Source organism: Ascidiella aspersa, chromosome 9 (genome assembly GCF_963924565.1).
Source record: "Ascidiella aspersa chromosome 9, kaAscAspe10.2, whole genome shotgun sequence".
NCBI lineage: Eukaryota > Metazoa > Chordata > Ascidiacea > Phlebobranchia > Ascidiidae > Ascidiella > Ascidiella aspersa.
The window spans coordinates 8,872,630-8,994,166 of NC_139455.1; the positions used below are offsets into that span (position 1 = coordinate 8,872,630).

Below are 121,537 nucleotides of genomic sequence, written 5' to 3' on the forward strand. Positions count from 1 at the left end.
TGTTTAAACATTTCGTGGCATTATGTTTAAAAGTATAATTTCATTAAAATCGAGTCCTCTATGCTCGATTTCCTTGGGCAATTGACTTCGATAACTTTCCTTAACGTGTAACAGTCTGACGAGAAGTTTAATCAATTACCTGCTGATTATTCTGCAATCATGAACTGGAACTGTTCGCATTCCACGCAATCACCACGAGGCAACGCCTCACATATAAACGGGCGTACAAGCTTACCTCGTTTACTTTTTGCTGTCAGGCATCACGGTACAAGCACTTTAATTTCTTTTTTGAGAGACTATTTTTTCTGTTCTATTAGGCAAAATGGTAAGTTAAAAAAAATAGTTAAAAAAAAATGGTTTGCTGAATTATTTTAAGATACATTTGTAATTGAGAAATAAATTGATCGGTGATTGAAGTAATTCTACTAAATCTCTATTCGATCTATACATTTCAAGAGGTCCTAAATTATATAACCAAATACGAATGATAAACTTTGTTTTCTACGTTTTACTGTAATATTATCACCTGCTTTGCGGTAATGCACAGCCTTACAGTGCTTTTAAATCCTTTATAGAGGGAATGCATTTCTATTCACGTTGGACAAGCCGGTGTTCAAATTGGCAACGCCTGCTGGGAGCTTTACTGTTTGGAGCATGGCATTCAGCCTGATGGAAACCTATCCTCTGAGAAGGCGGCAGTGAGTGGCGACGATTCGTTCAACACGTTTTTTAGCGAGACCGGTTCTGGAAAACACGTTCCCAGAGCGGTTTTTGTCGACCTAGAACCCTCTGTTGTCGGTTAGTGTTGTTCATACGTAAAATATCTGTCCTAATAATATTGTTTGTTCGCCTTAACCGTGTAATTATGTGAATGCTTATTGTTTAGGCCAAATTCGCAATGGTCCATACCGCCAATTGTTCCACCCGGAACAAATGATTACTGGCAAAGAGGACGCCGCCAACAATTACGCAAGAGGGCATTATACTGTCGGTAAGCTTATTTCAGGGTTGCACGACTTCTTTAAATAGTCGTTCTTTATACCAATAACACGTATGGCATTTTGGCATATAAATAAACCAAGTTCAAAGCAGTATTTAATTTAAGGGCCGCAATTGAAATTTGCTGAAATTGCTGATACACATTGTGATCGCATGATTTCGTTACCGCGTTTAATACGCAAGTTTGTTGAAGACAACCCAGAGCATAAAGAATATAAAAAGTCTTCTATTGAAAATTAAACTTAACATTGTTTCCTGCACTTTTAGGTAAGGAGTTGGTAGACTCTGTTTTGGATCGAATCCGAAAACTTTCTGACCAGTGCACCGGGCTACAGGGCTTTCTTATTTTTCATTCCTTTGGCGGAGGAACCGGATCAGGGTTCGCATCTCTGCTCATGGAGCGGCTCTCGGTAGACTACGGGAAGAAATCCAAGCTAGAGTTTGCCGTTTACCCCGCTCCTCAGGTGAACTAATTTGCGTCCAAGCTATAGCTTCCGTTCTTCACAGATATTTTTTAAGAACTTTGATATCCAATAGCGGTGAACATTTTGTTCTCTTTCATATGTATGTAATTCACGATAGTTTTATAATCAGCATCGCACTGCATAAAACGTTTAAGTTGTGCTGCTCGCGTTTTAAACATGTGAAACTAAAGCAAACTTCCAAAACCATTTTATCGCAGGTTTCAACGGCCGTAGTAGAGCCCTACAACTCTATCCTCACCACGCATACCACGTTGGAGCACTCAGACTGCGCCTTCATGGTCGACAACGAAGCCATCTACGATATCTGCCGACGCAGTCTGGACATCGACAGGCCCTCCTACACCAACCTAAACCGTCTTATCGCCCAGATAGTGTCTTCCATCACCGCCTCTCTTCGTTTCGACGGAGCCCTCAACGTCGATCTGACAGAGTTTCAGACCAACTTGGTACCGTATCCGCGTATTCACTTTCCGCTGGTAACCTACGCGCCCGTGATCTCGGCCGAGCGTGCCTATCACGAGCAGCTTTCCGTGAGCGAGATCACGAACGCGTGCTTCGAGCCGGCTAACCAGATGGTAAAGTGCGACCCGCGTCGAGGCAAGTACATGGCCTGCTGCATGCTCTACCGAGGCGACGTGGTGCCCAAGGACGTAAATGCTGCTATTGCTGCAATCAAAACCAAACGCACAATCCAGGTATGTTTGCTTGGCCTACATGGTTGGTTTTGCTCGTTGTCGCGCCCTGGTGGTAGTATATATTGTATGGAAACGGCCACTAGTAACTTCCAAGCTATGCTTGCTACGTTGAGGTTGTGCGTAATATTTACTAAGTATTATGAGAATTAAAAAATCAAAAAAAGAAACTGAACTGCCAATACGAGGCTTGGTGTAAAGCAGTGTTTCCCAACCTTTTTTACACTAGTGCCCCCTTGGGCTCAATATTATTTCATATCGCCCCCTAATTTTGCGCTACAGTAAAGTATTATATTAATCGTAGTCTAACATTATATTGTCTTCACTGCCCGTACTATGTTAAAATAGTCAAAAAGTTTTTAAAATGAACTCGTGTCTAGTTGTCAAAGAGGCGGCGGGTCGAGGGCCGTAGGTTGACGACCCCTGCTTTAAATATACAAACATTTTGCCGCGTATTAAACGGTGAAACGCAACAGCAACCAACACCTTTACATAAGAAAGCCAATTATTACGTAACAATGGTCGGGAAACTACTACAAGTTCGCAGGACGGAAGTTGCCATTTAAGGTTAAAAGTTACCTACGTCCTACAGTGCTGTTTGTTACTATTTTTATGTGAACTTTTGATAAAATTTTGATATAAGTACTTTCATGCAACGTCCCCTTATGTCCGTTCAGCGCCCCGCAAATCATGAAAAAATTCAAAACGCCCCCTTGTAACTCGCCAACGCCCACAAGGGGGCGGTACCGCCCACGTTGGGAACCTCTGGTGTAAAGTATGTCATACATAAACGTGGTATCTATATTCTTGTTGCTAACGTTTCAATAACACTTGACCCTTTGTTTAAAGTTCGTAGATTGGTGTCCCACCGGTTTCAAGGTCGGCATCAACTACCAACCCCCCACCGTGGTCCCAGGGGGCGACTTGGCCAAGGTCCAGCGCGCCGTTTGCATGCTGAGCAACACGACCGCAATAGCAGAGGCCTGGGCACGTTTGGATCATAAATTTGACCTGATGTACGCGAAGAGGGCCTTCGTGCACTGGTAAGTTAACACAGAGGCAAAAGTTGGTTTTCCATTTTTCACGGTCTTTAGCAATGTCTCCCTACTTTCGTTCACTTACGTATTGATGGAAGGGTATTAGGAAAGAGGTAAACTAGACCTTTGTATTTGTGATTAGCAACAAGATTCAAATGGGGCAACCTCATCCCATAACGATAATTTGACTAAAAATTTAATGTTTCCTATTTCTTTTCATTAATGCTCTTTTAAACTACTTAAAACTAGTTTAAAAAAACTCGGTGATGCTAATGAACCACGCCCTACATAATTTGTCGGCTATACTGTGCGAATATATAACGAGCACACTTTTTTATCCAGGTATGTTGGCGAGGGAATGGAAGAAGGGGAGTTCTCAGAAGCAAGGGAGGATTTAGCTGCTCTTGAAAAAGATTACGAGGAGGTTGGAGTCGACTCCGCAGATGGAGATGTAGAAGAAGACGATGAATATTAGGAGCGTTATTTATATTATTATTTATCACCTTGTTTGTAAGAATCAGTCTTTATTTTTCGTTTGTGCGTTTTGTTTGGTTTTTGACTTCTTCCAATAAAATATCTGATTGCATCAAAGTGGCATTTGCATTGCATTTGCATTTTTAGACACTTCAGTTATTCTTTTTCATGCTTTGATCTTTGGTAACCATATAGGCACGTCATTCAAACGTTAAATGTATAACCTATGTTTATTAATTATCCAGCAATACGCCGTCAAAATTCCATACATTCGTTTCTTATCGCACCATGTGACATTGTCAAACACCGATGTTTTTCAAATTAAACTCTCTACAAACCGGGCAATTAACAACAACAAACCCGTAGCGCCTTGTCCATTATCTGGAACACACGCGCGTGTATCTGTCTTGTCTCTGACGTCACAATCCGCTTGACAATTCCCATGCAGCTGCGTCATTGCTAGTGCTAGGTCTTGGGCTTTAGCCTTAAACACTGCCATCTCTTGTCAGATGCAAATTTGCGCTAATGATGAATAAAGGTTGTCTCGTGAGTGCATGCTTTTATGTTTATGGGGTTTTAGCCGAATCAAGATATAAACCTTTAGTGCATGTTTGGAGCAAGTCAAAATTGTTTATCGCATACAAAATTCCAGTACGCTGAACTAAATATTCAAACGATAATCTTTATGTTCAGGTTTACTATAAGGATTTTTCGTCAGGTACTAATTCATTTCGGTGCCTACAATTAAACACCAAGTTTAAAACTTCATTGACTTTACAAGCCAGCCTGAAGTAAGCAATTGGCTAGCCATGGCTTCTGAAAATGGAATAAACGTGGACCAGGCACAGGACAAAACGACGAAGCGACGCAGACGGGTGAGTTGTATGTAGCCTTCTTATCGCGCGGAAAGTATTAATCTTCTTTGACAAAGCAACTATATCGTATTTAGGCCTCTTATTAAAAGATTTATCGGGATTGTTAATTTGCGTCATACGCATGGACATCTAACTGTCCACGAACGCAATTTGTTGCGCAAATTCATCTTATGATTTTTGAACCTATAGTTTTATTTTGGCCTCGTCCCAAGAGAAGGTAATTTCATGAAGGCCATTACTCATCGAGCGTTAATTTGGCTGAACGTTAACGCTTTCTAACCCGCAATATCGACTTGATCAAACAAAACAAGGAGCGAAATATTGTATAATGTAAAGGTGTATCGACCATACCAACAAATTAAAAGTGTTACCCTTTAAAATAAGTTCGCTGTATGCAACTGCGAAAGTAACATATAAATTTGTAGGCTACATTTCAAAATGTGCTAAATAAGTTTGAATTTTCATCTTGATGACCATCACCATTTGCCGACAAATTTCGCACGTCCTTTAATTTTCGTTTATGAACGTTGAAAATCGCAATGAACAACAAATTTTTAAAGAACAAATTGCTAAGATTTTATACATTGTATTAGTTTAGCAATCAATAAAAGTTGTGTATCGATTAGTTTATGTTTATAATTTGTCACGTAAATAAAATTGTGAAAAGGAGTAAATCTAAAATGACCATTTTCTAAGTTAACATTTTTTTAATTTTCAAATTTTCTTTACCTAAAGTTAACATTTTACCTACTAATTATGCATTACCTAGCAAACAACATTCGCAGCCTCTGTTAAGAGAGGTATCTAATTATTACTAGATTTCAGTAAAGCTTTAGTCAGGCAGGTTTTACAGTTAGTCGCACAATTGATACGGGTTTTAATTAACCCATACGGATGAATTGCAAATTTTTCGCTCGAGAAATATTATTCACGTATTTTGATTACACCAACGTTATAGGTTGGCGAGAACAAAAATGTTGGGAACCACTACACTAAACGGTTGATTGGGGTGTAGCCTACAGAAATTCCTTGGTTAAAACGGAAGAAAAATGCGTTGTATTCTTATAGATCGGTGTAAGTACGATTAAGCCTGTTGGCAAACAAATATAAGTTTAGTATTTGTCACTTCTTTAATGGAAAGAAATGATTCCTAACGGTATTTATTTTAACCAAGACAGCACTTTGAAAAACCTGGATTGTTAAAGTTGTCGGGTGCCGATTTTCCGTGAATACTGTGCCCTTGTTATAGATTTGTGACGGTTTAAAATTACACTTGTATTTTGTGTGATATCCGATATTGTAAAATACGCAGAGTTAAGGTGTGCATTAATACAGACTTTTCACTTCCTTAAAAAGCAAGGAAATTTACCGATTCGGAATTAGAAACACATCCTAAACAAAAGATATAGTACAATTATATGACCTCAGATTAGATTACAAGCATTTGCATACTGTTGTTAAATGTGGGCGAACATGAAATCCGACACTTCCAAAACAAAGCACGACTTTCATCGGATCGTATACATGAAAAGGTTGTGGTATATAGGCGCAACATTTTATATTGGAGAACAAAAAAGCATGGGCAATACAATGCAGTGTTCGTCAACGCATGGGTCGCAGTTTGATTGGTTTGGGTCGCCGACTGCGTAGGTTAAGATGGTTAGATTTTTTGTGCTTGTTCTGTGCAAGATTTATCTAATAATTAGGAAAATTGCGGAGGCAACACGAAGGCATGGCTCATAATAACTAAATTCAAATATATTAATGTTTATGCCTTATGTTGTGTTCGCTCACACAGTGAACATAATTCGGTCGCCAAAGCTTCGTTGTTGTACTTACGCTCCGTATTTGGTTCGCTGCGAAAATTGGTTGAGAAACAGTGAGGTAATTGGGTTCTGATTTTAGATAAATTGTGTAACAGAAGTCACTTGACAACAGTCATAGATTAGTGTGTTGTTATTTCAAAACCTAAAAGTGTGTTTAACAAATATTGATAAAAGTTGTCCATTTGCCTTGATATCATCCATGAGAAGTGAGACCAAAAGTTCACGGGGGAACTGACCGTTATCATTGTATGACCACATAGAAGACAAACCAGACAAAGACAAAGAGCCTTATAATGTTAACCTTGTTTCTTTCTTAACAAGCAAAAGATTTAGGCAGCTAGATTTGATGTAAAGTACGTACCATTAGTCTTTGTGTGATAGATTATACATAAAACCGATTTGTTATTCCCTGTCGAATTTGATAAATAGTATTTTGAATTATCCTGAGAAAACTTCTATAGTATATCGAATGTCGGGATTTTTCTGAAAGTAATCGAATATAAGTCGAAGCCTGAGAACTCAAATACATTACGCAAGATCCAAATAAAACGTTCTAAAGGAACGCAAACCGCTTGCGAGTCACAGATTTGACACCCTAGGTATTACCTATGCCTGAAGAAGCTTTTGTTCTTGAATAAAACAAAGTGTTTAAATGCAATAACTGAAAACTTAAGTAATCCTATATTGACTAAAAAAGCAATCAATAAAAAAAAAGCAAATCAAAAATTTATCCCAAAAGCACCATATGCATGGTACTATGGCATGTTGCGCTGTGTGACCCATAGACCACAAACTTAGCAAACGAATATGCATTCTATAAAATTGGACTATAAATGCCGTTTTTTCGAGCAATATGCGAACCTGTGATATGTGCCTCATGTGTCACGTATAGTTTTAAATTGCAAATTCTGCTAATTTCAGCAAATAAATGCCGTTTTTCGCCCTTTTAGCGCATTTAAACTGGGTTTGAGCTGCATGTATGAACACGCTTAAAAACAGCTAATGTAACTGTGTGCGAGAGTAAGATTAGACGACATGTTCGCCCGCAGGTTGTAAGACTCTGCCAGCCTGACAATGCCTTTCCAAAAGTCTTACATTGCATTATAGTTCGCTTCTGTAAAGTGTAAACAGACAGTGTTTATGTATATACTGATATCTTCCTGCGTAGTAGTTGATAATAATCTTTCTATTGTCTAAGGGCGCTAATAAATACCGTGGACTATAAAACCCCGTGACAATTCGCCAACCCGGTTAACATATGCATTAAACCAAAAACTACTTTCAACTGCATAGATTGCAAAACAAATTATCAAACTTATTTCGCTCAATACACTATTTTTCGTTGATTGCTCACGATTGTAGAGTTTGAATTTAATACAGTTGGTTGATTAATTGTCAAGGAAATTTTGTCTTTTGTTTTGCGGTTCAGCTCGGCATCATGAACTCTTTGCTGTAAATCAGTGGTCGGCAACCTACTGTCCTGCCTCCAATTAGGCCCATCAGGCTCGCCGACACTTTTATAAACTCGACCCGATGCCATTCCGCAATTTTTGTTATATATTTGAACTTGGTTATTGTAAAACAGATGCGATTCATACGAAACTTGTCCATGCTTCTAGTATGTTTTCTTTTGAAGAAATGTTTTTTTAGCCTGAGGGCGCCGTGCATATCCAGCAAGTGTCAACATTGGAGGTTATGAGTTTGGTTTTGGCTACCAGAAAAAAGTTTGCCGACCCTGCTGTAATGATGAACTCCTATTGCGAGCCAACCACTTTTTAATAAAATATTGGCAAAAACGAACAATGTTTTAGATCTACCTAAAATATATATGTTTTAATTTCAATTACTTTTTCAATTTACGCTTCTTTATTTTAATCCTATATTATAGTATAACTATATACACAAACTTCAAATTACTTTTATATTGTCGCCAAATTTGTCTACACAACACAATGCAAGAAAAGTCAGCCATATCTAAAAAATGCCCTACTTTGAAACCATTAACATTTACCTATCATTGTTAAAATGAAAAGTTGACTGTAGGCCATTCCTGGTGGCTGTACAGAGTACACCAGGGGTAGGCAACCTTTTTTCTAGTCGCGTGCCCAAACCAAACTACAAATGTCTCTGCTGGTCATTAAATTTTAACTGTTTACACTTTACCCATCCTATTATCAAAAACCGCAACGACTGTTAATCAGGGATGAAACTAGGTCATTTTGCTATTAAAAAAGGTCTACAGGAACAAGATTTACTCCAAGCGCAAAAAATGCTTTTGCGCAGTTAAAATAGCCAAAAAATATTAGGAATAGCCTCGTTTCCAGTTTGTAGCCTAAAATAGGTCGCGGGCCGGATAATTTGCGTTGGCGGGCTGCAGTATGGCAGAAAGCTGGCGACTTGTGACTATGTCGGCCGAAGAATCAGACAGAAAACCGAAGAAATTGGCCCAAAAAAAATTTGTAAAAAAAAAATATTTAAAAAAAATTTTTTTTTGAAAGATCGATTTACCAAAAAAAGTGTGCTTGTTCTACACAAATTCAATCCACTATATTTTTAAAATACTGAATTTGTAGGAACATTATGCACTATTATTGGCAGGAAATACTTTTTTTGTGCCATTCTGACAAAAGTATGAAGCAGCAGGGAAAATCCAGTGTTTGTCATATAGATTGTTAGTTAAAAAAGTACTAAATTTTGATAGAACTGTTGTGTATTTGCAGTTTTACTTGATTTAGCAAGTACTTCTTTATTGAGTTGAAAATGCAATCAAAATAGCTGCCATTCCTATTAAATAGACAGGTATGACATTTGCATGGCCATAACGAGGATGTACTAGGCCATGCTGTTCCATCTTAGGCTTATATTTTTGTCTGTTTTAATTGCAAAAAATTTTCGTAAACGCAAAAAATTTTCGCGCTTCGCAAGAGGTATTATGCATACTATGCCATGTTGCACTACATTGTGTCACTCTAATTTCGGCAAACAATTTGAATTAACTTGGATTATAACACACCGTTACTTTTTTATTAAAAACTTGACCCAGTTCAAAAAAAAAATTCTTCCAAATTTAAGATTTTTTTTTCGCTTTACAATTTGATTTTGAGCTGCATTTGTGCCCATGAGTTCGCCCCAAAAGAGCTTATCTATGTAATTGTGTTAGAGTAAGAAAAGCAGACATGTGCACCCCCAGTCCCCCAAGGCTGTACTTCAGTATACCCTATATGTATTTCTTTATGTCACAAAAAATGTTGCCACTTAATTTACTTATTTTTTATCCTCTAAACAAGTCAAGGTTGATACATTCCTTTGACAAACACGTCATTTAAGTTTTAGGGCACGACAAAAAACCGAAGAATTTACACTAAAATTGCTTGTCACCAGAAGGCTGACAAGATTCTGCCAGCCTGGCGGGCCGGATCTGTCCCGCGGTTCGTTTGTTACCCCCTCTGCAGCACACGTTTATAGGTTAATTGAGCTTCAAAAAAGAACAAACATTTTTTATTATTTATCAAATTAGAATTTTGTGCAGGTTAAAGCAACAGCTGAAGGGCAAGTAAAGAAACCTATTCGACTGGTGTCGTCCCTAGGAGAAGGAAAGCTTCTGGATCGCTTCCAGGTAAAGATATGCGTGACGCAAGTTAGGAAAGTTCTTTAAATAATTTAAATATTCATTTGTGAAGCTACACCATCTTTTCGTCGTATGGGATTTAAAACGGTCGTATTCTTGTAACGATTCTTAACTTTTGCGACTCGGTACGTTCCATTCATTTTTGTTAATATTGAACGCGATATGTTTACGCTTTTCAAGAACACTCTGAACGACAAGGAAAGCAAAAAGAAGTCGAGAGAAAAGGGCGAAAAAGACCGAAAGCTGGCAAAAGAGAAACGCGATCGAGAAATTGCAAAATTCCAAGAAGAGGTAAAATGTGCAGAGTGCTATGAAATATTTTTACCTAATTGACTGCCAATCTTCAACTAAAAAATAAGTATTATTCTTTTGGCAGTAGTAATAAATACTGGGTAATAGTTTTCGATTAACGGCGGGTTTCAAATTTATGTCGGAAAATTTATCAGGAGGGCTCTAACTATTGCAGTCATAAAATGTTGACCTCCTCTGGGCGTATTAACCATTTGGTTGCCATTGTGTTATCATGTGTAAAATTTTGGCACAATTTATTTGATCCTTGTTGAACGTATAGCCTGTATAAAGTAGGCTCGCCCAATATATTTCTTTACTTTGTGTTTTACGTTTAGATCAATGCATTACTCGACGATAACCCCGAGCCAATAAAACCTAATAAAGATTCAAAGAAAATTTACGTTCCCAAGTTAACAGGAACCGTGAAGGTAAGTTCGAAACTCTAGACCAGTGGTTCTCAAAGTTATTTTCGTATTCCTCCCTTAAAGGCTTGAAGAATATTAATTCCTCCCCAAAAAATCCCCAAAGGAATATTGCCAAAATTTCACAGCATATGAATATGGTGTGCAAGGTGCGTTTTTCTGATCCATCTCAGAGATAGAAGTGAACATTAAAAGTAGCGTATAAAGCGTTATTCATTGTTAATATGAACCATGAGCTTCATGTTTCATACAAAAAACAATGAAAATTTAGCAGAAAAGCATGTCAGTTTTTTTCCGAAGATCACTGCGTTTGCAAATGTAAAGTGTTCCTTTTTTTGTTTAAAATATCTGTAATGGCACTAAAACCACATTCAACTTAATATGTAGTCGGAAATGGAAGAAGTGTTTGCTCTACAACGGTTAATTTGGCAAATTTAGCACTAACTTGTGAATCCAATCAGATGTTTTTTGAATGAATGATTTAGAAAAAGTCACTCTCGACCATTTGCTTTGGCATTTTGCAGAATTTAAAATATATACTGGATCTGGGCAATCTTATGTTTTACCCTTTCTTTACTTTACTTTAACGTATTACTTTTACCATGCTTTTACAACCATGCTAAAACAAACAAACAGTATAAAACAGACACCTGGTGCTAGTGAACTTTACTTACTGTGACGAAACAATAGATATTGTAAACCAAACAGAGTCTATTATGACGTAGGTTTAACACAGTTAAAGCGGCATATTGTCTTCACATAGGCTACTTTAAGTTTATAGTAAGTAGACGTTCCCATTTAAACTTTGAACAGTTAGTTATGTGTTATAATTATCAAATAATAAAAAGTGTGCCATTTTCATCCACATTTCCTCACCAATTCCTCCCTGGAACAAATTTCCACCCCCAAATTTAAAATTCCCCCCAAAGCGAGCCAAGTGGCTCCCTTTGAGAACCACTGCTCTAGACTTTTAACGACTTCTTAAAAGCGTTGCTTTATAAAATAAAAATATTTATTAACCTTACCAAAAGGCTTATTTCTTAAATGACGCAATAAACATTTTAGGTGTAATCAAGTTTTTTAAAGACTTGTATATAGACTTGACGGCATGGTGTGGCTAAGTTACATCATTATCTGGTATTTTTTCATTAATACAATACTTTATCCGTGTTTGAACAAAAGATTTCCACAAAAAAACCTAATTAATTTTTTGCAAAATTTTTGGGTGTAATCGTTTAACACCGAACAACATGCGTTATGAAAACAAGCTACGCCCATCTGCATTGTTAAATATGGTTAAACAAGTGTTAAACTGTAATGCGCAATTAGGGGAAATTTGAGGCTCTGGAAAGCAAAAAAAAGGAACAAGAAAAGTCAAAAGTTGAAAGTGAACGAAGGAAGAGACAAGATCGGGATTTAAGAGATAAGAAGAGGATTCAATTCGAAATCGCAAAAAGAAAACAAAAGGTAATATTATTTGAGATAGTATAGATGTAAAATAAATAAAAAATACCAATTTTGCAAGCTATTTTTTTTATATATATATTGGCTGCTGTTTGCAGATTATATATATTGTTTTCTATATGTATGCTAGCATTGGTCAACGGGGATTTTTATTTTTAGCAATAAAATATTTTTGAAACTATAAAATAGAAACTGCTTCTGCCACCTCTTGTATAATATTGTGATCTTGTTTAACAGAATCTTAACAGATTTAGCAGCTGATTGCTTTGCTTAATGTTAATAGCGAATCCTGGATTATAGTTTGGAGGCTATGCATAAAAAAAATTAACGGTGACGTTTAATTGAGTAACACTAAAAAACTTGGTATTCTTGGTTTAACCCATGTACACATGTAGTGAAACTAAGTCTACAATAACGGAGACGAAAGAAAAGGTTTATAATTTTGAAGCGAAATTGTGTTATCTAGATTGCAAGAAACTGCATTTTCGAAAAATTATGAGTGCTCGCGGCGCTATAGGTATAGTTATTTTAGGATTATGTGTTATCTTTATTTAAGGCCTAGTTTAATTTGTCCATAAATGGTATTTGAATAGGCCGGTAACACTTTCCTTATTTTTTGTTACATTTAAAATACATTTTTTACATTTAAGTTAGTTAAATACTTAAGAAATTTATTTTTACGGGACCCTAGCTGGCATGTAATTTTGCTGTTTGTACAGCAGGTAAATGCGTTTCCTGAGAAAAATGTTTAAATATTTCAAGTTTCGCAATGTTTACGTAAGCATCGTTTGTTTAACCACTATTTTTTTAAAACCTATATTATGAGAATATTTTAGTATGTTTATCCTCCCTAAAATGTATTTTTTTCGATAAATCACGATGTTGTTTATTTGATTATATTTTAGTTAAAAGAAATGGGCGAAAACGATGACGACGATTCACAACTTTCGCCGCAATCTGTGGCGACCAGAAAGAAGCCGGGAAAACTCGGAACTAACTTCGCCGAAATTGCTGAAAAAAGGCGCGAAATCGAGAGGAAAAAACTCGAAATGGAACGAAAGATGAGGATCAGCTCCGAAATGAGATCCTCCAGAGACCTCCATTGTGAAGAAGATGAAGTATAAATAAGTCATATTTAAAAAATGAAACTTCGATAAGCTATCTTTGATATAACAAAGTTGTCTTGGAACCGTTATGTTAAATGTAGTTGAATATTTGTAAAGCTTTACAACGCTTTGTAAAACTTTATAAAATCATTCGGGAGTTAAGAGAATACGGAGCCGTTGTTATGTAATGATATGTGGTTATCGTCGGCTATTATGACTTTCGAAGTGGCTATTTATCGTCAGTAATGTGCACCATTGCACGAATATACCTTTAAAAATAAAAAAGGGTGTCATTTAGAAAAACGCACTAAATTAACCAAAATAATTTAGGGTAAAAGGACACCAAAACTTTTATTCATTAAGGGAATAAGGTAAGACTGGGATCGCAGGTCGGATTTGTAACGATTGAATATTGTGGCCCGAATACGCAACTAAATTATTGACTTGAACATTGCTAAACAAGGTAGCAATAAAATTATTTTCTTTTCAAACATTAAAAATCAAGAACTCAATATTGAAACAATTTGACTTCTGTATGTTTTAATTAGTTCACAAGCGTTGATAAATTTGCAATTCGCGTAATAGTTTGGGTCGCTGTTAAGTTTCAATTTACGGTAAAGTTCATATTCTTAGGTTTTAATGCTACAACAACACCTGATAAAGGGTATTTTTCCATTCAACTACCTAAATATGATAAACATATGCCAAATATTCATGAATCTATTTTAAGTAAAAATGCATTTTTAATAACTCGGTAACCCCTGGCTAGTTGAGAAGTAATAAAACATATGTGATTCACTCAACTGTAAGTATAATATTACTATGATTTGTTTGCTTTAAAATTCTGAAATTAATTTGAACAGGATGAACTAACCGAAAAAGTAAATCTGTCGGAGAAAAGAACTCCTGGAAAACTAAAAACTAACTTAGATGAAATGTTCCGCTCAAAAGAGGAAGAGCAACGGCGAAAGATCGAAGAAGAGCGTAAGAGAAAATTAGAGGAGGAGAAACGGGAATTCCGCATGGCAAAACTCGTGAGTAAAAATACACGAAATTATATTTTTGACATATTAATGATAAAAAATACATAAATAATAATATTGAGATAAGACAAGATGTATGCAGTTTTTTTTTTAATTTATTGGTTCCCCTACTGTTTTAACTTGATGCTAAACCAATTTTCTAATTTTTTCAAGAATTGTTTCCATATGTATATATATATATATATATATATATTGAAATATATATATATGCATTAATTATATATATTTATGCAGTCTTCTCAACAGAGGCCGTATGATCAGTTAAAAGAACGGTTAGAAACATAATATAAATCATTAAATTTATGTCACCGTTTTGTGTCATTTGCGATTAAAATTGAAGTCTCCACGATAATTTAAGACGCATAATTAAATATAAAACTTATAAGTATATTATAATTATTCCTTCCTGCTGTCCGTTTCAGGCGTCGGCATCACTTGAATCAGACGAGGAGGCGAGTTCGTCGCAGGCGAGCAGTCGCGAAAAAATCCGAAAAACTCCGAACCGCCTTTCGTCATCTTTTACTAAGTTCGACATGCTGGAAAAGCAGCGTTTGGAAGAGGAGAGGACCAACATAAGAGAGCGTAGAAAGGCTCTTCTTGAGGAGGAAAAAAAGCTCTTTGAAGAGTCGCGTAAGGCCCTCGATGGTGATGCGTCCGACGATGACCAAGTGGAAAATCCCAACGAAAATATTCAGGTTCTATATTTTTAAACTTAATTTGTATGGGATGAATCGTTTCCCAGAGGCTTATGAAGATTGTATGATTCCTCAGCCGATTTCGCCCGGACGCTTGGATGCTTCTTTCACAAATTTCGACGTCTTGAGTCAGCAGAGGCTTGAGGAAGAGCGAAAGAGAATCCTTGCTGAAAAGCAGCGTCTTCTGGAGGAAGAAAACAAAAATTTCAAGAAAGAGCAAGTAGGTGCTACCAATACCTACGGTATACCTTAATAAGTTCTATTTTGTTAATTATAAAGCTTTGTATTGCATTGTATTTTAACAGCATACGAAATGTAGCTTCATAAACACGGCATTTTCTTGTCGTTTTTAGCAACGTTTGAAGCAGATGGAGGGTGAAACGTCGTCCTCCAATCCTGGCTCTTCGTTCTGTTCTTCTGATAGCGAAATGAGCAGCAATGAATCAGAACACGAAAAGTCTTACCAAAAGAAGAAAATGACCAAACGAAGGAAAAAGCCCAAGCACAACCTGCCCAACAAGCTTGACTATTCTAAACTCAAGTTTGACGTTTTGCAGCGACGTCGCTTGGAAAATGAGAGTCTGCATTTGCAGGTTGGAAATCTACGAAAATCCATAGTTTATATACGCCACTATGTACAATCATTTGGTTACAATACCAATATTGTATATAATTTTTATTATATACCAAACAGTTTGTATCACATAAAGTTGAAAGTTAACCCACAAAATAGTAAAAAAGGTTTTGTTATTGTTTACTCAAACAAATTATGTATTTATTAAAGACCTAATATATTTAGTTTTTAACTAGAAAGTTTAATTGTTTTAGCAACAGCGTCAAAACCTCGTAAATGAGGAGGCAAAATTGTTCGAAGAAGCCAAAAGACAACAATTACAAGACGTCGAACAGGAAGAGGAAAACATAAAAACCGTAAGGACATCTAGTTTTGCTGGTATTTGTTGATTACTTTGCAAAAACAAGTTGTCTTATTTAAGTAGTTCAATAACAAATCAACAAAAACGCAACGAACATTTCTTTGAAGGATAAATAGTTATTTCATATTGCGTTTTATCTTAAGGTTAGTATGCAAAAAACGATGGAAATCACAACGATTTTCGTCGGGGTTCAATATTTTCTTCATTTCATACAAATATATTATGTATACATTTCAGTATACAGAAGGTCACCCTGGACGTTTGGATCCAACGCGTACTAAGTTTGACATCCTTACTCAGCAAAAGTTTGAAGAGGAAAGAGAAAGGATTCGTAATGCTCGGATGAAAATCATGGAAGAAGAAAATAGAATTATGGAGGAGGAAAGACAACGCCTGGTGGTGAGTTTTTTTTGTATTGTTATTAATTTTTAACTATTGTGATTAAAAATACATTACTAAATAACAGGTAACACGGTAAACTCTTAAATTATTTTATTGCTCTTTACTCTTGGTAAAGGTATCTTAAAAATCAAAACCTTACAACTAGTTATGTTCAAACTAGAAGCCCGAGGGATTCTAGAACTTTAGGTTTCAAATCTTGAATAACGAATCCAGATTACCGAATCCTAGTATATTATTTTAAATTATTCAACCTCAATGTTGTTTGGCACCCGGCGTTACATGTTATAGTCGCTCACCTAACAACGCTTAATTGACAATTAATTATTAGACAAAGGTTTTTGCGAGACGCGTAGTAATTGGGCGCCGGAAAAAACGCTGACACTGCATTACCGGGCTACATTTAAAGAAGGCACTATAAATGTGCGCCTCACCGTTATTCAATAAACTTGCCACTCGCGATGTACAATTAGGCGCAAGTATCGGTGGCAAAACAGTAAATTATGTCGGATACAATTCCCCAAAATCAACACCAGAATTGGATACGAATTTCATCTGGACAAATTCAATTGTCTGAACAGGATGAAAATCAGACTGAAGAAATCCAGAAAACGGAAAAGACAACCCGGAAGCCTAAACGACTGGATAAATCCTTTACCGAGTTCGATGTTTTAGAAAGGAAGAGAAAACAGCAAGAGGAAGAAGATTTGTTTAAAGAGAAAGCAAAAAAACTTCAAGAAGAGAGAAAGGCTTTCAAAGAAGCACGAGAACACATGGTATTTTTGTTATAAAATTGATATCAATAATAATAAATTGCAAAACTAATTTGCATTGTGATTGATTTAATTGTACTGTTAGAGGCACGGAGTCGATAATTTATGACTATTATAAAACATATTTTTACATGTTAGGCCCTACAGTAAATAGCAACATTTTTTCAGCAAATTTATTTTTAACACAAGGACCAAACAAGAGATACAGACGAAAATGTATCGGATGACAACACCAGCAACACGACCCTGGAAAGGCCTCCCAACAAACTTTCGAACAAATTTGCAAACTTTGATATTGAGGAGAGGGAAAGGTTGGAAATGGAGCGACTCCGTGCACAAGAGGAGAGAATAAAAAGTTTGGAGGAAGAAGTAAAAAGATTTGAAGAGCAGCGGAAAATTTATCATGTATGTGTGTAATGAAATGCTCTGCAGTGTAGGGATATACTGTTTTTTTTTAAATTGACCGTTAATATTTACAAAACGAATAACGAATACATGTTGCTAGAAAAAGGAGAATTTAACTGAAGACACGCCTCATATCCCATAACGTCTGGTTTATTTATTAATAACTACTGTTCTGCGTTTATTGAAATCACACTATTTCTGTATTATGTCGATCAATAACAACCCTAACTCCTTCAAATTGTTGGTAGTGTGTCATACGAAAATTTAGAGGGTTGATAAAATCGACAAAAATAATAAAGATGTCCTATTAAAAAAAGAAAATTGAAAGTTCAATTAAAAAATATCATTTAAAGTCTTTCTTGATTGATAGATATTGGTAATTGTTTATGTATATAAGCAATAATGACAGCTATATGATTCTCAGATAACTCTATATTTCCTTAAAAAAACATCTTCTATGCGTTAATTTTGATTTTCTTTTTTCCCCAAAGGACAGCGACGATGACGTCACGAGCAGCACAAAGGAGCTCTTCCGGGCGCATCGGGACAGCCCCCGACCACGGAAGCTAGCGCAATCGTTCACCAAGTTCGATGTGATGGAGCGAAGGAGGAGGGAAGAAGAACGGGAGAAGATGCAAAGGGAAAAGGCGCGAAGACTTGAGGAGGAGAGGGCATTGTTCGAACAACGTCGGATCGAAGAGGTATGCGATAGATTTTGATTTTCTTCTAAACTTGGGGTGATTTTCGTCTTACAGAGCGCAGCTATAAGGGTTAATGCCAAACGAACCTCTGTTTGATATGTGGGGAAAGCCCCTTGACTTGCTTTCAAAGCATTCGTGGCAAATATCGTCTGTAAACAATGTTTGGCCAAAAAGGTTGGATAAATCGTTTTGCGAATTCGTTGTTTTGGAAAAGAAGAGGCAAGTTTGATTTGCTGTGATTTTCTTCTAAACTTGGGGTGATTTTCTTCTTACAGAGCGCAGCTATAACGGTTAATGCCAAACGAACCTCTGTTTGATATGTGGGGAAAGCCCCTTGACTTGCTTTCAAAGCATTCATGGCAAATATCGTCTGTAAACAATGTTTGCAGAAAGTGAACGGAGTGTTTAACTAATACAAAAGAAAATGTTTTACAGCTCAAGCATATAATGAGAATTCAAAATGAAATGTGTGGGAGGGTTTGTTGTCATTTTAACGTATTTTGCTGAAATGGTTTAAAATATTGGTTCTGAATAACACATTGGTTCTTAATTTGTTATACTTGTGGTGCATTAAACAAACTAAAAACATCGTGAAACACTTTGCAGTTTATACCTAACAATACGAATCGCTAAGGAAATCGGCAAATCAAGACTGGGTGAAATATAATATTATGCATTTAAGTCATTTTGTACTTGAATGAATGGTTATTTGTAGCTGAAATAACTTTGCTTCAACATTTACAAAATATTTTGCAAAACTCTTAATAATCTCTCGAGGTACATAGTTTAAAACCCAAGCATTCAAGGGTATATTTTTGTAATAGGCTATACAGTATACATTGTTAAAAAACAAATATTCTGTTGCATTTCGTCAGTTAAACAACGGGTCGAATTCGGAGAATGACGAAGAAGAGTCATCCCGGATCCAAGACAAATCGCAGGGCGTGAAGAGGATGAACGTCCGGAGCAAGATTGAAGCGGTGATGCGAGCCCAGGAGGAAACGGAAAGGAAGAGGATAGAAGAGACCAAATTCTGTCGAATGACTGTCGAACAGCAGGAGATCTTCCTGGCAAGACAAAAACAGGTATAGGGAACGTACAGATTTCGAGTGGTTGGCCACGGAACAAGCAATACTCCTTTTATTAATTTGTTTCATATACTTATTACAATCAAACAAGTTATTCGAATAACATCCTTATAAACATTGTGGTTTTAAACTATTGTTTTTTAAAATCTGTGTGCTTTAGTCCGTGATTGAAATATTCAAGCAACAAATCCATATAATTTACTACTTGCTTATTTTAATTAACTACAACTTTAAAACAATGAAACTATTATTAAAATTGTGTTTTATTTTGGTGTAATGCGTAGTTCATGCAATTCAATATCTCTCTAATTTTATATTACTTTAAATATCTGTTCCTGGTTGTAAGTCATTAATTGAAATCTCTACAGTAACATTTTGTTTTAAGAATCGTGTTGCCTATATAGGACAGAAATATTTTTTAAATAAATTGTTGGTGCATCTTTTGAATTTGAAAGCTCAGTAAATATTAATGCGGGAATCTTAATATGTTTTTGGTCGTTTTTAGATAAACCATCTTAAAGAGCAGTTGGCTCGAGCACAACAAGAAGAATACTCAGACGAATATGAAGACGAGTCGGACGAAACCCATGAAGATGGTGAATACTATTATTACTACAGCGATGAGGAAGAAGAACAAGAAGAAACTAACGAAGAAGAAGAAGAAGAAGAAGAAAACGATGGTGACCAGGTAAATTCCCCTTTTTATCCTTTTTTCTTGCTTTAGGTTTTATACAAACACTTTTCGAAGTTATTGTTAAAAAACAGGGTTTCTTAACCAGGGGTGCTCGCACTGTTCCCACGGGGGTGTGGGGATGCTGAATCAGACACACAAAATGTATTACTCTAATTTATTTCTTTGCTCAAATAAATGTAAAACTAACTCACATTTTGGTATTGTGTTATTGTGTTATCAGTTAATTGCATAAAAAAGGGTAATTACAATGGTTTTGTTATTAAAGAAATTCTAAAAAGGGGTGCGAGAATTGGTTGGTGATTTGAAAGTGGTGCCGCAAGGAAAAAGGTTAAGAACCACGTAAAGAGAACAAACGGGAACACATGACATAAATAACCAAAACCATTATAATAGCATTATTTTGTAAGGTTATACCCAGTTCGTGATGTTTTTTTTTTCTGTGTTTTATTTTAGGATATTTGGACTCTTTGGCCTACTAAACATATGCTTTATACCCAAAAATAACACTGACCACAAAATTGTAACATCTGGCTAGTGGGTTAGAACAGGTGTCGGCAACCTTTTTTGCACTTCGGACCGGTTTAAAACTGAAATTTTGTCACCGACCGGCCTTAAAAAACAACAGATGTTCAGTAAAGGAATTTTTTACAACTTTTTCTAATGGCAACTTTAAGCTTGTTTACCGCAAAGAGATGTTCCTATCTAGGAATTATTGAAATTAGTGAAACCCGCGGGCGGCATCTGGGCCGCCAAGCAATTGAATTTAACCCAGCCAGCGGCTAATTTGAATAAAACTTTTGGGCCTTAACGTTTTTTCTTAAATTACACTTGTATACCATTATTACCAATTGTTATAAGGATATTTAAAGCATTCTTTTAAAAGAAGTCACACTTTGTATATTGATGTATTTCAGATCCTATTTTTGACCAGGTCCTATACTACACTTTCAATAGTTAGGTATGTAATATAAAAACGAAAAAATAATAATGGCAATATGAAAAAGTACGAACCCCAGACGACACCTGAAGAGTATAGAATAGACATACGTACTAGGCTTTGCCAGCTGAAACTAATTAATATGCCTATCCTACGTTTTTTCGAAACTTTCCTGCTTAAATATCAAAATAATAAATTATTTCATTATGGGACATAGTTTATAGACATTGTTAGCATGATATTATTGCATTTTAAGGTGAGCACTCTTAAACATCAAAAACATGATATTTTAGCCCATTTTTCGATATATTGTAATTAGGCCTACTAGAATTTGGATTTTGTAATAAAAATATACAGTTTTGATATTGTGAAAGTGCTATGTAACATGTAACTCATATGGCCGCAGCACACTAGTCGTTTTGAACCCACGGGAGCTTAATACTTGTAATTTTTTAACATACCGATCAACCATGGAGTATTTTAAACCAAAGTGAATTTTTTTCAAATATAAAAATACATTTAATTCTTTTTCACTTTTTACCAGTTTTTTACGTACAGTTCGTGTTTAAACAAAATTTTAATCCGGCAACCCTGCTACGGACAGGTAACAAACTCATCGCGGACCGGTACCACTGGGTTTGAAGATCCTGTTGCAGTGTAACATAGTCAACATTTATCACACTGAAATGTTAGTTGAATATATATGTTTTTCTATTTTCAGAGCAATAACGATATCGACAAAGGTAGTGAAGGAGGTAAGTTAAAATATTTGCGTACCCATAATGATTAACTATTTCACGCCACTTACAAACATTTTTTGTTAAGGTTCAAGTATTTCATTATACAATGACAGAATCTCATAAATATTAGTTGGAACAAATAAAACCAATTGCACAGTGCAGACCAAAGTCCCAAAATAAATAAACGTGTCAAATTTGCTGGATAGGTTTTCCGAGAATCATTGTGTGTTGAGAATAATTATATTAGAAACCAGTTTTTTTTTTAGATCCTGAAACAAAATCTACCACAAGTGACGGCACGAGTAGCAACGGTTCGGGATCGTACAGCGGAGCTCCGTACTTCGTACAAACGCTCAAGAACCTCGTGGTAACGGAGGGCGAACCAGTGCGCTTCGATGCTAACATAAACGCCAATCCTCATCCAAAGGTTATCATTTAAATCAAGAAGAGTTTCAAAGTTTTACAATCCAACTGTTCGTGTGTAATACAAAATAGACCATAAACGTAGAAAACACTCTCATGCGTTTATAACACAAAATCGATATAATCGTAAAATATACCAACTATTTATGAACCAATTTTCTGTATTTGTGCGTTAATAAAGCCATACATTTAACGACCAGAGATTAACAAGAAATATTCACTTTAGATTATTTGTTATTCTTTGTAAATTTAGCTTAACAATTTTTCTAGTTGAAAACAAAGGCGTTTTATTTATTTATATTACCTTTTTAGGTGACTTGGTATTTTAAAAACCGCGCCATTCGCAACTGTGCAGACTACCAATACATCAACAAGGGGACGCAATATTCGCTATACATGACTGAAAGTTTTGCCGACGACAGTGGCGAGTTTATGTGCAAGGCGGTCAATGACAGGGGAACTGCCACCAGCAAGGCAATACTCACAGTTGCAGGTGTGTTTTGTTGTGTTTAATTGTATTCTAACTGGCTATAGATATTCTGTAGAGGCGTAGTTCCTATACTTGAGATATTTCCTGCGATGCTGCGTAAGCACCATTTTAGTAGTGTTTGTTGCCGAACTGGCTTGAGAACGAATATTCTAGATTAGTCCTTTGTGATTTAGCGAAGTTTCCGTTTCTTATTTAATTTTGTTAGGAAATTATTGATTAATTTAAATCACCAAGAGCAAGAGCATATGTTATACCGCGAAAGGTATTATGTCTAAATTTATGAAAGGGCATGCTTATATCTAAGACATTATTTGAAATGATTTTCAAAATCAAACATATAATCCCCAAGTTGTTCAGCTTGTTTCTTTTAGCTTTACATTGATTAAGGGATAGATAATGTGTGGTTCCAAATGGTTTGGGTGCTTTATTTAAAACCACAAATATAAGGCGATTTAAAACCCAAAGGTTTATTTTGTTAAAAAAACTATATATTTGAATGGTTTGGCAGGAGACTTAAGTGAAATTTAAAATTACCTACTGAAAATTAATAAATTTAGAAAATTCGAACTCGATTTGCGAAACATACATTAGGCTTCCTCTAGCGCAGGCCTAGATCAAATATGGCCCGCCAGCAAATATAATCCGGCTCGCGGCTAATTCCCCCCCAAATAAATTTTTCGGTATTTTTCGTTTTAAATGCTTGAATGAGAATTCTTTTCGCGCTTCGTGCGATTTTCATCTGTTGTCTTTTTTTTCTGTATATGTTTTGCGCATTTTTTCCGGCCTTTTTTCAGACAAAGGGCGTCCTCTGTCGTGTCATTCTTTAAACTAAAGTTTTACAAACCTAATATTCACAAATGCATTCCTGCACTTCGATCGAATGTATTCCATCGTTAACATATAAAAAGATTTCCGCCCGATTTTTAACGACTTTGCAATGTGAAGATTGGCTGTAAGTAACGCATCTGTAACTTTTTTTTTATCATTAAACAATGTGCACATATTTTATTAGAGCTTAACGCTTTATGGGCCCCTTTAATTCTAAATTGAAATTTTGCATTTTAAATCAAACAGCTGCAATTTTCTCGGGCGTCGCGCGTCACGCGTCGCCTTGTCACATTTTCTTCGACTTTAGTCGCACATTTGCGCACAACTTCCAGCGTAATACCAAATTTTTTGGGCTAGACTTTTTTTCTAGCGTCATATTGTGTGCATTCGAGGTCCTGTTTTTAACCTGGTTCGCCACAATATTTTAAGTTACTTATGCGGCCCTTTGTATATTGTAATTTCCCACTCCCGCTAGCGGGTCTTTTGGCTACGTTTGTTTAAATGCTTAATTTAATTGTACTTAACCGTTCTAGCGTTTTTTTGTGTTGTTGTAAAATTAAATCTTGATTTTGCAGAGGGTGATGAAGAATAAATGGCCATTGACAATTTGTTTGGCAACTTGACATCCCACTTGTATCCTGATGCGCTTCAAGAAAGAAGTTTTAAACGATAACTAAGAGAAAACACATGATATTGCCTGTTTTAAACGAAAGGTTTTCGATCGATCAAACTGTATTATTAGCCTTATTATTTATATGGACTTGTATCATTTCATGCGTTGGTTTAAACCCGAATAACAACGTAAGTTTTTTGTACAGGTTGCATGTATTATTTTTACCCAGTTAAATATGTTTTAAACGTTTAATGTGCGCAGCGATATGGTTTATTTTAGTTTATGTGTGAGTTTTAAAACAAATATATACATTAACAACATGTTAGACAGCCCATTTTAAATAACGAAAAATTGGTGTATTTTTTATGAAGTACATTTATTGCAAATATTTGTTTTTTTACCAAAACTATTTAACTCGTGCATGTTTTGTTTTGCGCTACACTAGAGAGACGACAATAAAATCAATATATTGAAGTTGTAATATTTAGTGAGTGTAACCAGGGTTTACTAACCCCCTGAGGACTACTTATGGGTGCCGAGTTGAACAAAGGACACCCTGCTGTAAGAAAAAGTCTGCGGGCACCTTATAAGGGCATTCTGGGACTTGGTGTGACCAAACACCCAATGACACTTTGTTGGTAACCCCTGGCCCAAACTGTGACTAATTCTATCTGAAAATTAATTCAAATTAATCTTGTTATGTTAAAGCTTAGTAAGCTTTTTTGTAAAAGATTTTATAAAAAAACTATTTACCGCTTAGTGTCGCTGTTGATTTTGTTTGTGGTAAGTGTCAACTTGCTAAACTGAAAATGCATTAAAAAAGAACGCTGTATTCCTAGATAGACCACGTTAAAATTAAATTTTCGTTTGGGAAGCATTTAGCTCTCTAAATACCCCGTCTGTTAATGATAACTTAAGGAAAAAGCTTCAAAAATGTTATGTAGGCTACACTTTTTTGTCAACGAAATAAATAACCAGCATATCATATAACTTCACCTTAAAGATACCAATTGCCTTATTATACACGAAACTTTGCTTAAATACTAAACTTTTGAAAACAAAATAAACACGTTTACCTTTATAAAACAAGTATAATTATCTTGAGAACCTTGAAAAAGATATGTTGTATCTTATTGGACACAACGCAGATGTATCCGAATAGTTGCTGAGCAGTCAACTCTCGCGACAAATCTACCAATGTGAATATTGAAATTGGCCATAAAACAACCATGCTTTTACAGTGGAATTCAGGTTTAAACAGATAAAATGTCAAAAAAGACGGCCTCGTACTTCGTATATGGTGAGATACTTCCGATTTCGATTTTAAATAATCCAATTAGTAAACCGCTTGCGTACTTGGAAGTTTACTTTGTATGTTGTCGTCTGTCCATTGTTTAACACTGGGTGAACTAATCAAAGCGCCATCGCCAGTTTTTCCACTTGGAGTTTTGCCTCTTTGCGGGAATTGCAAAGACAATGGAAGCCTACACGCGCGATGTCATCTGCCGATCACTCCAATGTAGATTGACGTATTACTCTGATTACATGGCGGTCATTATCTCGGAAGCGAATTCGTTTCGCCACAATTCACAGCATGAAGGTTTGCTTTCGTGGATGCTTTTCTGCGTTCGCAAGTTCCCAGCGAAACTATCGTTTTCGACTCGACTTTCATCCGAAAATAGATAGATGCGTGGAAGCGGCATACAGCAAAATAACTTTAGCAATTTGTTTTCTAACAACCACTACCCGTGCCATATTTAACGTGTATAAAGGTCAAAAACTATATGTTGTATACTAAATTCACCAATTACATTTGTAACTTAATATTTTAGTGGCTTAATAGGTTAGTTATTTCTCACGGTCAGATATAAATATATCAATAAACTAACGCCGCCTCGGCGGTACGTTAACAGAATAAAGAAGGATTAAAATGTTGTCGTTATTTAAATAGTTGACAGCAGACGCGAATTGCCGAACTTTCGAAAATTTAACATATGTTGATGAACTGTAAACTGGCAAAAAACTATGACATAAATAAAAATGTACTGGATTCTAAACAACCAAAAGTGCCGATTTTTAGTACGAAAGCGTAATCGTTAGTAATGGTGAAGTTACTGCTAGGTACATGATGTAGTATACGTTACTCTTATAAAAGCGTTACGAAGATTTGCAACTCAAAATTGCAATCCTGCAATCCAACGTCATTCGGATTGTCCGGCCGAATTGGTTACTAGATGATTTGTCTAGATATAAAAAAGGATGCGAATCTAGATCATTATGGAAATATTTTTTGACTATTCAATTTTTTTACTATAAAATCCAAATGGAATATCAAAGCCCATTAGGATTAAGTAGCATATTTAGAACGTGACAAACAACTGTTTATTTATTTCTAACAGGGCTTTGATATTCGTTCTACGCATAGCTACAACCTGTAGCAATTATGCTCCAAAAGTAATTTGAAACCGTTCTCACCATCGCTCGGTTTTATCTTCAAGAGAAAACTATTGGCGTTCAACATAGCGCTGAACTTTGCGCAAGTGCATGTGTTTTGACGATGTGTTGTGTGTGGCAGTGCTGGACGCGGACGCGGTCCCGTCGCCTTTCAAAGAACGGAGAGAAAAAAGCCGGGCCGCGAAGACGTTTCACCGCCGGCTATCCACTGCGACGGCAGCAGAGCAGGGAAGGCGACTGGAAGCAGTCTCGCGCCGCTCGCTGTGGGCTGGACGTTTTCCAGTCCTGATCGCAGGGCAAGCGCCATTTTACTCGCAGTTGTGGTGGAAGGCTCGGCTTCAGTTCGCAATCGAGTGAGGTTCATTTATTTCCAGGTTGGTCTCGGCCTCAGCCATTTTCGCCCCGACAAGCTTCTTTATAAATGTTGAGCTACGATTTACCTGAAACGTCGTATCAGTTGCCCGGTTTGTTGCAGCGCCGACGAGTGGGAATGTTTCAAACAAAAACTAGTTTGCACTTTGCAGGGTATTGTCAGTGTAGATATTATAGACGCAGGGTGTAATGGTTTTAATGGCAGACACATCGGTAGAATTTTATCGAAGCGATAATTGCAACAGTATATTGAAAGCAAGACAGGTTGCAATGTATGATAAATTCACAATTTGGAGAGTTTTGTCCATATGGTGTTCATATTATCTGAGTTGCATAACTGTAGTCTCTCTAATATTAAACCAAATGTTTTTTGTTCTTAAATTAATTTTCCACAGGCTGTCCACGCGCACGCTATTTTTTTATAATCACCGAAAGTGTTTTAAAAAATAACACCTAAATTAGTGTCAGTGGCGTGCAACGGGACCGATGATCGAGCAGTACGACGGCAAGGCTCTACAGGCGGTCGCCCTAAGAAACGGCTCGCTCGTAGACGGCCTCAACCAGCAGCGCGAGTTCGGCAGCATCCTGGAGCAAATGCACTTCGAAACTCAACAGCAATCTCATTTGCGGTTCGGCGAAGCTTCTCGGGCCAGCAGACCAGTCTGCGACAAGTTCTCGGATGAAGAGCGGCCGTGGCCCAACCTGAACGACTGCGACGATCTGAACGCCGACCTAGCACAGTCCAACGCTGTCAACACCGAGACGTGTGACTCGTCGGGCGACGCGGCGATTTTCCAGCAGGAGTCAGATCGCTCCAACTACCAGTCGCCAGTGAAGAGCGATGATCTAGATATGTGGACGAAAACCTGCGATTTTCCTATGGAGTGCTCCGCCTTCGGGGAAGACGGAGGAGTTGCGTCGGCTCTTCCTCGGGATCAAAGTCGTGTGTCCTGTGATCCGACTGAACCAGCCTTCGCCAACCGGGCCGGTGTATGTCAAGGTTGCAAAAGGCCTATTGAGGTACCGTAGAGCTAGCAGCGTATTAGTTTACTTGTGTAAATTTCTGTTCGCAAGAACGATTTCGACTGTTGTGCTATAGGCTTCGCTTTTCCAAGATGTTTCATAACATTGTTATCAACCAACTTCAAATTTGCATGAATTTAAAGATGTGCGTTATCTAGTTGCACTCTAGCTAACGTCGAACCAAGTCTGCGAGACTTTTGGTAATTTAAAAAAATTTCTTCAAGAAAGCATGGGAATCTTAAATAAACATTATTTATTATAAATAATGATATTAAGATATTTGCCCATTGATTTGCAGTAAATAAGAATATCTTTCAGGTGATTACGTTTTAAATATTAAACATACCTTAAAGTTGGTAATAAATTTCCTAAAGCTATTAACTATCAGTTAATCTGTTTTTTGAAAAAATATTACGTCCTACTAATTCCTAATGTCAATCTAAACATATCCAATATCTTTCCAAAGTTTTTTAAGCTATCGCACTCCACATGCGCGATTTTTTGTTAAATTTGATTCACAAACCGATTTTTAAGAGATATGTCAAGTCTTTAAAACGAGAAACAGAGATAAAGCATGAATTCGCCCTGTTTTTAGGATCGTTACTTACTAAACATCGGCGGGCTAAGTTGGCACGAAAGCTGTGCGAGCTGTGTGATCTGCCGCGTTCAACTATCAAACTCGTGTTTTCTCGGCGAAGGTCGACGGCTCTACTGCAAAGAAGACTACGAAAGGTTGGTGAAACAATTGTTGATGCTCTAGCAGTGCACCCAAATTAATATTACAGACAAATTAAGCTAGTTCCCAGATTATAATTCAAATACAAATGTGCTGAAGATTTTTTCGTTTGTTCAAAAACAGAAGATTTAGGTAAACTGAAACCGATCGCAATTTTACTGAATAAACAAATGTAATTTTGTCTCCAATCACGGCGAAAATATGCCTGCAACCAATGTATTTCAAGTTTAACTTACATAAAATGGCGCGAGGTATAAGTACGTGGGGTCTTGTGATATCAAGTTTTAATCGACTCCAACATCGCCTTGAATTTGTCGGAGGGTGTTTACCAGCGATTCGGGCGCGGTTTTTTCATTGCTATCTTTTCGACGGATCGTCTTATCGCAATGCCCATATGCTTCGTGATGTGACGGAATTTTGCTGACATATGCGCTTGATTGCTGTCAATCGTCGACGAAGGGCGACAATGTTTGTATTGAATTGCCCTAATCACTCCAACAAATATGTCTCTGAGTTCCGCAAGTGATGGTTCGTATAAAGGGTTGGAAAATCCCACGCGTGCATCTGCTTTGCTGTTTGCTTGAATTTCTCATTATTTCAAAAAGAAATCTGTTCCAAAATCGCTAAATATTTTCGGTTGGGTACGACAATTATTCTGCGGTAAGCAGGCTAAAATACTTTTTATAATAAATTAGTATTTTGGGGCGGTATGATAAGTTGGCTTAAAGGTTTATCTGCTGTTTATGTTTTTGCAATTATTTACGTATTTTATTAATTACTTTACGTTATGTGAAATTTAAACCATTTTGTATCCTATGCCTAAAACAACAAAAGCGCAAAATATACGTTCTCTCACTAGTAAACGGCAATTTTCGTCAGTGCCATACGCTTTGAACGCAAATGTTTTTTGCCAAAAAAAAAAAATTGGCATAATTTTCAAAGAGATTCGCCGTCTACCAAGGGACATGCGCTCAAACGTACAGACAAGGAAGCTGCATTGATTTTCAATCACCGCTAATTTTTTTTCGCGCGCCGGCATTCGACGCCAATTAGAATGCTTATTGCGCTGGGAGTAAGGGACTTTAAACAAACAGTGACAAGTGAAGGGCGATATTGGAATTTTGCGCAATTTTCAGTTCGATCCTTGGCGTATGGCAGCGAACCAATGCAGCAGCCACGCAAAAGAAAAAAAAAGCATTAGGTTCATTCACTTACGTGAACGCACGATCACATTTAAAGAAAACGAAGTGCGGCTTAATTCTTGGGGGTCTCTATAACATTTATAATCGTAATTTAAAAAAATATTTTCGCAATGATAGCGAAGCGTGAAAATGATTTGTTTTTTGCTCTTCTGAGCAAATGCATTGTCACGTTAAAAGGTTAAGCATAGCCGCCATCGATAAAAATCACGTCACAACAAGGCCCGGTCGAATACTTACAAATCCAATGTATGAACAAAGAACAACCGACCTACCTGACAGCGTAAAGCGATCAGGGCCGAATCTGAATAAAAGCGATTTAGGCGGTCGCCCCTGAGTTGGCTGGGACCGGGTGTTTGATCGGCTTGCTTCGCGTCGGCGGCAAGACGTCGCTTTTCGCGCCATGTGATACGCGGGATTCCGATAAACACACTCTATTTGCCCGGGCGACGGGCAAATATTGTAATAGGGCCACTGGTCGACATGATGTTGGGCCGTTTCCGTCCGCAAGTATAACGATAACAAATGCAAAGGGGACTGCGTGCGCCGCTCCGCCGCCGACCGGCCGTGAATGATGCTTATTTGAATAGCGGAAGGCGTTTTGAGGAGTCCGACACTCGAGCGCTGATAATTATGTGAAAGGCGACACGCGCCGATCGATTTTAAGGATTCCGCAAATAAATTCAAGAAAAAACGATAAGCTTTCAACAGCGACCGCCTTACGTAACTTGCCTAATAATGGCGTGAAATGTGTTTGTAATCTTTAAAAATTATTAGTTCGCCAAGAAAAAAAAACGTCACAACGTTCTAAAATATTTATTTCTATTTTCTAAGTAATGTCAACTCTTTGCAAGCTTTTTCCAATTTAAGGTCGGGGATATGGATATTACAACGAACAAGGTCAATTGCGCGCTTTTTACACCGCGTTTGCAGTCTCGGGTGAGCCAGCTTGAAGATGTCAGGCTTTCGACGTCCGATCAAAACTCGACAAGATATTTGCGCGGAGACGCTACACCTCGTGGACCACACCGGAATAAAAACCTCTGCCCAGGCAGCGGCGCGGACCTTAGGCCTTGTTTATCGCGAAGGGCCATCGCCGATGATGAATGGTTCGACGCATTAGGGCTTGTATAGAAACGATTGCGGTCGACCTGCGATCTAGCGCCTACATCAAACGGCAGGTGTGTATTTCCGCGTCGCCCGGCGGTCTTGCGCTGGCCCTGGCCGCTTGCTTTGTCGCGGAAACCGTTGGCCGGCGTCGTGCCCGTGTTATCGTCGTCTCTATCGAGGCAATAAACATTGGGCCGCGCGCCCGAAAGCTCTCTTCGCGTCCGCTGCGACCGAAAGATACAGTTACGCAATTTGGCCGTTGATGTATGACCGGCGATAAACGAGTGGCGCGCTTTTGTGGTAGTGCTTCGAAAGGCCTCTGCTTGCCCAACGAAGGCTATTGCGATCGCGCAACCGGTCCGCTGTAATGGAGTCTGCGAGAAAAATTTCCCCAACGCTTCCTCCAGTTCCTTATAAGGGCGCGTGTATAGTAGTGCACAGTACACGATCGGTTTTGCGTGACGACATCGACAATTTCTCAGTAATGATGAGGACGAATCTAGTGTGACGAAAACGCTGCTCGTCATTGGGAATCGCTTTTAAAGACAGCTGGAAATTTTCGCCGGACGCCTTTATTTTTCACGACTTGTTTTGCGTGGGTTTGCTTCCCATGTTGTGCGATGCGTGTGGGTGGGGGTGTCGATGTCAACGGGCCGCTGCATTCCAGCGATCACGGGCACATTTCGTCACAGCAGCCGCAGCAACTGAGTCGGCGCTGCATGTGAAGAGAACCACTCCTCGATTTTTTAAACAAACACACAAGACTTCGGTCTAGTTTGACGTCGTTCGGTAGGCACTATCGCTGCGGGATCTCCTTTTCCCTTTCCCGAGCTGCTTTCACTGGGCGTGCGCCCACCCCTCGCCGCGTTGCTTTGTCTCGCTGGAGAAAGCTATGCGCCGCGCGGTATCCGTCGCGCAGAGGCATTATGACCTCATAATGTCAATATCCCGCTGCTAAAGACTCGGCGAAAAGGCGATCCGCCGAGTGTCAATCGCGTTACGGGAATTGCTGGCGTTATGACGCCGGGCACACGCGCGACTTCTCAACACGGAAGTGCCAGAAAGTTTTTTGCGGAATGCGATTTCCCGCCGATCGAAAGGTTGAGCCGGGCAATATCTTTCGCCAAAAACAATTTCTCCCCCATAAATCACTGCGCTTGCGAAATTGCAAAGCGGCGGACTTAGCGAGATGGGCGGCGCGATCCAGACCGCGTCCAGTTGCGTCGAGCGCCAGAAACCACACCAATGATCAGATGGTAATTTGATACAGGTGCGTGTCATAACGACTGCGCCGGGCAGCGCCGCCTGCAGTTTATTGTCACGTCACGGGCGGTGGTTCTCGATCAGAGTTGAATTTGGCCCGATTGTGAACCGCGATAACATCGCCTTCGTCTGGGCCTCCCTGCCCGGGCGCGCGGGCGGCCTGCGATTCACGGCCAGATACACAACCCGAGCCCTTGTCACCTGCGCCCGGTGCTTAAGACCCGTCGCTCATCCCACCCTGAAGTGTGCATCGGGCGACAAATCGACCATCGATCATCGGCCGTTGATTGTGCCCCGGCGATGCCCGCTTGCCTTTGCGCGTGGTTTGCACGACGGCACTTTCGGGTAATGGAGGCCAAGTCCCGTTTAAAAGTGGCCGCGGCGACGTGGTTTCGTGCGTTTATTTGTTTCCGGCAGCAGCACGCGGATTTAACACGCTCGTATAGCGTCTACCTATACAGGCGCAGTGTTGGCCGCGCGGAGTTGGGAAACCGTCCTCCAATCGCACGAGACTCGGTTTGAAGGCAGCGCTCGGTTTGGTTCCGGCGGGTGTCCGACGCGCCCGTTTTATGAGCGCTCTCGATTGTGACGGAACAGAGGTGAGCGTGGCGACTGGTCGGGGTCACGACACTGGCGATGGCGGGCAGCGACGCGGTGGTAAATCTGCGCCACGCCGACAGGCCAGCGACACGCGCGGAAACGCTTTACTGCCCAATCGGTGATCTACCTTATTTTAGTGCTTCCGTCGGTGCCAGAAAGCGATTGCTTTTATGGCGACGAATGCGCCCGCTCAAAATTGCAAATCTTTTCGCCGAGCAGGCCTGCCTTAGAACCCCGCAATGCGATTAAGTGGTGTGCATTGCTCGTGTGGTAATAATGGCAGAACATGCAGAGAAATATTGTTTCAGTGAAATTCTGTTACGGTAAAATGTAAAATATACCTTAATTTGGTGAATAAGAGCTGCCTGTTCCTTAAATACTTTTTAATGTCCCATATCTATGGTTAGTGCACTAAGCATCCATCAAAAGTGGTGGTAAAGTTACCGCTTACGATTATATTTTTTTTACGAAAATCTTTAAAAAAATACTTTCAAGAAACCGTGAATGATGTTTATGCAGTTTACATTCGTGTTGCTCCCTTGCATTGTGCAGTTTTTCGGCAATCTTCATAGCTCATCATCTTTGCATCAGGCGCCAGTCTTATCACGAGATTTATCTTGGCATGACGTCACGGGAACAATTTTTATCAGTGATCGTAAACGGATGAGATTTTCATAAACAATGGGCCACGGTCAATGCTGCTCCTGTTTGGCCTGGGAGTTCATGTTAGCGTTTTCGATTTGTATAGTATTCTTTATTATTAAGACAGACTTTACATTTAGTTACGGCAAAAATATTAGTTAATTGCAGTTAAAACGCACAACCCAACTCACACTGGGTGCTACGACTACGGTTGAAACTGCCAAGAAAACGAACTTTGATAGATGGACATTTGTCGTGCAAACGCAAAGTTCCTAAAAAGGTCGACAGGAATTTGTCCGTTTCTGCAGGCCAACATCCAAACAACGTTTCGGGGTTTAGTCGATTAATGGGGTGGAAAGACCATGCCGAGGCCTAATCTATTAATGGAAGAATGGTGACTTTGCATCTCACCTTTGCACCGTGCGACTTTTTAACGCGGCCTACCGGTTTGTTACAATTGCACACAAGGTGTTTTGGAAGCGGTGTGGCATAAGTGGCTTGGTACCTTTCAAATTGGCTGCCAACAGACCAGACCGGGCTGCGATCATGTCACTCCGGTAAGTGCGGTGTATGGGTAAAGTGCGGGGGTCCATTTAAGGTTAAAATCGTTGTAAGATGTTTAAAACAAACGCTAGTAAAACAAAAAACACATAAATTAAAATGATAAATCGATAAAAAATAAACTGTCTTACACCTTTTTAATGCTGTTCGGAAACTTGCCGTATTGGGTAGCTTTTTGGTGTCTTACGTCGATGATCTAATCGCTTTCATGCGTGACCGACCTCGTCAGCGAGTTATCGTTGAATTTGCAGCGCCGTTTTCTCTGCGTTGTTCAAATCGCTGCGAAACACAAGCAAATATTATGGTTCGATAAACTGTCGCTTGCGTCTCGACATTGCATGCCGCCAACTCCCCTTTCAACATCAGAGTGCGCTCTTATTTACTAACTCGCTGATTTGTTTGTGGTGGGAAAGGTGCTTGCTTTGACAAGGCAAGCTGCCACCTGCAACATTTTTGTGCGACTTATCCGCCGCTTTTTGTGTGTTGTGGCGGGAACAGTCGAACTCGGTTACTGTCGAGCCGAAGTAGCTTCTCACAGGAAAGTTGTGTGATCTTTATACACCATTTAATTTTGCTGCATATTGATTTGTTTGCGAATGACTTTTTACGAGTAATCAGAAGTTTGTCAATTTATTTACAATGATCGCAATTAAAATTTCCAGTAAACTATTATTTACAATGTTATTTCACTATATTAGTGGCATCAGTTATAATTCATCTTTCATGAAATTTATTAAAAATAATAACAATCTATACCGTAAAATGCCTCGATTAGCTTCAATGTCTATTCCTAAAACAAAAAAACTAGAGCTTCATATTTTACAATTAGAAAAAAAGGATTTTTGGGGTATTTTACTAATTTTGAGTAAATCCTTGAGCACCTTTAAACAAGAATCGCCCAATTGTAATTTGCCTTCCAGTAAGCAAAGTTTCCTTCGTCGCATTTTACCTTGTCGACTTTTGAACTCCCTTGTTGTGCGATGTCGCGTTGTTTCTCGTCGCCTGTCGCGTAAACAAAGCAACACGTCGCGCGACGCTCGCGAGTAAACAGTGTAATGTTCTTTGGCGAGTCGCGAACCCTCGCCTTACCTTGACGCAATCAATCAGCAGTAAAAGTGTCGTGATCAATTCAATTGCGTACTTTGGGTGCGTCGAGCGGCTGCATGCGTGCAAATTCGCATTTTAAAAAGTTGTGTAACTTTTTTCATTTCGCCATTTTGAGGAAAGAAACCTTATTTTCGTGTTCACCCAAATATCGCTAACATATATGGGCACGGTTTGAACATTACGCACAAGTTAAACTAAGCTGTAATGCTAAGTATTACAAGTTATTTTATTTGTGTTTATTGTTTTTTAGTATGGCCCTATAGTAACAAATATGCCCTCGTCACAAGCAGCCAAGCACACGACGCTCAGAAAAACAAGTATTTATTATACCGTAACACGACATTTATGTGATAATAAGTCTTGTCTTACAATTAAAGTATAGGCTAATATGTTTTTACCACCAAAAAAGGAAAAAGTTATGGTAAACTAATAAAATTCGAAATATGTCAATCGAATTAATTAGTTGTTTTTACAGATTATTTGTCAAAGACGGTATACATTTTAAAAGCTGTAGCCGATTTGCGCCTTGACTTTATATAGTTAAAACACTACGCGAAACAAAGCGGTGTCTATATGAGGCAGGAACACAATGACGAAATGCTGTACGATTTTCGGTCTCGTCTGGCAAACGTAGTCGACGCGAACAGCTGGATGAAACCAGCCATTTTAAGAAAGAACGGGCACATGGCAAGGGCGCGCGTTAAGTGCCAATTTGCCATCGCGAATTGTATAGCATTTTGTCGCCCGTAAACTGTTGCCCCGGGTTTGAGCGAACTGTAGAGCACAGGTGGGTAGACGCCCTAAGACGTCGATGCTTATACGAACGGCACGGAGAGGTGTCGCTATAAGAAGATTAGCGCAACTTGCGACGGACCGATGTCGAACTGCGTCTTGTGTCGCAAAACTATTCGCGGACGCGCAGTGCTAATCTGGGAATTTTCTCCACGTATTTTAGTGTATTCGCACGAAAGGGCGTCATCTTTTTCGTACAACCTGTTTTGAATATTACGGTGCAGCTTTCCGTGAACGCTATATCTCAAAGGCTGTAATATTACAGATGCTGACAACGTTTACCTGCGCCACATAAATACGCTTAAATGTTTTAAACAATTGACGACGACTTACCAAAACGAAGTGAAATTTTGTTTCAAGTTGGCCCGTAAAATGTATGAAAGCCATATGGCAACAACCAAAAGCTTGATCTATAATTATCTTTTGGTGCGCTTCAGGCGGAAAATCACAAATGCTGTTAGCCGTAAATAACGCGCCAGGTGGATTTAATGTTCGAATGCTTTAAACTGATTAAAATGTGTTACAACTTCCTTAAGATGAATGTTGTAATACTTTGTTCTAGTGAAATTTGTTTAATAATGAAACTGGAGAAATAATTTTGTTTGCTTAGTCTATTTATGAGTAGGGTTCTTAAATATCCATTTGTGCCATTAATTTATATGCTTCTTGCATCATTAACTTTACTAACAAGCTAAATTTCAACGATCGACTCCTGATCTTTTTAAGTAAGCTATTTCCCAATGCCTATACTTGGACCCATGCAAACGCATTTGTATAAAATAAAAACGGCGTGACAATGCATCATTCCCAAGGCGATCCCAACCTTTTCCGTGGCTTTGGCGGTGTCACTTACCCAGCAACGGAAACAAACGGGACAGAGGGGTGACTCCCGAACAAAGGGCTCACCCTTTATTGGGCTTAGGTGTCGCGACGTGATTTCGGTCGTACGACTGACCCCGGCCTTCTAGCCACGTGCTGCAGATGTAAAATAAAGCCACTTGTCGCCATCCCTAAGCCAGTCGGCGATCAAACAGGTCAACCCGACCTCTTTCCTCAAATCCCATTAAGCAGCTTGTTGTTTGGCGGCTTGTGCAGGCAATGCTGGTTGCTGCCCGGTTTTGTTGCAGTGTATGCGCTACTTTAATCGGTAGATGCGAACAATAAATTTGTTTCAGAAGGTGTTCATTGTTTAACGCTATTTTTTATTTATTTAACATTTATATTATTGTATTCTTTTTGTACATAACGTGACTTGTGCCGATCAATGTGTACAAAACTGTATTATGTAAGCCTGGCGCCAGTTAAATCGTATGATTTTGGTGCAATTTATATGCTGACGAACGCTCACTTTATTTTTTTAATTCTGTTGTTGGTACGTTCAACTGATGTAAACCAAATCTAATGGTTTAGAAAGGAAATCTCCCTGACTTGTTTGCCTTTAAAAGCAACGTAAATCCCCAACTGGCAGGTGTTTCTTTTATTTTTTTTAAACGCTTTGATTTCCTGCGTTTACCGCCTCTTGTCTGTCCAACGACGACTGGTCAAAACTCGCCACACCGTTCCGATACCTTATACCCAACCTCTCGATGGCCAAAGCACCAACGTTGAAAACAATATGGAATTTCACACTTCAACAGCGTAAAAGCTACATTGGCCAAGTTTGGGCGACTGTGTGTCGGAATATTACGAGCCCAAGGAAGCGTAATAAAATAGGCTGCGGCTCTCAGTCTGACTGACCCCACACTTCAGCCCTGAACTTTTGCGAAACATTTTTTGTTATAATTCAGGTGACCAAGCCTCTTGAGAGGTTTGGAGAATGTCCAGCAGGGTTTTCAAAGCAGCCAGACAGCACGTCACACAACATAGATTCTGATTTGTCAGCATTGTAACACAACGAAATGAATTTGCGACTAACTTGATAACCAAAGTTTATTGTTTTTGCAGGACTCGTAGGAGATGTGCGGGTTGTTCTGCACTGATTGCGAAGGACGAAATGGTGATGAGAGTTTCAAGTTCGCATTTCGTGCATCACGTGGCTTGTTTCGCTTGTGCCATTTGCAAAAGGCTGTTGAGGAAAGGGGATGAATTCATTTACAACAAGTAAGACTTCTTATCACCATCTAGCGGGAATGTACACTGGCACGTGTTTTCATGTAAATCGGAAGCACTCAGCCTCTCGTACAGCTATAACTGATATGTTACAACGATTTTCAAGAAAACGTAGCTGCGAACTGCTAAATATGCGACTGTTTTATGCTAATGAGTTATTGCGACAAAGTGTTTGTTGACAATAGCGAATCGTTACCGCCCCTAATGGTAATTTTGTAGATTAAACTAATCATCGGCTAATTTAAAGAAAAAATAGATGCTTCTTAGAGGAGGTGGTCCGCCCTAAAAGTTTTTGAGTACTTTGCTGTAAATGACTAGATATGTGACCCAGTTAACCATGTAGTCACATTTGTTAAAAATCCAACACAGATCACACACAAATAATCAAAATTATTACAATTTCAGCCATAACAAGGTTAAAAGCGATACCATCTCGCTTCAATGCAAGCCTTGCTGGACTAAAATGAGGGATATGGGTGAAGAAAGCTCCATTGAAAGTGCTTCCAAAACCATGTCTAATCCTGATCGCCCCACAAGCACCCATACCATGTCACCCGGGCGTACTAGTGATGTCACTGACTCCCTACTCTCTCCCAAGAGTGAGAGCTACGTCATGACTCGTAAGTAACCTCTCTTAATCAAACAATACCCTACAAAGACTGTCTGTTATAAAACGAAAATAGAATAATAAGGCCTAAGCTGTTGCGTTTGTTGGTTGGTTGGTTGTTAAGTGGTGTTAAATTCAAACATGTTTAAATTGGTGTTTAATTTTACGTAAGATTTACTAAAACAAAATGTCTTTTAATGTAGCTTTAAAAAGCGAAGATGAAGATGGTATGACGTCGGACGAAGATTCCACCTCAGGTCAACTAAATTCATCCAAGGATGAAATTGGGGAAGATGGCAAGAGGTAAAATTTTAACTGTTGCTTCAAAACAACTTTTTGTTTTAACTTGCTATTATTTTCGAGCAACGAATGTCAATTACTTGTAGAGAAAAATTGTCACATTTATTGTCTAGTTTTTGCATTTTCCTGACTTTCGCAATATTTATAGATCGCGCAGCAGTGGCGATGGCAAAGACAAGAGATCAAAAAGACCGAGAACCATACTTAACGCTGTCCAGAGAAGAGCATTTAAAGCAGCCTTTGAAGTTACTCCAAAACCTTGTCGAAAGGTAAACTATTCTTTCTTTCGCATATATTTTCTAAAACATATTGGAATTTTATACATATATATATTGAAAAAATAACAGCCGACTTGCCAGATTTCACCTTAAAAGCCTTTGTTCTCTGCCCTTCTAGCGGCAATGAATCTATTATAAATGTTTCCGTATATTAATTTGCTGTTTGATGTTGTTAGGTTCGGGAAACGTTGGCCAAGGACACTGGACTGACGGTACGCGTGGTGCAAGTGTGGTTCCAGAACCAAAGGGCAAAAATGAAGAAACTGGCCAAACGCCAACAGAGCCAGGAAGCGGCCGCCATGAAAGCTAGGGAGGAATTTGGTAAGTTAAAAATTAAAGATGTTTTACACCATGTGGAGAACAAAAAAAAGAAACGTTTTCCATTTGATTAAGGTTTCTATAATAATTAGTTAACGGCGAATTATGCAGTTCACGATTTTTTTAATATGACGTATGATCTAAACATGTTCAGAAAATTGATGCCCTTAGTTTATTTCTAAATGTAAAAAGATATAAAATTCAACTCTAAGTTTAACGATAAGTACGTTCTGGTCCAACTCTCTTCTAACTTTTCTTCAAAGTGATTTATTTATTAATCCTCCAGCCTCATAACTAACAGTCGAACTTTCACAGGATTTCATCCCTTTGATCCCCTTAATCCGATGATGCATCCCCACCTACCCGCCTTCATTCGAGATAACCCGGCAATGTTCGAAAGCATGCACGGATATATTAACTGCAATCAGCAGGGGGCGCTACCGGGCTTACCGTACGGCAACGTTCCTTGTGAACAAATGCCAACAGGTATGCTTTAACTTAAAATAGAGTTTTTGAGCCTCTCTCTTCCAATGTTTATTGTTATAAGTTTGTTGGGAACGACTTGTGTGGCGCATGGCGGTAGATATTTCTAATAGTGATGTGCTTTTCTCAGTAATGCCTGGGATTCTGCAAGGAAACGCGTTCAGCGATGGAGTTTCAACGTACTATGATGGCCCTCCAAACGTTACAGTGATGTCGCCGAACAACGAATTTCATCCGAACCAAATGGCCGTTATACCGATGGATGGTGGTCAACTTTACCAAAACAATATGCTGCTAGGTAACGGGAGAGAAGATGGTGACGTCATCTCCATATCACCAATACGTCATCAGCTGTCCGTTCCGCCATCTGCAACGCCGATAAACAGCTTATATTCAATGCATAACAATTATTTTGATAGTTAAGTTTTTTGCCTGTTTTATGTCGATACCTCAGCATCAGCAAAGATGTAATGGCTGCCCGTAAATGTCCCTTCAACTTAGCTGCATAATTTATTGCGTTACCAACTCCGATCGTCGTACCACTTTTTATCGTTGTATTTTTGCTATTATGAAACAGTGTTGAGAGAATTTTAATTTTTCTTTTGTTCGCGTGTTTTTTCCGCATATTTGAATAATATACAGCAAAAAATATTATTTCTCGTCGATTGATTTTCTTTTCCCCCTTAGGTTTTCACAAAAAATGCAAACACAGTTTCCGATAGTACTCCAAATGTGTTTACATGTTTTTACTAAAGTAGGTAGTTTAATTTATAAGAGGTAAAACTTAAACCTTAAAATATTTCTATTATGTTTTTTACACTGGTTTGTCGGTGGTTTTGGATTGTTTGGTATTTTAATAAGTATTTTATGATCTAACTTCAAGATTTTAAAATAGTTAGATAGATTTATTGTTTTCAAAAATCAAACCCTAATAAAAAAATGCTACTGCAGGGTTCTGAGTTCCCAGGGGCAGCGAAGGACTGTTAAGGAAGTCGAATCAGCTGCCCCTGGCTGTGTTCTATTCATTTAAAATATTATAAAGGATAATTTAAAACAAATCAAACCAAAACGAGTACACAATATCACGAAACATGTTACATAAATTATATAAGCAACCAAAACAACAACATAAAATGCTTTTTTACGAATAATCCTAAATGTTTTTTTTATAAATTGAACGATGAGTGGTGTTTGACGTGGTGACAACTATAGCTCAGATGAAATTAAGATCTAAAATTGAAGTATTTCCATTTACAACTGACAACCAGTGTTCTATACGCACAGCGACAGAAAATGAGTTTTGAAGCTCAGTCTGTTGATTTAAAAATATGGGAGACGGTAATTGTAAAGTAGGTTATAGTAAATCGTGATGACTTCTGGTACAGAACTGTCACCAGTTGCATAATCATGTATGACAACGGAAGTTATGATACGCAATTTCTTCAAAACAATATTACCGCAAAGCAAATTTCCAAGTACACTCAGGCAAGGTTAATATATTCAATCCAGGCAAACTAAGAAATCGAAACAAAAGATAGGTATTACCTGAATATTTCAAATGTCTACAATATTATTATCTGTCATACTTGTCATGCCACAATTCTTTGCTTTAACGGGAATTTCGACAAAGGTTGGTTACAACCGCTAGGTAGCGCCTCAGCGACAGCAGTTTTAAAGGTTAAAATTCCAATGTTTAAAGAAGGAAAAAATATTGAAAATGTTAACTTAAGCGTTATGGGTATCACTCCGCTAGTGCATAAAAACGATAACAGTTGATATTTGCCGTTTGTTTCTCACAAAACGAGCTTTGTACAGCCTGTTATCTTTAACGGTATCCATATTTTTTAAGTGATCTGAATCTAGCAGTGTTGTAAACAAGTTACTTTGAAATGACTTAAATCCATTTCAATTCATTTGAAAAATAACTTCAGTCCAAGTATTTTTGCAAAAATAACAAGTCAAGTCTCAGTCCAAGCTACCAGTTACCCAAGTCAAGTTCCAGTCAAGTCATTATTAGAGAAAGATTGACATAAAATGAAACTTTAAACCAATAAAATTAAGATAAAAAACGTTTAACTACCGGCAATGAAATTGGTAAACTCGACCTTTTATGAGCAATAACTCAACTAAAAATAACAAAAACGTAATAAACAGTATAAAAATTTGTTTTACATACAAAAATTGAGACAAATATACGCAGTTTTATTTTTAAATATTTAATGAAAATACATAAATTTAACCCAATTCATGACATTTGTTCCAAAGATTTAAGTCAAGTCAAGTCATTGAAAGCAGCGACTTAAATGCGCTTAAGCCAATCATTGATTTAGTCATTACAAACTGGAATCTAGGTTTATTTCGGACAGATTAAATCAATGTTTACAATCTGTTACAAAATAACATATTCAATACAAATATCCTTATCCAATTATAATTGCATAGTTAGTAACCAAGAGATTTTAAAGAATCTAACCTAGGGTGCTCTTTGTCAGTTTTAGGGGCTTTTACGTTAAAACTAAATTGGTGTGTTAGGATGAGTTCAACTCGCCATCGGCTCAGCAGTCAATTTGCTAAATCTAATATAGATTTGGCAGCACGATTTAATTAAAATAGACGCGACGGTGAATAACAATTACTCATTATTGTTGTGAGTAACATTTGTAACAGAATGTGCAAAGCAAAAAACTGATGTTTAAATAAGTACACGTATATGGTATGGCTCTTTGCAATTAACGCATTACGTTATAGGAAAAACTTAGGCATTTGGTCTCTGCACAAATTGAGCTTAAATTTATTTCTACGTAATGTTTTCTGTTAATATACCGTTAGTTCCTTGTTTTTTTACTTTTTTCATTTCCCCGAGGATTTTTTTTTGCGATAGTCAAAAACAATTTATAAACAACCATACTTTCGGAACAAAGGTTTCACACAACCTAAACAGCGCTGAGCGATAAAATCTACAACAAAGTGCACAAAACATGTCGTTGCTTGTATAAAGTTTAATCCTATATGTTCCCACTTGTCACTTACGGCGGTAAAGAGCTGTAAGTTCGTCTTTTATCGGTTCGTTTTCATTACATCATAGGTGCTATACAAATAAAAATAAAGCAAATATAGCAACTGCTAGATGATTAATAGTAAAACACAAATATTAAATTAAATTCAGCAGCCGAGAGGCAAAAACAGCGTGCCAAAAATACGCCATTCTGCAAACCAAAACATATAGAACGGTAGTGCGACGGGCGGATGTCCTGTGAATACAAATTACCCACGCGATGTGCATCACTGAAACGAAAACTACACTGACAAAAAAAATTAATTTTGTTCTTGAAGTGCCTGGTTAGAAAGTTCGTGGCATGTAAGTCTTTCTCCGTGCTCACCGCTGTTTGTTTTGTTTGAAAATTATCCCGACGCAGCCCAGTGGCCGTGATACGGATTCCCAAACAAAAATCGCTCCCGGAGTTTTGAACTTGTGACAGGGGGTAGCCTGACAACTTCGCGCTCCCCTGGCCGTGAACTGAGCCGAACCATTGTGATTGCGCTTTAGAAGTTCCCGAGAGCAACGAACTGCGATTTGGCAACGCGATTTAATTTACGGCCGCGTAAGCTTCTCTCGGGGGTTAACTAAATTATAGATGGGCAATGTTGGTCTTGTAAGTATTCTTGTTTAATTTACCCTATGCAGACTGACTTTCAAACAAGCAAATATACAATCGAGGCCTTTGGCATTTTAATTTGCCTTAATTTATAAAATATGGTCACGTTGTATATTCCCATTTAAACAGGATTTGCAACAACAAAAATATTTGCATGTGTGACTGAATAAACGTGGTTACATTTTGGGTTTTTAAGATTTTGAGTTAATTAGTATTAGCAATTTATCAACATGTCAGTTTTTTTAGGGGGGGGGGTCTTATTGACAGCCAAACACGCTACAGTAGCGACCTGACGCCGTGAAGCTCAGCGAGTGTTTTGACTGCGTCGGGCGCTAATGATTTTCTGAGGCGGCGGCTTTCCTTTTGACAGAGACAGTTTCAAAAAGGCGCCGACGTTCGGCGTGACTGTGTTTGGGCGTTGTTGTTTTGCCAAGATCGAAACCAAAACACAACTATAGGGGTGATTCTTTGGACGGGTTAGAGGTGGGTTTATGAGGGGGGCAGGGGGCGATGAGGGTCGCGCAGGTGTTCGAATTCGTGCGCAACCGCTTGAGCGTGGGGCCATATTTGTGACGAAAGGGCACGAAAGGAAGTGGGGTTAAACGCCGCGATGCGAGAAAAACTTTAACTGAATAGTTTTCGTTCCTTGCCTAGCAAGTAACTCTTACGTCATATCACTTGGCTAAGTAGCCTAGATTTATTGCAACTGAATTGTATTTTCGCTTTTGTCATTTAATTTGATGGCAGCATTTTAAGTAAATAGTTAAGTTATTAAAAATGAATTATGTATTATAAATTTATAACCAAAAATTATGAAAACATTTAAAATATATATTTTTTAATTTATGTATATATAAGTAAATTGAAAATATATAAATAAATAAGTTACAAGTTCCCTAAATAAGAATAGGTCATCGAAACGTTGGCACATATATTAAAAAAATTGTCGACGAACAACTTATGATTAAAACAGTGGTTCTCAACCGGTGTGCAGCGGGTGCCATTATAATGATTAAGGGTGCCGATAGGTATTTCAAAATTTTTAAGAATCTAAACTTCTTAATACAACTATTTGGGTACAATTAAAGACTGATATATCGAATGCCATTTTTTACATGTTTTAAGTTGATTGAGTTGTTCCAGTTCCATTTATTGTAACATTTCACTAAAATACTAAAATTCCAGTCGGAGGGTGCCGTAAAGCCATAAAATGTTGAGAATCAATGGATTAAAACAAAGCCAAGCAACTACAGTATATTTTCTTTTGAAAAATGTTGAAGTGTTTTGCTAAAAAAAAATGTTTAACCACTTAGAAATCGCTCTTCTGGTGTAAACGAAGTATAAACCGACGTTTCGGCAGCAGATACCAGGTGACCTCATCAGGATTAATAATTAAAACGTCTATAGTATTTTTATTTTATACTTTTAGTATATAAGATGGCTAACGCACTCTCGTTTTTAATTTATAGTCTTTTTAGTTTATACTTTTAGTATATAAGATGGCTTACGCACTCTCGTTTTAATTATTATTAACCGTGATGAGGTCAGCTGGTATCTGCTGCCCTAACGTCGGTTTATACTTCGTTTACACCAGAAGAGCGATTTTCTATTGACATGTTGCCGGGTGAAGCTAACTCTATACTCATTATTTATGTTCACTCAACAAATGTCAAAATGACCAGCTGTCCTTCTCGGTAAAGGTTGAGCATCTAAACATACATAATCCTAGCAATAGTACACAAAAAACAATACGTGGATTGTCAAAATGAGTATGATGTTAAGGGTTCGTTGTGTAAAGACACGATGACGCTGCATTATTCGGTGGATTTCCTCCTAATGAGGATTATGTAAAGCACACACAATCAGACGAGTTTGGTTTCGGTTGCTACACAGATTTTAAAGAAGAAAACTTTACTTCTAGCGCAATCGTTGTTTATTTTTTCAGAAATAACATGCATTTTTTTTATTGATTTAACGACAATCAGGTGGCAGTCTTACGACTGAAGAAAACCCCTACATGCATTTGTAATGCCTAAAAGTCGGAGGTTCGGCATATATACGCCATTCCGCATATTTCATTACACCATATATATATATAAAAAAACGATCGTTTTAATCTACAGCGAAACGGGAAAATCGTAAATCTTAACTTCAAAACAAAACAACTTCAAAAAGCCCCATTTGGACACGCTTGGGTGATAATCGGTGTCTGTGGTGGCTGCTTGAAGACTCTTGGCTTCCCGAAAGAGCGAAAGCACAAGAGGAAGTTTTTCTGTTTGTTGTTTTTATTTGTGAAGATGCTCGATGGGGCCACTCGAACGCTTTTCGCTTTTTCACCCCCTTTCATGTCGCACTCTCATATAGCTGGTCGAAATCTTCTCCCACTGCTGGCCCGAGATAGATATTTGACAGATCTCTACTTTGATAAAAAGGGTCAACCTTATTTTTTCGGTTTATAGACAAAGAGTCGAAAAGTTTTGAATATGCGTCAAAATGAATTTAATCGGTTATTTTTATTTGCATTTTTTACATCTTATTAACGTGATTTGCCGAAAAGTCACGACATGTTATTTTATTACAAATATCCTAAATTAGTCGTTTCTTAATTCCTTTGGCATATATGGCATTAAATATATATATGTAAACGTTCCTGAATAAAACGCTACAAAAACAAACAAAAAATGTTGTATTTTAAACCAAACGCATTAAGGTCGTTCAAAAAAAAGCGTTTTGAAGTTGTACAAACGGCGATCCTTGGTTAATAAAAATGGGAAAATCAAAATAACTATTTAAACCCGGTTTGTTAACGATAATTTTTTTTTAGCCCGTCAAAAAAATACGACGTGTAAATAAAATCAATTGCTTTCTATATAAATGACTTCATAGTCGTTTATAAGGCTTTCCAAGGTCATATCCTCTTCGAAGTCGTTCAAATTTTGAATGTTTTTTATTCTCTTTTTTATTCAAGTTTAAAGTTAAATTCTACTTAAAGCTTGGAAAACATATTACCATTTTCCTTAATTCGAATAAATCAAATTTGAAAGGATTTTATAATGACACTGTTTAGCCTTTACAAAACCTATACAGAAGCCCATTTGCTGTTCTCTGAGTTATAATCGCAAAGCGTTTAGTGGGATCATTCTTCGCGGAAGTTGGCTGCTACGTGTTATGACCGGTCGCGTGTCAGCAATCGGAAAAACGAAGATAAGCGACCAATCGTCTCAGCAACATTCTTGCACAGCTGGGAGTAAACGCGGCCTGGCATCGCCTCCAACATCCGATGTTTTGCTTTGCGTTGACGATAATGGAAACACCAGATAACGAACCCGACGCGGCGACCACTCCCATCTTTAAACAGCAAAAAGGAATTCTTAACACATTTTTAGAGGAGGTTTAAGTTTGGAAACCGGCACAAACCACTCCCGTATCCTTTCGCGCTAGGACCGGGACAACTATCTTCCACACGATAAGTTTTAAAGCGTGATTTGAGTGTATTAGAAAAAATGGGAAAACGAACTACAATTCTGCGCCAGTGTTTTCGGTAAGGTCGAATTGCAGTATAATTGAGTTTGCAGGCAGAATATTTACATAACTTTAATCCTTTAGATTATATTGAATAATAGGTCATGAATATATTACATGTGTTGAACGCAATATTAAAATTGTGATGTAGTATTAGAAGAGCATGAGCTACAAACACAACTGACTAAATCAATGGTACTTGATAATGAATTGAAAATCAAAATGGGTCGAGTAGATCAACATCATCTTGATTAAGACGTTTCGATACCCAGTATCATCTTGAGTTAATGAGCTTGTATCATCTTTCTATTATCATTCTGAGTTTCTATAGTTGGATCATTATGAGACAAGCTCGTATCATAATGTTTTAATCAAGATGATGTCGATCCACTCGACCTTTTGGCTTTGAAATCATTATCAAGCGAAATCAATGTTCCTTTTTGAAAGTTCTTGCTAAAGAGAGTCGATATTATTTTAAACAAATCGAACTCATAGTTTTATGTATATTGTGAAAGGAAAGATTTTTTCATATTCAGAGGCTGAAGCTGTGTCGCGTTTATTCCTTTCAGCTGTTGAACAGATTAGCCCCAATGTATCAAAATACACAAATAAACAGAAGTCTAAACCGCTGAACGAAATACTGCAGCATTAAACAAAATAAATCTCGGAGAAAAGAAATGGATGTATTAACTAGAAAACTTAGGGAGCTTTTATTTTAAACAAGGCTTAATAAAAGCCTTGTTTCGCATGGTGCACTAAAACGCATAACAACGGTATATAAACACTATCTCGGTGATAGGTGTGAGATTCATTAGGACACCACGCTTAATTCAGAAAACGCTTCGTCGCGATCCCAAGTGAATCGCGGAAGTGGTCGAATTAACAAGAATCGCATTTTTCTACTTGCGTCATTCGTTGCCGGATGGATGACGGCCCGAAGTGACGTAATGCCTCGAGCGAAATTCCACGCTCGGCAGTTGGAATAAACCGCCACGGATATCAAAATTACAGTAGGGCGCATTGTGTGGCCTTCGCACCCGTAAATCCCGAGGCGCGAAGAAGACTGGTTGTTTGTTGGGCATGCGAAATGACGAGGGCGTGTCCAGAAACTGGTGCCGATGAGCCTTTCAAAAGACAGACAAGCGAATCTCTCGTGACGTCCAAATGCCTGCTGACATATTTGCCATGAGATTATAACATCTTCGCATGAGCTTCAGATAAAATCTGCCGACTTCCAAGAATCGAAATTCAATGCGTTTCCCAGAATTCTTTGCAACCGCAAAAAGTTGCACACAATGTTTCTCGCTGCAATGCCAAGCCATATTAAGAAAATAGTAGTTCAATTGGGTTGTCAATACGGATGAAATCAGTTTTGATTCATTTCTTGGGCTATAAGTTTTGATTCAAAGTACAATTTTGTCTACTTTTGGCCAGGAACTGCATCAAATAGATCACAAAAGATCGCAGACGTTGTTTTATGATTTGAGTGTGTTTAGAATTGTAGCCAAAGTAACGATCGTGACAGAGGCACTTTTCCAAAAGGGAAGGACATCTCGAATGAATGTTGATTGCAGGTTAGTGCGTCGCTCTGCTGGATTAAGCACCTTTCGTAGTTTTCCATTTTTAACCAAGGGTTGGCGCACCTTTTGTAACACCTCAAATTGCCTTTCGTCTGGTCTAAGACATCCGGTCTATTTTTAGAAGAAAATCGACAGTGGAGCCTCATAGTTCTCCTATAGAGGACCGCAATTTGGTAGGAGAAAGTAGGCTGCCTTTAAATTGCTTGCCAATTGAATTCTATTTGCAGGGCTACACGCGAAAAAACATGCCATCCATATTTGCTAAAACAACAGCTCATAGTTGAAGTCTCAAACGATAACTTTATTGTTAAAAACGCTGTATTAGCAAAAGCTCTAACATTTAAACAGAAGAATGGTCGATCTATGTACAGTTGTTTAACGATAAAGAGAAACGCAAGATCCGGTAACTGGCATCAATATTTACGGTTTGAGATCACAACACGGCGCGGCAAGTGACGATTATCACGTTTACGGCGCAGAGCTGCCGTATTTTATGCGTGTTCGATCCGGGCAAAGAGGACTGAGCGCGATGCTTATCGTGCTGCCGGTGTGTTCCGTAACAAGTCAGTCCAAACCGCGGCGACGTAACTTGTCCAGTTCGACTGCTACGCTTTGAAGCATCGTTTGTTTTCTGATCATCAGTCATGCCGGAATTTGAGCGGCACGCCGCAAATATTTAACAGCGGTGCAGGAATAGAGGGGGCAAAGTATGCGATCATGTCTAGCTGCCGCCGCTGATGCTGCGTGGTTTATTTCCCGTTAACAAGCCGACGAAGAAGGAACGAGTCGCTCGCCTGCGACTTCCACTAGGACGCATGCCCGACGCGACGATGGCGCGATAGTACATCCAAGGCGGCGGATCGTCCATGTTTGGCGTGTTTTGCAAATATCTTAAGTCGGTAGTCTTGGGACAAGGCACGCCACCGAACAACGCCTACATTGACCTGACGCGCGCGCACCGGTTCAAAGCAGATTAAGGGGCCCGCTGCCAGGGCGCGCGTGCAATGTGTTTGTGATGCAAGCCCGATATTTACGCGTCGCGGTCTGCCGCTAATCTGGGTATTTATGACAATCCGACAGCGCGAGCCGGGTCCACGGGTGTGACATCTCGCATTCCGCAGGCCGATTAGCGCCGCCGTCTACAAGACGCGCACATATATGCCGCAGCAGTATGACACCGCGGCGACCCGCTGCCGCGCTGGCCCGGCCGGATTTTAGACTCTCCGTCTGCTGTTGACCAAATGTCAGCGCGGTCGCGGCCGGCGCAAAATAGCGCGAACACACAACACGGTCTTCGTTTCGGGCGCCCGTGATACATCGGGTCGGACCGCGCACGAAACGGCACCCGTCGCATCAGTTCCATTTCGGAAAAGGCAACCGGCTATTTTCAGATCGCTGACTAACCGCGACGCTATTGATGTCCTGCCGTACTTTCCCTGGCACTCCTCACCAAGCGCCATTTTATGTTTAGAACCTCCCTGACTACTTCGCATACAAACAACTGTACTTATCTTTCGAAGGCATCATCGACAGCAAAGCGGGCCGCGGTCCAATCCCAGCTATGGGCACTCACACAAGTTGATGTCGACAAACTGACTGGCTGTGGGAGCTTACGGCGTCGTGAGGGACTTAAATTGTTACCAAAATGATCTCCATCGCACATAGCGTCACTCAGGCTTAATCGTCACAACACATCCCGTTTATTGATAGTGGAGTGTTTAGTGACATGGTTTGCCCGAAGCGTAGCCTGGCCCAAAGGGCAAAAACATTTTCTATTTAACGATTTCATTTTCGGATATAGGCTTGTCATCGATCTGATTAGACAGCGTAAGTGTAGAAATAAATTACGTGCCGCAGTTAGACTTTAGAGTCCAGAATGTAAAGCTAACAGTCGACATATTGCCTCTAAAAAGTATATTTAGTATACTTTTTTAGAGTTAGGTTAGGGCTGTATTGTGGGAGGCTGTGAAAATGTTATGAAGGACTGCTTTGGTTGTTTGACTAAACTATGGTTTCCCATTATATGCTAATATGTTCAGAACAACTATAGTTACGGTTTCATACTTTTGGTTTTTACAAGAACCCATATAGTTTGGCTCTTGGTACCCTACTAGACCGCAAAGTTTATCAAATAATAGAATTAAAAAATGATGTCATATCTGTGACTGCGAATAAGAAACCCTGTGCCAACGGAATAATAGAGTCTTTCTATAGGAAATTTCTCACCTATAACAGGTGAGGTTGAAAAGTGAGAAGAGACGACGAAAAGAAACATTAGTAAATAAAGCAAGATTGAAAACAAGGCGGTGAAAAAGACACACACAACGCTGAAAATATGATGTGCATGTGCCTTCAGGAAGGTTTACACGTAACTTAATCCTGGCCACTAGTCACCCTTCTCCGCACTAACGTTGTTGGATCATCAGCATAGGAGCAGGCGACAAAATCAAGATTGCTTAGATTCAGAGTCAAGTAATGCCGGGCTTTGACAGAGGCATATAGGGCGGCACGTCGAATAGATCTCTACGACGCGGGCATTTCGAACTATGCGAGCAGGAAGAATAACTTTCTTGACGAGCGAAAAAAGTCGCGGAAACGGCGTCCAGGTGTTACGCCAAGCTGCTGTCCCAAGCCGCCAGCCGTTGTTGCGATGCGCTGGTTTTGGCGTCCACTCGGGCGCAACGCGGCACCACGAAGGGTGTTCTTCCGCCCAGGTCGCGTGGCACGCGTTCGTACGCTGGCAACTTCTCGACCGATGTTTTATGGTGAGGTACATAACGAAGCAAGCGATAATCAAAGAATTTCATTCCCTGATAAGGAATTATAGATTGGCCTTTAGGACTTCTAATACGGCCAAAACTGCATTTTCATTATCATAATCGACCGTCAATATTATTGCTTACGTAGAAAATTAGTGAGCGCACAATCGAATGTTCATCAAACTGGGTCTTCTAATCTAATTATTGCATACCACCTTTTTAAAGTGATTCTTTAATTACTTGTCAGTTATACATTAACTGAAGATGATACAAGCTCGCATTGAAAAGTCGTAATCAAGATGATGTCGATCTACTCACCCTTTTTGGCTTAAAATTTGTTAATCTAATTACTTTTGTATATTCCATTATAAAGTTGAAATGACCAATGCAATACAGGTGTAACACTAAAAAAGAACAAGTTTTAAAGCGGCTCTGAGCACAAATAAAAAAAACATTACCATGTGTCCTCAAAGCCACCATGGTTGCTTCCGAGCAAACCGTTTATATGCGTTGCCAGATATTATCGTGTGTCCCTTTCTGGCGCTGTTAAATCCTGCTTCAAATACCGATATGGTGTCGCAATGTTACACCTTGACACGTTCCCTCTAAAATCTGTGGAAGGCGGGGAATTCGGCCACAACCCAGTCAGTCGGAGCTGGGCGTCGCTGGGCGCGCGAGCTTCGCAAATCCCCGCGGATTTATTGCCCCCGGGAATCTCGCCCCCGTTACGCTCGATCGGAGCGCGAGCATCTGGACCCCGTTGTGCCTTGCGATCGCCGTCACCTTGATCCGACGAGCGCGATTTTCTGCGGAGCGTTTAGCCGTGCCAAAACAAAAACACGCGATCAGACGGGCCGCTGTTGTTGATGGTCGTGGCCCGGAATCTTTCGGTTTCATGTGCACGAGTCGATACTGGAATGGATAGAGCACGACTTCTGAGGCGGGGCCTGGCGAGCTTTGCACGCTCGTCGGGGCCTCAGTGTCACTTGTTTTAGACCAGGGGTTCTTCAACTTTTTTAACGCGCGGACCCCTAAATTGGTTGCCTCGCGTGGACCACAATAGGCATAAGAAAAATCAAAAATGACGGTACAATTAGACTTCATAAATCTGCTCATTTCGGTCAAAACATGTGAAAGTGAAGTGAAGTCGAATATTTCAAGTAGGCCTTTATTTTGGACCCCCTAAAACTAGTTCACGAACCCCGAAGTTTTTTAAGACATTTCGGTTTAATCCAGACGTCGATATACAAACTGAGGCACCCTTGCCAATATTATCATTTTTGCATTTAAATTGGTGCGCTTTTAGGCGATGTCTTTCGCTGTACCTAGTTTTGTGGCGAGAAACAGTGATTCGACACCCTTCTGCTTAATTTAATTAAACGACGTCCAAATTCCAAGCCGCCTTAAATTTGAAGAAAACGACAATTAAATGATTATATTTCGCGGGCCTTTTTTCACAACGTCACTCAAGTCAGTGACATTTTTTCATTAAATTGAATCTCGAAAGAGAAGAAGAAAAACATGTTTTAAATTATTATTGCCTAAATCAGTTGTTTAAAAACATTTAGCCCACGACGCATAAAAAACGAAATCAAAAAATATTCTCGCACACTTTCTTAAAACACCCAATTGTATAACTAGACAATCGCTCAAAATACTTGACAAGGCAATAGGTTAACAACTTAATACTATCCGTTATCTTGTGGATAGTTAACATTTAAGCCTCTCACATTTTTTCCAAAATTACAAATAGTTACACACTTCAGAATCCCTAGAATCTAGAAGCAACACAGTTCTATAATCACTGGTATAAAGCTTCGCATGACTTTTTTTCAAATTACAATGAAATAGAAAATAACCGCAAAATTTAATAACGCCACCACTTTATATATTTATTGTATGTCTTACGGGCAATCGTAGGCTAATAGTTGCAAAATACGTTTTGTGTTCTGCGATACCAATTCCATTTCGATTTTAAGGTCGTTTTCCATTTCAAAGGGAGGCATTTCCCTCAAGGCAATTGTGACCTGCCAGCTGAGAGTTGCGGTCGTTGCTGCCGAATCTTTCTCACCGCGAAAAGCGGATTTGCGTGATATGTATTTCAGGTTCAACAGCGGCGCATACTTTGTTTGAAAGTTTTGGGTTTGAAATGCATCCTGCGTCTTGGAGCGCCGCTCTTAAAGCGCCTGAGTGGCTGCGCTTGAAAATCGGGCACTGTTCGCAATTCGCTTCGCCCTCGCCCGTGAGCGAATATTCATTGTTGGGCCGTGCGGCACGTTCAGTGCAGGCCAAGGCTCAGATTAAAATCAAAGTCTTATTTACAGTCTTGGCAGGCCCTTTGTCCGACCTCGCAAACTTCCTCGTGCGGTCGCGTATCGCGCAACAGCCGATGGCCTTTCACATGACCCAGCGCTTAGCGGGTTGGTCACCTCGTTAGCCGAGCAGGTGTTTTCGTCTCCGGCTGCAAAGGCGCTCGCACACCATGGCCTTATCGCAACTTGCACGTGCTGCAGGAATCGTGTCAATCACGCCGGGGGGACGTCGCGGTTCCACGGGGCAGGGTACGAAGCCGAACGCGGCGCGTGACAAAAACTCGGTTGCCCATCTTCGTGAATAGAAAATTCAAGGTCTTTGTTTTGGACCGCGCGCCCGGGACAATCATAAGTTTGTCGTCGCAAGCTACACTGCTACACGGGCGCTGCGCAAACAATGGGCCGCCGCGCCTTCGGAGCGCTATAGGCGGCGACAAGCCCCACACGTGCGCGCCGATGTTCGAAACAAAACGCACAAAGGCGAAAAGGGGAAAGGGGCCGCGCCGGCCGGAAGAAAAATCAATAGGGACTGTGGAAAGCAAATAGATATGTCACCTGAGAAGGAGGCAGGCTTAAAGCCAGGTGGCGACATGTAGCGCGACCGATGGAACGCAAGTCGCCGCCCGATGCTGGCTGGGCCGATATTGCGCGGTTTGTTGTGCTTCCTGACGTTGTACGGCTTGAGCCCACGTCGCGCTCGCGCTGAACCGTCGAGGAATTTTCCTTGAAAGACGAAAACCGACACTCGCGAACCGAGCGAACGAATGGCGCGAAATAGCAATGGTGACTGCTTGATCGCAAATTGTTGACCGCCGATAGGTGTAACGTTAATAGTCCAGCTATACAAGCAAGGAAACTGCGGATATATATCAGATCAATATGTACAATTCTCAATTGTATGCTGTACCAGTGTACGCGTGTAGCCAAGTTTTTTTGCCATGTAGTTTAACCGAGGTACGTGGGATTTTGCAAGTGTATGGCCTTAACGATCGTTCGAGGTTTCTGGTTTTCGATTTCACGTAAATGTGTACGACCACAAATAAACTTTTAACAGTCGATCGAATAACTTAGTAACGGTTCATAGAATCTAAAGCTTGGTTATTATGAGCACTTGCTAGCGAAATGCCACACACTTTGTTGATGGGAAGGCTCGAGTTAGTTCACAGACGTTTGAAAATGCAAGTTGTAGTTAGGTTATTGTTTCCGCGAGTTTCTGTCATAATATTTCAAGCGCAAAGGAAGTTTTGCGTCTGGCACTGGCGTATCATTTTGCCCAAACTCGCGACTTCACACAAACAACGAGTGTTGAGTATATTGCAAACGAGATTGCTGCGGGTTTTTAGGTATTTCTTTGCTTTCAAGTGATTCTGAGCCGAAGTAAGGCGAAAAGTTTAACAGTACGCTGCACCGCGTGACTGTGTAAACGTAAACAATAGTTGGTTTGTTGGATAAGCTTTAATGTCGGATGGTTTAATCGCACCGGAGGAACTCCTTCAAAACACTGGTATATGCGAGGTTGGTAAATATTTCTACGTATACCCTTTTGCCGATTTTTGACGAACAACACAGCGTTGGCTCAAATGCTAGATATTATTTACGAATTTTGCGGACAGCTTGTGAGTATAAATATTTTGATTCAAGTATTTAATTTCTGTTTTTTGCTTAGTTATCGCACTATGCTCGCAGCGTTTCTGTAATTATAGAAGGCGTATACGTTTTAGGACCTCGTAACACACAGTACTGCGGCGTCTGCACACTTTGGCGTTTTAAGTGGAGAATAAACTGCGTTGCGTCATACGGTTTGATTTCGCCCCGTGAAATATAAACTTGGTAGCGAAAGGCAGTCACATTTCACCAGGCAGGGAAATTCAAACACCTGGGAATTTACGACGACACGGCAGATGTAAGTAGGCGGCGTTGTGGTGGCGCGATTCTTAAAACGAAGCCGGCATCGTAAGGTCACATCTTACTATCCATTGTTACGCATTTGACCTACCACTGGCGCGCCATTGTGAACGATTGCCGCCCGCGCCCGCCTGCGTTAGCGGACATTTGCGACGCTTTAAATTTGACATTAAAATTGTTTCAGGTGCGGTGAAACATAGTAGCTGGAATGAAAGCGGTAAAAATGACGAGCAGTGAAAGCTTGCTTGCCTTGGACCCAAGCTTAAATTCAGTTGAAGGCTTAAACAACGCTGCACATGATTTATGGCTGTCAATTCGCAGCGGATAACACAGATCGAGTTATGTCGGTTCGTTCCCTGAATGAAACGGTTTATTTGCGTTGTAGCACTCGGCAAACGCCAAGTTGTGCGCAAATGGATGCCAGTGTATGACTTGAAATACCTGTCATTGTCATAAACGTTTTCGAATGTTTGCCAAACCGGGATGTACCGCCGTTTGTAGGGCGTTCCGATATGAACTAAGTCGCAAGCGGGAAATTTCGAATATACACACAGGCAAGATTTAGTGACATCTGCCGAAACGCAATTTCGAAAATATCCAGTGAAGTGTCATAGCGCCAGGGTACCGCGTATTCCGAGACCCCTTTTTTTTGCTTTTCTACAATACACTCGTGATCCGGCTCGGCCGGCGCGCCATTTTTAGGTTGGCCGCTGCGCGAAAAAAGTAGCTTTTGACACAAGCAGACGCCGGTGACAGTTTTATTCGAGCTGTTGTGAAGGCGCAGCTCGGCGAATGCAGTCTAGACTAAACCGGCAGCTAAGGCGTTTTGTAGAGCGTTTCCATGAAAAGCAAGAAACCGGTGCGGAGTGTTGACGTAATTCACGAATGTGTTTCAGCGTAAAGCGCGCAACATATTTCTGCTGAAGATCGTCAGAACCCGGTTTAGTTACTGACAAGGGTAGATTTAGTATTTTTGGAATGCAGTGGACTTTTTATTTGGCATTTGTAGTCAGTATTTGTTCGACAATGATTGGTCATTTTCGTATGGAATAATTTTAACATTTTCTACAATAAACCTCCTAAATCACTTAAAATAATGTTTTGTCTGATAAAAAGCGTTACAGAAATATGTAATTTCCAATGTTACAACGAAACGCAAGCTAACAATATCGGTAGTTTTCGCCTACAAAGAGTTAACCACCAACTGTTGAATTTGAAATGCCACGTCAGAACTTAGCCAGCTTCAGCTTTGCCAGCCGCATAAAAAACAGCTTTGTTTAGGCGTGTCCATTTCTTTGTTGGACACGGCCGGACAAGGACAAGGGACAATGGCGCGTTGCACGTGTGCAAGTGTCAAGTGTACGACAAATCCAGTTCAGGGTCAACGCCCGGCGGCCCAAATCGCGCCCGGTGGAAGCGGACGCCGCTGCGCTGTCTTGCAGGTGCTTGTGGCAACAAGCTTTTGTGAAGGCGTGACCCTGACCCGGTAACCGCTATCGGTCATTCTAGCAGGCCTGAGCCGAGACACTAACAAAAAACACGCAGTCATAACGTTTGTGAGTCGGTCCTTGTGAGAACGATTTAAAAGAGTTGAATACTGCTCGTAATAATCTGTTATGGACATAATTACAAAATATTTTAACATCGTTCGTTGTGGTTACGTATGTGCGTATCTTCGGACGGCGTGGGCTTGAGTTGAAAGCTACGCGAGCGTGAAGCAGCATCGACGCATTTCATGTTGCGCGGAGCAACGATACAGCGCAGGTTTGGCGTTTTTATCAGAGCCGTCGCATAAGTGACCGTCGGTCGGACGCTGAGGAAAGCAAAAACGTTGCCGCGTGCATTCGCCGCGGTACGTGTTTGTTTTGCTATTTACGCAAGGCGACACAGACTTTGAACCAAACCCGCGCGAAACTGGACGAAACTCTTCCCAGAAAAAGAAAGCGTAAATTTAGCCAGCGAACGCGCGCCTGGCCGTATAAGACGGCGTTCGAGATGAGTCAGTAGTTTTTTTGGGCCCCGCGATGATTTGATGGCGTTTTTACGTCACCGCTCAGTGCTGCGTTTGGCACCGCTCAAAAGCTCCGCTTAATCGGATTATCCCGACACGCAAAGCAAGTGGCCAACGCGCATCGAATATATGATCGCTGCGTTCGATTGTCTACGTCTTGCCAACGCAAGTTCTCCAAGTTTTGCTGCTTGCGCCAGTTATAAATAGGAAGAACTTTTTTAGGTGATTAGCAATGCGCCACTACCGCCGCCCTCACTGCTTTAGTCACACACGCATGGGATGAGTAAATTGGCGTCGACTGGTCCGATGGTCAGTTACCCTTTATTTTATCAGGCCCGACACAGCGTTGCGTCCGCCGAAGCTCCCCGCAGCGCAATTGTCAATTTCCGTCCTCGAAATTCTACTCGCGTCGATTACGCATCGCTATCGCGTGATTTTTATTTGCGACACTTACAATTTTAGACTTGGTCGACGCGATTTGGTACTATTGCCAGTGAGATGGCAAATCGGACGAAGATGCGACGGGCCGGAGATTTTTAGGTCACCCACAATCTCGGCCTGCCGGTTGTTGACCGATAGGATTTGTGCTTTGTGTGTTAGCGCTGGCTTATGCAAACCACTATCTGCAAATAAATCGCCACAGCGCCAAGACTCGATCTTTCTAGGTTCTTGTGTATTCGCTTCAGTCAGTCCTGATTCCGCCGAGGTCAGAACGTGTTGCTAGCAGATATGGTAAAGATTTTCCAGCGTAATTCAGGACAGTTACATTGTAATTTGGTTTAGAACTTTTCATTATTTTTCAAGCTGCATTTTTATATAATTTAAAAACTTTGAAAAATAATCTGAGAAATATGCTGGGTGAATAAATGGCGAAGTTAAGTGATTGTGTTCATTTCTTACTGTGAAGTCTTTTTTTCTGATTTACCAGTTGTTTGATAACTGTTATGGCGAAATAAGAATACAACTCTAACCACCTGAATTTACGAAATGACAAGAATGGTGTGAGGAGCTCAATGATGTTTAAAGCAAGACTATTATAAAAAATTGTTAAAGTTTCAATTAGTTTTATTAAATTTTTTTTCAAGTCAATGGTATAATCGTTTTGTAAATAGAACGCTATAATACGAAGCTTATGTTAGTTTTAATATATTTTCGTTCAAGTACTTGGAAGACTGTCAACGTCAATATTATTAAAATAGCTTCCATCTAAAGGCATTTTCCAGAAAAGTGACCCAAAGCGGAATACATGTCACATTTTCTAAGAAAGACAACCATGTGAGCAAAAAGCCGCGGGGTAAATGTGTAACAGTCCAAATCGGATTACTGTGGTTAGATCTGTCGCAATAAACTTGGACTTATCTCACCCAAGTTTTAGTAATTACAACCGTACTTGGGAGGGTCATGACCCTTCCCTGTAATACGCAAATATGAAGCAGGCTTCGGGGGGTTAGCGCTGCTGTATCGAACAGCCTAGGAAATGCGACTTAAAACATCCGGCTTGACGGTTGAATATGGTGGTTGCCCAGCGCGGAAAAAAGAGCATCGCGTTATAAATGATGCGGGAAGGCAGCGCCGGAAAAGCTATTGCCTGTCGCGGTCTCAAAGTTTAGGAATCGCGGAATGAAGAGTTGGGATCATATCCGCCATTTTAAAAGACGTGAACTATCAGCAGTGGCCTGGGACGTTTGAGGGTTACTTGTATATTCAGATGGTATAGTTAAAGAACAAAAATATGAAGAACAGAAATTTAGTAAATATTAAGCAAGAAAAAATATTGTATTACTTTTTTGTTTGAATTTATAAAACGTTCTGTTTACAAGATGGTCAAAATAAAAAAGAATAACATTTAATAATATATTGTTTAGCAAACTGTATTTCACTAGAAAAAGATAGCATAAAATAACAAATTAAAGTATTTACAACGCATTAAAATCTACGATTATCCATAGTGCTATAACGATTTTTCCTTTCAGACTCTAGTCGTATATGTCGGTTGACTCCGTAACACCAGCATTGTCACAGTTGTTTCTGTTTTCTTGGAATCTTACCTGGCGCAAGCCTCTTATATAAGCTGGCTGCTGGTTCCTGTTGCGCCGACACCCTGTGTTGCAGCTCGACCACTGTCGACGGCCCCGCGCCCCCCAAAAGTTCCACTCCGACCCAGGTGCCCCCATTCTCGGCCCATGTTCGTCCCTTGATGAAAGTGGAAGCGTTCGATATGACAAATATGGAAGAAGACGAGGCAAATGAAGAAGGTGGGTTGGAATCGCTTAGCAAACTCTTATTTTCGAATATAAGATACAAATAAATATTCACAGTAAAATTTCGATTGTCAACAGTCGCTATAGCTTATAATATCGAGATAAACTTCAAACCTCCAAGAGAAGTTTACTTTGTAAAATTTGCGGCAAATATTTATTAACATTGTTAGTAAAAATGAAAAAAAATGTAGCTTTTTCGTTGAAAGTAAGCCGTAATGATCGATGTAACAATAGTGTATTATGCTAATTTGTAAGTGTTATTTTTAAGAGCTATTTCGTAGGGGTTTTTATTTGGCAAGACTGCAATTTTTTTAAAGTTATAGAAATGTGTAAGCAAGCAAAAACGTTTAAATAGTTCGACAGTGCTGCGAATATATTTTCGATGATTTTAAACATAGTTTCTGAAGAAACTTTCTTAACGTCTATTTTTGTTTCTGAACGTCTATTTTTGTTTTACTAAAATCTAAATTTAAATTAATAGTCACCATCATATAATAACGAAAGGTAAAATATAGCCCATTGCTCATACTACTGGGTACGCATTTCTATAATTATTTTAAGCAAAGCAGCGTCCCGCTATACATCACATCTTTTTCGGGCCAAGCCTTATTTACATACAGTGCTCAAGCAATAGTTGTTGGCTGTGTTACATTCTTTACTGCAATGTTAACGTTTGATACTACTATTAATAGTAAGCGTAAATAGAACAATAATAATGACAAATTCGATAGTGGCTAATCCTCCTTATGTACAAAATTCTCAGATGCCAATCTTTTATAGGAAATTAATTGGTTTGTGCTGTTATTTAGAAATCTTAGGCTTAGTTTTTCAAGGACGTCTAAAATATAAATAGAACACAAAATTGTCATTTACTTGTCGAACTACAAAGATCGTAAAATAAAAAAGTTTCTTTTAAAATGTTTATGGAAATATGGCAACCAGATTAATCATGTTTGCTTAATGCGCATTTAAAACATCATTATTGTTTAAAACGATGCGACATAAAATTTATGCAAAAATATGTGCTTGCAATTTTGCCGACTGAGTCATTAAATGCCAAAAATTTGAAAGATAAACAAAATTTATTTTATTTATACTAACAGCTTAATCTTCTTTTTTTACGTGGGGCGAAGTTTGAAATATAGCGAAGTAGGGTGTTATTGGGTATTTCAAAAAACGTTTGGCTGATGACGTCATCGAGATAAAAGGCGTTGCGAAAGCGTTGCGTGTCCTTAAGCACTTTTAGACACTCTGTTACGCGTTCTACGTCAATCAAGCGCAACAAACAAACACTCGGGAGAGACAAACATTTTCTTGCGAGATTTGCCTTGCGCGACACTGTATGCGCAGCTGGCAAAGAATCCTCTCGAAATGCGGCGTCTTGATAACTTGGGAATGTTGTTCGCCTCCAAAATTTTGGACCGGTTTACTGGCGCATTTCTTAATCTCCTAATATCGAATTGCAATCAATAGAAAATGGCTATCGGCATTCGTAACGGTGGTTTGGGTTAAATATAATTGAAAAAATGTGTAATTTAAAAATTAGCTTTTTTAATTTACTCACAAATTGTTTCACTCACAAAATTATTTTTTCATTTTGTTTTACTCACAAAATTATTTTAACTACAAAACAAGAAACTATACAACTTGCGAAGGCCTGAATTCCAGCGATGAACCCTAAACAAACTCGGTCAATATTTTTGTGCGTATCTTCTAGATCCTCAAGTGTCACTGCCCGTGCACAACGACTCCATCTACGTGGGATCGAACCACTTCAGCGATTGCGGCGGGCTTTCGGGCGACCCTTTTCCGCTGGAATCGAGCGGCAACTGTCCGGAGCTATGCGCCGGATGCCACAAGCCCATCTTCGACAAGTACTACATGTGGATCGACCACCGGGCTTGGCACGAGGCGTGCGTCCAGTGCAGAATGTGCGGGCAAGCCCTCAAGGACACCTGTTACCTCAAGGACTGTAATCTCTACTGTCGACAGGATTACAACCAGTAAGTGACTTAATGAGTTTTCGTGCAATGTTCGATTAGAGTGTGGAAAATTTTTATGATAGCAACCAGTCGCGTTTCCACCTCCACCAGTCGCGTGTATTAATGTACCACTAACGTGTTTTCATGTTTTGGGGCAAACAGACAGAACTTGATTATTCACCTAGAACTGAAAGAGATTTGTATCAAATATTTTGACAGATCCAACTTAAGAGTGTATTGCTAAGAAAATGTTTTGCAAAATCTACTTGAGTTTTTTTTTCAGTTTTTACTATGATTGAAAACATTTAACCGTTGGTTTCAATCAATGGTGAATTCACTTGAAAAGGTTTACTGGCGGGACCGCGTCTGTCCAACGACTGTCATTCCTCGAAAGTAACCATCCTCTTCGAAATAAAATAGCAGCGACTGGTGATTGCTTAGGATTTGATAAAAAAAAGTCTGATTTAATGGCCATTAACCTCACACTCCCCTAAACCACTTTGGTGGGAACACTCCGATGTCGGCCACGCAGTTGTCTGGTTTCATTCGGTCTGGGTCTGGGCATTACGTTGATGTGAGAAATAGCGCGTTATTGCCGGGAAGTCGGTTTTCGATTCGCCTGGAATGGCGATATCTCCTTTTCAGTCGAAAGCCACAATTTCTGTTGGTCTAATTGACGGATGCCCGCTTCACACCGTTCCACCGGGCCAACAATACTTTCGAAATGGCAATTTTTGCGCTACCGGGAATTATCACCCTGCTATTGGTGCGCCGTGAAGCGTGACGTGGCCTGGAATTGATGAAGATTACAGCTGCGTGGGTGGTGCGAGCGACGAGCATATAGACCCCATTGTGATTTTCACCAGCCGGATTAGGATAGCGTTACGGTCCACACACTCACTCATACACACACATACGTCGTACACGCCAACACATTGTTGCCATACTGTTTCCTCGTCGTAAATGTTTGTTGTTGAAAACGTACGTCGTCAGAGAAACGCAAAACAAATAAATGTTAAAAATATCAATTTGTTCAAGGGTTACAACATTTCGCGGGGTATAATTATGTTTTTGGCGTCTGCTGACGCAAACGCACCCCTAATTATCGCCTTGGATATCAATTAGTTTTCTTGTCTGGTTAAGCTGAGGCTAATGGTTACATCTGAAACAAAATTGGGTAAAAGGTTAGGTTTGAAAGTATATAACAAAATGGTCAAACCGTTTAATTCTCGCAATTAAAAGTTTAGCTATCCAATTTCTAATCCAGCAGTCTATTGGCGGATTTGTAATGCAGTTCGTTTTTTAGCCACTTTGATTCGCGTTGAATAGGTTGTCTAAAAATTAACCGAGAAATATAACCAATATTATATAGCAGAAGTCGTGTACGGTTTTCATATAAGCGAGGGATGAGTTCAGCCAATAGGGGCGTGACTTGACAAAACTCTGGGCAAACGTGCGCCGGGGAAACTGTTCAGTCCGCTTGTGTGGCCAGGGAACACAATCACGCTCGCAGAAGCCATACCCGCAACTGAACAGATTATTCCTGCACGAAATTTGACATTCTTAACCCAAACAGGAAGGCGGCGCTTGCGATTTCCCAGAAAACCGCTATTTCCGAGACCAATTAAGTCATGGCCGATGCGATGGCCTATATTACTTACACATGTCTGAATCCAACACTGTGCTTGTTGTTTCGGGCGTGTGCATTAAGACTGTTATCAAAACATGTTGCCCTTTATTTTAGGCAGGCGATAGCAGGTTAAACGAAACAAAATTGCGACCTTAACGAGACTCCTGAACGGTTAATAAATATTTGGATCACGCCATGTATGATATATGTGGGTGGCTGAGTGAGAAAATGGGTTGAGAGCAATTAGTGTAAGCGGATCATCTTTGAAACAACAGCGAGCCATTATGGGCCGCTTTTTTGGCGTTGCCCCCAGTCCGGCAAATGCCAGATTTCCCATTGCAAATCTCGCGGCAGCGCCCGAGTGAGTGCCATCGGATGCTCAATAGACCGTCACCTGTCCGAGGTGTCCCGCCTTTGTCGCCGCCACTCGAAACCGACACATTCGTCGGCCGTTGGCTAAACAAGGGATTTCGAGGCGGCGAGTCGGTGGCAGCGGGTTGCGCTCAGTTGGCAGCCTTCGTGGGAACCTCACCGGCTGGCCGCGGGCTGCGCCTAGACCAACAGAGCTTCTCCAGCTCGATCACAGCCAAGGCGTTTCGCGGTCGGTCGGCTTTCCTGGCACTGCGTTGCGTTGTTTCTTGCATGTGACGCGAGCCAGGTGGGCCGCGTAAGGTCGGGTCGACGAAGAGCTGGAGTTCTCTGGTGACCTGCTAACCGGCACCGGAATAAAGGCCCAGCGCCGGTTCCACTGTCGAGTTGCAAGGCGTCCGACAAGGGCATAATTTAATTAAACACAAACGCCGGTCCTAGTGTGCGCGTAATAAAACGCGCCCCGAACTTGAGCACAGCCAATAAGGCCGAGCAATTTGTTCCGACACGCTTCCCTTCCGTTGGCAAAGCGATTCCACTTGGTCACATCACCTTCGTCATTGAGCTTTGCTTTAGAGTTTGGTTAACATAAAACACACTGTTTGTGGCACATGGAATGAATAACAATATATTTATCAATGATGGTGCCGTTTTTTGTTTGCCATTGTAATTTTGAAGAGTATGTTTAATATGTGAGGTTTAGCGAAACAGGTTTTTAATTTCTATGTTTCTGTTGATCAAACCAGCCTGGCGGGTCCCGCAAACCAGGCAAATCGCAAGTGCTTTGCGTCCTGCGTCGATTCCGGTTTCTGAAATGCCGAATGCGTCAAGCGAATGCGCGCTATTTCTCTCGCGGCCGGTCCTAATGACCGCGTTCGTCTGTCACGGGACACCGCTCTGCGCGTCAAGCTATGCGATTACACAAACCCGTCCGGCCACCGTAAGTGCCAATTTCGCCGGGCTCCAAATGCCTGCGCTCGGCCGTCCGCAAGCCCGGAGGTGCCGGCACAATGCGACACCGCCTAGCACGCGTTCTGCCGACTACGTCGAACGCTACACCAGCGGCTGACCGCACGACCTGGGCAAAATGCTTGTACATTCTACGGTTTCGGGCATATAATTTGGCTAACTTGTTCTGTTTTAGTATTTAACGAACAAACGCCCGGCAGGAATGGTCAAAAGTGCTTTACAGTTTATTTTTTCTTAATTCAAATTAACATCATTTATAGTCTACTATTTGTATTGGAACCGTTGGCATGGCCTCTTTTGAGACGTGTGTATATTTTTCGAATCACTGTTTCACTAAGCCTAATATTTACGAAAACAAAGGTCATTTCGAATGTGCTTATTTGTCCATTTGTTGTCTTGTACGTAAATCGTTAACTGTTGTACGATGTTATTTTTAATTTGGAATATTACATTGCGCAAGTTGCATTTGTGGTGCGCGAGAAAGCTCGATCGTTGACGCATTGTTCGCAACATTAGAAGTGTATTTTTATTGGTGCACTGTCACGAAACGCAAGGACTGGCCGAGAAATGAACTAATTAGCGGCCATCCCCTCCATATATTGCCGATTAGAGCCCAGTGCAAGCAATCACGCGGCTTATTTTCGATATCAACATGAAGCCAATTAATGTAACAAAAAATACTTCACATTGCCAACAACGACCCAGCCAAATATGGTGACAAATTACACTGCCTAAGGGTGATTTTACAATTTGGTCTTTTGATATACGCCCACAGCGTGCATACGAACCCAATCTATTTTTACCCTAGCAGAAGAAATGCCTTAAGGTAGCGGAATACGGATTAAGCGAAATGTTTAATAAATTGTCACCTCAGTCGCTTATACAGAGGAAGCGTGAGAAAAAACATTTCCACTTAGATGTGTATAACTACGAGAATAAGTCGATTTACAAACACTATATGGCTTTGAATCATTGGCAAATACCCAACGCACCACTTCAAAGCCCTTCGTCACGTCATACCACGACGCCGACGGCTGTGGATATTAGCAGCTTTGCGCGGATTATAGACAATTTGCTTTTCAAAGTACATCCTCTATGTGATGCTTAGTCGGTAAAAGGTTTAAGCTAACAAATTCCCGGAATTTTGTGCGCGAGTCTTGCTGTTTTTATGGCGTTGTATCAGTATTACTTTCTGAAACCACATCAGGCCAGTGATTATCGTGAAAATATCCGTTTTAAATTTAAAGGCTTTAGCAACAATTTTTAGAATTTGCAATTTCGAACAGACCGATTGCCGCAGGTTAACAACCGCCAAAAACGGACATAAAGAAAATGAGCCTTATTTTGCTTTTTGCGCATAAGTTGCGATTAATTTTGCAGCACTTCGGTGCAAACCAAAACACGCCCACATTTATAAAACGGGCCGAACGCGCCAATATCTGTCGCTGGAATTGGGTTGCGGACCACCCGCATTCATTTCGCGCCTCCAGGCAAGCCACGAGAGGCCCATGATCGTGCCGAGGCTCCCTTGGGACGCTTATGGAAAATGGATTGACCGAGACTGGTCGCACGCAGCCGGCGCTTTGGGCTTCTATCTTCCAAGTACAACTAACCTGTCGCAGCTGATGCTGCCAAAGGGTTGCTTGCTGAAAACGAAGCGACGCAACGTAATATCCCCTTGGTGACGGAGTGTCTGAGTAACAGGACAGCGTTCACACCAGTCGCGTTTTCTTTAGGTTTAAAAGGACAACAATAGTTTTAAACTAACGGCCGTTTTGACATACGATCTCTCATGGTCAAGGTCCATAATAGGCGTGCGTTTGTCTTGGGCGGGAATGCTTCCACCTCAAACAGGAAGCTGCCACTTAAGCGCCTTATTTTGAACGCCGCTTATGTTATCGACGGCCTATTGTTTCAAGTGCCAGTCAGGTAACGCGAGACCTTGGCGCGAGAATTTTAAGCCTGAAAATATTGAGCGGAATACTAACAGAAGCTTCTAGCCGCGCTATGATTTTGAGGTTCGAAATTTTCACAGTGATTTAATTGTCTCAAAAAACATTTTATCATTCTTTTGAGAGACAATTTAGGCGTGGGGACAAGCCAAGGTGATTGGGTACATTTTAATGCTATTGATTAGGTAACGGTTTCAAGATCAGCCGAAGGCTGCACCCAGATAAGCGCTTATAAAAACACAGGCGCCCGCGTCGAGAATTACGATCGAACCCATGAAGTGTATCATGAACAAGCATAGGCTATAAGGGCAAGTAGACCATTACAAAGCACTCCAAAATTATTTTTTTCCCGGTCGCAACGCTCATTTATGAGGTAGTTGAGCTGGTCAGTGCCTGGGACGAAACTTGAACCGCAAAATGCATAGCGTTTCGCAAGCTTGTGCTATGATACGCTAAATAATGTATCAAGATTGTAGCAGCACGTGTAGGCGAACCCTTTAACGCCGCTTATCGTCCGGCCCAACATGAAACGCGATTTAGAAGTTCAATTGCATTAAGTTGATGTCATGTTTTATTAATGCAGTGAAATTACCGGGCCTGGGACGGGAGCCGCTGCTGCCAAACGTCACCGGGTTTCCATCGATTCGTGTCGGCGCCCGCGGCCTCTTTCGGGGACCCGACGGCCCCAGGCGCCGGTGGACGAAATTCGGTTAACACCCCTCGACGGTGACGGACTCGGTAGCAATTATCGCGTTGGTGCGTGCGCGAGTTAAAACCACGTTAGTTTCGATCTCATAAAATATTAACCGTAGCTAAGTCGATGATAAGTTATTTATACGGGACAGGCAGCGATCGTGTGCGGTGGCGCCGCCGCCTTGCAACTTTCATGATCGAATAACGAATTAGTGCCCGCGACATGATTGATTTTTCGCGGCGAACTTATCGCCTAAATGCTTGCAACAGCAACAGACTCCGGGGCGAAGGACTCTTCGCTGGCGCCGTGCAATTTTCCCAATTGCATTTTCATCACCGCGCCGCCGCTGTCAAGAGAATGTAAGGCGCGATTTTTTATTCGCAAAATTGATATTGGCCATGTTGGTTTTCGTTATTGGCCTTAGCCACGGCTTGTCAATTCAATGGCAGTACTCAATTGTTCATTGACGAAAATATCGGATTAATTTTTATTTGCACTTTTTCAAAAAAAAATATCCCTGTAGTTTTCTTGCAAGTTCATTTGTTATTGGTCCTGTTTGATTCATAATATAACATTTTTGATTTTTTAATAAACAGCAGAAAAAAGTGTCGATATTATTGAACTATATGTTTGGCCTAATCGGGCTACAGCACAAAATTGCGACCATTCGTTTTTTGAAATAACACTGACTATTATTGCAATTCAACGAAGCCATTTCGTTAGCCGAAAAAATGTCTTCACGCCGATGTGTCTTTCTCCATTCGAAATGTCCGTTCCGCCGCGAGTCACGAACAGCGGTTGTCAATCGTCGGCTAGTAACGCTCGTGACCCGTGCCCGATCGCGGGCTCTTGTTGGCACAAAGTGTTTTGAATAGGTGTGACATCGGTCGTTTCCACGACTTATCCTAGTCGTAAGGTTGCACAGCCCATTTTTTTCCATCTATCATCACGACACCGCGAGTTGGGAAATCTCCAGCCGGTATAACCCAACCTCTTCTGTATAGTTTGCTAAAACTTTGTTCGAAGTATATTGAAGCATAACTCACTGGCTTAAGTTTGATTTTGATTTTTATTCCCGCATTTCGACGTGTATATTTGTAAACCATTTACACGAAATACATTTCATGTTTTGTTTCCAAATATTTAAGAAAAGTCTATAATAGATGATTTAAAACGCCCTGCGTGGTTTCTTTTGCTTTAACAAACTGATATTTTTTCTAAAATTATTTAAGTAGATCGATTTTAATTAGGTATATCAGGCTGTCCACTCACCCTCCCTATATACTTTCCCAATATAATTTGTTTTTTTATAGTTAATGTTTTATAGTTAAAATTCATTCAAAAAATCTGCTGAAAACCATTTGGTTATTCCAACATATTTTTAAATTGCCGAATAGGTCAAGAATTAATAATAATTAAGGTGTGGGTATTGCAAATTATTAAGAGCTATTATTTTTTCTGAATAAAATTTTATTCAAGTTTACATGGAAAGTACACAAAACACAAAAATTCTACACAAAAATTTTCCTTGAGTCAGCTAAGACGCATTGAATGCAAATATGCAACCTTCTGGACTTCACATCATAAACTCCTCACTTTGTATAGCAGCAATATGTTTAGGTAATATGGCAAATGTTGCAATATTTGTTGTTGAATTGCGTTTTATAAAGTATATATTTTTGCATTTAGCTTCACCTAAGACGCTTGTATTTGTATTTGTATTCTGTACTTGTAAGTAGCATAACATTCCTTCAAAACAATATCCTACGAATAAACTGGGTCTGGTAGTCAGTGACGTTATTTCTGGCTCACCCAGTTTATTACTAGTTTCACCTCGGTCCGTGGGATTGCCTATTTTGGCGAGGCCGCCGCGACGTTTGGGATTAAGTTCATCTGGGATCTGAATCTTGCGCTGTAGCGTGCGATCGGTTTGTAAAATGGCGTTGATCGCGTGTAAGCTTGTTATGGGAACGTGGTGCTAATCCACGTTCGGCCTGGCCACATTCTCTTGGGAACGCAGGAAGGCACATCCGCGTACCAAACGCAAGCCTTAGATTCTAATCGTTGGTCGCTTAGAACAAATCCGCAGGAGGAACCTTCGCATTGGAATTGTGATTGTTTGTGGGGTGTTATATATATATATATATATATATATATAGCTTTTCCGGTAAGGCCTGGTCAAGTGTTTTTACACTTAAAGAGCTGTAATTTTGTTTCTTCCGAGAAATATGTGTGACTATATTTACAAGGTCATTTATAAAGTGATTTTCTTTTATTTGTGTATTTTCAATCTTGTCTCTGTGTTGTTTTTCGATTTACTTATGGACGATTTACAATCCCTGTCGATTAGTTAACAGTGTGTCTGCGGCGCTTTCAAACTCAAAAATCGGACCGATTTTCTATTACTCGTCTTGTACACTGTACGGGTAAACCAAAGATCGGGGTTCGACGTTGCATATAGCTGCGCTATTTTCGTACTGAACACGTCTGATAGGGTGATGAACGCGCACATTACCAAACTCTTTTGTAGCGGCCGTCTTGCCTTTTTATGATTTATGTATTTTCCATTTTTAAAGGCGACTGCAGACATAGTGTCTGCCGTGTGCTTTTGTACAAACAAGATATCTCGACAGACCGCGGGCTACAGCGGGACCCGCTATGGGTCATTCCCCCCCCCCCCCCTCTTGCAGCTTTCCCGGAGCAACTACAAGGTTGCGGTGCCAGCAAAGGGAGGCGCGACTACAAAGCGCTGGTATGCTTTGAAGTGTGCATTGTGATGGATTTCACCCGCCCAGACTGCTACTGTTTAATGGCAAATATTTGCGTGGGCATCAACTGCTCTCGCCGGCCTTTTTATTCGTGTAAACAATCGTATATATGTCAGTGCATACAGCAGGCCCAGCGCGGACTCGGGGCATATATAAGCGTCCATTGTCTGGCATCGCCAGCGCCGCTTAAGTATTGTTAGTGGTGAAACGTCTTTGCTTATGACCAGTTTCTTGGTCTCTCACGTTTGGCAAGCCTTCCCGATCGCACGTTGTAAAAGTCTGTCTGACACTGCTTTGACGTGCTTGCGCTGTCGTAGACGTTGCGCGGTTATGTGAACGTTCAGGCGCACTTTCTTTTATGACATAACCTAAAGAGCACAGTCTGATTTACAGCCTGGGATCAAAGGCTAGGTCCCGCCTGTTTGATTTTCGAGCCAGGCCGCCGAAACTCAGTTACTTATTTACTCGCTTCTTTTCTGTATCGAATTGGTAATACCAATTATTCTTAAAATTCGAACAATGGTATAGTTAAGAAGATACGTTTTATTGAAGGGGTTACTTTATCTTGCTGTGATAAAGGCAATTTGCTGTTTAAGGTGAATTCAGTCTTGTTCTTTGTATTAAAATATCAATCAGAAAGCTTAGCTAAGTTTTAATGGGTGCAGTTATAACTTCCTGTATACATGTAAACTTCCCAAACCGTCAACATTGCTCTTACATGGAAATATTCCTAACCACCAAACTCGATAATACCTATTCCCTCAAACAAAACCCGGCTCGCCTGTCTACGGCCGATAGGTGTCAAGATGGCGGGGTGAGGCGGCTAACCGTAAGACATAAACGTCCAAACAAAGCAACACGGCCGGGCCATATCTTGCATCTTTGACGTGAAAGCGCCTCTTATCTATCGGGTCGCGCGACGGATCTTTCCCACCGCTACGAGTTTCCGTAAACACGCAGCCGGCACACCAACACAGCGACACACACAACGCTCTGTTATGGACTTTTCGCGACAACGCCCCGCTTCCCGCGGCTTTAAACGCCGAAGCGGCTTCCAATATTTTGACAGGTGTCTTCGAATGTGTAAAAGACTGACCGTGCTGCTATGCGGCTAAACACCTTACCCACATATTAAACAAAGTGTCTGACTTCGATAACTGCGTAAACCTCTTTATTTCACCAATTCCAAGTAAGTAGCCCAGGCTGTCAATTTGTCCAATCTACTTCTATTTTATTCAATGTAACATGAGGTTTGTGGGTCATTGGCTGAAACGCAAGGCTACCGATTGTATTGTTCTTCCCTGGGTCACCGAATAAGAGATTTACAACGATTGTCGCATATACAGTGCTCAATAGGGATTTGGCGAAATCGGATATTTGTACTGGGCGCCACAGATTGACCTGTAATTTGTCGGATAAGGTGTATAGTTTCCGTGTAAGAAGGCCCCGTAAAATGCGTCACAGGGTCGTGCGATTGCCCAGCGCCAGGAAAGACCTGGGACCTGGTGTGCCCCGCTTGGCCCTGGCCCATTGACTCCGCTGAACCGCCTTGTTTGTAAGAAGTCAAGTTTGAGGTGTGCGTCTTGCTTGGGCACCTGTTTCTGTTGTGAACATTGCGTGACTGTTCAAGAGCTCTAGGAGAAAAGCGTCGCCGTTTTACACACACACGTGTCGTATGCGCGCACACAAACGTACACATTCGCAAGGCAGGAGGGCGAACGTGGGGGCCAGTCAGAGGCGGAAATCACCTTTTCCCACAAATCCGCCCGTTGCCCTATACCTGTCGCTAGTCGATGTTTGGCGCGCTGCTGTTCTTTGCTTTCCGATGTAGCCCTAAATATACGGGCTTCAAACGTCGTTGCCTCGTTGCTACGTCAATTAAATCAGGCACTAACACAACAAAAAATAACAACACAAACGAGTGTTGTCAAAATATTTTCTTTATGCGATTGTGTGTTAAAAAGTAAAACAACTTGCATCTCTATATTGTGGTATAGGTTTTGTTATTTTTCGAAGGGATATGCTTTGCTTTGTCAGCCGTTGATTGTGTCCAAAACGTTGTCTGCTCGGCCTTGCAAATGCGCATAAATTTGTCAAGAATTAGCTACATAATTTATCCCGTCGGGCAACATATACTGTTGCACGTTTAGCCGCGGCGCAACAACATAAGGCAGGGTGGCCGACATGACAAATCTATAATTAATGCCCTCCTCAAAACCGGATCGGGCGCAATTAATATTGCAGGGCGAAAAATTTGATAGTTTTACCGCACACTTGCGACTCTGCTGCAAAAACATTAAGCGGGTGGCTGTTCCTTTCTTGCGGATTGCCTTAAATTATTGAGATTCGTGTAAACAGCGCGTAATGACCGCGCGATCCCGCGCCTAAAGACCCACCCTATACAACAATAAATAAACCAAGCCCAGGCCAATGAAACTTTAATACGCCTCCCTTGGTGATATGATTGTCACATTTTTTGCTTTTGGTGAGAAATTTCCCAACATAAGCCCCAAACAAATGCAATGTTCACTAAAGTTGCTAAGGTGATTTCCAAAGAGAGCCGACTATCCCATTTTTGTCATTTTCTGTAAATATTCATCGAAGACGAAATCTAATCTGATATTGACATATTTTGCACAAAATCGATCATTTGGATACTGAAGAAAAATGATTTCAGCTGATAGCTTAAACGCATATGAAATTTAACCAGCCTACCGTTACTATAAATAATATATGGCGCTGCTGTATATAGTGTCACAAAGGTGTGACAAGAACAAAAATACGCATCTTAATTTATCTGATGCTCACACGGTTGTGGGTTGTTTTTTGTGGGAAGAGTCTTAAAATGGCGATAGAAGCGGTGTCGTGCTTCATACAACCACCTCTGGACCAAGTCCAGGAATAGGTGCAGCGCAGTTCACTTGGCGTATGGATTTCCTTTGTAACTCAAAGTTCGCCAACGAGTGAATCGTGTGCAATGAAATATTCATGTCTGAACCGCCGACAGATTGGTAAATGTAAATCAGTTGATTACATTCGGGATATATTACCATTTGCAACATGAGACAATTTACCGTATATTCTCAAACTAAATTGTAAAATTTGCTTTATCTACATAACTATAACAGTGCCAAGTCAAAGTAGGTGCTTGACGAAATGCCAAAGCATCCAACTCGGTGTCCTTGTTAATTTGGTGGAAAACGATCTATTTTCTTGCAATCCATTTCAGTTAGAATCTCCTTAATCTCCTGATTTACTAAATGTGTTATAAAGGGGTCATCTTATTATCGTGAACCTTCGTCACTTCACGCAATTGTGTTGATGTAACTTGGCCCAGATTCGCACGACAAGATTTTTAGCTGATTTACACTGAAGGCCAAACATTGTAGATGAAGATAACAAACCCAAAACACGAGAGAACATGATTTGTGGAAAAGCCGCAACGGCTTTGTATACTAAATATTCGTTTCGCTCTAAGGCAAGTGTTTGGCAACTGCAGTGCAAGACCCAACGGATTTAAATTGCGTCAAACTTATTTTTTTTAAATATATTTGGTAAATCGCGACTGCGAAAACAGGTGGAGGTGAAGTTGGCAAAAATAAAATCTTTAGTTGTCTATCTGCGATCCGCTGCCTTTGTCCAAGCTTCTAAGCTGTTTTTAACGTTAACATCGCAATGGCCTCAAAACCGTTGAACATTTCCTTCGAACGACGGGATGACAAGTTATGGCATCTAAGGCTCTTGAGCGAGTTCCTGAAGACGCTGGGCGGCCATCGGGAGTCCCGAGCGTCGCGCGGCCGCTTAAGTGCTCGGGCGTTCAGGGCGCACACTTGAGCGGCTGAAAAAGCTTGGGCTCGGTCCCAGACAAACATGCATGAGACGCGGCACCTGCTGTCCCGCCTCACTTGTCGGAGCACTCGAGCGCGCTTTCCTTTCCGCGATTGTCTGCCAGCCGCGCATCCCCAGTGCGGCTCCCTGTTTTCGATACCCCGACAATGTCAACACGATGGGACGAGAACCGCTGAGAATTGGGATGCTGCTATACCTACTCCAGCTCCTAAGATAAAATGCTTCATTTTTCCCGCGGAGCCAATTGTTTTTAACTGCGAAATCTTTTGTGGTATACGTTTGACAGCTTTTGGGGGTCGAATCGCTTGGGACCGGACGCGATGTACACCCGAACTCAAGGCTTTGCGACCCAACCCGAACCTTGTTTGTGTGTAAGCCACCGAAATAGCTAAGACGTTGATCTGCTGACCCAAATGGTGCCGCATCATCAACGTTTGTGGGAACCGGTGTGCTTCGGTTGTTTATCAGGTGCCGGCTGAAAATTTTCCCGCGTCGGCGGCTAAAGTATGTTCGACATGAAGGCAGTCTCCGTATTTTCCAGGTGTCGAGTGGTCGATCACATTTCTTATATTGTTTGTTGTCTTACCGCGAAAGATATGATATTCAAAATGGCGTGAGAACCCACGTCTTATTTTACTCTGTGCCGTTTTTTTGAAATACGTTCGCACTATGCTACATTTTGTCGTTGCTTTTACTTATGATCGGAATTTTGTTTGTTTTACAAATGTGTGTTTTATAATTTTAAACTATTTATTCTTTTTAATTTTACACATAGCAATGATAGCACGTTAATGCTTTGATGTTGAAAATGTTTTGGACAGTTTTGAAGAAATTTAATAAAAGGATATATTTTAATAAAAATCAAAACATTTTTAAAGCTAATAATTCAAACCTCAACTGCACGATTATATGTATTGATAGAGTTTAATACCAAAATTTTAGCATGTTTTGATAGTAAATTAAGCTTAGCGTAAGATTCAGTATGTGGTTGTATATAACTTTGTACCTTATTGACACGTTAAATCGACCTAAATTCGCAGATTCGCTGGTACCAAATTTTTCAATTAATTTTTAGCTTAAGGTAAATTAAAAACAAAATAGTTGAAAAATGGTGGCAGGCCGTGAGAGTAAAAACCCAATAGGGTGTACGCGGACAGAAAGAGTTAAGCACCTGCACTGTGTTCACCGTAATTAAGTTTCTGTATTCGCATTCTGAATGAAAAAAAAAACGATTGTACAAATATGACAGCAGAACATGTGTTAAGCAAGTTATCGGCTTATAGGCGATAGTCGTTTCTACGACTCTTCTCAAATTTCGCTTCGTGGACATATAGAGATATAGGCCAAGTTAATTAACCATGCGCGAAAATGGAAAACATTCAACGATATGCTCGTAATATTTCACGCGGGCAAGTAACGACTGTAAGGTTTCCAGACGGCCGTTTCCTCTGCAAGCGGCGCCTAGTCGACCAAATATTTTGTAAGGCGTAGCCGCTCGTAACCAGCAGTCAGTCGATGGTGGGCATCTATAAAACACGACGACAAGCAAACGCGCGCACACAGGAGGGTCGACATCCCCGGGTATCCGGCCCGGCCGCTGTTTGACGCTCGTGCCGTCGCCTAGCAACGCGTCAACCCAGCGAGCCTAAACCTCTTGAGGAGCAGCTGTTGAGGGCAAGTGGCCAGACGAATGCAACAGGTTTCGCCAACCAACGCCGGGAGCTCGCGGGCCTTCCAAGTTTACTTACAGGCCATCGTCCGCCCCCGCCTTTACCGTTCCGCGCTTGTCGGGGCTTTTCGCGTGTCCGCCGCCACAACAGACGTGCCGTTGGGTACCGGGCAATACTCGCCACGACACTTTGGGCAATGCGGGAGAGGATTACACAACGTGTTGCAAAAATGGTTACTGGATGACGTGCGGATGTATGGTAACGAGTTTCTGGGATTTCATATACGGGCGACTGTTTTCCTAGCTCTGTTTAAGCCCCGAATCGCGTGCTATTGATTTCAGAAATTGTATTGCACTTTTCTTCTTAATGGGTTTGTTGGTGTCATAAACGGGCTTCTTTTTCACTACAGTTGAAATAAAATTACTTTCCTAGTTCCTACAAAGTTTACATAAGTTGCAGACGTATTGTAACCAAAAATAACCTAATTTCTAGCTGCTACTTAAATGCATTTTTCACAAAAATTAACGCTCTTCTATTTCTGAGATTATATTGTTCGTAGGAATCACGAACGAACAAATACCCATCATGGGGGAAAGCCAAATTCCCACAAATGACCTGGCAAACGTCTGCTAAGTGGCTCAAAATGTGGGCGGATGGCTAATGGGCCTTCGTTCCCGCTGTGTGAAGGGCCAATGCGAGATGACGTGATATACGTTGTTGCGCGATCCCCCCCACCCCTTAGATCCAATAATACATACATTTAGGCCTGTCGCTATCCAGGATCTAGGCCTTGGGTCACGTTCTTGCCTATATTTGGGGTCAGTCGCCAGAATGACACGGCTCCGCGGTGGCACACAGCTGTGTTTGTTAAAATGCCTCGGCCATACAGCAACGTAAATCCCGTTTGGCAACACTGTTTGTCCCGCACTCCAGACCGGGAGCAACTTTAAAGCGGCCCGCCGAAATAAATGCGCACCAGATGTTTTCCCCTTTAAATGTCGTACGTGCCTTACAGCTGATCCAGCGTCGCTAAGGAATCGGCTAAAAGCTGGGATTCCATTTAATCGCCCGTTTCCTTAGGGTTTCTGCACGGACTGAGCGGACTTGTGGTTCCGTCGTTGTTTCGTGTGGAAGGCCACAAAGAAAAGCTGGATTAAATTTGCTATAAAAATTGTATTCGTTTCAATATTTTATTCCCCCTATGGTAAATTACTAAACAACAAAACACGCTTTGCTTATACCGCCATTATTTTTTGTTATAAACGATTCGTCTAAAGAAGGGAACCAAAATTTTTTTCATGAACCAAACTTTTGTTATGAAGCCAGGATAACTAAAAGTTCTGACGATTGCGGGCCATATAAAAAAATTCGAACTTTATTAACTCGACAATCGCGGAACGAAGGAAATGCAAATAACTATGCAATGAAAAATATAGTATAAGCTTTAATAAGTTGTCGTACGATTTAAAATTTTATTAAAAATTACGTTTAAATTTTGAAAAAATTATGCTGTCGTTGTAGCAGAATAATTGGACCCTGTTTTAAATTATCTGCCCTCGATGTGCCCCAAACATTACGTAACGACCGTAAGTAAATGCCCTGCCTATTAAAACTTTGGTTCTCGAAAGGATAGGGATTCTCGAAAGAACCGGATCTGGCCCGAGGGTCGTAGTTTGGTGACCTCTGGTATGAAACACGAGGTTTCAGGAAAGCGACCAACGGACGGTTGAAGTCAGATCACGATTCTAAGCGCAATATCTTTGTTGGGTCGTCGACTGCAGTATTTTGACACAGCGCATAGCGTAGCACAGTACAGCACCCTCCACTGTTTGCCCAATCGGGATTTGGATACAAAAGGCAAAGCTTTAACATCAACAAACTCGCGTGCTTGTCTGACAGGGGGATAGGGCTTCTTTCCGCCGATTTTCACGCGCATTCGACTGTGGAAGGCGACAAAAGATTGTTCCACAGAAATGCGACGAGCGGGTATATACGAGCCGCGCCAAAATGAAATATTACGTTGCGGAATGCCTGGCAGGGTCCACAAGACAGTTGAAATCACCACTTCGTGCCTGCGCGATTCCAGAATGCCCGATTTCGAGCATCGTACATTTCCAGGTCGTTTGTCTAGCCGTGTCAAGTTTTCAGCGCTTGCTTTCTCGCAAGGCGCCCGTGTCCTCCTGCCAGTCGTTGCGCGCAAAAAGTTGGCGGCCATTTTGTTTCCTCCTCTTCGCCTTACAGCAGCGGACAGAAGCGAGGGCGTGAATGTGTAGGACTGCTGGACATCGCGCCCATAGTTTACAGGACGGTCGCCGGCCTGGAACAAAAGTTTTGGAGTTTATCCGTGAAACGTGCCGGTGTTTGGATGCAAAAGCGTTCTGCAGCTTTCCCGAAGATCCCGGGGCCGTTTAAAAGATTAGAGAACAAACGCTGACGGCGCGTGTCGGGATTTGACTCATATCCGCACAGCCGACCAAGCGAAAAGCAAAGGCTAAGACTAACGAGAGGATTTGAAAGTTTCTTTATTTTTTAGAGACAAAAATGACAAGCGTGTATCAACAAAAAAGCTCTCCAAAAATATTCACCTAAACAAAACTGGTTTCTCTCCATCGAAAGTTTTTTTTTATGAATTTATCTTTCTTGTTGCATTAAATATGTGCTTTTAGAAATCACCTTGACCCTTGCAAGGTAAATGTAGACCTTAATAACTGATCAGTATAAGCAGAAAACTGTAGCCATGCTGGCAATTCAGGTCAGACACAATTAAAAGAACTTAAAACATGCAAATAGAATGCAACGACATCAGAATGTAATAAATTCTATTTGAATAAGGTATACTGACGATGGCTTTGTTGGCAAAATATTTATACATCTTTTAAGTTATTTTAATTGCGCCTGACCTGGTTTGCTTAAGCTTAGCTAGAATTTTCGGCTATTTACCTTTCTTGTTCTTTATTACCTCAAATCATGACGTATTTTCAGTCGATTTTGGCTGTTGTAGTGTTGCACACAACCAGACTTCTTAAATACAGCTGCTATATTTTTATTCAGATTACAAAAGTGCAAAAGATGCAGCAAAAGCATCTCGTGCAATGAGATGGTGCGGAGGGTGGCTGGACATTCTTTTCACGTGCTTTGCTTTGCTTGTCACTTTTGTGGCCGTCAGCTCGAGGTGAGGATTGCAACCACTTTTCGTATTATAGCGGAATACATTTTACATTTTATATACGAGAATGTATAAAAAACAACTTAAAATTTGTATATAACGAAATACGATAATTGACCACTATAAAGGAACCTTTACTCATATTATTTTATTAACCTTTTCCGTGATAATGGCAAACTGAAATGTGAAATATGAAGACATTTCCTCGCCCTTACATGTAAATGAGGACAATAAATTCAAACGGTAGCAATTACTTTAGACTTTGTTGTCTGAGTCAATATTAGTCATTTAAAAGTTCTAGTCATCAATAGAAGAAATATATTTCGCCAATTCGGCGTCATCAGTCTCTTAATTCGAATTCATTTTTTGACTCAGACAAGAAAGTCTAAAGTATATTGTTTCTGTTATAATATGTGTAATATTATGCAATAACAAACATTAAGAATTTCTATAGTTAAGTATACATGAATGTCGTATTTAGTCCGGAGACCTGTACATTACTGACGAAATAAGCGAACGCATTTGCTGCAAAACGTGTAACGATCGCATCGATATGGTACAAGCTGATGAGTCAAACTCAGATTCTGGTAAGCCAGTATTTGTTGCTATACTTATATAGGTCGTCGCTAGTTGGTTGCTTGTTATTTGACTTAAAATTGATAAAAAAAAATTGTATATATTATATGTTATGTATGACATTTTTGTTATTCTACGTCTCTAATGTCTCTAACAGCAATGTATGTTTCTTATTTTACATATTGCCCCTTTAAAACAAAAGTGGTAATGATTTCGAGGTATCCAAAATATGCCTGTAATTGTTTTGACCCTTCCTGGCCTTCCGTTAAGTTTATTTTCGCCATGTATAAAATTTCCGTCTATCTAAGTTTTGCCGAGTAAATTGGACAACAGAAGGCCTGTTTCTGGTTTTACATCAAATATTTATTTCCAGAAAAAAGTGACGACGAAGTGTTTTGTCCAACAGGAGGACATTTGTCACATGTTGGCGGTCCCCACTATTACCCACATCCATCTGGTAAAATATCGTTATTTTTGTTACCTTTTTTTTTTTTTTTACCTTTTTTATTAATTTGAGTTGGACCTACTGGAATCAATACTTGCAGTTATATTTCAACTAAAGGTGTAACATCACGAAAACCTTTACTCCTAGGTTATTTTTAAAACAAATTATTACCTGAAAATGCTTTGCGCAAAAACATGTAGATTAAGAACATTCCTATTTATTCGTCGAAGACTGCGAACAAAATAAATTGATTAATAAGTGTTAACAACATTTTCCGACGTCTTGTGTCCTAAATAAATTTGCGAATATATTTTCTTCGCTATAATTGCCAGCCGCCAAGCTTGAAATTTGTTCGTACTTGCGCATTCTTCTCTTGAAAGTTAAATCAATATAAAGCCACTTCATGACGTCATGTTTTCATCGTTGCCTCGTGACTGACTGCTATTGAAAAGGTTGAATTCTAACTAATGCTTATAGATAACATGGTGTTAGGCTAAAGTCTTCGCTGGTCTGATTCAACTTTTACCTAAATGGTTTGATATTCCTGAGCAAGTTTACCGAACTACTATTACATGTGTTTAAAGTTTTTTTTTACCTATAGTTTTATTTTTATTTTTGTGTTATTTTTAAAGAACAAGCTGGTCGCATGGATCTCATGCGCTCCAAGAACAAATCGACGTCGTCGAGTATTGGGATGCTGTCAGCCAGTGATAAACAGCGGCAAAAGCGCCCGAGGACCATTCTGACCACGGCCCAAAGGCGAAAGTTCAAGGCGTCTTTTGAAGTTTCGCAGAAGCCGTGTCGAAAGGTGAGTGAATAAATTTTCCGGTGTTAGTTAGGAATAAACGAGGAAGACCCACCTATCCTCCGTATTTCACTAAAGTAAGGTCTTTACTTTCGTTTGACCAAGGACTTGTAAACCATTATTTAGAGCGGACATTTTGTTAGCCGCTCACACTCTTGGGGCCGTTGTAGTTCTTTAAATTTAACGATTTAAAAAATGAAAAAAGCTCGTTATGCAGAGAGTGTACTGGGTTGAAACGAAAAATTCGGCTGGTTTTTCGAGCACGACCTTCTTGTTGAGTCTGTTAAACGGACGACAGACAAGTCGAAGCGCCGCCGCGTCCCACCCTTCTAAGGTTCGGAGCAACGACGGGCAATCGGCATTAGCGGCAGACTTTATTGTTGTTTTTCTTGAAAATATTGTTGCCGACAGTCGGGTATCCCCTTTCTATCTGTTTGGCTGCGTAGGCCTGCACACAGACGTCGGGACAATAAAAGCGGAACTGTCCCAGACCAATTAGCGAGCCCAGGGTAAGCATCTTATTCGATTGCTGGGCTTAAGTCTATAATCCCTAGCGCCCATTTGAGGGTCCACTTTTACGAGTAACAGGAGCTGCCCGGAATAGAGAGTGCTGTGGCTACTGGATCAAACTCACACGACACACGTCCGATATTTTACTAGTTCCTAAAGCCAATTCACGGTGGATGAAAAACGCTACGATAATTAACATAGCGTAAACAACAGTACTCACACGACACACGTCCGATATTTTACTAGTTCCTAAAGCCAATTCATGGTGGATGAAAAACGCTACGATAATTAACATAGCGTAAACAACAGTATACCTCTGTGTATCCGCCAACACCAAATTGAAGACAGCTCTCCCAGCTTTGTGTTTATGGTTTTGAGTTTTACTTGATGTTACAGGAAACACTTGTCTTAAATATAAAGATGGTTGAATTTTGCTTAGTAAAAAAATTTGTAATTTAATTGATCGATTGATATTTTTTGACTATCCGAAAGGTAGTATTACTTAATGTTTTAATTTTATTAAGTGTTGGCATATATATGCTTGGAAAAATATATGATTGGACATTTCAGACATTTTAAAATATTCTTTATTTGGGAAAATTGGTATTAGCTATTCAAGGCATAAAATGATTGGTATTTTATCGATTTTAAATCACGAAAAATCAAAACATAGATTTCATTAATCGTTTTGTATCAGATAACTTAAGCAACTTACAAATCCTTGAAAATGGTATGTTTGGCAGCAGCACATAGCGAAGCGGTACAAACTTAGAATTTACAAATATCACAGTACAGTCGTACAATCATCGAGAAGGCATTCAATTTTAGTTTTACCAGCTTGCTTCGGGGACTTTCGATTATTGAGACGCTCGTCAAACGATAGCGCAAATTTATATTTGCCGCCATTTTGTTGTTTGGATTATAATCTGTTACTTTTGAGTTCTTCTTGACAATACTTAAATGTTCTAGCAACGAATAACACCTTCGTTCATAGGTTTTGTACGCACATAAATAATTGAAGCTCAATGTTATTCCGTTGTCCAATACATCCAACACGTTACAAAAAAAAGTTACATGTGTAAAATGTATTCTTGTTTCAATAATGTCAAATTGGGTTGTTTAATGTTAACATTAAAAATATATCGGTATATAAAAGTTAAACTTATCCCTTCTTTCGGTTCACCTGTCCTGATATTTCCCACAACAAATAGGTATAAAATATTTTTTTTATATGAGTTTATTATTATGTATTTAACAGGTTCGCGAAACATTGGCGGCGGAAACTGGACTTACTCCACGAGTGGTTCAAGTGTGGTTTCAAAACCAACGAGCAAAAGTAAGCGTTTGACTAATACAAAGCGATTCTTTTATGTAATTTTTAAGTATTTAAATTATTTTGCTCACTTCCGCCATCACAGGTCAAAAAGCTTGCTCGACGCCAAACACAAGGTGACGCTAGTGGGCAGGATTCGTCTCGTGGCAACAGACAGCGAAGAAAGAAAACCAATGACTCAGATTCAGACAGTACGTTTACAATTACAACTTTTCCACCATTTTATTGCCTTTCAATACCACTAAAGTGTATAAAAAATGTTTTGAATATTTTAAATGAGTAAAAACGCTATGCATAAATATAGCCTATCGTAGCCTACTGTTAATCATAATTCAACTAGGCTACCTAAATAAGTTAAAATTCCTGTAACCTCGTTGTTCGTTAACTAACTTTGAAATGACAGAAATGATTTGCTTCATTTTTTAAGTCGTTTAATATAGATTTAAAAGGTATTTTATAGCATCATTTCAGTTATGTAGGCTATGCCTCAAACATATTTTTACTAATAACCATTGGATGAATCGACAATTATTATGTAAGGAAACATTGAATATAATTGTCTTTTCCAGACGAGATATCTAGTCCGGGGTCATACACCTCAACAGCGTTTCACGACAGTTACAGATCGCCTGGTAGCGTTCACACTTCGCCAACGGCTGCGTCGGAAAGCAGTACGAGTATTTTTTACTCGTCAAGTCATCAAGCCCACGGTAGGATTTTAAACCGCTAACACTTAAACTTAGCCAAGTAGGCCTACTCGAAATGAGTTAATTGTATCGGCGTCGGACTTATAGTACAAAAGGCTAAAATATTAAATCAATGATTAGTTTTTTCAGTAATAAATAGAAACAAGCTTTGTAATGAAAACAATATTCAAAGGACAAACATTTTGCATTAAATTCATAGATATAACAGCGAGATTATACAAATCAAGCAGAACATATTAAACGTTGCTCGGCTCGCAGGTTTATTAACCTGTTTCTGGTGACCTGTTTAATTAGCCTATTATATTTTCCACTTACCTAAACGTAACCTACTCTTACACTAGATTCAAATATCATGTACGACGACTACGACCAGCATAACTTGCCCCCTTTGGACCCAGGAGAAGACGGCTTCGTGACTCCACAACCGCCCCACTTGGGAACTATTGGGTCCACAATTACACCACTTGAGCTGGAACCCAGGTATAGGACACCAGAGCACCTCAACGACTACAACAATAACGGCAGCAGCGGCAACATGCTTGCAACAATTGGCGACGCAAATATGCTTGGCGGTTCGCCGGTTGACGGTTTTCCTCAGCAGTATTCGGGCGCACCTGCCTTGCCACACTTCCAAGCTCAAACCTCTGCGGACGGGAATCCGATCGACCGGCTAATGTACATGCAGAACAGCTACTTTCGCACTTAACAAAAAGCGGAAGTGCTGGCACCACGGGCTATTTACATTTCTATTTATTTAGAGAATTTTTTCTTTCTCTTTGTTTCTTCTTTATTTTCTGTTCCTGATTTCACGTCGCAAATAGCACTGGCTGCTTTGATGCTAACAACGTCTTGTGATTTAACAAGTTAAAACAAGTTTAGTTTTGGGAACTTACTTTTTGTTAAACTTTGTCAGTCATTTTAATGGCACAGTTATTATAAGGGTTTATGAAAAAAAATGGTTACACAATATTTTTATGATAATCAACGCACATCCTTTTTTATTCAATTACAAGCTATGGAAGCGAAGAACGGTTAAAAAACAATCCTGTGATAACCTGCTTTATCGTGCGCCTGTATTTGCTTGAGAGAACGCCTATATGACTTTTTACTATCGAAGTTCTGAGAGTGCTACCCAAATCCTAATGCGTGTTTGCTACAATAATGCTCACATGTACACATAGCAGCACGGCTAAAGCTAAGATAGGTGGCTCAATTGGGCCTACTTTTACTAGGCTACGTTCGTTTTATTGCATGGCTTTTAAGATTGCTAAACGCGACAAACTAGTAGGATTAAGGAACTTATGAAGCAAATTTCAAAGATTTAACACGCATTAGTTTACTCTTTGACTATGTGACCTTTTATTTGATACGCAGTGTTTATAGTTGAACCAAAACACGTTTCACCCCGTTTACTTACTGTGCAACAATGGCCTTGACCTACGAAAATCCAAATCGTGGACAAGAGAGTGCTGCTTATGTTATTCTAAAAATAATTTGTTTAATATAATTTGGTTACTTTTTCTTGTGAGCTGTTTACCAAACAGTTTCAAAAGGAAATACAATAAGATCGTTACTGGTATTTAAATCCATTTGACGCATTTTAAGCAATGGTGAAGTTCTACAAATGCAGTATACATGCTTACTTCAATTTGTCGCAGCTGTGATGCGTTTTATTGTTCCCATATAGCAAGCAATAGACGTACGAGTTGCGTTGCTATTTCTGTCGATACCCTTATAAAAAATTGTCACCTATACGCGATTGTTGTTGTGTCGTATACGTAGACTATATAGACGTAGGCCATAATATCAGGGCTTTGAAACGATATTGCCGAAATTAATTAAAAAATGATAGCTTTGGTCAACAAGATTAGTTTTTAGTTGCATAGGCCAAGTTTTTAGCTCTAGTATTTCGCAACATTTTAGTACGCTAATGGCCCGAAACTTTGGATCGTGTAAGATTAATCAAGTAGGATGTGACTAATATAATTTACATTACTGGTAGTCACTTAGTAGATATTTTTATTTGACTTCTAATGAAAGTATCGATGAAAATCAGGTGTTCTTAACATTTTTAGGTAAAAATATTCCCAAACTGTGAGCATTTTTCTACAAAACAACAATGTCATGAGTAGATATTTTCAAACTATTAGTTTGAAAAGCAGTGTTTGTCAACCCATGGGTCGCTGTTGATTTGTTAGGTCGCCGACAAAAGCAGTTTACATGGTTATACCTAGCTATCCAGATTGGTTTTGAGCAATATTTCTCCATAATCCTAAAAAACTGCGAAACGGACGTAGCGGCTGCTGTGTTCTGCAAAAAGGACGTATGTTTCTGCAATCGACGAACGCATGTTCTGCTATTTGTTGGGAGCAGGAAAATAAAATTGTTTACAACTTTCAAGCGGCGCGCACTTTGTGGCCGCCTTGCCCGGCCAAACCAGACTTTACTATATCTCGGCTAATAAACGAACATTTCGCTTACTATCCCGCATATTGGTCACCCAAGTCAATTCCCAGTTATGCCTTAACAATCAAGTGATTTAAGACATCCAAAAAACTGTTCAACTATTAAGTCCATTAATTTTGAAGCAATATTTCATATTTCACATATAAAATAAAACGAAACGAGAGCAAGCACGTACGTTGTTTTACGTCTAAACAAAGAGCAACACTTAGGTTGTTTTATGTGTTTTACGCAAACACTTCTTAAAAGTAAACTTGAATATTAATGTACGTCATTTGCTAAATGACCCAAGTGCAATTGAAATAATTTGTCAAAATGTCTTGTAAACTAGAGTATTTTCCCATAAGACTAAAAAGTCATATCAAGTCATTTTAAAACAGTTACAACGCCGACTCAAATTATAAACGCCCTTAAATCTAAATTCTACACATAAAACTTCGTAAAAATAACATTTTGATTAGCGAAAACCTTTTATGATGTCAAAAAAGGTTTTAATTTGCATACAACAACATTAGGGTTCTTTCAAATAACAAAAAGAACGTTAACGCAATGTGTAACAATGAAGCCAATTTTCTAGCAAATGGCAACAAAATTTACTTCCAATAGGCATAAACACACACACAGTGCAAACAGTCACAAAACGGTTAACACAACACAGATAAATTTTGGGAAGCTGTCTTTACGCCATGAACATGTGTTCAGTATATTATGTTAAGGTATAGTTTAAATCATTATATAGGGTAATGTAAAATCAGTGGTTCTCAAAACTTTTTCACCTAGATCAGTGGTTTCTTACAACTTTCCAGATTTATTAACATTAAAATTCAATTAGAAAAATAAATCTCAATATTGTTCAGCTTCTTCAAACTTTCCCACTGCCTTGCAGACCCCAGTTTGAAGGCTTGCAGACCCCAGTTTGAAAACCACTGCTCTAGATTATGCCATGTATTTTTTGTTTTAAGATTCACATGTATATTATGTTTCTCGTTTAATAAAAACCACAAAGCGTTACACTGTTTTCAATTAAATCTAGAAGGATCTAAAGTTATCTGCAGTTTAATGATTCTAAAATGGATGCAACAAAGTAAAAAATAACTATAGTTTGCATACATTCAAGAAGTTTAAAATACAATGGCCCCTGCCTAAAATGTTGCATAAATTTACCAATATCTAGACTTACACTTGTTACTTCTTCAATGTAAAAATGAAGGCAACAAACTATGTAAGCATTACAAAACACTAAATGTAGCATTCTCAATTAATTACAATGTCACAGTGATTTGCCATTTTGTTCGGCGAGTTCTTTTTCTACAAAAGTCATGCCATCACCAGGTAGAGGACTTGGAATAAAGGGCGAAATCCAAGCAACTTTCCAGTTAATTCCAAATACTTCTCGTAGATTAGCAGCAATTCCAAGATCATACCCTGTCCCAGTGTTCTTCATAACTTCTGGGGTTGTGCGACCCCTAAAACCAAATTTCAAATTAATATATCAATAAACAAACACAAAAATTGATATAGCATAGTAATATCAAAGTTGTTCAAACAAAGCTTAAAATTGTATCCCTTTAAACTTAAGATACAAAATGATAAATAAATTAAAATAAAATATAAATATATCTACTTCAGCGTATTTCTTAGATGAAACAGAAGTATGGCTGTTGCATACAGAAGCGAAACAATACACAACGATGTCATTAAAGCCATTAGGAACGTTTCTCCTTCAGCAATGCCCAACATCCAAGCTAAGAGTGGCATAACCATCGTTAAGACTGAACTAAAAACAGAAACAATATTTGTATATAACATTAAAATTTCTGGTTTAATGATTTGTATAATACTCACTGTGCAGAAAAACTGTGGAACAGCTCAAACACAAAATCGAAATGCATGTAGTTCGCATATGCCAAGGCAAGCCACAGGTAGCCATTCATATGTAAGAAGTAGCGTCTAGTCGTATAGCCAACACAGTTTGAACCAATGATACAGTGGTGGTCACGCACTAAAACACACTTGTCACAGGTGTAGCAGTGAAAAGATCTGTTGATAAAGGTTGTGCAAAAGCTTGTCAACATAAAAATGCTATTTGTTTAACACCTTCACAGTGCCACTTAATTTAAAGATTTTATAACCTTACAACAAATTTGTGTCTGTAGTTTACCATATTTTTTCAAAAACTTATTGCTGAAAAATCATTCCTTAATGAGAAAATAACTAAACACCAACGTTATTATGGTGTTCATCATAAATAAGTTGTTAGTTTTCCAGTTTTATTTATGCACAGTGCACAAATATCAGTCACAAGAAAACAAAGTTAACCTGGGTGGAAAATTAGCTTCACATCTCCAGCAATATCTCCATCCTGGTTGCAATGCACTTGGCAACACTACAGAACCGCTACCAGGATTAGTTGAAACAAATTTCCAAACTGAGTAAAGGGTATTGATCAGAATCAGTGTACCTGAAAATGTGAATGTCATTAAGCTTACTTTGTTGGTTCATACACTAACTGTTAATGTACAAAAATTTGACCTTACTTTTAAAGCCAACATCTACCTCTGTTTTTTAAATGACAAATAAAAAATGATATTTTGTAACTATTCTTAATTAACTTTAATAATTATGGACTGATAAAATTATTTCTTCCAATAAAAATATGATTTATTTAAGTTTTATGTCCCTATCTTATTGTAGGATAATTTTTTGGTTCTGCTTGAGCAATTATCACTTTCTAGTCTTTGTTAGTGACTTTAATAAAATATGCCTAAAACACAATAAGGGGATTTATCGCATGACAATAATCTGCATACTAATTAAGACAGCATATTATTTGGATTTAAGTGGTTTTTGGTAGTTTGTAATCAGTAATGATCACTAAGTTACCGAACTATACAATAATTTGCAATGGCTACACTTACCAAGAAATACATGACCCAGCTTAGAAGATGATGAAAAACCTGGACCATGTAGTTTTGGCAAGATCACAAAGAGTTCAAACAAGTAAACAGAGAAAACTAGACACAAAAGCCCTCCCATTACAATTTTCTCAGCACGATTTTTGAAAAATACTTTGCGTGAATCTCCCATGCTTACTTGTAGAGTCAAAATTATTTAATAAAACCTGTTTCAAAGCAAAAATAAAGTATAACTAAAATGGAAAAACTTTTAGTTTCCTAAAGACATGAATTTAATTTTAAAAATAAACTGAATACAAATAACATAACTGGTCTTTCGACAACAACAAAACAATACAAAATGGTTTTCAGTGTTGACAGTGCTATAAATAATGGAAAAACCATTCAACAAAGACTACGCTAGTAACCATTTTTCATGTTATAACCGGAAATAACTGCATAAAAAAGAGAATAAGAGTTAAAAAATCCTGTAGTTGCTTCCCAGATTGCAAACTTTGGATTTTGCGCGAGGGAGATGATTTTGCAGCTCCAATCTGGATTGCACCTAAACAAAATACAGATTTTACACAGTAAACATTCAAGAATTTAAGCTGCATACTTTTGGACTAAAAAAACATCACAAAGAATACGAATTAACGATTGTTACTATCGACAACCAATTGATTCACATTCCTAAATATATTTAACACCACAAACAACACTTTCGTCCACTTAGAGTTTTATAACAATTGTTGGAGTTATTCTGGTGTGTACACAGCCCACAGGCTCCATATCGCACTTATATTGTAAAATACCTTTAACCTAAACTGAAGCAAAGTATTTTATCTTATTTACTACAAAATTGGATAATAAGTTGCAAAACAAAACTCAAACATACACTGACCGAACCGTGACGTATGCAGTGTAGCGTAAAAATGGCTTTATGAAATTTGTTAGAATTCTATAAAACCCCTACAGTAAACTTTTCTTAGTCTAAAACAGTTGCTACGGTTTTAAACACTTCAGTAGATCAAAGTAAAAATTGAATTGATGTTTTATCATGATTTATTTTCTGAATGATTTTATGCAAAGGTCCAATAAGCATGTTTTGAAAAAGCATATTTGGATTTATTGGAGAATTCCCCGTTATAGAGATTGTTGTGTTGATTATTATGAGGGCAGAATGAGCCGATTGTTAGTTTGTGGTGCATTGTTTGGTATGCACGATGGTATAAACATTTGTTTAGTTGAATAAGGAAATGGATTCAGGAGTTATAAGCAAGATTCAACAGACTCTTCCGAAATACTGGATCGCTAAGTTTTCCCAAAACTACGAAAATCGTGTATTTTACTTCAATACTTTAACTGGAAAATCATCATGGAAACATCCCACTCAAGGTAACTGTTTTTAAAATAATATTCTTAATTAATTCAAAGTGCAATGTCAATCGCCATTGGATACACATATAATACAACTATACTAGTTTCTTAAATTGATGACTGGCGCTGGTCTAGAATCCTACTAGAACAAACTTTATTTGGGTTAAGGTACAGGTTGACCATTAGCGTTTGGGTTTGGGTAGGTTAAGAAATTTATTAAATATTAATATTTGATCTGCCCTCACCTAAACACTAACCGAAACCCTAACCTAAATATTCTGTGTTGCTTTGAACTGTTTCAACTCTGTGGTAAGATTCAAGGCAAGGGCCCTATTTTATTAAAAAATTATGATTTAAAAGACTGTTTGTGAATATACTAGTTTTTTGTATATTAATGTTTTGTAGATGGCAAGAATAAAGATGACTTACTTGTTAAAATGTAGTTCAATTCCAAAAATTGGAAAAAAACACTGTCAAGTAAATTCCTAAAATGATTATTACAATTTGATTTAGTCTTAAATTGGTTTGTTTAGACTACATTATAATATGTTTATGTGTCTTTCTGTTGTGTAGAAGAAATCAGTGGAAAGGTCAAATGTAAAAAGAAGCCAAATAAAAAGTCTGCTGAATCCTTACCTTCAAGAAAATTAATTAGCCAAGTAGGCAAAGGTATTTATTTATTTTTTTTTTTTTTTATAATTTGTAAATTTATCACATAAGTTTTTAGTAGATGAAAGTGTACAGTTACTACCAACTCCAAAGCAATTATCTAAGAGAAACAACACATCTGAGAAGTCGCATAAAAACCATAGCATCCTTTCTAGTTGTAAAAGTGTTACCAAGGGTTTGTTATTTTATTTGTTGTATTTTATTTTTACCAAAACAGATAACTAACTATAATATATATTCAATGTTGTTACAATTATTTAAAAAAACTGTCACCTGCATCCAATTATATCTTTTTCGTTTTAAGTTACTTCGTTTTGATTGTTACATTATAATCATAGGCATTGAACGTAGGTGTGCAAAGCGCACATTTTTTCAATTTTATGTTAAGCTTTGCCCATTTTATTGTAAACGTTTTAGCCTAAAGGGTCTATAAGAAAGTGACACTATGTTAAATGGTTTATCTCAGTTATAATATGCCACAACGCAAAATTTTGGACTGTTGTATAAAACTCCAGTAATTTAAAAAATTTGCAACCCATGACCATAATCACACTATGCTTTTTTCAATATTACAAACAAATAATGGTAAATGGCGTGATTGATGGCCTTAACAAGAACTGTGATAAGTTGTGCATAATCCTGAAATAATACAGTAAACTTTGGAGGCCACAAAAGGTGTATTGAAGTAAAAAAATAGTCTTTAAAACAAAATTATTGGAACCACTGATTTTTAAGTTGCTTAATTGGAGATAAATAACAAAAGATTTCCACCTTCATTGTGAGTACCATACTGTATATATTTTTTTATTTTTCAGGTGAAACTTCTAAATCAACCAAATGCAAAAAACAAATTTCTACTAAATTACTTCAACCAAAGGATACGCATTTTGTTAAGAAACAATCAACATGTTGCGCAAATACACTGTGCACTCCAGGCCATGTTGCTTTTTCAAAATGTTTGACAAAAACCTCTTCGTTACCAGTGATGAATTCAAACAGTAAAAATTCTGCAAAAAGAAAAAGAAAACTGAAAAAGGAAGCAAGTATTGATGACGATGAACGTAGTGAATTAGCAAGTTTCATTGTGCCAACCAAGAAGCTATCAATTTTACAAGAGTGCAAGTCAGTCACTAGAAAAAGAACATCTGAAGTGCTAAATGCTAGTAATAAAAATTCTTCAATTATTGTACATAATCTGAAAAAAAGTTTCCCAACAGACCGAAACAAAACTACTATGTTGCAACAAAATATAACCAGCAATCGAATTAAGGCTCACAAAAATTTACCAATTAGTAGTTCTAGTGTTTCTCATATTAAGAAAAGCTCTGTACCTTCCACCAAGCAATTGCCAGCTACAATACCAAATTTGCCATTGCCAAATACGGTAAGTCAATTAATTAACATTTGTATATAAAGTTTGGTGTCATTTAATTCCATTTCAATTGTTGATTAGATTAATTTAGACGACTCTGATGTAGAAATGGATGATATTTCCTCTTCACCTGGTAAGTATTACATTGTCCTTCTTTTATATAAAGTATATAAACACTAAACAGTATAACATGTCCTAAAATAAAATGTTCTATATACATATATTTTCTTTAAGTGTTTAAACAATATTATAGTTTTGTGAACTTACTGGAAAGTGACAAAAATTAATTTATTCGTTTTTTAGTAATTAGTCCAACTATTTTTTTAATTACATTATGATTCATACCACTTGAAGCTGTTTACTCTAATATTCATTGTTCTAGGTCGAAGTTCTGCTGTGACAAACCCTCCGCCGTCACAGTCAAGCGTTTTATTTGTTGTTGTGGACACCAATGTATTTCTCGAACCAAATGGACTTGAAGATATCAGTAAAATTATTGATTGGCATCCCATACCTAATGGCTTCTTTCGAAGATCAATTGTTGTTGTACCATGGGTTGTTCTTCAGGTGGGCTTTTATACTTATCAACACTCTGTTTAGTCCTAAACAATAGCATAGAGGGCTCATCATAAATACCCCCATAAAGTGACTCTTTAGCGAAAGATCATCAAACTATTTAAACTAGGTCTCACTTTTGGTTTCAAAAACTTGTCAGGCCCTACCATAGCCACTACATGTTGAAAAATATTTTGGTCTATTAATACAAAAAACATATTGACATGTGGTAGTTTTGGTGGGGCCTGATTGCATTATTTTATGAATGCTAAAGTTTAAATTTAATTCCAATGCATTAAGTGTAAACAAGTTAATTTTATTGTAATACCTAGTTATCCATGTTTCACTGAAAATCGTCAAACCCCACCAGTGGAGCACAAATGCCCACTTTGAGAAGGAATGCTATGCAATTGTATGCAATATATATAATACAGTGAAATGTATTTTAGGAGCTTGATCACATGAAAAATAACCACAAACTCAAAATAAAAGCAAGACAAGCCATTGGATTTTTAAATGGGTTGGTAAATTTTACTTGTTCTGGTTACATGCTCGGTATAGTTTACAGTATTTTTCGTCTATAAAGTACATGACTTTTCATTTGCTGACTGTCGCTTACAATATTGTTTAAAAGTAGAATAAATATGAATGGGCCAGTGCGTGTGTGATTCGCTCCCTGTGAGTCCTGGTTGACATCCGTTCGCCTGTCCGACTATAGAGCCTAAATTGGTTGCTGTCAGGAGACATATACTTATTGGTCAATATGTTGATCATCATAATTTCAGGTCATTTGTTGCGTAATGGCTTGTGATACACACTTGCAATTCTCGACAACAAAGTGACCATATACCTTGCATGTGGCACCAAATCCTACGCATTTAATAGTCCCGTTAAACAATTGATGGTCTCTAGTTGCAGTACAAAATATTTTTTTTAAATAAGCATCTGAACTATTCACTTGATCTTAAGTAATTTATGTTGACATATTAAAGTTACTAAAATCATACCCACAACCTACCAATTTAGATTAAATAACATAGCTCAGTATCATTTACTTTGCTCTATGAGGGGGACAACTTTAGATTTTAGCTGGGGGTGCCGAGCAAATACCACGCCTCACACCTCAAGATAAACAATTTGAATGACTAAATCATGGCACAAAAAACAGATGGGCGTAGATCAGAAATTCGCAGATGGTGTGCCAACATTTTAATGACTGTAATTTTGTCCGGACCAGTACCGATTGTTAGACACTTATCTGATTGGCAAGAGCAAATTGTAGTCCAATAATAACCCTACAATATCAAGAGGCTGTGATATTTTCTTAAAATGTAGCAGTATAAGGTAATTTATGTGTACCAGTACTGACTATCAAAGAACGTTTACAGACTCCTGTTAAAATTATTCCCACTGTTGGGTATTATATTATTACTTTTTTAGGCACTTTTCGTCGAAAAAGTTGGGTATACGAGGTCAAACAATTATGGAAGCTGCCTCATTTTTTGGTAAGCTGTGTAATTTTTAAATTATAAGATGAGTATTCTATACAAGATAAACATTACAATTGTTGTTCTGTCAAAAAACTATGTTTTTATATAAAGGTCTAACAAAACATGTGTGATACAGGTGACTTTTATTTTCAGATGGTTTAGCACCCGAAACCAACGATGACCGAATTTTACAATGTCTATATTTCTTTAGTCAAATGCAGGGTTATCATGTGACAGTGTTATTCAGCTATGACAAAAATTTGTGCAATAAAGCCCTAGTCAGTAACTTCAGGTGGAGTTATTTTAAAGATTTAAAACAAAAGTTAAAACCTTATTATAAGTAGTAACTTATAATCATAGGTGTTATTTAACTTAAAATTTTCTCCATAAGGACATGGTATTTCAAAAATAATAATTAAAAAGTGGTATATATTTGAAAAACATTTAAAATTTTATTTTAAATTAAACCGCTATTTTTCGAATGAGTTTGTGCACTTAAATCTTTGCTTTGTTGTAGAACTTTCACGAGCTTAGAGGGTTTGTTGAAGGAAATTACGATGATGGCCACTGACCCAAATCTGGAATTTGATAAGAATAAAAAAACTTCAAACTTTAACAGTCCAAGAATTCAGAATAGTTCAACAGGTATGTTTCAATTTTGGAATTAGTTTGCACTAGAGTGTAGTATACACAATTATCACTGTATTCTTTTTGGAAAATGTTAACACAATACCTTTTGTGTGTGTTTTCAATCTTTAGATATTAACGACAATGTTAAACTGGAATGCGAGAAAAATCAATCACTTGACAACAATGATAACGTGATCTTCGAATGTTCGTCTAATAATTCAACTAATTTTCTGCCCATCTTGCAAATAGAAAAGTTGTGTTGTACAGCCCTCAGCGCAATTCTCGAGACTGAAATGAGAAAGAGTTATGGCGACAATTTGTGGGAAGAAATTGTTATTCTTAAACCGCCGTGGTCATTGCAAGGTATTTTAATGTTATTCAATTTTTGCTTAATATTTCGCCACGTTTACTGTGTTTTGTTACCATTAGTTTAGATTTTATACTAAATTTTAGCTTACCCAACTGGAGTTACACGCAGGTTAAGCTTAAAGTTTTTATTGACATTCAGTGTTTGTAATACGCATTTTTTGCCTGAACGAGTTGTCTGCAAATTTACGGTGTTTTTTTGCAGATGTCCTTCTGTGCGTGAAGAAGCATTGGATTGCCGTCTTCAGCATGGTCGGAGTGGACAGGCTTGCTTCAGTGCACGTCGAAAGGTTACTTCGGATGGTCAAGTGTAATTCCATCACATTTAGGTCATCGCCGAAAAAAGCTGGTGAATGTTTTAATTATTCCCACAAAGTTATTTTTGTGATAAATGGTGTAACAATGTCGATATCCACTAAACTACGCCGTTTCATACAACTTTAACCTACAGCAAGGATGGCGAACCACTGGCCCGCGGGTCACAAAGTGACCCACCACAGATGACTCACTTGTATCTCTAGAAATACCGAAATGTTATCAATCATTTTCAGGAAATAATAAATGTAAAAAAAAATTCTTCGTTCTATAGCACTATACCGTCTAAATCAAGACTCCCCAATCTGTTGGTCGTGCAAAAATGTTTAGGGTTGACGAGTATACGCCTACATTAATTGCACTTTAACAAATGCGTGCAGAAAATCAGACAACTAATAGCATTTTGTTTATCGCTGTAAAACGTAAAGGGTGGCGGGAAATTAAGAACTCGCAGAATAAAAATTGTGATTACCCTGTAATGCTTAAAAACTTTCTGCTGAACCCCTGTAATCCCATGAAATGCTGCAGCATTTTAGGTTCTTAATATTTGTGAGAATCCGAATTTGAAGATTGTTCAAAAACCTTCAATTTCCAACCCAGACAATAACAACTAAAACGAGGCAGCAGCAAAGTTTTGCATAAAATTACCAAATAATTAAATATATGACATACTTCAGCATTGTGTATAGATTAAGTCGTATTTGTGACCCGCGCGATGAAAAGTTTCGCCATCCTTGACCTATAGCAAACCTGCGAAGGGGTTTCGCAGTCATATTGATAAAGTTATAGTGATGTGATAGGATACTCCGCTCTAAGGAAAGATATCTTAACGTCGACTGTTGAGCTTCTTAAAGCAATTACGAGCAGACGGAAATACAACCCAAACGTAACTGAAGCTGTTGCAGTGTTAGAGAAACAGAAAAGGGTAATGGATGTCGGTTTTGTGTTTCAATATTACGCTTTGCTCTTTTTGCAACAATAAGACCCCTTTATTTGTAGATATTTTCCCAAACTTCACCTGAGAAAACCCCAGTTTGCAATACTCCTGATAAGAAGAGAACTTCACTCGCTTCCGGTGGTAAAAAAATAGTTTAACTATCTACACTTTTATATCAGCTTTAATTAGTTAACGTGCGATATTCGTGTGGTCGACAAAATCTTGCTCCAAAAGTCTATCATGTAGTGTTGTAAGCGATATATTGTCAGAAATGCCTTTAAAATTAGGTCCATGTTGTGAATTAAAGAAAACTATCTCATTATATTTTATTAGATTTAGTGGAAATTATTTTTGTGGTTGCATCGTAAAAGTTCTAATCGTTTGTAAACTAATGCTCTCATTTTCAAAACTTGAAATCGCTAGTTGTCAAGCTGTGGTTACTCTAATTGCCCTGTAGCAAGACCTTTACATCGGAAACTTTTTTAGATCATACCCCTATTTCGCCGCTGAATTGTCGACGCTCGCCCAAGGACAACGAAGGCTTTCAAGTAAAAGCAGAGAGTTCTACAAGCATGATTAAGCCTGACGAGTTTTGGAAAGTCTTGGACCAGGTAGAAAAACGCGGAAACAATATACATAAAGCGGCGAGCTAAATTTCGTGACCGGTTTTCAGTATTTCCATTTGGCAAAAGTTCAATTCTATATCACGGGTTGCAGAAACCATTAACATTGCAAAAATAAAAAAAATGTCCGGGTTTATAATATGTTGGTTAATAATGTTTTTGCTTGTATTTTTAAACTAACGCAAGAAATTATTTCAGTTGTATAACTTGAAAAATTAAATGTTTTGTTTTTTTCCTTATATGGCGGGCCAATAAAGGTATGGTCATCGATTGTCGTTCACTGTGTCGCCATATTCCGAAGCCTGTCTTTCGTGACTTCACCCGCGTTTAGCCAATCGCCGCCCGAGTTGCAGCGACAGCTTGTGGAAAGTGAGGAGGAAATACCCAGTCCCGAGATGGCGCTACGTGTTCTCCCTTTGCTGCTGCAGATGATAGAAGGGCTTGTGGCGACATTGGAAATGTAAGAACACACAAAAAAATTAGTGAGAAATTTAAAGCATCCAGCAAACACGTTTAGGCTTAAGATTACTATTTATTTCTTTCATACAGGGTCGGTTATTCCACCTGTAATAACGATATTTTATTGTGGTGACTTATTATGTTTTGTACATTTTATGCCATTAGGACTTTTCGGCGTTCGCGTCGCGTTGGAAAGTTCGGTACATTAAAGTGCCATAGTTTTGACATTTTGGTGGATTTCCGTGCACCCATTTTAGGGTAGTTCGAAAATTAATCCCGCGTAGGCACAACATATGTAGCCTTAAAAAAGTGATACCAATTATGAATATCAATAAGTTAAGTACATTTAGAATAAAAACCATAACAAACGACCAGTGAATGACTACAAACGAACATTATTTAATATTTGAATACTTTTTAAGAATATTGCAAGCTTGTCAGAGCGAAGGGTCGGTGCCGACTTTGGCGCACTGCCTTGACCTTCTTCAAACTCTTTGGACGACAAGTCAAGCCCTTGCCATTCAAACCAATGTTGAAAGGTTAGTCACAAATTGCACACAGTATAAAATCGAATGTTTATACGCCGCCCGGTTATGCTGCTTGGGCATTTTTAAGAATCGTTCGTTTCGGCAACATTATCAATGTAAGATTTTAAAACTCCAAAATTTGTCCAATGGCGAGATAACATGATCAGGTTTAGATTTATATTTTAACTGAGAACTTTTACATGATAAGCTTTAAATAAACCTGATCTTTTACATGATCATGTTTACATAAAAAATGATCAGGTTTATTTTTACCGAGAGCAATCGATATAAATATGATTTATTTATAAATATTGTTCAGTGTTGTAAATCAACAAACCGAGCTCAATATCCGGCTGTCAAATAACAGTAGTGCAATACTGACATGACTATACTTAACAGTAATTTTACGCGGGTTTACTTAATGTGCTTAGTGTTTTATTAATGTCCATGGTGTTAAGTTTGCGCCCTCCAGTGGTACAGTCGTGCGCAACCCACCAGAAGGACAAGCAGCAACTTCTCACGGGTTACAAGAAGCTGGTTTCTGTGCGCGAATTGTTGCAAGACTGCCACACGGTAACACTCCAAAGCATAGAAACATAATTGTTTGTTTACCTGTAATGTTAAGCAGCTTGTCTTCAGAAGGCAACTGTTTATGTTTCTCAGGAACATAGCGTACGTGCTCACGTGATGTTTATCTATTTACTTGCAATGCCAGTTTGTGTACTGTGCATATGTACTCTCACTTCGCTTTCTTGTTATTTTTCCCTTTCTATTTTTTCTCACTTTTTAGATACGTGTGTTGTAGCACAACCGTCCGGGGATTCCCCTTTTCTTGAACATACCATAGTGTCAAACAATGGTTAGTATCAGTGCTTCTAAACCTCTTACCAGTGCAAATCTCTGCAAAAGTTCAAATTTGCGCGGAACCATATTATATTTTCGTTCATTTTAAAAACGGAATATGAAACTCTCGCGTATTGTTTTCTATTCGGGAATGCAAGTTATTTTCTAATACCCGTTATAGAAATACCTAATTTTGCGTGATTGAAGTCCTCATAAAACGATTGTAAATGTATATATTACCTCATATATTCTAGTATTTACATTAATCTTACCTTTCGCGTTACACACATAGCCGCACAACCGTACAGAAACGCTTAGTTTAGTCACACATATTTCCGTTATGTTGCTTAATGAATATTTCAAAAAACGGAAATTAACACAAAAAAATGTAATTATCTTAGGTGGAAAGTAAACTTTTAATATATCTATAAAAGAGGTATTTCAAAAAAAAAATCGCAAAATCTCGTGTTAATTTAATGAGCTAGTTTGCGTCAAAACAATACAACATTACTTTTTTATTATAACCTCCGAAGATTGGATTACCTATAGGGATATTTTCTCAAAGAAAAAACACTTGCAGCTTGACAGATAGGTAAAAACAATGCTAATTGAGAGCAATGTGCTTAATGAAAAGTAATCCATGTACGAACCCCTTATAAGTGGCACAATGCCTGCTTGGAGCAACAGTATATTTTTCCGTTGTTGTCCAAGGGCTATTTTGGAGAAAGTTAACTTAAAATTTGTTCTTTTCGTAGCGATAAAAAATTTAAAAGGTAATATTATTGGTAATATTACAATATTATTTAAAATAATTTATGTTCTTTAAGTGATATAACCAAGCATAAATTATTTCGAGCGCTATCTTTTAAATTGTTTTGACAACTCCATTGAAATACCTTATATTAATTATATAAGCTATCTTTGTAACTATGTAGGTATTTTTCAAAAATATTCCCTTGAAACTACTATACGTTTATGGAAATATGTACTCTTTTATTGTATTTAAACATTTTTTCTAAGTTTGAAAGGAGCGGGCATATAGTTTCAGAAAGCCTTGCAAGGATTGCACTGGTGGTAAGGTTAGAAGCACCATTATTCTGAATATGTCATTTTCCCAAAGTGTTTTTTACCTATGTATTATTTCCTTGGCTCGGAACGTTGTAGATCAGAGTGGTTCAAAGTGGCCAGCATTCACAAAACTACTTGCGTATTACTCGCGGCTTACATAGCTAGGCTGCATTAAAGCTACGAAAACGTGAACGCTTTATTTAATATAGTTAAACTTTTTAAACCGTTACAAAACAGTTTGAACACATTTTCTATCCATTAAAAATCTATTCTTGAGTATTTCCTTTAAGGAAGTGGTTCTTGAAATTTTCGCTTTTGCCTACACACGAACCTTCCGAGCCCTGCATTTATCACTGAACGATAATTTGTTTGGGAGCGCTCGTTTCTTCGAGAAACGTGATAGTTGTGATCATCCAAAGTTACGTTTCCGACCAGAAGCTCTTTCTTATTCACGTGATTGGATGGTGTGTGTTGCATTTAGGTTATAGAAACCCGAATTAATCCATTTCTTCTCGGCACATGATTTTCGATTAATATTAAAAAATGCCTATTAAAAATCTCGAAACTAAAATATTAAACGATAGTATAAGCGAAACTGCGTTTTTTTAAAGCAAAAAACGACTTATGATGATGTAAAACCTCCAGATATATCCCAAGAACAATTACAACCATTACGATAAATCACTATATACTGCAACAGATTACTTAATAATCATACCGGTATAAAATATTATCTACAGGCGTAAACTTTATTTTCAAAATGTTTTCTTGTGAAATGATGACATACCTTGTAGTTCATAACAACCTTATTCCAAAAAAGACATTGACAGTTTTGCTATTAGCCAGACGCAACTAAAACGCGTTATTTGTAAACTTATGTTTTGTACAAACAACCTTGTTAAAGCAAATGTAATTTTATTGGTACACCGAAAGCCATAGCAGACTCACCAAATTTGTCGATGAATGATGCAATCAAGTCCGGCTAGAAAAACAACTAGCCTGCAGTGAGGTTCGAACTCACGACCTCCGGCCATGCCGGGACCGTCGCTCTACCAACTGAGCTACACAGGCTTAGAGGGGAGCGAGTCAAGAAATAACCACACGCCAATGCTTGCTACATTCTGTTAATACAAGCAACTTCATATTAAAGGGGATACACAGTACCTTATCATCATTCAATTAAAGATACACACACATATGTGTTCAGCAATGTAGGAAAGTATTGGCGGAACGTAGCAAGCGTTGTCTTATGGTTGTCCCAATGTGAAGTTGCTTCTACTAACAGAATGTAGCAAGCATTGGCGTGTGGTTATTTCTCGACTCGCTCCTCTCTGAGCATGTGTAGCTCAGTTGGTAGAGCGACGGTCCCGGCATGGCCGGAGGTTGTGTGTTCGAACCTCACTGCAGGCTAGTTGTTTTTGTAGCCTGTCTTGCTTGCATCATTGAAGGACAGATTCGGTGAGTCTGCGATGGCTTTCGGTGCTAATGATACGTAGGTCGTAATCGTTGGTCAAAAATCAGCTTCAGAAGGGCAACATCACAGTTGCTAAACACATGTGTGTGTGAATCTTTCATTAAATAGTTTTAATGGGTAACGAAATATCATTGAATGGAGCGCTTTACCAGAAACGAATCCTACCAAACCCTATATGATGCAAAGTAAGCCGAAACCTATGCCCTTGTTTAAAAAAGTTCCAGTTAAAAACACAATAATCCTTCTGAAGAAGTGTATTGGGTTAAATAGAATACCATCGTTTTCCTGTTTAGCTTTTGCCGTACGTAACATAGCTATATGGACACACACCATCTAACAATTTTAAAAAAGCTTTACGACATACCCGACCTCGTTCCGCTGAAACAAATCGTTTTCTAGATTTTTCTGCTGCGAGTTAATTTTAGCAATTTTTTTGCCAAAAGGAAACACTTATTATAAATAACTATCACTTTTTTTGTTTGCCTTTAGTCAGTTCATATATAATGCTTTGATTATTGCAAATTGTTTGGATCTTTTTTAAGTTTTTGTTGACAATCTCGACTTTTGTTTATTTCCCTAAACCTCCTTTTCCCTTACTCTTTTTGTATTTTCTATTGTCGTGTAAGCTAACAGTTTGGTTGGTACCGTGTTAGTGTATTTTCCATTCGTTTTCAATTATATGTTGTACACCCGCGTGGGCCTGTATTACGTTCTTTCTATGCTATTTATGTATCACTACTTCGTCATTAAACGCCCGTTATACTTTTTCGATTTTGTTCATTCTTTTAGTTAATTGCTTTGCTTTAAAATGCAATATTGCTAAAAAAAACTTATTAAACTCTTTTAGAAAATTCGAAATGCCCTGCCAAGTGTAGCAGTACATTGCCTCGTTGGTAAAACTTTTTAAAAGTAAACCGCATGTTAAACAATAGGGTGTATCTTTATAGAATCCAAAACCATCGGTTTAGCCAGTCGATCACTGCTCCGCTGACGCGTATATTAACAAGTAAAACTCATAGTTGAAAACTCGAGTAAAAACAGGATCAGACGTTTTGTTTAAAAGGAAAATATATTTCGCCAACTGGCATCATCAGTTCCTGTAAGAGTACAAATAAATAAAATCAGAGCGCAGCCATCAACAAACCAATAAAAGTAAACAATAAAATATTAAAACTTGATAATAGACTAAAAACGCAATGAAAAGTACTACAGCCTCGCAGGCAACACGGCTGGAACAAATGAGTAGGCGACGCAAATAAGTGAAGGAAGGGGAAAAAATACATATGCGCAGTGCGAGATGCTAGACGGTAAAATGCGGCTCGAATGGGTAGCGATAAGATAGCGGTTTATCTTATTCGCGGTAGAACCATTTTTTGGATGTTAATTGTTGCGTTGACTACCTTTAGCCACTTAGTTTCACATATGTCCAACTTTTTCAAAGGTGTTTTGTGTAAAAATGTTATGCTGAAACACTCTGCAATGGTAGGCCTCTGCCTCAGCATGGACATGTGTTTGTCAGCGTAGTGGCGCAGAAGTGCTGCTTTGTCGTTATTTTCTGTTAAAAGTACGTCCTGTTATAACGCTCTACACACAAAAACTTACGACATCGATTCGCTTTCGTTTTCCCCCCCGCACATAAAGCTGATTTAATTAATGAGTAAAAAATTAAAAAAAAATATTCTCATAGCGTAAAAACAAACGCAGTGAGCTAATACATTTTTTTCCCAATACCGTTTTAATTCAATATAATTTCCTAAACTTTACAAATTGGAGTTCAATTTAGGTTTAACTCCTTGAGACAAACAGTGATTTAGCATGAAGATATTTACTCTCAAGGGCGTTCATTCAAAGCCTTCTAAGGTATTGACAAAGACGGGATCTCTATGCTTTGTTTACCACTGGACATACCGACGCTTGAATCGTTGACCTATTCACACAACGAAGTTTATTTACACATCGACTTGGCAGAAAACAAGCGTTTTGGTCGTACGTTACCTCGTGCCAACTATATCTACGTACAAATCTTAGCCATTGTTCAGGCAAAAACTTGTGAAACCGGAAACGCGGCAACCGCTCTGAAGCGGTCAATGCTTAAAGAGTCGAGGCATTTAACTCACTGATGGTCGAGCGCTAAATATTTACTTTACGATGGCCCGGTTGCCAGTTGAACGTTTTACGACGTCCTTTTTTTCGAGCGTTGGGAATCCTGTCGCTGTTTGCACAGAACCAACGAAAAGCACTGATTCATTAGTTTGTCGATATCATTGCTGGCCCGGTAAACAGCAGCAGAGTCGAATTTTGTGGGTTTAGTTTAGAATTTACGTGGGATCTTACAGGAGGTATTTTCGCAGTTTTCGACATATGGTCCGAAATGAATATAAAAAGAGATAAGGTTTTGATTTTCAAAAATAGCAGAAGAACAGTGCTAAGACTACTGGATTTGTAATTTTCTGCGGTCGACTACAAACCGCCACACTTTTGTTGTCAATCAATCAGATGAAGCATTGGCATAACCAACGAAATACTTTTGTTTTAGCAAAGAACCGAACTATTTCGTACAAGGTTAATGATATCTACTGAAAATACAGTAATTCCATTAAAGTAATCTAAAGTTATTAAAAGTTAGGCGAGTTACAAAATTTAGATTTGCGAATTTATCCTTCATTCAAATGGGCGTGTGTTGTTCAAAACGCGGCGTGGTGGCTGTCAAAGAAATTTCTGGCCTTCCAGCCACTGAAGAAAGTTTGTTAATTAAGGAAACTGTGGGTGACGTTTCAGGTAATTATAAAATAATCCAGTTATCTACTAGTTTGTAATTGACAGTCTTATTCAAAAAGTATGCTGATGGTCAAACCATAACCATATCAATTGCTTTGCGTATAAATTTCTAACGATAGTTAGAATAAGTTGTTGCGCCATATAATTTTTGCATAATTTTAGTCATTATATCTTTTAAATAACACAACATTTAGGCATATAGACGTTGTTGTAAAACTTTAAAATATTAATTATTGTAAAAGGAGGCCACAGAAATAAAATATGTGGATATAAAATGAATAGAGTGAAAGTAAAGTAGTTATAGGTTACCAAATCCGTCATTTTGTGCGACATTTAGCGTTTCCGCGTTAGAAGACGCATAGAATACTTTTTGCCTAAAATGAATTATGGGCGTTTTGTTAGGATTGTATCCCAACATATATAAACAAAACATGCTATGATCTTTTGTACTAAGATTACAGTTATATTCAATACTGCAAAATATTATGTTAGTGTATTTTATATGTAGGCTATCTTGTGTCATTGAGCTGCCTTACACAATTTTAAAATAGTTTTTCTCTGTTGCACACCAATTCGCCCATTAGTCTGGATTAAACAGTTTATTGATACTCATGAACTCTAAGTGGAATTAATACCTGATGAAGTCAGCGCGAAGGTTTTTGTCAGATTTGTGCCGGAAGTAAATCATGTGCAAGTGTAGCCTATTAGTAATTAACGGTTATCCAATATTAAGTTTCCTACGCCAAACAATCCTATTTGTGATTCAGGTGCAAAGAATACAAACGGAATTGAATCAAGGCTGAATTTACCTAACGTCGTTGAAAGGTACTAAATCGTACACATTTATTACAGTAGTAAATTGAGGTATTTATTTTTTAACAAATTGAGTAGGTTCCATAGACCATGATCGGGTGCTTTATTCTGAATAAGTTTTCAACTTTCGAATGTCGGCATTGTAGGCTTATCTGTTGAAAAAATCTAAGTGTTTTCTTTATATTTTTTGTACGCTTATGGATGATACCCTATACTTCAAAGAAACAAAAATAAATTTTCTTATTTCAATTCTATATGACGATCCATTTTTCAATATTTGGATAATAGCGACGTTAAAAGATTTATTTTAAAATAAAAAATGAAATAATACGATAGTGTTATGCCATTGTTAACAACAGGTAACAATTTGTTTTACAGTTCTCGTGAGGTGGCAACACAAGAGGCGGAAACTATCCATAGTATTGACCAACAGAATAATTCGGCTAACAGGGCGACCCTGATTTTCCCAACCTACTCTGGTTACCGGGCGCCAAGTAACTCTAGCCCTGGTTTCGGCGCAAAAAACTACAGCACTAATAACCCTCCGAAAGCCTACGTATCGCCCATTCCATCCAGAGCTACAGGGTCGTCGCCCTTAGCAAACCGCAGTGCTCTGGATTACTTGTCAACTCGTCCGTCGCCTACGATTACACGCTATGCACCGATGGCGTCGCCTTCTTTGCCCCGCAAAAGTATGCCGAGTCCATTTCAAATGCGATCCACGAAACTCGTGAATACCAGCGGCGATTTTGACTCCGATCTTGAGTCCGACTCGGAAAAAGAAGTTTCACTTAATGTGACGTCAATCGCTGAAAGGGTCGAAGTTGCTGACGAAACACCACCACCAACAGGTAGATTTTAAATCTCGGAGGTTCTTAAAACTTTCCAAAGCGAAAAAAATAGCAAATATTTCATCATAGATAAAACTCATCATTAATTTTTTACATGTGTAGAGCGAAATCCCCCTAATTTTGAAACGACAACCCAGAGCACTGATGTGCAACAAGTGAACTCTAAGTCCAGCAGTTCGACAATGACAGAGGTATTTCAAGTCAATCTCTTGTTAATATGTTTCATATGAAAACACATCATAAATACATTCTTACGAATTAGAAAGGAAACATTTGAGCGTTTTATAGATTAACTTGTTTGACTGTAAATTGTTTATGACACGAAAGAATATCTATGGATTTAATATGTTCAACGATTAGTCGTAGTACAGTTTGTTTAATCCTGTTTATAGCCATTACCAACTACTGGTGACAAAATAAGCTCTGCGAAAGCGAGATCTCGACAAGACAAAGTTTCGTCGAGCACCAACACAATGGAAGGTAGAATGATCGTTGATGCTATCCATAAATTTGACATGGAATTTTGAATTTTAGTGCGCTAATTGGCATATTCGTGTATAAAAATATCAAATTGTATTCTATGTAACTGCCATATCAAATTAATCAACAAAAGTGTTTGGATAACGCAAAACCGAGCGATTGCTTTCCGAAGCGTTTTAATTTGCACCCAAATTATTTGAATTGCGTTTTATGACGTTTGCTTTTCCACCGTGTCAAGCGTATTATTAGGTAACATGTGTAACAAAGTTAATGACGTCACCAATGTGCATAGTGACGAACGATGTTCAAACAAATACCGAGACACCAAGCCACGAAACCCCCTTGACAACTTCAAGTGACTCACAGACCGCTACAGCGAAAGAAGATTTTATTCAGGTATGCGTTACGAATAATCGTATTTCAAAGGCAAAACCAAATAAAAAACTTTACACTCACAAATTCCAAACTAATGGAACATTTTCATTTTTAAAAACGTCAAAATTTCGGAGTTTTTAATAACAGACGGTGGACGCGTGCGTTGGAACCGAGAGTGAAGTCTACTTCCGTTCTGATGTCACAGTACAAGTTATCAATAAAAAGGAGTTAAAGAAAAGGCGAAAGAGGCTTACGGCCAGTATGGCGGTAGGAACAGACAAAAGTGAGACTGCTGTTATAAATATTATTGGTTACTGGCGTATTCAGATAATTTTAAGAGCAATATGTAAAGTTGTTTTAGTATTACAACATTAGAAAACATTTAACAGTTTTAAAAACGCTAAATGAATTTGAGATTCTGTTTCGTTTTTGTTCAAGGTCTCAACGACGCGAAATCGCCAACATTTGTTGAGCCGAACAAATCCAAATTGCCAAAGTAAGACTAAATATTTAGCAGTAATAGCCATGAAGCAATTAATCTTTACGGTTTCAACGCATTTAGAATCATTATGGAGCACGTGGACGAACCTCAAACTCGGCCACCATCCCCTCTGGCGACATTTAGCAGTCAGCAGACGGAGCGGGAAATTCCGAAACCAGACCCAATTATAGAAACTTTGGAAAACGCGTTTTACAGATTTGCAAGGTAGAGTCGATACATTCTGTCTGCTCTAGCTAAACTGCCAATTTACCATACCGTGACAAATAAGGACCACTATATTTTGTGTTTCGATAACAATCATTACTTTCCATGACCTCAACAATCAAAGAGGTTTGCAAGTTAAACCCTTTACGTAGCATTAAGTGCTAAAAACGTATAAAGCTCTTTAATCGAAATTCATATTTTTCTTTTGTAATTTAGGTACGGTGAGGTGAACAGCGAAGGTCGGGAAATGAACAACAAGAACTGGGCCAAGCTTTGTCGAGATTGCGACTTTATTGACAATCGAAATATACTCGTCGGAGATGTGGACGTCATTTTCTCGCGTCATAAGTAGGGCGATGATTTTTTTGACCTAAAAAAATGAAATTTTGACTCATTTGAAATGCATTAATTTAAACAACATATTGTTCTTTGAAATACCGCATTTGTGTATTGGCGTCGTCGACCACACGTTTTTGATACACAAGTCAGTCCTTTTTTGGGTATATGCAAAACTCTTCAAAATGCTTAGTTAATTTTTTTGTCTAGGCCATTCAAAAAGACAAACACCTATAAAAAAGCCTAGAAAACAAGACGATGATCATTTAAAAAAAATGTAAACAGTTGAAATACAAGGTAAAAATAATTGCAGAAAATTAAAAAAGCGTATACCGACACCGTACATTACTCTAATGAAGATATAATGCAGTTAAAATGTACGTTAAATGTAATTCCAAAATATTTTTTGTGACGAAATTTAACTGAACGACAATTTCAAAAAGCTAACTCGTTTTTCATTTTGTAAACGTGCATTTTTAATCGATTTTGACTTGAAATAATGTTGACAAATGTTGACCCAACATGAAAATTTTGACAGTTTTTTAGTTTTTTTGACAAGTCATAAAATAATCGCCCTAGTCATAGATATAATGAAAATAAGAAATCGTGATTTTGTGTAATTGGTCCTACTACAATCTACATGCTGAAAATTAACATTTTTAAAATAAATAAGCATACAACCTATTAAAATGAAAGCAGTGTAACAGATTCTAAGCTGTTTGCATGTATTTTTTTATTATTTCGAGTGCGTAAAGTTAACATTTTGTAGGCCTAAAGGAGAGCGTTTGATCACATTCGATATGTTCCTGAACTGCCTGAACGAGATAGCAGACCGAAAGTTGACCAAGCAGAAGAAGGATGAAAAATCAAGGAGGGAAGTTATTTACCACAGAGTGATTGGGAAAGCTCCGGAACTGGTTGGAATCACGGTTAGTAGAAACAGCACTTTTAAGAAGTAACATTTGCTCGTGTTCTGCTGCATTACAGTTGCGCTTTATCGGCCTAAGTGACCGTAGAAGAACTCATGGTATATATTTAGTTTTAGAGAACTTAAACGATTTAGGTTTTACACGTTTAAAAAATCTGGGGTTTTGCGAAATTTAAATAAAAGCGATTTTATGACAAAATTATAACACTATTTTAAAGGACACAAACCCAAACCTTATATGATTTTACCGAAAATTGCTTTACAATATGCTTATTGCTTATGATGTGGATAAAATTGCCTTGAATTTTTGAATAAATACGTTCATTTCAATCCTAAATGCCAAATATTATTTTATAAAATTTTCACTCCGTATTCACAAATGTTTTGTGTTTTGTACTTCTTATGTTTTGTACAGGAGGTTTCGAAAACTGGAAATGTTAGTCGAATGACCGACCACCACCTGTATCCGGCTTCACACAAAATGCGGTTAGTTGTATACATATTATAAACTTTGTTAACTAAATGTTCAGTGTTTCCCAACCTTTTTGACACTAGTGCCCCCTTGGGCTAAATATTATTTCATATCGCCCCCCTCATCTTGCTTTACAGTAAAGTATCATATTAATCGTTGTCTAACATCATATTGTCTGCACTTTTGTTTCGATAAGCTGTCCGTAATATTTTAGGTTGTCTAACTTACATTCACTATAGGAATTTATGGATACATTAATTCACCAGGTTATGTCATTACAAGGAAATATTCAACTTTCTGCACCAATACTATCAGGGGTCGGCAACCTTTTCTTGTCACTGGCACCAATCAAACTCAGAAAGGTCTCTGTGGGCCGCACAAAAAGTAAACTAAGAATTGTGTTATTGGAATGTTAGAACAACTGTGAATCAGGCGGACCTCGGATTTTTTCATCCATACTACTAATGAAAAGTGCAATAAAGCTAGTTTGAGGAAACGCGATAACCTTAGTGTTTATAGATAGTGTAATTCAGTGTTTGTTAAGCTCTTTAAGTCCTGGCGCACCTGGCGAGCGAAGCGAGCGCAATATTTTTGGGGTATACCAACATTTCTTTTAAATTTCGTGCTAGTATTTATTACAGAGCGTTTTATAGAATAACTTGTTTGACTGTAAATTGTTTATGACACGAAAGAATATCTATGGATTTAATATGTTCAACGATTAGTCGTAGTACAGTTTGTTTAATCCTGTTTATAGCCATTACCAACTACTGGTGACAAAATAACAAATCAAAAAATGTTAAAAAATATATGTCTAATACTTTTGAATACGTTTTCCTTTTGTCCGCAACCGTAAAAAAGCGCTAATCTATTCCAAAGACAGAATTAAAACGTAAACAAACTGGACGTAGAAAGATCATTGGCGCGAAGCGCAAAATTTTTTGCCCGTACTAAGTTAAAATCGTCAAAAAGTATTTAAAATGGACTCGTGTCAAGTTGTCAAAGAGGTGGCGGGCCGTAAGTTGGCGACCCCTGCTTTAAATATACAAACATTTTGCCGCGTATAAAACTGTGAAACACTACAACAACCAACAACTTTACATAAGAAAGTCAATTATTACGTAACAATGGTCGGAAAACTACCACAAGTTCGCAGTACAAAAGTTGCCATTTAAGGTTAAAAGTTACCTACAGTCCTGTTTGTTACTATTTTTATGTGAACTTTTTATAAAATTTAGCCTATAAGTACTTTTATGTAACGCCCCCTTATGTGCATTCAGCGCCCCCCAAATTAGAAACAGATCCAAAACGCCCCCTTGTAACTCGCCAACGCCCACAAGGGGGCGGTACCGCCCACGTTGGGAACCTCTGCTTTAAACGAAAGAAAGCTTATCGTTTTCTGATTCTATAGGAAATACAATACAAGTTACTGCACCTAAACGTGGGTTTTCATTTTACGTGGGCTGAGCAGAAGCCTATAGCAAAGGGCTACTCAACTGGCGACCGCGGTCCGAATGCGGACCTTTTAGTGTTGAATACGGACCTTCTGTCCCAGTATTTTCCTTAGCAATATGATTTGATGAGTTTTTCTTGGCAAACACTTGCTGCTGTTCATCGAAAACCTCTTTCTATAGTAACGGATATTACAGTATTCACATAGTGAAAGCAAAAGACATATGTAATTTATACCGTATTACATTTTGTATGACTGTAAATTATTTTATGATATAGTTATAACGGGCCTAAGCAAATTTTCAACTTTTGTAACTAGACCTTTGCTAAAAATAGTTGAGTAGCCATGCTATGACACAATCACTTTTTACAGGTTTGACGAAGAAGGTAGGGGCTTAGGCATCGATGAGAAGTTTGAGATGATTGATGCCCATTTCGGATACGTGAACGGTTACAAGGAGCGCAATCAGTACGATCAAAAACTCGCCGGACGTCCAACCTCAAGCTCGTCCAGCATAAGACCTTCCTCAAACTCCTCAAAAATCAGACCAGGAACATCTTCCTCGCAAAGAAGTCAAAGCCCCAGATAAAATTTGTTTAGCTTAACTTGTTTGGTTTATTAGAATTGTTGTGATGCTTTACAAACTTTATGGATAGTGGATCTGTCGCAACAAAACGGTTGATCGTAATGAGGGGCTGTTACATTTATCCATGCGTTCGTCCTTTTGCATATTAAACTATTCATATGCCTGGTGCAACATGTATACTACGTTACTCATTCAACATATTTTCCTTTTTCTGGGTTTAATATAGACTATCTTTTATACAACTTATCACAATTCAAGTTAGAGCGTAAATGCTAAATATGTCAAGGAAACTGCTTAGGGCAAAACTTTGACTTTTGTCACTGTGAAAAAAAATGCTTTTGCACAATCCTCAACTATACTGAAACAAGTCTTTATTCGTTTATTGTCTTCTTTTTACAAAGTATTTTTACCCAAATGTGTTTATTGTCTTGAGGTATGACAAATGTATTGTAAAATAGCTAAAAATATATTATTCATAACTTTGTCCTGAAAGTACGTTAAGTCATTTTGTTATAGTCTATTCTTTCGCTGAAGGAACCAAATAGAGTTATGGGCGGCAGAAAATTTTAATAGCTGGTAAGTTCCGGCCTTTCTCTTTGGGACGACAAAATCGTCATATGTGGGCAGTTATATATTAACGTATATGCGCGTATTACGCAGTTGCATTACAGATATAAAAACGTGTTCTGTAAATAAATGTTAAGATGAAACATATAGTTTTAAAAAGAATTATAAATACTTATACTGCGTTAAAAACTAGAAATCTATGACAACATTTTTAATATAATTTTATCATCGCATTTTGAATAGGGCAAAGTTCAGTTGGGTTTTACAAATTTTTATACATAATAAAACACAGTAAATAGGCTTGAGTTTAACACCGGCTCTCCTGCCTTTATGCATTGTTAGATTCTGATTGTCCACTTTCCCAGCTGTCGCTCTGGCCGTCCCCATAAGGAGGAACGTTAGTAGGTGGTTGCTCTTTCTTAACGTGAACCATCCACAGATTCCTCCAGTAACGAGTTTTCATAAGCTTATGAAAGCGAGTGCGCATCGCTGGAACGCGGGAAAAATACAGGAACGGGTTCAGCAATGAGTTTAGAGTTGTGATCTGAACAAAGGTACTTCGTCAGTTAGATTATGAACGTTATTAACTGAATAAAAGAAACTGTTAAGGATGCACCAAAAATCTTACAGTTGATGATCTACAAAATGTACTTTGTTTGGTAGGATAAATACCATTACATAATAAATATAGGAAACGGCTAGGCTAGCTAAAAGCTAGTTTACCAAAATAAACTTTTAATATACTGTGCCCAATACATTAACTGCGAGTAAATGCACGGCAATCACTATTCTAAAGTTCTCCGTACTAAATTAGTTGAACTAAAACGTAACGCATTCTGTTTCACAACAGGAAGTTGGTTTTATGTCAGGGATATGTATTTATGCCACTTTATTTGTTTATGGGCTAAAAGCGGGGAATAATTCATAATCATAGCCAGTTAAATATTTGTAGTTACGTATTTTTACCTATTTCGGTGCATTTATCGAAATATTGGCCCTGTTTTAATATACCCTCAGCTACCCTCGCAGGGCCTGTTATGTCCCCTTAAATGCCTTACCTGCAACAGAATGTTGAATATTTCCTTCAGGCTTCGGTCGTTGTGTGCGTATGTGTACATGATAAAGATCATGAGCGGGCACGTTGTGATGACGAACACAGTCATGATGGCAAACATCGAACGCATCACGCGCACGTCACGGCGACGACCCACCTTGGTGCGACGTCGTTTCTTTGCTGCAGTGAGGCGACGCAAAGTCCCGATCATACTTTGCGTGACCGACTGTCGCTGATTGGAAGGTAAACTTTTTTTGCTCTTTGGTCGCATCACGACTTTGGGTGACGTCGCCTGTGTGGACTCGGCTTTTCGATATAGAACGGGTTTACTAACCCCAGGACTGATTGGAGTTCGTGGTGGGCTAACTGGGTTAAGTTTTTCCTCTTGTTTGTTGGATTCCCTGCTGCTGTCCGTCAGTTGAGTTTCGTCTGTGTTATTGTGACTACAACCTTCCCGACTATCTGTATTCACTACGTTAAACTGGAATGCGCCATTCACTGGGATAAATACGTCGTCGTCAGGAGTTGTACGGCAAGCGTTTGATAGAGTTGGCAACGCAGCGTTGTTTTTCGTCCCATTTGTCGAACTAAGTTGGGTCTGTTGACTGCCGCTCGACGATTTTCGACTGTTGGCTGTCGAATGCCGAATCTTCTGTGATTGCTTATGGATGCCGTAAAACATGAGGGCGTATATTACCACCGTGAATAGGAAGGTAACGCTTGACATGGCGCTGGCAAGAAGCAACTGCAACTTTGTGAGAGGTGGCAACTGTTGTGAACACGACTCATCGAAGCAATACTTAGCATCGGGGTGCAAGTTATGAATTCTGTGAAAAAATAGGCTGATTCTAACTATACTTGGCACAAATTTACTTAGAGTTTAAATAACTATATAAAATTTCGTGTAGTTTAAGCTGACTTTTTTCGGCAAAACTAGTTTAAGCTGTATTTTTCGGTAATACAATTTACATTTATGAGATTTCAAATCTAAAAGCGAGGTAAAATTTAAACAAGAAAGAAATTATGTTTTATAATTGATGTAAAAATATCAAAATAACTTTATAACAGTTCTACAAGCTGATAGATACCTCGCATAGTATTATTTTTTTTAAGACAGCTTACATAATATACCCTACCCACGGACTCAAGCCATAAGACTTAAATAAGAACAAGATCAACGCCGAATAAAACCAAGTTCGAGATTAGACCAAACTTTGACTAGTACCAAATAGTCGTAGTACCGCCTAAATCGGAAAAGTCCTAAACCCGTCGGAATAACACCTAAATCAGTGCTTTTCAACCCGTGGGATGGTACGCACTTGTGCGGATGAAAAAAATTGTAACGCGGATGACTAACGTCGTGCGAATAAATGTGCGGATGAAAATGGTGCATGTTATTGTTTTTTATTATGTGTAATACAGTAATCAAATAAGCTGGTGCGCCCACTTATGCGTTACAGGTACAGTAATCTCAGTGGTTCATTGCAGCTTAAGCTATCTATTTTATATCGGTCAAGGCTTATAGGCACACTGTTTTAATACACAAACCCTGTATTGTTATTTCACTAATAAAACTAAAGGTTGTAAACTTACTGTACTTGTTTCGTGCGGATGGAAATTTTCCGAAATAATAAAGTGCGGATGAAAATTTTAGAGGTTGAAAACTTGAAAAGCACTGACCTAAATGATCAAAATCAGACCTAAACAACACTTTGCCTAACCTGAAATCCAACTCCTATGTACATCACTAACTCCCCTAGTATTTCAAACCTAAACCATTTTCTAACCCCACCCATTACCCGCCAATAACCAAAAACAGGGCCAAAAACCCGGTGCCAAAACAGCGGCACCCCAACGGTGCCGGCCAAACTAGGGCGCTCAAACGTCGACACAAAAAATGGCTGAAGTCAGACCGACGGCCCCCTATCGTCCCATATAACCTATACTGACACTACAGTTTCAAGCGTTATTTTTGCCATTTAGGCCTATTTTAGAAGAATTTAGGGCGTATTTCGGCAGATTTTGGTCTTATTCAGACGCTTTTGATCTTATTCTGTATTGGAAATTACTGCGTATTGGGCTTTATTATGTCCTTGGTCCTAATACAATGGTTTTATAGACTTTTCTGCTTTACGTATTGCTTCTTTTTAGGTCTTGTTGTGTGTTCGTATATCCACCACCAAAAGCATATACCTCACTATAATAACTAGGACCAGGGGCTGATCCAATGAGCACTAGGCCATTCTCCGCTCCCAAACTATATTTTCTTTCAAATTTTACTATGCAAATGCAGCTTGTGTGATTTTTGTGTTTTCTAGTATGTTGTTCAAAAGGCGAGGTAGTATGATCAAAAACAATATTTTTTAGCTCAGAAATATTGGTTACAGTAGATTGTTAATTAGTTTTAAATATGTTTTTTGCGATTGACAACTCTACTTCCTAGCTGTGTGAAGAGTGACTTGCGCTACTGAAGTTAGATTCCTGACACACAGGGGAATTTTAGCTAAACAAAACTTAGGATGAGATTAAAGTGTTTTGAAGCGGAAGAAAGCCTTAGGCACGTATTATTTGAAATACTTGAATTTAAATAATTGTTAAAAAAGTCAGTTACTTGGCCCGCGCCAATTACACTCACCAAATTTTCGCGCTTTTTAGTAAGCTAACATTTTCCATACATTGATTACATTTTTACATGGATATAAGTTTGCTCTGATTGTTTGATTTTCGCAACGGATAAATTATCTGAGGTGCGTTAGTTTCCTGGCGTGAAATGTGAAGATAGTTGTTACGTCACTATGAGATTTAGTTGGCCCAGAACTTGGGTTGATTGCTTGCACAATACCTGGCTCAGTAGTACTGTGCTAGTAGGAGGTGTTATGTACCTGACAATAGAAATTAAATATAGTTTTATACTACTTGTTAAAATGAATTGTTTCTATGTATGTATTGTTGTTTTATACTTCTTTGTGTTTCCATAGTAGTCCAGTAAGAGGAGGTATTATTTGTTGTGGTATAATTTTAATCGACTTAACCAAGGTATCAATGTGCCCAAAAGAATAAAATAAAGGTGAATTTACAATTTACATGCGCGAATTATTTGACTTTCTATAATTCTTTGTAGACAACAGGAATAGATTCAGAATTAGGACACATCTTTTCTGCAGCTGAAAAGCAGAATTCATTAAAATTCATTTTATGCTGTACGGTACACTTGTAAACAGTTGTTAAATCTCAGTAAGATATCTGTCACAGTTATATCGGCTATTGATTTCGCTCATCGAAAGCTATCCGCCCACGTACGGAAATAGTGACTACGGTTGTGACACACCATCTATGTAGGCTACTCGGCCCATTCTGTCAAAAAATAGATGACTAGGAAATTATAATTAAGATGCTATACGTATTATGAGGTGCAGTATTTAGAATCATTTCAACAATTGTTATTTTTTTATATCAAATACTACGGCCCCTTGAATTCGAATTGGTTTCTATGATATTTCTAGAAATGCATAAACTGTTTTAGAAAAAGCTCGTAAATTAAATATGTATGTGAAGGCTTGCCATACGTCCCGGTTTAGCCGGGACAGTCCCGGTTTTCAGGCCTTGTCCCGGTGTCCCGCCCGGTTAACCAATTTGTCCCGGATTTTTCAATTTAAGATTTGCAAAGAAAAAAGAAAAAATGTAAAAACTCTTGAGTTAGCCATTTAGCAATTCTTTATTAAAAACTAAGTAATATACTTTTTACTTTTCGTTTTTGGTTGGTAAGGCTGTCAAGCATTGTTTTTAACATAAATTACTTATTTTTCCAGCGGGTGTTGAGAAATATTTTTCTGGGGCTGAGGTTGCTGGGGTTAGTTTCTTTTTTGTGTGTGCTGAGTAAAACAATTTAGATGGATATTATCCGGCGGGTACTGGGAATTTTTGAGGAAGATAATCAAGCGCCGTCGCAACCCGGTCACCTTTAAGCAATTTTTATTTCCAAGGATTTTTTTTCACGTATGACGCAGTTTGGTGCCGGTATCATTTGCTTGAATATTACGCAAGCCTAAACAATTGCTGTTACAACTTAAAGTTTAACGTTTGTTAGTAACTCTGGATCGATAAATGTCGCCGGTTTTCAGCATTACAAATCAAATTAAAGTCATGACATACTGATTGCCTTAATAAAAATAAGTTTTAATGTTCGCCAAAGTTGGCATTAATAGTAACCAATTTTCAGTTTCAAACGAGATTTTACTTATGTTCGACGCAATATGGTACAGGGATTGCGTATCTGCTTAAAGGTTTAACGTTTGTGAGTGGTTCCAAAACTGCTTTTTGGTTACATACTTTGTTGCATTGTATAAAAAACTTTAATAGCAATTACCTGCGAGGAAATATATTGAAATTACGTATATTGCCCTAATCAAAATTAATTACTTTTAGTTTAAGAACTTCTTGAAGTATGTTACCACGCAAAATTTTGGTAGAGTTCGCAAAATTTCGCATTTAATGCGGCGGTTTCAATTGTAACCAATTTTCAGTTTCAAACAAGATTTTACTAACGTTGAATTACGTTTTGCTAAAAATCACGCAATGCGAACCAGGGCTGCTATACAACTTAAGGCAGTGGTTCAACCTTTTATGCTTCGTCGCCCCCTTTAAAAGGCGCTCAACCCTCGTGGCCAACAGCTTAAAAAAACAACCTTGCATCGCATTACGTGTTTTTACTTGTTTTACTTCCTTACGTATATAACAAATACAGCCAAGGGCCACGGTTGAGAAACCCTGACTTAAGGTTTTGCGTTAGTGAGTGGTTCCCTATGTCACTGGTTTCCGTAACGTAAAATATGTTTGACGTGCTTAGCGGCTGGGTATTTAGTCGTTTTATTTTAAATAAGCACACATTAAATGCAATTTTGTTTCAACAAAATGTAAAATGTTAGTTTGAGAAGACGAACATTTAGATGTTTCACAGTCACGCAGATAAATGCGTTAATTTATAACACGCCATCCGATTAAATGCTGCTTTCACACAGGCTAAAGAATGTGACTCCATTTGTGGGGAAGTAATTAGTTAACCCATTCCATGCACAATAAGCAAAAAAAAAATAGTCAACGGACGACCAACATCTGTGCTGCAAACATTAACGATTAGAGAAATTGAAATGTTTTATTTAGAAGAATTTAAAATGTGTACCACTTTACACACTATTTTGCACTCAAGCCAGGATATCACCCTATCCGTAACATTACTATTTAGTAACATGGTGAATTACCTTTTTAAATCATCGGAAATAACACGCGGCTCAAGCAAATGACGCGAAGTAGGCCTACAACATAATATGTAATAGTTTTAAGAGGCTAGCTTGATCGAATGCTACATTTTGTTTTATCTATGCTTCAGATTGATTTGGTGCGGGGAATTCGAATTTGTTATGGACGCAGCGCCTTTGCCAACAAGTACGGCCTAATATTGTTGCTGGTTTCACGAGGGCCGCATCCTACTTTAATTGTAGAAAGTTTTTACGCGACTCATTTGTTTCACAATGGAGAAAATTACCTTCGGTTACAATTTAAATTACTTAGACAAACTACCCTTAAAAACAGAGCCCTGAAAAATACCACCTGCCAAAATATAAAACAACCGCAACCCCGTTAAGTTAATTAGTTGCATTAAATTCTTTTGTATTAGGTCTACATTAAGTTTATTTGCAGTTTCCAATATGCGTCCCAGATTTACGTTTCTACAAAATGGCAAGCCTATATATGTGATATATATAATTTTTAGCAGACAAGGGCCTTTAGGAAATGCCAAGTATAGTCTTCCATTAATGTACAATGCACAAAACCACCCACCTGAGCAATCCTAAGACAAATCATTTAGGATGAGTTAAAATCAAGACCTACCTGCAATCACAGAGTTCTACGCAAGACCATCCTAACATAGGAGCTATGACCTGCATTGTGATTGGCATGATCCACATGAACAGGATTACGCACACCGTTCGTTGTCTGGTGATCGTTGTCTGGTATCTATCATAAAGGCATCACACTTAACTATCGAAACCAGGTGCTGCTTAAGGTTTAATAAAAAGATTGGACATTAAAATGGTTAGTATTGTGTACACGTTAAAAAAATGTTATTGTAAACGCCTAAACGAGTTTTTGGACCTCACGGTTACCGAACAAGGGGCTTTAGATGTTGAAGCGTATTCAACATTTACGCATAAAAAGTTTGTGATATTATGCAAAAAAGGTCACTTTTTTGTGACGTTGAGTTTAGAAGTCACTTTATAACGTCATGTTTGGCACAACTTTATAACGTCACATTATGACGTAACTTTATGACGTCATCACTGAACTGACCAAGTTACTGCCCTTGGTATGATATCTCGGTTTTGGGTCAAAAAAAAATCTGTTAATTGTAATTGATACGGTCACCACTTATTTTCGCAAAAACATGACATTATCATAAATGTTAAATAAATATCATACAGCAATATTTCTTAAATAAAAAAATAATCAGTTTAACTTACTTTACAGTGTGAAGTATGAGCATATAACGGTCCAATGCTATCATCATCAAACCTTGAAACGACGCCATCACTGCTACTATGCTAAATCCGTAGAATATTACCTAAAATGTTGGTACATTTATCGTGTGTTAAACAAAAAAAGATGCAGCAGATGCAATTGGCAATAAGGACAACTAAACATTTTGTATGTTTACGTCTGTCGGCTTTAGACCTGTCTTAACTTAGGATAGATAGAGAATACTTATTACACACCAACAGACAGGTGTACAGAGGAATCTATAACATTTGTTTGATAGAATAAGAATTTCAGCGATTTTAGGCAAAAATTTACGTCATAACTTGACCCCACTAAAAAGAAACGTAATAAACTTCGTACTATAGTTTGAGCTCGTGCACACATGTATAATATAACCGTGCCTAAACACATTGAGTGGCGTAGCCAGCCGAGGGGGGAATAACAATGTTAGCAAACTGTTTCGAGCAGCAACTGACTGCATGAGTGTTAACGCAATACTCAAAAACCATTCAAAGAGCAAAAACTGTCTAAAAGTAGTGAAACCTGATGAAGACGTTCTGTATAGCACGTCGAAACGTCGATCCATTATATATTCTGCTGGAAGAGCAACACTCCGTTTAATGGCATAAGAATGATGTATAAAGTAGCCTTCGCTTATTTTTCGTTTTTCCTACATACTGTTTATTACAAAGACCACACGTTGCAAAATAAATATCATAATTTCGGCATGGAAGAGTCAAACCACGTTTGCTCTTATAACAAGTGATTAATTCAACAATACTATTATGTTCAACAAAATGGCCACAAACGGCACAATGGCCCTTGTAAGTAAATGAGACAATGGCAGTGGATAAGACAATGACAATGGAACTTTCATGTCGAAATATTATCATACTGCTGATTACCTTGACATAAAGCGAAACTGGTAGCTGTAGCAACTCGGCAATTCCGTACCAGAAAAACACGGTAAGGCCAATCAAAAGGTCTGCGATGGCAAGATGAAACAACAGCCAGTGTAGCGGCGTAAATCTTTTGGCAGGATAGCGAAGTAAAACCAATAGGACCAAAGTATTTCCTGTTTGAAATTATAATGTGAAGGCGACTTTTTAAAGACTCTTTAAAAATATTTTTATGCCAAGTTGTTTTTTTCATTGTGTTTAATAATAAGACATTTTAATTAGCATCCTGTTTTAGGGATATTACCAATTACAGAAAAAGCCATTATTAAAAAAATTATATTACTTTCCAGTAGATTTAGTAATACACCACTCCGCGAAACACAGCAATTTACCTCCAATGATTATAAAACCAATCAAAAGCGTTACAATATTGAAAGTCATAGAAATTTCTTGGGCAAATATGCACACGTTCGTTTCCGACGGCAGAGCTGTTGACATGCCATCTTTGTCATGTCTCCAATAATAGTCTATATCAGTGGTATGACTTTCGTTCATCATATTGGCAGCTTACACCTATTCATTACACAATTGAACTAACCGACGTCTACCTAAACCTTTTAGGAAAATAATATAATATTAATGATATTACCAAGTCTCTTTAACCACCGGTAGGCGAAAATGTTTTTGCCGGTCAAACTGTTGGCTTCAGTTATACGGTTGACAAAGTTTAATTTGACTACTTTAACTGCATAAATGTTCAACTTTTTCGGGCTTTCGTCTTCTTGGTATATGTTGGAGCCAGCTTTGGGAAAGTCTGTTCACCATAAAAGGGCGGAGAGTAATTAACGACTCTCTGAGCTCTAAGTTTAAGTTATGCCAAATTAAAATAACACAACTTGTTGTGGTATGATGTTTTTTGGTTAGGGCTACAACTTTACAAGGCTGGGTGTAATTTTTTTGTTATGCAAAACTAATTGTAGTGGTTGTTGGTTTCTAAAACCCACGAGCAAAGTTTATTATCAACTATATTGTTATCTAACTGCTTATAAAATAAGTATTTTCCCTAAAATTCAGGATATTTTCCTTGAAATTCAGACACTTAAAATTAAATGAACGCTTATTTGATTAATAATATTTTACTGTGGTTTTTGACCGTAGTATGATAACAATGTATTCTACAACAGAATAACAT

The 121,537-nt window shown here is 38.6% G+C and overlaps 8 protein-coding genes and 1 non-coding gene across 10 annotated transcripts; 6 read left to right on the forward strand and 3 right to left on the reverse strand.

Annotated features, from left to right (window-relative positions):
- The first annotated feature begins 260 nt into the window (after positions 1-260).
- LOC146132298 (tubulin alpha chain, testis-specific-like) lies at positions 261-3,688 on the forward strand. Its single transcript, XM_083396681.1, has 7 exons — positions 261-325; positions 576-798; positions 887-991; positions 1,267-1,463; positions 1,682-2,179; positions 3,026-3,219; positions 3,556-3,688. Exons 1-7 carry the CDS (start codon positions 323-325, stop codon positions 3,686-3,688), a joined length of 1,353 nt encoding a protein of 450 aa, XP_083252807.1. The 5' UTR covers positions 261-322.
- Positions 3,689-4,496: 808 nt separating this feature from the next.
- On the forward strand, positions 4,497-24,494 carry LOC146132299 (uncharacterized). Its single transcript, XM_083397274.1, has 22 exons — positions 4,497-4,562; positions 9,906-10,004; positions 10,197-10,307; positions 10,643-10,735; positions 12,059-12,196; positions 13,099-13,311; positions 14,163-14,333; positions 14,765-15,037; positions 15,114-15,257; positions 15,391-15,630; positions 15,866-15,980; positions 16,220-16,371; positions 16,965-17,147; positions 17,334-17,549; positions 18,041-18,250; positions 19,126-19,335; positions 19,844-20,026; positions 20,902-20,917; positions 21,713-21,724; positions 21,976-22,136; positions 22,445-22,625; positions 24,026-24,494. The coding sequence occupies exons 1-22, from the start codon at positions 4,497-4,499 to the stop codon at positions 24,040-24,042; spliced, it is 3,204 nt and encodes a 1,067-aa protein (XP_083253400.1). The 3' UTR covers positions 24,043-24,494.
- Positions 24,495-24,591: 97 nt separating this feature from the next.
- Positions 24,592-40,440, forward strand: LOC146132300 (uncharacterized). The gene is made up of 11 exons (XM_083397585.1): positions 24,592-24,701; positions 26,639-26,870; positions 27,352-27,909; positions 28,508-28,644; positions 37,867-38,022; positions 38,437-38,651; positions 38,842-38,941; positions 39,087-39,207; positions 39,393-39,537; positions 39,850-40,020; positions 40,148-40,440. The coding sequence occupies exons 1-11, from the start codon at positions 24,592-24,594 to the stop codon at positions 40,438-40,440; spliced, it is 2,238 nt and encodes a 745-aa protein (XP_083253711.1).
- Positions 40,441-59,759: 19,319 nt separating this feature from the next.
- LOC146132301 (uncharacterized) lies at positions 59,760-85,192 on the forward strand. Its single transcript, XM_083397109.1, has 10 exons — positions 59,760-60,017; positions 61,741-62,026; positions 78,958-79,078; positions 79,554-79,659; positions 80,022-80,105; positions 80,726-80,901; positions 82,667-82,744; positions 82,827-82,932; positions 83,311-83,451; positions 83,790-85,192. The coding sequence occupies exons 1-10, from the start codon at positions 59,960-59,962 to the stop codon at positions 84,152-84,154; spliced, it is 1,521 nt and encodes a 506-aa protein (XP_083253235.1). The 5' UTR covers positions 59,760-59,959; the 3' UTR covers positions 84,155-85,192.
- Positions 85,193-86,037: 845 nt separating this feature from the next.
- On the reverse strand, positions 86,038-89,680 carry LOC146132302 (putative palmitoyltransferase ZDHHC24). The gene is made up of 5 exons (XM_083396982.1): positions 88,830-89,680; positions 88,231-88,372; positions 87,757-87,951; positions 87,536-87,688; positions 86,038-87,377 (listed from the first exon to the last, which is right to left on the reverse strand). The coding sequence occupies exons 1-5, from the start codon at positions 88,996-88,998 to the stop codon at positions 87,182-87,184; spliced, it is 855 nt and encodes a 284-aa protein (XP_083253108.1). The 5' UTR covers positions 88,999-89,680; the 3' UTR covers positions 86,038-87,181.
- Positions 89,681-90,041: 361 nt separating this feature from the next.
- LOC146132303 (uncharacterized) lies at positions 90,042-101,292 on the forward strand. 2 transcript variants are annotated; one of them, XM_083396746.1, is made up of 18 exons: positions 90,042-90,203; positions 90,759-90,854; positions 90,913-91,029; positions 91,670-92,238; positions 92,308-92,359; positions 92,609-92,793; positions 93,231-93,301; positions 94,222-94,286; positions 94,425-94,563; positions 94,789-94,916; positions 95,031-95,264; positions 95,473-95,616; positions 96,383-96,507; positions 96,582-96,660; positions 97,006-97,130; positions 97,400-97,602; positions 98,024-98,140; positions 98,587-101,292. In XM_083396746.1, the coding sequence occupies exons 1-18, from the start codon at positions 90,065-90,067 to the stop codon at positions 98,726-98,728; spliced, it is 2,730 nt and encodes a 909-aa protein (XP_083252872.1). In that variant the 5' UTR covers positions 90,042-90,064; the 3' UTR covers positions 98,729-101,292. The 2 variants fall into 2 exon arrangements, with proteins under 2 accessions (XP_083252872.1, XP_083252873.1); XM_083396747.1 differs by having other exon boundaries at positions 90,916-91,029.
- On the reverse strand, positions 101,036-101,110 carry Trnaa-ggc (transfer RNA alanine (anticodon GGC)). The gene has a single exon. It is a non-coding gene; the product is annotated as a tRNA-Ala (tRNA).
- A 2,890-nt stretch (positions 101,293-104,182) lies between the features above and the next one.
- LOC146132305 (uncharacterized) lies at positions 104,183-111,294 on the forward strand. The gene is made up of 12 exons (XM_083397586.1): positions 104,183-104,291; positions 105,059-105,116; positions 105,483-105,955; positions 106,058-106,146; positions 106,703-106,831; positions 106,958-107,093; positions 107,249-107,306; positions 107,373-107,516; positions 107,733-107,864; positions 108,622-108,781; positions 109,196-109,266; positions 111,078-111,294. Exons 1-12 carry the CDS (start codon positions 104,183-104,185, stop codon positions 111,292-111,294), a joined length of 1,776 nt encoding a protein of 591 aa, XP_083253712.1.
- A 625-nt stretch (positions 111,295-111,919) lies between these two features.
- Positions 111,920-120,948, reverse strand: LOC146132306 (uncharacterized). Its single transcript, XM_083397465.1, has 6 exons — positions 120,738-120,948; positions 120,352-120,521; positions 119,431-119,531; positions 118,802-118,927; positions 112,917-113,739; positions 111,920-112,402 (listed from the first exon to the last, which is right to left on the reverse strand). Exons 1-6 carry the CDS (start codon positions 120,901-120,903, stop codon positions 112,187-112,189), a joined length of 1,602 nt encoding a protein of 533 aa, XP_083253591.1. The 5' UTR covers positions 120,904-120,948; the 3' UTR covers positions 111,920-112,186.
- Between the last annotated feature and the right edge of the window lie 589 nt (positions 120,949-121,537).

Coding starts and splice junctions, on each gene's coding strand:
- LOC146132305 (XM_083397586.1), top strand. CDS start 104,183: ATGGGCGTGTGTTGTTCAAAACGCGGCGTGGTGGCTGTCAAAGAAATT. Junction 105,117..105,482: donor TTACCTAACGTCGTTGAAAG/GTACTAAATCGT, acceptor TTTGTTTTACAG/TTCTCGTGAGGTGGCAACAC. Junction 107,094..107,248: donor GGCGGTAGGAACAGACAAAA/GTGAGACTGCTG, acceptor TTTTTGTTCAAG/GTCTCAACGACGCGAAATCG.
- LOC146132302 (XM_083396982.1), bottom strand. CDS start 88,998: ATGGGAGATTCACGCAAAGTATTTTTCAAAAATCGTGCTGAGAAAATT. Junction 87,689..87,756: donor TTCCACAGTTTTTCTGCACA/GTGAGTATTATA, acceptor TTCTGTTTTTAG/TTCAGTCTTAACGATGGTTA. Junction 87,378..87,535: donor CATCTAAGAAATACGCTGAA/GTAGATATATTT, acceptor ATTTGGTTTTAG/GGGTCGCACAACCCCAGAAG.
- LOC146132300 (XM_083397585.1), top strand. CDS start 24,592: ATGGGTGCCGAGTTGAACAAAGGACACCCTGCTGTAAGAAAAAGTCTG. Junction 26,871..27,351: donor CGGCTTCAGTTCGCAATCGA/GTGAGGTTCATT, acceptor CACCTAAATTAG/TGTCAGTGGCGTGCAACGGG. Junction 39,538..39,849: donor GAAAGCTAGGGAGGAATTTG/GTAAGTTAAAAA, acceptor GAACTTTCACAG/GATTTCATCCCTTTGATCCC.
- LOC146132301 (XM_083397109.1), top strand. CDS start 59,960: ATGAAAGTGGAAGCGTTCGATATGACAAATATGGAAGAAGACGAGGCA. Junction 82,745..82,826: donor TTCAAAACCAACGAGCAAAA/GTAAGCGTTTGA, acceptor CCGCCATCACAG/GTCAAAAAGCTTGCTCGACG. Junction 82,933..83,310: donor CAATGACTCAGATTCAGACA/GTACGTTTACAA, acceptor TGTCTTTTCCAG/ACGAGATATCTAGTCCGGGG.
- LOC146132298 (XM_083396681.1), top strand. Junction 992..1,266: donor AAGAGGGCATTATACTGTCG/GTAAGCTTATTT, acceptor CTGCACTTTTAG/GTAAGGAGTTGGTAGACTCT. Junction 3,220..3,555: donor AAGAGGGCCTTCGTGCACTG/GTAAGTTAACAC, acceptor TTTTTTATCCAG/GTATGTTGGCGAGGGAATGG.
- LOC146132299 (XM_083397274.1), top strand. CDS start 4,497: ATGGCTTCTGAAAATGGAATAAACGTGGACCAGGCACAGGACAAAACG. Junction 12,197..13,098: donor TCGCAAAAAGAAAACAAAAG/GTAATATTATTT, acceptor ATTATATTTTAG/TTAAAAGAAATGGGCGAAAA. Junction 19,336..19,843: donor TCCTGGCAAGACAAAAACAG/GTATAGGGAACG, acceptor GGTCGTTTTTAG/ATAAACCATCTTAAAGAGCA.
- LOC146132306 (XM_083397465.1), bottom strand. CDS start 120,903: ATGATGAACGAAAGTCATACCACTGATATAGACTATTATTGGAGACAT. Junction 120,522..120,737: donor TGGTTTTATAATCATTGGAG/GTAAATTGCTGT, acceptor AATTTCAAACAG/GAAATACTTTGGTCCTATTG. Junction 112,403..112,916: donor TATTCAACATTCTGTTGCAG/GTAAGGCATTTA, acceptor ACCTTTGTTCAG/ATCACAACTCTAAACTCATT.
- LOC146132303 (XM_083396746.1), top strand. CDS start 90,065: ATGGATTCAGGAGTTATAAGCAAGATTCAACAGACTCTTCCGAAATAC. Junction 95,265..95,472: donor ACCGCCGTGGTCATTGCAAG/GTATTTTAATGT, acceptor GTTTTTTTGCAG/ATGTCCTTCTGTGCGTGAAG. Junction 97,603..98,023: donor CTTGTGGCGACATTGGAAAT/GTAAGAACACAC, acceptor ATACTTTTTAAG/AATATTGCAAGCTTGTCAGA.